This window comes from Mobula hypostoma, chromosome 4, assembly GCF_963921235.1.
Source record: "Mobula hypostoma chromosome 4, sMobHyp1.1, whole genome shotgun sequence".
Lineage (NCBI taxonomy): Eukaryota > Metazoa > Chordata > Chondrichthyes > Myliobatiformes > Myliobatidae > Mobula > Mobula hypostoma.
The window spans coordinates 27,384,255-27,506,150 of NC_086100.1; the positions used below are offsets into that span (position 1 = coordinate 27,384,255).

Genomic DNA, 121,896 nt, shown 5'->3' on the forward strand with positions numbered 1-121,896 from the left:
TTTTTCTGTATTTTATGGCTGTCTGGAGAAGACAGATCTCAGAGTTGTATTCTGCTTACATTGATAATAAATTGAACCTTTCAGTGTTTCAGAAACAGCTTCATCCTGTCATCAGATTTCTGCGTGGAGATTGAGTCCATATACACTACCTCAGTATTTTCCCCTCTTTTTGCTCTAGTTATTTAATTAGTTGTCTTTTTATATATACACTTACTGTAATTTATAGGAATTATTATGTATCACAATGTACTGCTGTTGCAAAACAACAAATTCCACAACACATGCCAGTGATATTAAATCTGATTCTGAAAAGAATAATTATATAATCATGAAAAGGAGTTTGCACTGCTGCCCTGTTAGAGAGACCAGCAAGAGTGCCAGGATGGAGACAGGAAGAGGGGTGGTGTAATGATGATGGAAATAAGCACGGAAGTATTAAATAAGACCATAAAACGTAGGAGCAGAATTCGGCCATTTGGCCCGTCGAGTCTGTTCCACCATTTCATCATGGTTGATTGATTATCCCTCTCAACCCCATTCCGCTCCCTTCTTCCCGTGACCTTTGACACCCTTACTAATCAAGAGCCTATGTCAATCTCCGCTTTAAATATACCCAAAGCCTTAGCTTCCACTGCCATCTGTGACAATGACAGAATTACCACCATCTGGCTGAAGAAATTCCTCCTCATCTCTGTTTAAAGGGATCGCCACGATATTAATGACATTTTCATATTTCTAACACATGATAATTGGCAGGCAGATTTAACAGTTCCATAGAGACAAATAAACATAATAGGTTCTTAACACAACTATGCAAAGGAAAATACCACAATACAAACTAATTTTGCAATTTCAAATTGGCATGAGGTCTCTGGGAATGTCAAAGATGTGTCAAGTTTTATTGGCGCCTGTATTTTTTCAAACAATTCGGCTAATTGTCAACAATTTATCATTATTGCAAATCAACTAGAGAAGCAGCTATGTCCATTATAACGCTGTTACCATTTCAGTACTGATTTTAATAATGTTTTGCCATTGTGAGTAGACTTGTCTTTATTTGATTGTTGCATTTACCTTTGAGATGATTGCTCTTTACAACTGAACATGAAGAATGCAAGTAATAAGAGAAAAAATAGGACCTATAGCACTTCAAGCCTCTTCAAGAGCCTTCAAATGGAGGGCTATGTGGGGGGCGGGGGGAAGGATTAGATTGATCTTAGAGTAGGTTAAAAGGTCTACACAACATCATGGGCCAAAGAGCCTGTACTCTCCACTGCATTCTATATTCTACTAATCAGCTTAACATAGAATATCCTGCCTCAAGTCCAGCTTCCCAGTCAACTACCTTATCCACTGATTCCTATTGTAAAATTAAAACCAGCTAATTTTAAATTAAGCTGCAATCAATGACAAACATTAAACCATCTATGCCTTTAAAGGCATCCGTTAGTCTTGAGACCATGGATCTGCGCCTGGAAAGTCTTCACTCTCCAGGGCGCAAGGTTGTATGGAAGACCAGCAGTTGCCCATGCTGCAAGTCTCCCCTCTCCACAACACCAATGTTGTCCAAAGGAAGGGCATTAGGACCCATACAGCTTAGCACCAGTGTCGTCAGAGAGCAATGTGTGATTAAGTGCCTTGCTCAAGGACACAACACGTTGCCTCGGCTGGGGCTCGAACTCACGACTTTCAGGTCGCTAGTCCAATGCCTTAACAACTTGGCTACGTGCCCACAATGCCTTTAAGGACAAACATTAACCTTGCATTTTTATCTAGAACTAGTTTTAACCCTGCTTTATTATTACAACAAACTTTAACACTGCTATCTCTTTAAACTCGACCAACATTAATCCTACTCTACTCAGAACAGGACAGGCCCTTCCACTCCTACAAGTTTGGTCTACCGTAACCAAATTATACCTCAGTGCTTCTTGCATTGTCTCAGATCTTTCAACAAGCTAACCAAACAAAAATCCTGTAAACTCAGTCTTAAAATTGTAATTAACTCTGCATCAGCTACCTTTTGTAGCTAGTAATGTTCCCTCTAATTTGTAATGACCACTGTGCACAAAAATCTCGTGCTGTGAAATGTTTTGCCCAGTGACAACAACATGTGCGCACTGAATTTTTAAGTGGAAGTAAACCTGAAGCTATTCTAAGGATAATAAACTACCAAGTGCAGTTTGTTGTTCATTGTTAAAAAGAAATAAAATGTCACACAGGAAATACAAAATGAAATGTGATTGGTACGATAGTGAAATATACTTAAAACGCCAATGAGTTAGAGGGCGACAACCTTGTGCGCAGTGCAAGTTCCTTTGTGCGCTAGTAGCAAATGATGTGTGCTCTCATGCATACGCACACACCTTGGTGGAAACATTGGTGGCTAGATGTCTTCTCTAACTGCACAATCTCCTACATTCAACTAATTAACACAATTCATTGTGATAGTAATCTCAGCATGGAGCCGAGAAGCAACCATTCAGTAAGAAGTCCAGTATTCCCAAATAGCCTTTCACTCAGTAATGTTCCTTTGTATAGTTTGACGATCTTTTTATTCCTTGTGTTTGCTCCAAACCACCAGAGGGCTGAGCTTAATTAGTAATCTTCCATGGGGAACTCTATCAAATTTATTTTGCAGAATTCAAAGCCACTTTGTAGCGTGCACCAAGGTTAATCTAAAATATCACTGCCTTGAAGAAATTAAGGAGAAGGCAAAATCTTCCTTGCTAAACAAAATGAAGAACAATTAAAGCAAAATAGTAGTTGGCTCCCTTCATCCCACACCTATTATTTGTTTTTCCAGAAGTGAGGCACGTGAAATAACTTTATTCATAGTTTAATGACAAGTTCAAGTTTACTGTTGTCTTAGGCATATGTTCCCTCTAATTTTACAGGATGTAAGTGCCAAAGAAATAGATCTTTTTCAGCAACACAGTATATTCCAAGAATGGGACAAACATAATTTATCATAAACATTAATTCTAATGAACTAAACTTTGCTAAGTATGTGAAGGTGGGACCTGAGCAGTTACTGACAAAACTGCTTTCCCTGAAGTATTAACTGTCTGAGCATCAGATTGCGTATCTGATGAAAACAAAAATGTCACCAGCTTTAATACAGGATCTGTTCACTCAATACATTTCATTAATTATTTAGAATGTCAAGTTTCCTAATCTGTTTCTTCCCCATCCTACCTCAAAACTGCTCTGCTTTGTGTCCCTCCGCAGTTAAAACTATGCCTTGTGTCATGCAGGTCAGGCAGCATTTGTGGAGAGAGAAACAACAAAAACATTTAAGACTCTTTTACTGCCCTTTTTTAAATTTTGAGTCTAGAGTTTTTTTTTACTTGTTTTGTCACGTCTTTGTTTACACCATCCTATTTTAGTCATTAATAAAAATCAAAATCCAAATTGATTTTAGTGTAATAGAGCACTACAGCACAGGATCAGGAAATCAGGAAACAGGCCCTTCAGCCCATCTAGTCCATGCCAAACTATTTGCCTAGTCCCATCAACTTGAACCATCGCCCTCCATACCACCCTCATCCATGTAGTTATCCAAAGTTTTCTTAAATGTTGAAACTGAACTTGCATCCATCACTTCTACTGGCAGCTCATTTCACATTCGCACCACCCTCAGAGAAGTAGTTGCCCCTCAGACTTCTTAAATATTTTACCTTTCACCCTTAACCCATGACCTTTAGTTCTAGTCTCACCCAACCTCAGTGGAAAATGTCTCCTTGCGTTTACCCTACTGATGTCATACATAATATTCTATATCTCTATCAAATCTCCCCTCATTCTCCTACGCCCCAGGGAATAAAGTCCCTACCTGTTCAACCTTTGCCTCCAACTCAGGTCCTCAAGTTCTGGCAACATCCTTGGTAAGACTCCATGATCAATGACTGGTGATCACTAAGGAGCAGCTTCTATTCAACGAGTTAGTAGCAAGCCAAAGACAATGAATTCAATTCAGTGAATCTGGAGCTCACTGCAGGTATTAGGAGAAAGAATATTCAGTTCAATTTATACAAACTAATTGTGAGATAGGCATCCTTGACATAGTTAGTCCAAGAAGGAGAGGCAATTTCACCCATTTTATATAGAGAATTAGATAATTTTCCATGTATAATGAATTCAATAATTATCCAACTTTCTTTTCCTATTGTGCTTAATAATGTTCAGCTAAGTTCATTGTTTCTTCTCTTTAGAGATCTCTAGTTGCAGACAAATAACGGCAATGAACAATGAAGTGCTGAGACGGCAAAATGAGCCTTACTATAAGCAGTAATACTTGGTGGAAGAATACCTTTGTATGGTTTGTTCATTCCAGTTACAAAGAGCATTAAAGGAAGGCATGAACAACTCTAACGAGACTTCCGATTATTTTTTTGGTGCAGTGAAGACTTCAGTTTATCTAATTGATTTCATCGTCACTGCGGTATGCAGTCATGTAATAATTAGCACGGTGCAGCAAGAGTTGGAATTGAAACGAGAGACAAGATACTTTCTCCTGTGCCAGCATCTCATCTACTCTTCCATATACTTCGCCTTGGGCACATTGACGAACGGCTTTCGACTCTTCAAAGTCAGCTCACCCCGAGTGCTTTGCTGGATCCTGCTCTCTGTACAAATAACGTTCGCACAATGCATCATGCTGACTTTAACCCTCATGTCCTTCAATGCGTGTCTAGCTATCTGCTGGCCACTGCGATATCTTTCACTTGTTGGTTCCGCAAAAAAGAAAATAACCCCAGTAATATGGATATTAGCCGTGCAGAATTCACTGTGGTCATTAATCTATCAAAGCCTGAATGCCTCAGTGACATATATAATTGAAAACGACCCAAGCTGTCCAAATCCACTGGATGGATTTGCTTCAAGGCAAATTGGAATTGCATTTATTCTACTGTGTTTTCTTGTGATTTTAATAAGCTATTGTTTAATATACCGAGAAGGAAGACGGGCTGGGCATTTTGTGTCCTCCAATGTGCAAGCAAGGAATACCATTCTCATCCACGGCATGCAATTAAGTTTCTTCATTCTCCCAGTTTTGCTCACAGTAGGAATAAGTAATAAGCCTAACTTAATAATACTAAAACTAGTCAACACTGTCGTTTTTTCCATAGCCCAGTGTCTCAGTCCGGTGATATATGGCCTCAGGTGTAAAGAGCTTAGAAATAAATTAGCGGATACCAAATTCTGTTGCTGTGTTTTAAAACATGGGAAGAATAATGCCCGTGTAATTGGACTGAGTGAAATCCATGCCATCGCTGATGCCAGAAGCAGCCAAATCTCATGATCACTGGTTATTCCCAACATGTTAAAAGAGGAGGTTAACGGGTCAGCACAACATCGTGGGCTGAAGGGCCTGTACTGTGCTGTAATGCTCTATGTTCCCTGTCGCTTTGCTGCATTTCATAGAATCATACAATGAGAAGTTATTCAGCCCACTGGAGGAAACTATCGAATTCACTTCAATGTCCTGATTGCTACCTGATATAGAGCAGTACAACGCAGAAACAAGCCATCAGCCCATGATGTTGTGCTGAACTAATTAAACTAGTAATTAAACACATAACTCAACCAATCCTTTCTGCCAACTCAATATACATATCCCTCTCTCCTATGCTCACTCATGTCTCCTCCTACGAAGCTCTTAAATGACTCTGTTATATCCACCTTCACCACCGCCCCAGGCACGCACCCCTCTCCGTGGAAAAACACTCCCCCACCCCCACATGTCCTTTGAATGAATCCCCTCTCACCCTAAATGCATGTCCTCAAGTATTAGGCATTTGGATCCTGCAATGCAACATTAGACCACAAGACATAGAAGAATTGGGCCATTCAGCCCATCGAGTCTGCTCCACCATTCTGTCATGGATGATCCTGGATCCCACTCAACCCCAGCAAATCCAGCATTATCCAGCAAATTCCTACCCTTCCCTTCAAATATGTAACATATTTTATTGACTATCATTCACACAAGAAATTCTGCAGATGCTGGAAATCCAGAGGAACACATACAAAATGCTGGAGAAACTCAGCAAGTCAAGCAGCATCTATGGAGAGAAATGAAGAGTCAATGTATCAAAAGTATTAACATTAAAACTTAACTTTATCATTCCACCATTCTCTCTGGCAGTAAATAGCCATCACTGAAAATCTCTCCTACTCCTGTCCCTTTAACCTGTAAACTCCCCTACCTCACAACTACATCCCTCCCCCCTTTGTTAATAGAGAATCATCGGTAACTCTTAAAAACTGTAGAAGATAAGTTTTGTTTTGAATTAGATTTTTCTATTATTTTAGCAACTGAATTCTCCAGTTGACACTGTCACTGTTTCTAGATGGTGGCAGTTAACAGAGTTGAATTCCATACCTTGCTAATTTTGTATTAGTCTCTGGCTTGAGCAAGTGGCACTGGAATTGAAACGCTCACATTCTGTTTCATTAAACAGACATTCAGACTCAAACTGGATGCTTCCTTATTGCCAACATGAATGAGATTGAAGAGGAAAATTATTCATTTATCTTCATGTAACATCTCCTCCAGACAGAGTGTCTCCAACTAATACATATTCACTACTCTCTCACGTTCAGGCAGTCTGGATCCTCACCCCATCACAGTCACACTCTTTGATCCCTACATCCCCTTCCCCTTTTCTGCTACTTAAATCTTTGTTTTCTCATTTTGCTCAGATCTGAAATTCCAGAATTTCAAGCATTTAGTTCCAGATTCCAAAACCTCTAGTCATTTGTGTCTCTAACTTGAAATATTAATTTCTTCCCTTTCCACAGGTGCTGCCTGACCTCTGACTGTTTCCAGCATTTTCTGTTGTTATTTCAAATTTCCAGCATCTGTAGTTTTATTTTGTTTTTCAAATTCCATGGATCAAAAGAGCTGCAGATGCTGAAAGTCTGAAATAAAATCAGGAACTGCTGAAAGGGGGCAACAGGTCAGGCAGCATCTATGGAGAGAGAAATGGAGTTAACAATTCAAATCAATTTTCTTTTGTCAGACCAAAAGTCTCTGACCTGATACATTACCCTGCTTCTCTTTGCCTAAATGCCATCTGGCCTGATGTTGTTTCCATCTTTGTCTTGTTGTATAGGGATCGATAGACACAATGCTACAAATTTAACAGAACAAAATTACACCTTCCTTGTTGAATCTAGTAACCAAATCTGCTGTAAACTAAAAAACGAACACAGAAGGAAGTGAAAGAACCAAGAATCTTGCCTTGTGGTCATCTTTATCCTGAAAACCAGCTCAAACTTGACAAATAAGGAATTTCTTTTGATAAAAACAGTCCATGAAACTGTTTGATTTATGCCGGCCATACTACAAATGATTAAAAATCCACTGAACATTTACAAACAGGTAATCATACAAGCAGATAAGGAAGTTAAACTATGAGAAAATTAATCATTTAGACTCTAATCCAACAGTCTTTAGCCATACTAGTTATCAACCAGATATCACTGTCTTTCCAAACTTTGGATCTTTGATGATAATGAATTACCAGTGTGGCACAGTCTGGTAAAGGTATCAGGATCACCAGGGTGCTCCTAAGAGATTCCAAACCAGCCGTTGCCTCAAATGTTCACATACCCAAATATAATGATGGCCACCGGAGAAACACGAAGAGGTGTACAGGAGTACAAAGTACTGCCCCCTTTAGTGTAAAATGTTCAAAAAATCATTTATCACACCTTATCAAATTGTCGTCATTAATATTAGGTGAACTGAGCCTTGCATCTGTTGTTTGTCCCTTGTGGAATTTGCAGCAAAGAAGGTCATGAGGGAGCAGTTTATTTATACTGGTGTACATTCTCCATTCATCCATTGGACCTTGTACATGTCTCATTAGGGCAGTTGGAGAAAAGAGACTGAGAAGAGTTGGTGAATGCATCAACTTTTCCACTGACCATCTGTAAAGGACGAAAGGTGATCACTATTATAGAAAACACTTGGATTTAATTTCCTCCGGTGTTTCTTTGCCAGGGAGATGACCTGCCAGTATAGGAGAGTGCAGAACTGAAAATCTATATTGGAACCTTTTCCACATTAACCATTAGTCTTTCATTATTTTTCCAATTCCAACTCCACAGTGCACAAACTTTCCATTATAGCAGTTTTGTTTTGAGAGACATAATCCTCAGGCATCTTACTGGTAACCCAAGCAGCAACACTTTCCATGGATATCATCAGATGAAACAAATCTCCTGTCTTGGCCCATCTACCAACCAACACAACTAATCTGTTGACCTCCCCAGAATGTTCCCTGAAAGACAGAGGAGTTTTGAGAAGATTAGTATTTTGCTCCAAGTTATTTAACCGACAGAATTTAAGAAAGGGGTATTATCAGGGAGTGACAGACAATTTTAGAGAATAAATGTAGTTCTTAAGCTGCCTGGGGATTTCAATGGTTGAGCAGCATGTTTGGGAGAAAAAGATGTCTCAGATTGAAACCCTGCATCATGACGGATTAATTCCTTCCCCTGCCACCACAGATGCGGCTCGACCTCCAACTGGTTATTTGTTGCTCTATATTCCAGTATCTGTAGTCTTTTGTGTCTCCAAATGTACCTCTTCTTTTACCCACACTAATTCTCACAGAATATTATTGGCTTCCTATAAACTGGATCATACATTGAAATAAATTCCCAGTGCAGCTTGGAAACAGCAGATGATGTGAAGGGTTATTAGTTATTAGTCTATGTCTCTGGATTACTACATCTTGTAAACAGAACCAAACATCATTATTTCAGTTTCCTTATGACAGTTCTCTCGCTCTCTAACCCACTGTTGGCCTGCATTGTTCTGGTCTGTAGCCTCAGGGAATGGACTCATGATTAGTATTCCTGGAATGCCAGTAGCTAGGCCAGTCAACTTCTGGCAATACATACAAAATGCTGGAGGAACTCAGCAGGTCGGGCAGCTTCCATGGAGAGGAATAAACAGCCTACATTTCAGACTGAGATTTCTCCACAAAAGGTGTTGAGGAGATGCAGCCTGGTGTGGCAACAAACACTACAGGCACAGTGTACCCAAAATCACATGCTATAAGATCACAAGACCATGCCTCCCCCTTCCTATCAGATTCTATGCAAGGCTCACAAGAGAAGAAATGTGTATGTATTTTACAGATTATGTTAGAACTATATTTAATTTTGATTCATAGATTTCTTTGGTTTTGCTGGATATCTGATCTGCTTTCACATTTATTTTTAAAATCAAACTCTGCACCCTGTGGAGAATATAGAATTTTTATTTGAATTTATCACTGGTTGATTAACTAAACTGAATTTCAGACAGATTAATCTACCTAATATATTGAGTTGTACAGGTGAATAAGTTGTATTGAATGTTGTACTTAACAATCTATGAAGGAGCGATTGTTTGAAGGAAATACACAATTATCAAAGGACAGTGTTTGCATCTTCCTATGGAGCTCGTGTACTTTTATTACCTGGCAGCAACTAAGTAAATTGAGAATTCAAAAAAGTCCTCAGAGGGGGAAACAAAAGAAGAATTGTACTGTGTTGAGCCAATAAATTGAGTTTACAGGGGCCTCAGATGACAGCTCTGCCTATTTAATCTGATCCTCTCAGGTGACTCTATTTCACTCTCCGGAGTCCATTGGCTTACAAATTGTTATTCTTCCCCTCCTTTTGGGAGATAATTGAAAGATAGTTCGAGGAGAGTGTCCTGAGACAAATTTTGTTGGGGTAAACTTGGTGCGAGCCGTCCAATTGACGTTGATATGTTTAGAATTGTACCAGTTGATAAATTGTTATCAGAAATATTCTAATACATAAGCTTTCACTTTCTAAACAAGGGAATTCAGGTGCCCAGAGGAAGGCCAGGCCCTATTTATTTATTTGTTTGTTTATTTTAATTTATTGAGATACAGTGCGGAACCCGCCCTTCAAACCATGCTACCCAGCAACCACCGATTGAACCCCAGCCTCAACATGGGACAGTTTTCAATGATCAATTAACCAACTAGCCAGTACTCGTTTGGACTGTGGGAGGAAAGCAGAGCACCCAGAGGAAACCCACACGGTCACAGGGAGAACATACAAACTCCTTGTGGGCAGTAGCGGGAGTTGTACAGCTCCTCGGGCAAAATATGGGTACACAGAGGTAGGGAATGCAGGGAGCCATGAGCTGTCAAAGTTCAAAGTTCAAAGTCAATGTATTATCAAAGTACAAATATGTCACCATGTGCTACCTTGAGATTTATTTACTGACAGGGTTTCACAGTAGAAATACAATAGAATTGATGAAAAACTACACATAGGCAAAGACTGACAATCAATGTGCAAAAGAAAACAAACTGTGCAAATAAAAATATAAATAAGTAAACAAATAATACTGGGAACATGAGTTGCATTGTTTGTTATCCACATTGTACACCATGCAGATTAATCAATGATATTTGAAAGAGTCACACTAAACTCCAGGTAAAACTAAAACACAGGGCCCTAAGGGCCTTCACCCCCCCCCCCCCCCGGCCCCAAAATCATCCTCCTAGCTAACGTACAGTCTCTGGGAAATATAATTAAAGACTTCAGAGCAAGGCTGCGGTACCAGAAGGACATTATGGACAGCAGAAGGCTTTTCCCCACGGAGGACTCCAGCCCAAGGTCTTCACCCTCCACAGCGTGGACGGGATGGTCACATGATGTAAAGGCAAAGGTCACAGCGATTGCGTTATGATGGATTCATCATGGCGCACAGACACGGCAGTTCTGTCTCAGCCCTGCTCCCCTGACCCGGAACATCTGCCGGTCAAGCATTGTCTGTTCTGATTCTCCACTATCATCCTGGTGGTGGTGCACCCAGACAGCAAGCTGAATAATTAGCAGTCATGAGACTATGAACGCTGGTGCCTGCCTGATGACCGCAAACCTGTAGAAGCGTCTGGGCCAACATGTCACCTGCAGAACCAGAGGAGCCATCTCACTCAATCACTGTTACATCAAGAATGCTAACTGTGCCGTCCCCCAACTTTGCCAAATCCAATCACCTGGCTGTACATCCATTCCCACCATCTAGGCGGAGAGAGAGCTGCAGGACCAGTGGAGGGGACTGCAAAGGCATAGTCAAGACAGGCAGGGTTCCTGGCTTGAGGTGGCACTGCTGAGACACAGTGATGCTTTACTGGCAGCAAACAAATCTACTAGCAACTCTGCAATCACACTTTTTCCAGACAACAAACAAAGCAATCAATAGCCTTTAATGAAGTTGAGCTTTTGAGCTGGCTGTATGACCTGGGGTGGGGGGGGGGGTTGGTGTGGGTGGAGATTCGGTGAACTGAAGTACCAAAGGTACAGTCTGGTTGTGGCAGGGCAGCGGGGCCCAGGCCTCAGAGCAGGGATCCAGCCGATGTTTGGCTTTTTTAAGTGCCGAGCCAGATTGGTAGAATCAGGGTGTCAGGACCGAAGGTGAGGGACGGGGCGCTGTTCAGCTCACTGATCCATGAGGTTTACTCGTCTCTGCACTGAACTGAGGCTGTGGCCAGCAACTAACAGGCTCCTGGACCAGCTGCAGGGATGAACTGCCTTTGTGACTGTCGAATCACTTCTGTGAACTTTAGTTCTGAGTCATAATTATTAACTTTTTGCATGACTTGTTTTTTTTTCCGCACATTGGGTGTTTGATGATTATTTTCATGGGCTCTAGTTGGTTTCTCTGTTTTTGTAGCTGTCTGTAAGAAGATGAATTGCAAGGTTGTATATAGTATAGATACTTTGGTAATAAACTTACTTCTGAACTTTGAAATTTGATTCAGTGGACTGGACCATATTCAGGGGCTTATCTTTGGATCTGAATGAATGCGCCATGGCTGTCACCGATTTCATCAAGACCTGTGCAGATGAGTGTGTGCCTTTGAGAACGGCCTGAACCTGGAGCTCTGGATGAACTATTAGATTTACAGTCTGCTCAGGGCCAGGTCTGCAGCGTTTAAGACCAGCAACCCCGAACTCCACCTGAAGTCTGGGTAAAACCTTTGAAAGCCCATTGTGAGATTGAAAAGGCAATTTTGCATGAAGTCAGAGACACGGTCGAATGCACGACAGCTGTAGCAGGGCTTGCGTGCCGTTACTTCCCATCAGGGGAAGGACATCAGCACAAGAGGCTGTGATTCTTCACTACCTGATGCACTCCACACCCTTTATGCTCACTTTGAAAAGGAGAATAACACTACCTCTGTGCAAGTTCAACTGACGACTATGAGAGCTCTGACTGGGAGAGCGATGTCAGAATAGCCTTCAAGAGAATAAACTCCAGCAATGTGTCAGGCACTTGATGGTATACTTGAAAAGCTGTGCTGACCGCCAGGCTGGAGTGTTCAAGGATCTTCATTCTCTCCTTACTGTGGTCTGAAGTTCCCAGCAATCCTACCAATGCCCAAGAAGAGCAGGGTGAGCTGCCTCAATGACTATCGCCCGTAGCTCTCACATCTACTGCAATGAAGTTCTTTGCGTACTTTGGTTATTTTTCCAGTTAACTAACCTGGATCCATTGCAATTTGCCTCCTGCTCCTTGATCACTGCTTGGTGTTCAGTACCGTCATCCCCACTGTACTAATCAGCAAACTTCAAACCTGGGCCCCTGTACCTCCCTCTGCAAATGGATTCTCAATGCCCTTGTTGGGAGGCCACAGTCAGTACTGATCAGTAATTACATCTCCTCCTTGTCTACAATCCTTCCTTAAACTGAAGACATCTTTAAGAATGTAGAAGATAGAATATGGAACAGTACAGCACCTTACAGGCCCTTTGATCCACAATGTTCTTACTTTTAACCGACTCCAAGATTAAATTAATGCTTTACTCACACGTAGCCCTCCAGTTTTCTTTCATCAATATGTCCACGTGTCTCTTAAATATCCCAAACATATCACCACCCCTGGCAGCACCTTCCTCACATCTACCATTCTCCATGTAAAAAAAAACTACATCTGACACCCCCTTCACCCATATGTTCCTCCCAGCACCTTAAAGTTATGTCCCCTTTTATTGAACCATGTCCACCCTGGGAAAGTCTCTGGCTGTCCACTCTATCTATGCCTCTTTTCATCACGTAGACCAATATCAGGGACTTCTCACCCTCTTTCTCTCCAAACAGAAAAGCCATAGCTCGCTCAACCTAACATCATAAGACATGCTTTCGAATCTAAGCATCATCCTGGTAAATCTCTTCTGCACCCTCTCTAAAGTTTTCACATCCTTCCTATAATGAGATGATCAGAACTGAACATAATATTCCAAGTGCGGTTTTATAGAGCTGCAACCTTACCTCATGGCTCTTGAAATCAATCCCCTGACTAATGAACACCAGCACACTATATGCCTTCCTAACCACTTTACCAACTTATGCTGCAACTTTGAGGGATCGATGATCATGGACCCAAACTCCTCCATTGCCCCAAGCTATTAAGAATCCTGCCATTAATCTTGTATTCTGCCTTCAAGTTCAAACTTCCAAAGTGAATCCCTTCACACTTTTCTGGGTTGAACTCCAACTACCACTTCTCAGCACAGTTCTGTATCCTACCAATGGCTTGTTGCAATCTTTTATACCATCCACAACACCATCAATTTTTTTCATCAGCAAACTTACCCACCCTTCCATCTCCTCATCCAAGTCATTTATAAAATTCTCAAGGAGCAGGGATCCCAGACCAGACCACTGGTCACCGACCTCCAAGTTGAATACACTCATCCTCCTGTTCTAGACGCAAGTGCAGAATGCCTTAGAGTTTTCCTTAATCCTACTTTCCAAGGCCTTCTCATGCTTCCTTCTAGATCTCCTAAGTCCCTTCCAAAGCTCTTTCCTTATAACATTCAAAAAGGTGGCATTACTGCCATCAGGGAGGAGGTACAGGAGCCTGAAGACATTCACTCAACAACTTCCGAATAACCTCTCACAACACACAGGAGGAACTCAGCAGGTCAGGCAGCATCCATGGAAATGATCAGTTCTGATGAAGGGTTCCAGCCCAAAACGTTGACTGATTATTTAATCTGCCCAACCTGCTGAGTTCCCCCAGCATGATGTGAGTGTTGCTTTGACCCCAGCATCTGCAGAGTATTTTGTGTCTCTGAATAAACTCTTTCCCTCTGTCACCAAATTTCTGATTGGTCCATGAGCCCATGAACACCAGTGTCGGGTTCTGTCGGGTTTCGGTGGGACTCAAGTGCAGAGCAATGAATACTGTTTCACCAGGATTTATTAGGGAGCACAAAGGCGGCAGTCTTTCAAGAACAGAAGGCAGACACGAATCTGAAATGGCAGGCAGTGGTCTTACCAGGAAAGGCAGTCAGGCAAGGGCAGACAATCCAGAGCGCACAGGCAAAAATCAGGTCCATGAACGGGCAAAATCCAAAACACAGAATCAGGCAAAATCAGTTGGCAGAAGTTGCAATGACAGGCTGGAACGACACAGGTTAGAACGGGATGAATTGGCAGAGAATGCTAGTCAAGGTAGGGTTTAATTGGACAGGGTAATGAGTGAAAATTAGAAACAAATGGGTGCAAATGAGGAGACAAGCAGGTAATTGGAGGAAGTCCAAAAAAGGAAAGGGGCTGGGCCAGAACCCACATGGCCAGGTGAAAGAAAACAGAAATTAAAGACTGTCGTGATCCAGAGCTGTCAGCAGAGGCCCTTTGACCCAGTGTTCAGGCTGGATCCTTAACAACAAGTTCTTTAATTCCTTTTTTTTGAGCCCTATTTATTTATTTTGCACTTTATAGATTTTTCATGTCTTGCATTATACTGCTTCTGCAAATCAACAAAATTCATGACATGTATCAGTGATTCCTGATCCTGATACTATTTGGTCTCTCAATGCAATTCTCCCATTCACTAATTTCATGCTAATCCAGATCTTCAACCTAACCAGACATTGCTTCCATAAATTCTAATCCCCTTGCATCCCCATCCTCACAAAATCCTCCCCCCCCGCCATCTGATCATTATCACTCTCTGTTTATGAGAACTTCCTCTGTGAAAATCTTTCCTACATTACATCATGGGTTGCCTAGCAGCTTGGAATATCACAAATGGGACCTGCAAGACACAATAGAAAGACAAAGCCACCCCCCCTTTGTAAGTGTGAGTGTCAAATGCAGATTGAAGTATAGAGTACTTTAAATTTCTCTACAACCTTCAAATTCAGATTTAGATTTATTTATCACATGTACATCAAAACATACGGTGAAATGCATCGCTTGTGTTAACAAGCAACACACCCAAGGATGTGCTGTGGTCAGCCTGCGAAGTTCACCACACATTCTGCCGCCAACATAGCATGCATAGTCATGTTCTCCAGAACCACACAGAACATACCAAGCAACAAAGCAACAACTGCAAGACAACCTCTGTTCCTCCTTTCCTTCCAACCATGTACATACACAGTCCTCTAACCGTCGGATAGGCCATCGTTGGCCTCCAACCTCCACAGACACATGGCTTCTCAGACACTTATTATTTAACTTTCCCAGTGGAACCATGAAGATTAGTAGACTTTGGGTTCTGGCTATTGAGCCTAAACTTCTGGACTTCTTACTGACTTTCAGACTTTGATCTGAACTTCCAATTAACCATTGGGCTTTGAAATTTGTTATCAACCCAACGAGGCTCTTGAACGAGGACCCGAAATCCGGGCCTCCAGCTCCAGACCCGCCAATGACAGAACCCTGGACATCCCTGTTGGTTTGTTGGCCCAACATCTGACCATGTCCACAGGCCTTCAAATGTGGAGCTAAGTCTTATAATCCTCTAACATCCCTGTCTCCAAACCCCAAATCCCCTCTCTGTCGCTAAAATTATTGTCACAAGCCTGAATGAAATCAAAACACAGCTAAGTGTTGTGTCTGCACGCAACTACATATCAGTTGAATAAATCCAGGCACACGGGAGATGGCTTTAACTGCTGTTTTCACCTTGCAATGAGAGAGGGAGAGAACAATGCGCTTGCATAGACAACAGCACACGTGCAGACAACAGACCAATATGTTGTGCTGGTGGGGGGAGGTGGTAATTGTTCTAAAAGAAATAGATCCATACATTACACCTCCTCCTTTAGATTAATGCAACATAAAACTGTATATGTACAAAACATTCAATTTTTCTTTCATAAACCCATATACCAAATAAACATGCTTTCACAATAACAGTCCATAACTAACTAAAGGTTCAGTCTTCTGGGTGGTGTTTTCAGGTTAGCGCCTCTGGACCTGTGGAGTGGCACTGGGTTTGGTAGGAGTCTTGTCTGAGACAACATTCTCAGTTTCCGGTGTCACTTTACTGTCAGTGACATGAGAGGTAAGTCTGGTAACTGTAAAATGTCCGTCTTGTTGGATGCTATTGACTCGGTGTGTTCTTCAGTTGAGCATCCAGTATCAGGTCCACATGACATCTCCATGTCTGATCTCAACATTCACTGTGTACAACAGTGGTCCAGTTCTTGTAGCTATCCTACTGGGTGTCCACTTGTCTTCTTGGTAATCATGCACTAGGACTTCCTCTCCAATCTCATAGCTCCTTTGATCTTCACTTAACAACTAGCTGAACTGTTTATTCTGTACTTCCCTCTGTAGATCTGGTTTCAGGAGGTCTATGCAAGATCTCAGATTCCTGTTCATGACATCACTGCAGGTGTCTGATTTGTTGTCACATGAACAGAGTTCTGACACAAAAAAAAGGAAGTTGTCCTCCTTGTCCATCACATTAATGGACTTCTTGAAGGTTTGGATAAACCTTTCAGCGAACCCATTCGTTGCTGGGCAGTGAGGAGCTGACTTGAAATGCCTGATGCCATTTTTCTTCATGAACAGTCGGAATTCTTCTGAAGCATATTGTTCTGATAAGCCATTTCTGGTGAAGATAATCTTCCGAGCAAAGACAGTCTTTGTTGAGATGGTTGACTTCATTAGTATAACCTCTAGCCACTTCAAATGAGCATCGACAGCAGCAATCAGGAACATGGCATCCATGAATGGCCCAGCAAAGTCAATATGTATTCTTTGCCATAGTGAAGACAGCCACTCCCAAGGATGAAATGGTACTTCAGGGGGTTTTGAACTTTTTGGCATCCCAAGCAGCTTTTGGCCAAGTCTTCAATCTCTTTATCTATTCCCTTCTCAAATGTCTTCTCATTAAAATTAAGCAGTGGTGACAGTCTCTGGTTAGTGCTACTGCTGGGTTGCAGTTGCCTGTTGATAACACATTGAGAGTTCTGACTGGTTGGATTTTTCTCAACCATTCTTGTCCGAAAAGTGCTGCCCTTCCACTTATAAATACATAAAATTCTAACTGTTGTGTTTGGCCTCCATACATCACATTTACTTTCAGTTTGTCTTTGGGAAATACTTTTTTGCCTGTGCAAGTCTTTAGCATCACTGAGGTCTTCTCTAAAGGTATCTTAGAAAACAGTCTGTTGTAGTCAGCCCCTAAAATTATAGACAAAGCTGATCCTGTGTCCAATTCCATTTTCAGTTTTACACCAGACATATCTATTGTGATCAATATGATTTTGTGATCTGCTTAAGTAATGCTTTGCAGTTCTAGGCATGACAGTTCACTTTTGTCAGAATCTGTGTTGTCAGATTGTTTCATATTCAGTCACTTAGTGCATTTGCTTAGTTTAGTGTGTGAAACTCTTCACTTAATGTGGTTTTTCTCTTTGGTCATGCTCTTTGTCTGACTTGCACACTCCCTCTATGTGACCTTGTCTGTGACACTTTCTGCACACTTATTCCTTGAACCAACAGTCATTTGCATCATGGGAGGATTTGTCACAGCAATAACCTTTTTTGGCTTTTTGCACCATCCAGAGACATTTTGTGCATTTCTCATTCTAATCTCCTTTTCTGTAGTTTTGCTGCGTCCTTTGCTGCAGTCTCTAATGACATTGCAATGGTCAATGCCTGTTCTAAGGTTAGGTCTCTTTCGGATAGGAACCTCTTTTGAATGCTTTGACAAACCTGTCCCTTAATGCATCAGAAAGTCCATCTCTAAAGTCACAGTACTGGGTGTCATGCTCTAAAAGGAATAGAGCCAATCTTTACAGTAAGTCTGATATGTGACCTCAATGGACACCACAGCTCGGTGCCACCTTGACTGGGAGGATGCTACTGATTAAGAAGAGCTGGTTCTAAGCCAGAACGACATCTGAGCCCTTCTATGTTGACAGTAATCCACACTTTTATGAACATATGAGAGTCACGTGGTACCTTGGGCTCACTGAGGTCCTGCACTGACCATCAACCAGCTGTATGTACTAACCCTGCATGTGTCCCAGCTCTTAGTTTCTCTCTTTTCCCATTGACTCCTCCTCCAGTTTCTACCACAACTTTACACCAGGTCAAACTTACTGTGGCTGACTAACCTACCAACCGGCATGCTGTTGAGATGTGGGAGGAAGTCAGAGCACCCGGGCAAACCCGTGCAGCGACAGTGAGAAGGCGAAACTCCACACAGGCTGTGCGTGAGATGAAGGTGGATCCAGGATCTCCAGCGCTGTGGGAGGGAGCAGCTGCCCCACGGCGCCACACAAGGAAGGTGAGTGTGAACAGCGTGCTTCATTTTCACATAAATTATAGACACTTGCACAAGAAAAATCAAATCAAGTGGCCAAAGTGAACCTGGTGCTGCTATAGTGTTCAGGATGTGCAAGTTGGTTCAAGATCAAATGTCTGATGCGACCTGATTCTTGAACCTGGTTGCCACCACTTCAGGACTTCAGGCTTGAGTACTTCCTTCCTGAAGGATCCTGCCCAAGAACTGGCATGGCCCAGATAGTGGGGAGCTTTGATGTTAGAATTGCCTCCTTGAGACAATGCCTCCCGTGAGGAAAAAGTTAAATGTGATTCCTTCTTGGTATGTGTTAAAATAAAATGGGAGTCTGTAATAGGGAATGGTGTCAGTCTGGTGTGGGATTGTTTTGAGAAAGTACAAGAGCAATGTTTTGAGAAAGTGAAGGGAGTACAAGTCTGCAGCCATAACAGTGGAAAATGGTGAAAAACATGTTTTTCTGGGTCATTCTGCAGCTGCATGTATCAAAGGCATGGAAAAGTACCAGTGTAAGGAGTTTCGAAGGATTTAAAAGGGGGACCTTCTTGGTACAAGTGGAGAAGTTTTGTCTTGGGCCAGGTCATGGCTGGTGATTCGTGCTGAGATAAGGAACAGTATGTCAAAAGAGTCAGAGTGTGTCAAGTCAGAGTTAGAGAGAGAGAGAGAGAGAGAGAGAGAGAGAGAGAGAAAGAAAATGAGCTGCGTGTGAGATTATCAGGTCTGTGTCCTCCTCCAACGCTGCAGAGATCAGCTTGCTTAGTGAATGAGAAGTATTATGTTGACCATCGCAATGAAGTGTCCAGATGCTGGAAATCCAAGGCAACACACACAAAATGCTGGAGGAACTCAGCAGGTCAGGCAGCATCTATGGAAAAGAGTAAACAGTCAAAGTTTTGGGGCTTCATCAAGACTTACTTTGATTTCTGTACTGCCGCGGCTATAGAAATTTGTTTTCCTTTCCGTGTTACATTTGTGCTAGCTCTAATAGTTTTCTCTTGTGGTTGAATATGTGTGATGTCTCCTTTGCTTGCTGATGCATTTGCAAGTGCCCTGAGCTGCATAAGACAGAACACATAAAAAATTATATAATAATTTTTGTTTACACCCCTTCAGGCACTGTTGGGGAGGGATATGCCTGTGATGTACTGGGCTGAGTCCATAATCTCTGTAGTTTCTTAAATTCCTGTGTATCAGGATGTAACTTTTGCCTGGGTTATGCTCCTGGAAATAAGGCACTTGTGGATTAATGGGACTTGCTTGCTGTTTGTAGTGACTCCTGCAGATTAAAATCTGTCCTCTGCCTTCTGAACTGGTGATGATCTATGGATTACATGCTGATTATTTCAAGACAAACTCCAGGCACTAACGCTTCTGCATCGTCTGGACTAATGCTGGGGTAATGTGGGTGGACATACAGGTGATAGTTAGATTAATTAGTTTGATATGTGGATGGTCTCCGGATATTCCTTCGATCACTAAGCAGTTAAGAGATGCTTCCTTGTTTGAGCCAACTGGCTAGAGGGTTGTGTGTTCTATATCTTCCTTACTCTGGAAAATCTTTGACTGGCACAGTAGCACAGCAGTTGGCAGGATGCTGCTCAAGTGCCAGCTGAAAGGTCTGTACGTTTGTCCTGTGGCCCTGTGGGCATCTCCTAGGTGATCCAGCTTCCTCGCATATTTCAACGATGTGTGGTCAGAGTTGGTGAGTTGTGGGCATGCTATGTTGCCACTGGAAGCAGGGCTGCCCAGCACAATCCTAGCTGATTTGATTTGATGCAGACAATGCATTTCATTGTATGTTTCCATGTACATGTGACAAATAAAGCTCATCTTTATTATTATTATTATTATTTAATCTACCCTAACATCTTGTTAATTGAGATATTGTGGATTCCAGTTAACTCCTCTCCCAATGTTTTGAAATACCAAGGTTGTTAAATCCAACTATGTGTTAAGGACTTAATGAGCTGACAAGACTTCTGAAGCACAGTACTACAAGCCCAGGAATATTCACAGTGGGATTCCATATGATTGCTCCCTTAGCCACTCGTCCCTCCCCACTGATCTCCCTTATGGCACTGTAAGACTGATAAATGCCCTTACAGAATCAGAATCAGCTTTAATATCACTGATATATGTCCTGAAATGAACTGCAGTATTTTGCAATACATAATTTTAAAAACTGTAAATTAAAATAAGAAATAGACATAAAAGTAAATTAATTGAAGAGGGTTGTGGTGTGGAGATACGCCTCTACCAAAGGAGGTGAATTGTGCTCCTTCCCTCCGCTATCCTGCAGGTCACCCATGACAAGGTGTAGCACCTGCATAGCCCCCTGATCTGGGTCACGTGAAGCCAAGGGCGCAGGTGGTGGATGGTCGGATGAACGGCTAGTGTGTATCACAGTCCTGGATATGCACTGACACCAGACAGACAACCTCTGGACAGTATTGATGATTGCTGGGGTCATTTGTCTTGTAAAGACACTGCCCAGAAGAAGAAGAAAAACACTTCTGAGAAAAATTTGCCAAGGTTTGTCATGGAAAGACTATGATCGCCCATGTCATACAACATGGCACATCATGATGAGTGCAAACAAAAAAGCAAAAAAAATGATGAGGTAGTGTACATAGATTCATTGTCCATTCGGAAATCTGATGTCAGTTGGGAATAAGCTGATCCTAAAATGTTGAGTGTGTACCTTCAGGCTCCTGTACCATCCTCTCGATGGTAACAATGAGAAGATGGCATGTTCTGGTAGATAGGGTTCCTTACTGACAGATTCCAACTTGTTAAGGCATTGTTGTGGATCCTAGTGCTCACGATGGAGCTGAATGAGTTTGTAAATTTTTGTACCTTTTTCTGGTCCTGTGCAGTGGCCCCTCTATACCAGATGGTGATGCAACCAGTTAGAAAATCCCTCCACAGTATGTGTATCTGTACAAATTTGTGAGAGTCTTTGATGACACATCAAGTCTCCTCAAATTCCTAATGATATATAACTGCTGTTGTGCCTTCTCGAAAAGTTCCTCAATATGTTTGGCCCAGGATAAATCCTCAGAAATGTTAAACACAGAACATAGAAAACCTACAGCACAATACAGGCCCTTCGGCCCACAATGCTGTGCCAAACATGTACTTACTTTAGAAATTACCTAGGGTTACCCATAGCTCTCTGTTTTTCTAAGCTCCGTGTACCTGTTCAGGCATCTCTTAAGAGACCCTGTCGTATCCTCCTCCACCACCGTCGCTGGCAGCCTATTTCACGCACTCACCACTCTGCGTAAAAAACGCTTACCCCTGACATCTCCTCTGTACCTACTTCCAAGCACCTTAAAACTGTGCCCCCTAATGATAGCCATTTCAGCCCTGGGAAAAAGCCTCTGACTATCCACACGATCAATATATCTCATCATCTTATACACCTCTATCAGGTCACCTCTCATCCTCCGTCACTCCAAGGAGAAAAGGCCAAGTTCACTCAACCTATTCTCATAAGGCATGCTCCCCAATCCAGGCAACATCCTTGTAAAACTCCTCTGCATCCTTTCTATGGTTTCCACATCCTTCCTGTAGTGAGGTGACCAGAACTGAGCACAGTACTCCAAATGGGGTCTGACCAGGGTCCTATATAGCTGCAACATTACCTCTCAGCTCCTAAGCTCAGTCCCATGATTGATGAAAGCCAATGCACCGTATGCCTTCTTAACCACAGAGTCAACCTGCGCAGCAGCTTTGAGTGTCCTATGGTTTCAGACTCCAAGATCAGACTCTGATCCTCCACACGGCCAAGACTCTTACCATTAATGCTATATCCTGCCGTCATATTTGACCTACCAAAATGAACCACCTCACTCTTATATGGGTTGAACTTCATCTGTCATTTCTCAGCCCAGTTTTCCATCCTATCGATGTCCCACTGTAAACTCTGACAGCCCTCCACGCTATCCACAACACCCCTAAACTTTGTGTCATCAGCCAATTTACTAACCCATCCCTCCACTTCCTCATCCAGGTCATTTATAAATATCATGAAGAGAAGGGGTCCCAGAACAGATCCCTGAGGCACACCACTGGTCACTGACCTCCATGCAGAATATGACCCGTCTACAACCACTCTTTGCCTTCTGTGGGCAAGCCAATTCTGGATCCACAAAGCAAGGACCCCTTGGATCCCATGCCTCCTTACTTTCTCAATAAGCCTTGCATGGGGTACCTTGTCAAATGCTTTGCTGAAATCCATATTCACTGCATCTACTGCGCTACCTTCATCAACGTGTTTAGTCAATTCCTCAAAAAGTTCAGTCAGGCTCGTAAGGCACGATGTGCCTTTGACGAAGCCACCTCACTATTCCTAATCATATTATGCCTCTCCAAATGTTCATAAATCCTGCCTCTCAGGATCTTTTCCATTAACTTACCAACCACTGGTCTATAATTTCCTGGGCTGTCTCTGCTCCTTTTCTTGAATAAGGGAACAACATCTGCAGCCCTCCCATCCTCCGGAACCTCTCCCATCCCCATTGATGATGCAAAGATCAGCAATCTCCTCCTGCGCCTCCCACAGTAGCCTGGGGTACATCTCTTCCTGTCCCGGAGACTTAAACAACTTGTAAACATAAAATAATCTGCAGATGCTGGGGTCAAAGCAACACTCACAACACGCTGCAGGAATTCAGCAGGTCGGGCAGCATCCGTGGAAACGAGTCAACGTTTCAACGTTTCAGTCCTGACGAAGGGTTCTGGCCCGAAACGTTGACTCATCGTTTCCACGGATGCTGCCTGACCTGCTGAGTTCCTCCAGCGTGTTGTGAGTGTTACTTAAACAACTTGATGCTTTCCAAAAGCTCCAGCACATCCTCTTTCTTAATATTTACATGCTCAAGCTTTTCAGTCCGCTGTAAATCATCCTTACAATCACCAAGATCCTTTTCCATAGTGAATACTGGGGCAAAGTATTCATTAAGTACCTCTGCTATCTCCTCCAGTTCCATACACACTTTTCCACTGTCACACTTGATTGGTCCTATTTGCTCACCTTTTATCCTCTTACTCTTCACATACTTGGAGAATGCCTTGAAATTTTCCTTAATCCTGCTCACCAAGGCCTTCTCATGGCCCCTTCTGGCACTCCTAATTTCATTCTTAAGCTCCTTCCTGCTAGCCTTACAATATTCCAGATCTCTATCATTACTTGGTTTTTTGAACCTTTCGTAAGCTTTTATTTTCTTCTTGACTAGATTGTAAACAGACTTTGTACACCACGGTTCCTGTACCCTACCATCCTTTCCCTGTCTCATTGGAAAGTACCTATGCAGGACACTACACAAATATCCACTGAACATTTGCCACATTTCTGCCATACATTTCCCTGAGAACATCTGTTCCCAATTTATGCTTCCAAGTTCCTGCCTGATAGCTTCATATTTCCCCTTACTCCAATTAAACGCTTTCCTAACTTGTCTGTTCCTATCCCTCTCCAATGCTATGGTAAAGAAGATAGAATTCCACCCACAGAGACTCAGTAGACAATCCCTCCATGACTTCCGCCTTTTCTGCAGCCATGACACTATCTCTGATCAGCAGTGCCACACCCCTACCTTTTTTTCCTCCCTCCCAGTCCTTTCTGAAATGTCTAAACCCTGGCACTCGAAGAAACCATTCCTGCCCCTGAGCCAACCAAGTCTCTGTAATGGCCACACATCATAGCTCCAAGTACTGATCCATGCTCTAAGCTCATCCACTTTGTTCATAATACTCCTTGCATTAAAATACACGCATCTCAAACCATCGGTCTGAGCGTGTCCCTTCTCTATCACCTGCCTATCCTCCCTCTCGCACTGTCTCCAAGCTTTCTCTATTTGTGAGCCAACTGCCTCTTCCTCTGTCTCTTCTGTTCAGTTCCCACCCCCCCAGCAATTCTAGTTTAAACTCTCCCCACCAGGATATTGGTCCTTCTGGGATTCAAGTGCAACCCGTCCTTTTTGTACAGGTTACACCTGCCCCAAAAGAGGTCCCAATGATCCAGAAATCTGAATCCCTGCCCCCTGCTCCAATCCCTCAGCCACACATTTATCCACATTTATCCTCCCCCTCACTCCATTCCTATACTCACTGTTGCGTGGCACAGGCAGTAATCCAAAGATTACTACCTTTGAGATCCTGCTTCTCAACTTGCTTCTTAACTCCCTGTAGTCTGTTTCCAGGACCTCCTCCCTTTTCCTACCTATGTCGTTGGTACCAATATGTACCACAACCTCTGACTGTTCACCTTCTCACTTCAGGATATCGTGGATGCGATCAGAAGCATCCCGGACCCTGGCATCTGGGAGGCAAACTCCATCCACGCTTCTTTCCTGCGTCCACAGAATCGCCTTTCTGACCCCTAACTATAGAGCCCCCTACCACTGCTGCCTTCCTCTTCCTTTCCCTACCCTTCTGAACCACAGGGCCAGAATCTGTGCCAAAGGTACGGCCACTGTCGCTTCCCCCAGGTAGGTTGTTCCTCCCCCCCCAACAGTACCCAAACAGGAGTACTTATTGTTAAGGGGGGACAGCCACAGGGGTACTCTCTAGTATCTGACTCTTTCCCTTCCTCCTCCTGACTGTTACCCACTTATCTGTCTCCCGAGCCTCCGGTGTGACTACTTGCCTATAGCTCCTCTCTATCACCTCCTTACTTTCCCTGACCAGACAAAAGTCATTGAGCTGCATCTCCAATTCCCTAACCCGGCCCCTAAGGAGCTGCAGCTTGATGCACCTGGTGCAGATGTGGCTACCTGGGAGGCTGGGAGTCTCCTGTACTTCCCACATCTGACAACCAGTACAGAACACCAGCCTCACAGACATACTTCCTATTTCTATTCCTGACAGGTATTCCTCAGCTCGACCTGTTATTGCCAAAGCCCTACCACTCTGCCTCAGATCACTCCGTCGATGACCACTCCTTTGATAATCGCTCTGCTAGGCAGTGTCTCCCTTTTATGCCTGAACCGTCCCTGCTATCTAACTCACTAAGGTGCTCCGGTTATAGCCGCTGATAGGCCACGTACAATGGACAAACGCTCTCAAAGTTCCCTTTTTAAATAACCGCCGCCGACCTGAGAGAAGTCCCTCTTGGTAAAGCTCTGTTGACGACGCTGATAAGCCATGTACAATGTTGACACCCATAAAATTGAAACTGCTCACTTTTCCACTTTTGGTTCCTCAACGTGGACTGTTGTGTGTTCCCTTGACTTCCCTTTCCTGAAGTTCAGAATCAATGCCTTGGTCTTACTGACATTGAGTACAAGTTTGTTGTTGCAATACCACTTAACCAGCTGATCTATCTCGCTCCTGTATGCCTCCTTATCACCGTCTGAAATTTTGACAACAGTAATTGTGTCATCTGCAAATTTATAGATGGCACTTGAGCTGCGCCAAGCCATTGTGAATGTAGAGAAAGTAGAGCAGTGGGCTAAGCATGCATCCTTAAGGTGCAACAGTGTTGATTATCAGCAAGGAGAAGATATAATTTCTGATCTACACTGACTGTGGTCTCTCGTTGAGGAAGTCAAGGAACCAGTTGCAACAGGAGGTACGGAGGCCCAGGTTTTGGAGCATGACCTGCCTCACCAGCATTCAGTGCTCCATTTCCTTCCAGGTGAGGTGACATATCACTCACGAGTTTGTCAGGGCCATCTATTGCATCCAGTGCTCTCGGTGGGTCCTTCTCTACATCATCGAGACCTCAGACAGATTAGAGAACTGCTTTCTCGAGCAGCTTCCTTCTGTCCACTAGAAAACTCAGGGTCTCCTGGTATCTCTGTCATATCAAATTGACTTTGAGCGATTACCATACCAACATGTCACTCCATGGCCTCCTCTACTGCCATAAGTCCGCACTCAGATTGGAGGATCAACACCTCATATTCCATCTGGGTAGCCTTTAACCTGATGTCAACAACATCAATTTCTCCAGCTTCCATTAATTACTCCCTCATCGCCCTTCTTTCTTCCCATTCCCCATTCTGGTTACCTTCTCATCCCTTTTCTTCTCCTCACCTGCCTATCAGCTCCCTCTGGTACCCCTCCTCCTTCACTTTCTTATTGATTTATTGACATGCAGTAGGGAACAAGCCCTTCTGGTTCTTCAGGCCACACCACCCATCAATCCCCCAATTTAATGCTCACCTAATCATGGGACAATTTACAATAACCAGTTAACCGAACAGCTAATACGTATTTGGTTCTCTGGGAGGAAGCCCATCAGGTCACTGGGAGAACGTACAAACTCCTTTCAGGCAGTGCTTTCCCATGGTCCAATCTCCTCTCCTATCAGATTGCTTCTTTCTCAGCCCTTTGCCTCTTCCTCCAATCCCTCCCAGCTTCTTATTTCATATCCCCTTCCCCCCATCCACCCACCTTCCTCCACTCCAGAGCACCCCCACATTCAGCCCTGGGCACGGCCATTCATACTGGGCTTTTCTCACCCAATGAACGCTTCACAATGAACGACAGGGCAATGTTCTCCCTCATCTAACACACCTGCGTGATGCGTGGCCAAGTGGCTAGGGCATTGGCCTAGTGATCTGAAGGTCATGGGTTCAAGCCTCAGCCGGGGCATCATGTGTGTCCTTAAGCAAGGCACTTAACCCACACAATGCTCCGGTCTACCCAGCTGAGAATGGGTACTGGCAAAAATATGCTCGGGGTTAACCTCGTGATAGACTGGCGTCCTATCCGGGGGGCAGGGGGGGGATGTCTCGTACTCTCAGTCACTTCACGCCACGGAAACCAGCATAAGCACCGGCCTGATGGGCCACAAAGGCTCATGACAGACTTTAATCTAACATACCTGTTCCTGTCCGAGGATGAAAAATCGGTTTATTACTGTCACTTTTATCGAGTTGCAGTGAAGAACATGCCCTACATATGGATCACACAGATCAAGCCATTGCGCAGTGCATTGAGGTCAATCAACAGCAGAATGCAGAACAGCGCGTAACCGCGACAGAGGAAGTGCAGTTCAGGTGGGCAGTAAGGCGCAAGATTGTGAGGACAAGGGTCCACTTTATCATCTTAGGAAAACATTTGATATTTGATAACAGGAGTGTAGAAAGTGTCCTTAAGCTTGGTGGTATGTGAAGATTTTGTATCTTCAGCCCAATGAGAGACGGGCAAAGAGAGTATGTCCAGGGTAAGTGGGGTCTGACGTTGCCTTTACTGAGCCATCAAAAAGCATAAACAGTCACAGCAGCTCAGCACAGGCATGGGAAGGGGAATTGAAATGGCACGTAACTAAAAACTCAGTTTCCCTTCCCCTTCCCAACCCGATCTGTCCATCTTGGACCTCTGCACGTCAAGAGTGAGGCCCAATGCAAACTAGAGGAGCAACACCTTATATTCCGCCTGGGTAGTCCGCAACATAATAGCTCCAATACAGAATTCACTAACTTCGGGTAACCTCTGGTATGCCTCCACCCTACTTTGATCCAGCCCTAGTTGTCTCATATTTGCTCCTTTTCTCGTAACTCCCTCCCCAAAACCTCTGTCATTGCCCATTTTCACCCCTTCACTGCTGGTTCCAACCAGTTATTTCATCCACCAGATCCCCCTCCCCCATTTGGTCCTGGTCCCAGCTGCCTCTCTCCGTGTTGTAACATGAACAAGGTCATTGGAGACACTGAACCTACTGGATATAGAAGTGTTTTATTCGTCAGAAATGAGCAGCAGGCTCATTGAGACCTGTTCGGAGGAAGAGATCTGTTTAACCCAATATTACATGACATTTTATATGCTAAAGATCAAAGGACAGTTCTGTAGTTACAATGTATTTACAATGCGTCACTTGAATTACATGTAATTTTCACACCTCCTTCTCCACACCTACACTCCAGACACCCAAAATGAATGTTAACCAGCATTGTCTGGTTTTCAATTAACTGGTGTCCACAGCTCCAGGAAACTATTGTCCGGGGCTGCATTTTAAATTTAATCTACAATCCACGTTCAGGTCTAAAGATTGGTGGCAGAATATTTTGTTATATAACCTAACTCCAGTATGCAGCCTCACAGTCCCTCCTCTTCACTCTCCTGGACAAAAATACATTTGTTCCAGGAAAGGCCAGTTATCCCTGACAGTTACCTACAAGACTCTAAGCAGAGATTGTGTCAGAAATTTAACCAGCAGTTTTAAAATGGAGCTTCATTATTCATATGCCTGCTGCCTACTTCCCTGTGGGCTGATTGCAGTTTAATCACATTCTTTATCTTCACCCCTTCATTCTCTGAAAGCTAAAACTCCACATTGGTTGCCCTCTGGTCAGGGGCACCAGCAAGGTAAATGCATCAGGCTCACAGCCCCTCTCATCAGTGTACAGGAGGGGTTGGGTGGTCTCTCTCTAAGTGACTGCAAGGATCTAACCCCAGGGCATCCCCTTCCGGCCTGTCCAGTGGATCGCTGGCCCAACCACTGAAAGGGCCCAGCTCATTTATATTCACTCCCCATTCAGGCCGGGGTAACTGTCTTCAGATGCTGAGTGGATTTTCTTTTCGTTCTCGGTCCGCCCTGAAACCTAAGTTGATGTCTCTGCTGTAACTTGGATCCCTTTGCATCTAATTTTCCCAAATGTTTTTCTATACAATACTGAGCTATACAACTAATCAGCTGCCTTCAGCAACCAGCTTTCATTACAGAGTACCGTTACTGTTATACTTTAACACGTTATTCACGGCTTGTGTCCTCTGGCTTCGCGTTTGCTTCCATCGGCTGTGGTCAGGTCTGGTGCAGTTGGCTGGCGTTCATCACTTGGGTTCTCTGCAATGATGCCATTACCGGGTACACTTGATACTTTGCTCTGTCTGAGAGGGTGACAGGAAGGTGGGTCATACAATTTAACCTGAGTCCAGTGTTTCCACTGGCTGCCTCGTCGGGAGTATACACCAACACAGATGTTATTTGTCCAGAGCACCGCCTGTAGTTCCAACCACCTGGGAGTGAAACCTGTCCTTTCAACCGGGTCCCTTACCGTGACCTGGTCAGCTGTCTGCGGGAGGACGACCTTCTCTCACTCTGGCTCTCACTCTGGTCATCAATATGTCACCGTTGCTTTCTTGATCCCTCAATGTGTTACCCTGGTTATAGTGGTTCTTCGCATCTCCAAGTAATCTCTCTAACCTGGCATTTGTCCGCTGCCCTCCTCGCACTGATGTCTGTCCACTCGTTCCCTTTCTGCTCTCCACTATCCCCTTTCTGGCGAGCCCTTACTTTAATCACTGCTACCTCCTCAGGCAGCTCCACTACATCTCACATCTCCTGACTGTGCTGGTCTCTGACCCATGACTTCCCGACATGATACCCACACATCGCCCTGTCGCTGCTCCCTGCTTCGGGCTGCTGTGGGCCATGCCAGCTGCTCTGTGGGTCACACATATTCGCTGTCCCGGTCTTGTCCCTGTTATTTCTCCTTTTTCTGAGTCTATCATCACACCTGTCTTACTCAGTGTGTCTATTCCCAGGATAGTACCCTCATTGTTTGGGCACACCCAAAAAACCTACAGGAAGCTGCACTGCCTTAGTCTCAAATAACAGGGGCTGACTTCTCTCCACCCTCATTATTTCATCTCCTGCTCTGGTAATGTAAGTCACCTCTCCAGTCATGGGCAAGGGTAGATCAATTATCGATATCATGTCCACAAACATTTCACATTTCCAACCCCCTAGTAAACTTCTTTTGTTTCCATGGATGGCCACTGCAGGTAATAGGGGTGGCCGTCGACATTTGTCTGACCTTACCAGCTCTATAATCTGGTCAGCAGTCAAGTCGGAAAGAGAGGGCATTGCTGTGGATTCTGCCTGCTTTGGTGAGTGATTTTCACACTTTGTTCTTTTCTCAGGGCACAGCCTCCAGCCATGGCCCGAGAAGCCACAACTGTAACTCCAGTGGTTCCTTGCTAAGTGCCCCAGCTGCTGGCACACAAAGCAAGTTCTTCGCTTTTACCAACATGTGTATATCTTTGGGGTGCGTCAGGTGAATTTTAATCATTTCCTTGAGCTTGCGCCAGAATCCTGCATTCCGTCAGGCGACCCTATGTGAGGGCAACTCTGACAAAATGCTGTGCTTCTCTCTGGGGATGAAGGGCTTATGGATGGTCGTAATCAAAGTCAAGGGCTAGCTCAGTTCCTCAGGGTTCTCAACCCGAAGTTGCCTAACCTTAATCGGTGCTATCCCAACAGAAGTATCTGAGGATAACCTTTCCTTCAAAGATCTCCACACTAATTCCCATATTATGCAAAATATAAATGATGGATAAAAATTAAACAATGCACACTTATGTACGCTGCAATCTGCCACTTTTGTGCATCTGAACTCATAATGGCTGTTGTATTCCTTTGCATCTAACTGTTGCAGACATATTGTTAAAACACAGGTACACTCATACACACGTCCACCAAAATTCAGTTCCTGGAACGAGTATACGTACTTGCACTGGCATCACAAACTGTCAGTAACCCTCCCTTCGCAACTGGTGGCCCATTGCACCAAACTAACGCACAATGTTTGGAACACACACACACCAGACTACTGTTATGTCCATTAGATCAGCTCTCCGCTGTGCTTGTGATATCTCACGACCTGTAGCCACCGACCCGAACAGATCCAAGTGTGAGTGCTAATTTTGAAAATACTCACTCACTTAGACTGCTGAGATCGATGGTCACACAAAGGTATTCTGGATGAGCCCCCAGATGTAACGTGAACAAAGTGACCAGAGAAACACTGAAGCTAGAGGATATAGAAGTGTTTTATTCAGCAAAACCAAGCCACAGGCATCATACTGAGAGCCTTGCGGAGGAAGAAGCCTGTTTGACCTAATATTACATGATATTTTATAAGCTAAAGATCAAAGGACAGTTCTATAGATACAATATATCTACAATGCTTCCTTTGAATTACATATAATTTTCACACCTCCTTCTTTGCACCCACACTCCAGACACCCAAAATGAATGCTATTAAGCATTGTCTGGTTTTCAATTAACTCGCATCCACTGCTCCTGGAAACTATTGTTCAGGACTGAATTTTAAATTTAACCTACAATCCCCATTCAGATCTCAAGCTTGGTTGCTGAGGTTAATATTTTGCTTTCCGCTGTGTTCGGGGGGCAAAATAACCAAACTCCAGACCACCCCCTAACACCCCATTCCTCTAATGGTTCCCATGATCACCTTCCTTGCTGGTCAGATCCCAGGTGTGCTTGCAATTATCACCCTCCCACCAGTTTCCGACTCTGACCCATCCCGCCCAAAAGCTGGCTCAATCAGCTTCTATTTTCTGTCTGATTTCCCTATCACACTCACTGCACTTATTTCCTAGCCAGGAATCTTGCAACTCTACCTCTCTCCCTAGCCCGTCATCCGTCACCCCCCTCCAAGCACATGTCACTACCCCCCGTCCTCTTTATACTGCCCATATTCTCTCAGTCCTGATGGAGGGTTTTGACACAGACAGTTCCTTTCCTCCCCACTGATGCTTTTCGACCTGCTGAGCTCTCCCAGATCCCAGTCTCTGCAGTACTCTCTCGGGAATACGTGCAAACTCCACACAAAAAATCACCCAAGGAGCTGCTCCCCTTCCGACCATTTGTGCGTGCAAGAGAGAAAGAAACAGAGCACCTATGATAATCAGATTTCACTGGGCCAAGAGAAGGGGCAGGAAGTGGACCCACATACTGGATACCCTGAGAGAGGTAAGGATTTACTGTATGTCATTACAGTGCTACATCATAATCAGGCAATGCAGTCCTGGTGAAGGATCTCAGCCCAAAACGTCGACTGCTTTCTCCCCTCCATAGATGCTGCCTGACTTGCTGACTTCTTCCATCATTCTGGGCATTTTGCTCAAGATTCCCAGCATCTGTAGAATCTCTTATGTTTATTATTTATTCCCATCTTGTACCTTGTCATGCCTAGTACTAACTAGTTGTCTCATCACTTGGTTTAAAATGGTCCAACAGCACTGCCTAGAGTCAAGTTGGCTGTTGTAACCTGGTGCCAGCCTGCCCTCTACAGGTGTTAGGAGGTATTTACAGAGTTTGTCATTTCACTCTTCAAACCACCAGGGAAGGTTAAAGAAAACCCTCACATTTGAAACTGATTAGATGTTTCACTGTCAAACGACTTCTGTGTAAGGTATTCTTCGGAATGGGATCGTGGAGCTTGGAATTATTTCCAACAGTGTAGTGGCACCTCACAGCTCTGGGGATCTGGGTTTAACCTTGACCTTGGGTGCCTTTCGTGTGGAGTTTGCATGCATTCCCTGCGGCCACGAGGGTGTCCACAAGTGCTCTGGTTTCCTCCAACAACCCAAAGGCGTGACAGTAAGCTCATTACTGACTGTAAACTATGACTTTGTGTAAGTACATGGTGAAAAGAATCAAAGGGGATTTGATTGGTGTCTAACAGAGGGTAAATTACAGGGATTCAGGGGAATAAGCAGAAGGGAAAACCGACTCTGGATTTCACTTCTGGAATCCAACATGGAGCTAGTGGGCTTGATGTCTTCCCCTCCTTCTCTGTCATAATAAACATACAAATGAGTCATTTATTACACCAATCTAGTTTTTTGTTTAATATATGTATTAGATTGTGTTACCCCACAACAAAAATATTACTCCTAAATCTACTTTTATGATTTGCAGCTCTTTAATGCATTTTGAACCATAGGCTTGTGGGATGAGATATGCTATGGCTTTGAAACGGGATGTTTTCTTACAAATATTCGTTTAAAGCTTTGTATTAGGTAGGTTGCATTTACTAAATGGTCTGGGTTAGCTTTTCTTAATGCGACTGGTAGGTAATGGAATATTTGTAGCATCTGATATTATTATCAATCACTCCCTGATCAAAAATAAGTTAAATGATATCAAACTTCCTCTATTTAGAGATGAGAAAACCTGCAGATGCAGGAAATCCGAGCAACACACACAGAATTATGTTATAATTATGTGGTTTTTGTTAGTTTTTAAGTCGGTTTGTCAATGTGTTTTCGTGATATCATTCTGGAAAAACATTTTTATTATTTCTTGATGCATGCATTACTAAATGACAATAAAAGGGGACAGCATGTCCTCATAATAATAATAATAATAATAACAACAATAAATGCTGCAGGAACTCAGCAGGCCAGGCAGCATCCATGGAAGAGAGTAAACAGTTGAATTTTTGGGCCGAGACCCTCCATCAGGACTGGAAAAAAAAAGATGAGAGGCTGGAACAAGAATGTGGAGAGAGGGAAGGAAGAAGTACAAGGTAGTAGCTGATAGGTGAAACCAGGAGAGGGGAAGGAGTGAAGTAAGGAGCTGGGAAGCTGGTAGGTGAAAAAGATAAAGGGCTGGTGTGATAGAAGAAGGTAGAAGACCATGGAAGAAAAGGAAGGGGAAGGAGCACCAGGGAGAGGTGATGGGCAGTTAAGGAGATAAGGTGAGAGAGGGAAACAGGAATGGGAATGGTGAAAGGGCTGGCAATTACTCAAAGTACAAGAACCTGATGTTCATGCCATCACCTCCAAACTTCCCATTATTAATTCTTGGACATGCTTGCTATAGGTCTAATGCTTACTTTGTTAACTTTTACTTTTAAAGTATTTATGGAAAATCTTATGATCTGTTTATACTTCGAGCTAGATTTAAATCAAATTCTTCCTCACTTTTTTTGGTAATTTGCTGCTTTTTTTTTATTCCGTCCAATTTTCTGACTTGGCATCTACCCTCAAACTTGATGTTCTCATTCATTTCTTGATTTAACCAAGGATGGTGGGTCCTCCCCTTGGAATTTTTCTTTCTTGTTGACAGATACCTAATCTGTCAATTTGTTAAGATTCCTTTAGGTGCCTGGTAAGGTGTATCGTCTGAATGATCATAAACACAAGATATTCTGAGATGTTGGAAACCTTGAGCAACACGCATGAAGCGCAGTCGATATTTCAATGCTGAGACGAGTCCCGATGAAGAGTCTCAGTCCAAAACATTAACTGTTTATTCCCCTCCTCAGATGTTGCCTGACGTGCTGAGTTCCTCCAGCATTTTGATTGAGGGATCCCTGAACCTAACTTGTCATCTCACTTTAGCTCGTTTTACCTCTTATTTGTTTTTCTTTCAACTTAAAATACCCATTCTTCTCTCCCTCAAATTGAATACTTCCTGGCATCTAAGAGATCGTAAATTAATCTGATCTTGCTGTCCAATAACTGGTTAAATTTCGGCTGCTCACTAATTGGCTGCAGACTGGGTTGTTCAGAATCAGGTTTAATACCACTGGCAAATGTTGTGAAATTTGTTGTTTCGCGGCAGCAGTACATTGCGATATGCCATAATAAAACTGTAAATTTCAGGAAGAATTATAAACATTTTTTAAAAAGTTAAATTAAATAAGTGGTGCAAAAAGTGAGAGAATGAAAGTAGTGAGTTAGTGTTCATGGGTTGAATATCCATTCAGAAATTGGATGGAAAAGGGGAAGAAGTTTTTCTTGAAACTTTGAGTGTGTGCCTTCAGACTCTTGTACCTCCTTCTTGACGGTAGCAATGAGAAGAGGGCATGACCTGAGTGATGAGGGCCCTTAATGATGGATGCCGCTCCTTGAAGATGCTGGGGAGGCTAGTTCCCAAGATGGAGCTGACTGAGATAACAACTTTCTGCAGCTTAGTTTGATCCTGTGGAGTGCTCTCCGCCCATACCAGAAAGTGATGCAGCCGGTGAAAATGCTCTCTGTGGTGCATTTGTCGAAATTTGTGGGTATCTTTGGTGACATACCAAATCTCCTCAGACTCCGAATGACAAATAGCCACTGTCGTGCCTTCGTTGTAACTGCATCGATATGTTAGGCTAGGAGATTGGTACCCATAAACCTGAAACTGCTCACCCTTTCCACTTCTGATCCCTCAACGTGGACTGTTGTGTGTTCTCTTGTCTTACCCCTTCTGAAGTCCGCAATCAATTATTTGGTCTTATTGCCATTGAGTGCAAGGGTGTTGCTGTAACAGCATTCAACTGGTTGATCTATCTCACTCCTGTACACCTTCTCATTGCCGTCTGAATCTCTACCAGCAATAGTCGGGTCATCAGCAAAATTTATGGATGGCATTTGAGCTGTGCCTAGCCTCACAGTCCATAAGACATAGGAGCAGAATTAGGCCATCTGGCCCATCGACAGTCATGGGTGTGGAGAGAAAATAGAACAGTAGTCGACGCATCCTTCATTTGCACCTGTGTTGATTATCAGTGAGGTGGAGATGTTATGCAAAGAATATCATGGACGAAATGAATATCTAATGAGGATGTCAAGAACAGAGCAAACACAAAAAGAGAGATAATGTATGAGATCATGAAAAGGCAACGTAACTTCATTGGACATGTGATTAGGAAAGAGGAGTTAGAATGCACGGTAATTATGGGAAAGATTGAAGGGAAGAAAGCAAGAAGGAGACAAAGACAAATGATGATGGAGAAAGCAGCCAGAGAACTGGAAATGAATACCAATGAATTGATCCACTTGACCCGAAACAGGAGTGTGTGGGCCATGGCAGTCAAAGCTCAAACTGGGCATGGCACCTGATGATGATGATGATGATGATGATGATGATGGAGATCTTATTTCCAATTCATGCAGACTGTGGTGTTCCAGTGGGGAAGTCGAGGATCGAATTGCAGAGGGTGGTGCAGAGGCCCAGATTTTGGAGCTTTTTGATCAGAAATGTGTGAATGATTGTGTTAGATGCTGAGCTGTAGTCAATAAACAGCAGCCTGACGTAACTATTAGTATTGTCCAGGTGATCCAAGACCGTGTGAAGAGCCAGTGAGATCACATCCGCTATTATGGTGATAGGCAAACTGCAGTGGGAATATCGCCACTGTTCAGTTTCCTGAAATTGCTCTGCAAGTACTTACCCAGGATGAACACTAGGAACAGACTATCTCAGGTACAGTCGGTCATATGATTTTCCCTGAGTATACATAGATTAAAATCCCCCCCTTATTTTCACAATTCATTTCTGACAAGCCCCCATCACCTTTGTATTCTGTTTCATTGACCAAAAACTCAACTATTGAGTGATATTTTAAGGGATTCCTTGAAGAAGGGAGGATAGAAGGGTGAGAGAAAGGAGATATAGGTATGGAACCAACACACCAAAAGGCTTCTAATGAGGTTTAATTGGTTTGATGATGATGTTATTTCCTGGCTGGGATACTAAGAGACACTGAGTCAAAACAAGGGATTGGCCATTCAGGTCTAAGGTGAGGAGAGTTGTCTTCAGACAGGGGACGATGAAGCTTCCCGAGTCTCTACCCAACGGAACTGTGGAGGTTTAGCTGCTGCAATGTATTCAAGGGAGAGCTCAGGAGATTTTATCTAAAATATCAAAGGAATTATGGTGTGTGGAAGTAGTATGTAAAAATGTTACTGAAGTAAAAGATAAGACAAGTTTGTATTAAATACTGGAGCAGGCAAAATGGGTCAAATAACTTCCTGCTTCTCCTTTTTCATGAACTCTCCAAAACCTGGAATGTACAGTGTACTCAAGGAGTGAGAACTGTAAAAGACAGACTGCTGAACTTTGGAGTCCTGTGTGGAGGAAGTCACAGCTCAAAGTGTGATTAATCTTTGATGAATGAGCGGTAACATATATTAATCATTATACCAAAAGGGAGTAAGCTTACTACCTTGCTTGCAATAGTAGATTGTGCAGTAGAGAAAATAAAACAGAAATCTTAATCTGGCATTGCAAACAAAAACATTGAAAGCGTAAATGGGATAATTAAGAAGATGCAACTTTAAAATGGGCATCTAAATTAAAAAATTATGTACATGTATTTAGTTTTTTTAAAAAGCATTAATAAAGTAAACTAAGAAACAGATTTAAACCAGAAGCCCAATAAAGTAATAAACTCAACTCTCAGTCAAACAAAGATCAGCAATTGATAGCTACATAGAAAGACTATAAAGGCAGTCCATCAAAGACTGATAAAATTAATTGCAACTCAATGGCAAATCTGACAAGGAAGTACTCCTTTACACTTTTTTTCCTTCAGAGAGAAAGGAAATTAAACAGATTTGGGCAAAATCTGATCTGCAAAGCGAACAAGCTTGTGTAGATGAATTATACTCGTCAGCTTGCTGGGGGTATGATTCTTTTCCAAAGCAGAACGGCTCACATGTTACAATGCCAGCTATTGAGTGTGCCCTGATCATTATTAACCCATTGCTTTCCTCTAACCTCAGCACCACTTTATCTTTGAAAGGGCATTAGCGCTTAAATGATAGAGGTCAACTCCCATCTCCTTAGTTCAACGAGAATTGAGTGTGGAGGATGGGTGCCTCACAAGTGTATTGTCACAGATATAGATCACCCTCCTGGACGTGGGTAATCCACATTATGCATTGTTTTAGCTTTGGTATTGTTCTTTTGGAAATTCTCACACTGCATTGGACTTATTTTTAACACACTATGTGCTTGGAGAAAGCTGACCCATGTCTTAACATTTGGATTGGATTCTTCCATTTAACAATACAAAATTTTCACTGTTGTCTTAATCCCTTCAGAAAATACTCACAATAAAGTCAGTATACGGACTCAACGTCTGCAGAGAACAGTTATCCCAGCCTGTGACCATAGGCATTTGAAACAGAAAGGGCTTTGTAATAACCCTGACAAACACTGAATAGAGGCCAGATGTAGAGGGAACCAGAGAGGGGGAGGGAGTGTTACCAACACATGTCAGAAATACCCCCAACACACGGTTCAGTTTACAGTTATCAGTGATACGACTTGACCTCGTGAGCGAGTGAACCTCAGGCACCACGTGATGACGTGAAGTAAAAGGTTGCATTATTCAGTCTGAATTACCCAGGTCTGATGTGGAGCTGGAAGTAGTGGTGTAGCTGTTGTACAGTCCATCGCACTGCTTTCAGTTCTTGCTTATTTAAATGGCTGTTAGAAGGCAGTTCAGTGGAAGCAGGCACCTTGACACTGAAAAGGCTCACTGGCACTTTCCGAACCAAATGGTTTGCAATCCAATCACAAATAAGAGAAAATCTGCAGATGCTGGAAGTCCAAGCAACACACACAAAATGCTGGAGGAACTCAGCAGGCCTGGCAGCATCTATGGAAAAGAAAACAGTTGGTGTTTCAGGCTGAGACCCTTCATCAGGACTGGGTATGCCTATACCAAAGAAGCTTAAACCCTCTATTCAACCCTGTCTCTCCTGAAGAAGGGTCTCGGCCTGAAACGTCGGCTGTACTCTTTTCCATAGATGCTGCCTGGCCTGCTGCGTTCCTCCAGCATTTTGTGTGCGTTGAATGGTTTGCAGTTCCAGCCGGTGGGTTGAATCAGCCGGAAGCAGAGGGTCACTTCTGATTTAAGCTGCTTTTGCTTGTTTCCCACCTCACTACTCTCTGCCGGGTTGCTGAGTGCAGGTGAGGGAGTGAGAGATTTCCAAAAGCAGACGCCTGAGAGCAGGTCACCAGCTCTTTGTTGCCGTTTGCTCTGTTGTTGTGGTTGTTGTTCTGCTGAACATTGTGGCCGTGCTATGCCGGTGTCAGAATGTGTGGTGAGAATTGTGGGCTGCCCCACAGCACATCTTTAGATTGTTAATGCAAACAATGAATTTCACTGTATGTCTTGATGTACATGTGACAAACAAACAATCTGAATCAGAGCTCATTGGGTCAGGCCCAAGAAATCCATCAAGAGGAAGGGTTTTATCAGCAACAAAACCAAGTGATATGCTGTCAGAAGTTTGAACAGGCAAAACGAATGAATTGTTAACATCTGAGAAGCCTGTAATGGCCAGCCGGATGATGGAATTCATCCCCACAGACTGATAAAACGTTCATTTGAAGAACTGTGAACCAATTGACCCAACAGTCATAATGGTGATGTGAACATAAGCGATTCTGCAGAGACGGGAAAATCTGCAGATGCCGGAAATTCAAGCAACACACATCAAAGTTGCTGGTGAATGCAGCAGGCCAGGCAGCATCTCTAGGAAGAGGTACAGTCGACATTTCAGGCCGAGACCCTTCGTCAGGACTAACTGAAGGAAGAGCTAGTAAGAGATTTGAAAGTGGGAGGGGGAGGGGGAGATCCAAAATGATAGGAGAAGACAGGAGGGGGAGGGATGGAGCCAAGAGCTGGACAGGTGATTGGCAAAGGGGATATGAGAGGATCATGGGACAGGAGGCCCAGGGAGAAAGACAAGTGGGGGGGAACCCAGAGGATGGGCAAGGGGTATAGTCAGGGGGACAGAGGGAGAAAAAGAATGTGTGTATATAAATAAATAACGGAAGGGGTACAAGGGGGAGGTGGGGCATTAGCGAAAGTTTGAGAAGTCAATGTTCATGCCGTCAGGTTGGAGGCTACCCAGACGGAATATAAGGTGTTGTTCCTCCAACCTGAGTGTGGCTTCATGGCCTCCTCTACTGTAAAGATATCCACGGCCTCCTCTACTGTAAACATGAAGCCACACTAAGGTTGAAGGAACAACACCTTATATTCTGACTGGGTAGCCTCCAACCTGATGGCATGAACATTGACTTCTCTAACTTCCACTAATGCCCCACCTCCCCCTCGTACCCCATCCGTTATTTATTTATGTACACACATTCTTTCTCTCTCTCTCCTTTTTTCTCCCTCTGTCCCCCTCACTATACCCCTTACCCATCCTCTGGGTTTTCCCCCCCTCCCCCTTTTCTTTCTCCCTGGGCCTCCTGTCCCATGATCCTCTCATATCCCTTTTGCCTATCACCTGTCCAGCTCTTGGCTCCATCCCTCCCCCTCCTGTCTTCTCCTATCATTTTGGATCTCCCCCTCCCCCTCCAACTTTCAAATCTCTTACTAGCTCTTCTTTCAGTTAGTCCTGATGAAGGGTCTCGGCCCGAAACATCGACTGTCCCTCTTCCTAGAGATGCTGCCAGGCCTGCTGTGTTCACCAGATTCTGCAAAGGTTGGAAATGATGAGCAACACACACAACATGCTGGAAGAGCTCAGCAACTATGGAGGGGAATAAGGAGCTGATGTTTCAGGCCAGGACCCTTCATCAGGACTGGGTATGCCTACACTGAAGAAGCTTAAACCCTATCTCTTTGCCCCCTGTCTGTAATCTCTGCTGTTGTCTGACTCTTCAACTATCTGCTCACTAAGACTCGCACCTATCACCTGCCAGCTTGTAGTCCTCCCCCTTCTTATCCTGGCTCTTGCCCCCTTCCTTTCCTGTCCCGATGAAGGGTTTCGGCCTGAAATGTAGACCGTTCATTCCCCTACATAGATACCGCTTGAGTTGCTGAGTTTCTCCAGCACGTTGTGTGTGTTGATCTGGATTTCCAGCATCTGCAGAATCTCTTGTGTTTATGATTTGCTGCTCCACTGCGAAGTCCCTTCAACAGGAGTTCTATGAGACTCTCTCTCCCTGCTCCCCCTCTGATGTCCCTGCTGCTCTCTAACTCTTCGACCATGTGTTCACCCAAGCTCATTACCACAGCCAAGTGTCTTTCCAGAGAACTTGTCTCTGCCACCATCTTGTGCTCCCCTCCTTCCTTATCCTTTGCCTCCCCTCATTTTATTATTCTGGCTCCTGCCCCCTTCCTTGTGCTTCCCGATGAAGGATCTCAACCAGAAACATTGACCGTCCATTTCCCTTCCATGGATACTGCCTGACCCACTGAGATACTCCAGCATTTTGTGTGTTTTGTGCAATCCTGATACAGTCTGGTTCTGCTACAGAAAAAGGGTATCTCACCATCAGAACTTTGGTGTCTTTCCTCATGTGAGTCAACTAGTTCAGTCCACTTCCATCCATCATTCAGTCAGCACCGCCCTTCAAAGATCCTCTTTTCTGGTAACCCCGTGACATTTTTGCTTTTTTCCCTTATGATTGAGGTGAAAGAAAATTCCGGAAATGGCAGCAGTCTCAATTCCCAGCATTCCTTCTTGTTCTGTACATTAGGCAGAAACTCTTCCGGGTGCTTTAAACACGATGTTAATTCCAAGAATGAATCAGAGTCTCCCTGTCAAGATGGGGAGCAGCAAGGGACTTCACTTTGAAACAAATCAGTTTTATAAGCAAAACCAATAAAAAAAATGCTGGAGGAATTCAGCAGGTCAGGCAGCATCCATGGGGAGGAATGAACAGAGGACGTCTCAGGGCCAGACCCTTTGTCCACTCCTGAGAGAGGGGAGCAGAGGATGATGGTGGAGACGAAGAGTCTCAGCTGAAAACATTGACTCTTTATTCCTCTCCACAGATACCGCCTGACCTGCTGAGTTCCTCCTGCATTTGTATGTATTGTTCTGGATTTGCAGCATTTGCAGAATCTCTTTGTGCTTATGCAAGATTTTATACTTTACCTTTGCATTATGATATTTCTTGGATGATTATATCTTGTTTGTTAATGTTTTCTTATTTCTTTAATGGTTTTTATTGCAAAATTCACAATTGTACCTTCTTCAATGGAATCCCACCACCAGTCACACCTTCTCCTCTCCTCCCCCTCTGCTTTCCACAGGAATCATACTCTCTGTCTGCTCATTCCTCCCCCACTTTACTCCTTTCCCTCCTCCCCAGACACTCTCCCCTATGACTGCACAAAGCATAACACCTGCCCCTCCCCCTCCTCCCTCACCACTGTCCTCGGCTCTAAACAGCTCTCCCAGCAGAGAGACTATTTCACATGAGAAACCTACAGTGTGATTTATTGCATCCGATGCTCCCGTTGTAGTCTCCTTTATATTGGCGAGAACGGATGCAGCTTAGGGTACCACTTTGCTAAGCACCTTACCCCATCTGCCGTGGTTGTCTGGATATCCCAGTGGCCTGTCACTTTAAATCTCTTCCCATTCCCATCTCTGCCCTCAGCCTCCTCTACTACCCAGTCAAATCTAAGTGCAAACTAGAGAAGCAGTACCTCAATTTCCACCTGGGTAGTCTCCAACCTGGTGGCATGAACACTGAGTTCTGAAACTTCTCCCATCAGATTCCATCACTTTTAGCCAAGTTCTGACATCACTCCCACTCTCTCCTACCCCCCAAAATCTGCAATCACTCCGCTGACTTGGATCCATCTACCGCGGTGGTTCCCGAACTTTTTTATGGTTACCACTCCCTTGGCTCCCAGACCACATCCCCAGTGACCCCTCTCCCTTTCCGGCTATTACATCAAACTATAAAGGATTTTGACTTACGATGCACAGCGAAAGAAAATCAGAACTGCATATTCAAAGTAGTGACAAATAATTGCAAAAATTATTCAAATCTATTTAAAGCTACAAATAAAATTATTTCTTTGCTTAACTACTATAAAAACAATTTTCATCAACAATTTCAGAACATACATTATAGTCCAACTATTCACTGCTTCGTTACTTTTTCACCTCTCAATGAGATGGACGGGCTTGGTGCAGTGATACCAGCTTCTCAACATCTGGCTGAACGTCAGTCAGAAGGAGTCTCAGATCCCCATGTGCAGTAATTTGCAGTCTGCTTCATTGCTTTGAAAGAAGTTGGGCAACTGCACTGAAACTGTGCTCCACTAAATATGACGTTGGAAATGCGGTGAAGAACATCTTGATGTTTTTCAACAGTGCAGGATAAGCATTCAGAGATTTCTTTTTGCAACCAGAAGTCTCAGTACGACGTTTTAAACCTTGGCTTCAGCTCAATCATTTTGTCGTTAAGATCAGTTCTTCCTCCGCCCTTCCTGTTAGTTCCTCAGTACAAGTGTTCAGGAATGGATGTATTACCCAATCTGGAGTTTGGATTGAGAAAAGATCCTGAAATCTCTGACATGTCTTTACGCAGCTCACACTGTACTTGAAGACCTTCATCTGCTATTCTTTCTTTCTCTTCCAACTCAGAGGCTTGGGAATTGGAAAAGGTCACAGTGACCGATGTTGCTCTTAAATAAGATTAACTTGGACCAAAATGTAGAGACAACTGATCAGACTTTGGTAAGATTCACATCATCCTTAGCAGTTGAAGACTGAGTTCATTAAACTTTGCGAATATTGCTGACAAATAAGCAATGCTGTGCCTAATGCTCTTAAATTGATTACTAAATGAAGTATTCGAGTCTTCAAAGGATTTTATCACAGTTTCAGAAAGTGCATAAAAGCGTCTCAGGCCATTTCCTTTTGAGAGCCATCTGACTTCCATGTGCAACAGCAAATGTTCAAACTCTTCAACGTTCTCAATCCAAAGCTCTCGAAATAGTCAAGAATTGAGAGCATGGAACGTGACTTTATTTACTGCTGTGATAACAGTATTTATGCAGCTAATTGTTCAAAAAGGGTTCTAAAAGTAAACCTAGCAATTATCGGCCTGTGAGTTTGACGTCAGTGGTGGGTAAATTGATGGAAAATATTCTTAGGGATGGTATATATAATTATCTGGAGAGACAGGGTCTGATTAGGAACAGTCAACATGGATTTGTGTGTAGAAGGTCATGTTTGACAAATCTTATTGAATTTTTTGAAGAGGTTACTAGGAATGTTGACGAGGGTAAAGCGGTGGATATTGTCTATATGGACTTCAGTAAGGCCTTTGACAAGATCCCACACAGAAGGTTGGTTAGGAAGGTTCAATCTTTAGGTATTAATGATGAAATAGTAAAATGGATTCAGCAGTGGCTGGATGGGAGACGCCAGAGAGTGGTGGTGGATAACTGTTTGTCACATTGGAGGTCGGTGACTAGTGGTGTGCCTTAGGGATCTGTACTGGGTCCAATGTTATTTGTCATATGCATTAATGGGGTGGTAAATTGGATGAGTAAGTATGCAGATGATACTAAGATAGGTGGAGTTGTGGATAATGAAGTATGTTTTCAAAGCTTGCAGAGAGATTTAAGCCAGTTAGAAGAGTGGGTTGAAAGATGGCAGATGGAGTTTAATGATGATAAATGTGAGGTGTTACATTTTGGTAGGACTAATCAAAATAGGACATACATGGTAAATGGTAGGGCACTGAAGAATGCTGTAGAACAGAGGGATCTAGGAATAATGGTGCATTGTTCCCTGAAGGTGGAATCTCATGTGGATAGGGTGGTGAAGAAAGCTTTTGGTACGCTGGCCTTTATAAATCAGAGCATTGAGTATGGGAGTTGGAATGTAATGTTGAAATTGTACAAGGCATTGGTGAGGCCAAGTTTGGAGTATTGTGTACAATTTTGGTCACTGAATTATAGGAAAGATATCAACAAAATAGAGAGAGTACAGAGAAGAATTACCAGAATGTTACCTGGGTTTCATCACCTAAGTTACAGAGAAAGGTTGAACAAGTTGGGTCTTTATTCTTTGGAACGTAGAAGGTTGAGGGGGGACTTGATAGAGGTGTTTAAAATTATGAGGGGGATAGATAGAGTTGACGTAGATGGGCTTTTTCCATTGAGAGTGGGGGAGATTCAAACAAGAGGACATGAGTTGAGAGTTAAAGGGTAAAAGTTTAGGGGTAACATGAGGGGGAACTTCTTTACTCAGAGAGTGGTAGCTGTGTGGAACGAGCTTCCAGCAGAAGTGGTTGAGGCAGGTTCGATGTCGTTTAAAGTTAAATTGGATAGATATATGGACAGGAAAGGAATGGAGGGTTATGGGCTGAGTGTAGGTCAGTGGGACTAGGTGAGAGTAAGAGCTCGGCACGGACTAGAAGGGCCGAGATAGCCTGTTTCCGTGCTGTAATTGTTATATGGTTATATGTTTTAATCACTTAGGTTTCATACAAGATGTTGCCTGGGAATTGCACAGAGAATGGTACATATGATAGGTACAGCTTATTTCAAGAAAGTAATGACCCCATGGTGGCATCTTGTCATTCATGCACAAGCAAGACTGTTGGTGAGAAGAATGCCCTTCTCTTTGAAAAATTGCTTATCAACCCAAATATTGACTCCCCCTTTGTATCAGTTTCGCATCCCTTTACAAATAACAACTCTTGAACCATGCTTTCATATTTTATGAAGCAAACATGACAAAGAAGCAAAGATCCATTGTCTGCTAAAGTTGACTCATCCAACTGCAGAGCAATTCCTGTTGTCCCAAATATGCTGCTCAATGTGCCTTCCACATTCTCAGACATTTCACCTCTTCATCTTTGAACAGAATTGTTGATAAATGGAAGTGCCTTAATTGTTAACTGACGCAAAACTGTACTCAGAACCTCCCTTACTGCTGGCAGAATCAGTTCTTCTCCAATTGTATGGGCATTTCCAGATTTAGCAATGAGTATTGAAATGTTGCATGAACCACACAACCCATCACTGTTTTCTTGTGAAGTGCCTGGAAGCATGTTTCACAGAGCATAGAACACAGAAATCTACAGCATATTACAGGCCCTTCAGCCTACAATGATGTGCCAACAATGTAACCTACTCTAGAAACTGCCTAGAATTTCCCTACCGCATAGCCCTCTATTTTTCTAAGCTCCATGTACCTATCTAAGAGTCTCTTAAAAGACCCTATTATATCTATCTCTACCATCTTCATTGGCAGTGCATTCCACACACCCACCACTCTCTGTGTGAAAAACTTACCTCTGACATCCCCCTTGTACCTACTTCCAAGTACCATAAAACTATGCCCCCTTGTGTTAGCCATTTTAGCCCTGGGATAAAGCTTCTGACTATCTACACAATCAATGCCTCTCATCATCTTATACACCTCTATCAGGTCACCTCTCATCCTCTGTCGCTCCAAAGAGAAAAGGCCGAGTTCACTCAACCTATTCTCATAAGGCAGGCTCCCCAATCCAGGCAACATCCTTGTAAATCTTCTCTGCACTCTCTCTACAGTATGCACAACCTTCCTGTAGTGAGGTGACCAGAAATGAACACAGTACCCAAGGTATTTTCCATTTCTGAAAGTTTTCATGGTGATTGAAAATAAGCCGTTTTGTTTTGCTTTATCAGGATGTATTTATTTCAACTGTTTAAGAGCCTGAACAGTTTCTTGCCTCACTTGAAAAAACTTTTTCACACAACAGATACATTGTCTACTGGTGATTGCTTGGTGCTGGTATAAATCCATATTTCAAATACTCAACACTATACTGTAGACTCTTTTTCATTCAGTCTGCTTTTGCCATTTTCATTATGGATTAACGACCATGGTCAATCACCTCTTGTTTAAGTTCAACCTCAGATGCTGAGAACAATAAAGAAGAAGCTTATGACATCATCATAGCTCAGGCAAAACCTGACTCTCTTCCTGAAGGTGCATAAAGTGGGTTGGCGACCATTCTCAGTTTGGCCGTGGGCTAGAGAAATGTGGTCAAGACCATTCGAAAGGGCAGATTCTGAATTTTTGCCCCACTGACCGCCATACCCTGATTCTCAGGAATTGTGTCACTGCATGATAAGACCATGGGAATCATACTAGCTAACACAGTATTACAGTAGTGAATGACAATCATGTGAGGGCTGGGCCCAGAAATAACTCAATTTCTTCAGTCCAGGTTTCTCATTGTATTGCCAATAGTCACATTGCTTTTCAAGAGATGAGACTATGTGATCATTGTCATCGTTTATGAGGTACTGGCGATCAAATGTTTTAATAAGTAATTCATTTCTTAAATTAAGCCTGTAATCCCTCAGATGCCCCTTGCTACTTAGTGCCCCCACCACCTTTTTTATCTTTATCACCCCTTTAGAAACTCCCACTGCCCCCAGGAGGCACGATATTGGCCACTTAGGGAACCACTGATCTATCACATACCCAGACATCCCACCCTGCAAAAACGCATTTCAGGGAGGTAGCACTCCCGCCCCCCGCAACCCCATACTCCCCCCCCACCGGTCGACCTCCAAGGGTGTATATAATACTTTGCTTAGTGATTTTGTCTCATCTGTAAACCAAGTTCAGTAAATGCAGAAAATGCGACATTAAAATATGTACTTATACTATATTATCATGTTTATTCTATTACAACTTTAAGCAAGTCTACAGGGAGTTTGGCCTCATCACGTAGGACATCAATAGCATAGCTCCTTAGCAGCCAGCCAGCTAGTTTAAATAACGTTAGCTATGCTGTAATGACACCTGTTAAACTCACCTCAACATGTCTTTTACATTTTAACCCACCATGGGCAATAGAAAAGTCACTGTTGCAAACAGTGCAGCGAGCAACACTGTCATTATTTTTGAGGTCGACTGTAGAGCCCGCCCACAGAGAAAACTGATAGGTCTACTTAACAGGGGTCCCCAATCTTTTTTGCACCGCGGACCAGTTTAATATTGACAATATTCTTGCGGACTGGCCGACCGGGCGGGGGGTGGGGGGGGGATGTTAATCACGACCGGAATGTAGGTGATAAGTCAACTATAAGACACTTATAATTACGTTTCTAAACGGGTTTATCTAACGAATTTAATATTAAACACACAGCGCATATTTTCCTCCCATGAATATAGTGATAAGCCAATTATAAGTCAATAGTATCATAACATTTTAAGTAACGTTTGGATATTAAACACACATCGCATATTTTCCTCATATGAACATATAAAATCATTGCAACACACCAATATCGTTGAATCAGTGGGAGCCCTGGGCTTGTTTTCCTGCAACAAGACGGTCCTATCGGGGTGATGGGAGACAGCGATACTCGAAGGGGGTTCCTTATGTCCAGTCTATTCCGCAATTTAGGTTTCGTTGCATTCATTGCAGAAAACCCAGCTTCACAGAGATATGTTGGAAATGAAAGCAACGTTTTCCGTGCTTCAGTGGCTATCTAAGGATATTCAGCCTTGACTGTGATCCAGAATCCCAGCAGAGATGTTATGTCAAACTTACTTTTCATCCCGCCGTCATTTGCAAGCTCGAGGAGTTGATCTTCCCGCGCTGACATGGATGACGCGTGCATAATGACCTCATGTGAGTAATGACCTCACGTGCGTTCAAGTTCAACAGTGCGTGACAGGGAATGAGGAAAGGTGCAACTGACTCATATCGTTTCATATCGCCAAATCATATTGTTTCCTCGCGGCCCAGTGGTTGGGGACCACTCTTAGCACGAAGAGAGACCAATCAAGATGCTCGCTCTCCCGCTCCCTCTCTTTCTCAAAAAAATCGATTTCCAGGATATTGTATATAATTTCTGGGCATCAGGGAGCTTTCTGCAGCTTTTTGTGATCCTATACAACGGCCCTTCCACGCCAGACAGTGATACAGCCGGTTGGAATGCTCTCCGTATATCTGTAGAAATCACACACACACACACAATTTGTATATAAGATCTCTCATCAATCTCTTGCACTCCGGGGAATAAAGTCCTAAATTAATCAATCTTTCCCTATAACTCAGGTCCTGAAGTCCCACCAAAATCCCTGTAAAATCCCTTCTCTGCACTCTTTCAAGCTATTGATATACTTCCTGTAGATAGGTGACTAGAACTGCACACAATACTCCAAATTTGGCCTCAGCATGTCTTATACAACTTCAACATAACATCCCAACTCCTGCTGTCAGTGCCCTGATTTAGGTGCCAAAAGCTTTCTTTACGGCCCTTTCGAACTGAGATACCACTTTCAAGGAAATATGGATCTGTATGCCCACGTCCCACACACCCCAGTGCCCACACCACTCACTGTACTGTGTAAATCTCATATTGGTTTAGCCTCCCAAAACTGTTATGTCACCAAAGACCTCGCAGATTTCTACAGATGCACCACGGAGAGCATTTCAACTGGCTGCATCACTGTCCGGTGTGGAGGGGCCCCTGTATAGGATCAGAAAAAGCTGCAGAAAGTTGTAAACTCAGGCAGCCCATCATAGGCACAAGCCTCCAGAGCACTGATAACTCAAAGGGTGATAAATCAAGGAGGAGGTACAGGAGCCTGAAGACACACACTCAATATTTTAGGGACAGCTTCTATCCCTCCACCATCAGATTTCTGAACGGACAGTGAACCCATGAACACTTCCATTGTATTTATCCCCTCTCTTTTTGCACTCCTCGTTTAATTTTATTTTATTTTTATGTATACTTCTTGTTGTAATTTATGGTTTTTGTTGTTATGTATTGCAATATTCTGCTGCCACAAAACGACAGATTTCACAATGTATGGTAGTGATATTTAACCTGATTCTGATTCAAAGTGCAACATCACACACTTGTCTGCATTAAATTCCATCTGCCATCTTCATCTCCTTCTCCAGCTTGTGCAGATCCCTCACCAAGCTTTGAAAGCCTTCTCCGCTGTCCACTATGCCCCGAGTTAGAATCAGGATCAGGGTTAATATCATCGGCATATGTCGTGAAATTTGTTTATTGGTGGCAGCAGTACAATGCAATACATGATAAATATAGAAAAAAATAAATTACAGTAATTATATATATGTATATTAAATAGTTTAAGTGAAAAGAAGCAGTGCAAAAACAGAAATAAGAAGAAGTAATGAGGTAGTGTTCTTGATAGTGTCCATTTAGGAATCGGATGACAGAGGGGAAGAAGCTGACTGTGTGCCTTCAGGTTTCTGTACCTAATGGTAACAACGAGAAGAGGGCATGCCCTGGGTGATGGGAGTCCTTAATGATGGATGCCGCCTTTCTTGAAGATGCCTTGGATACTATAGAGGCTGGTACCTATGATGGAGCTGACTAATTTTACAACTTTCTGCACAATTTCAGTCCTGTACAGTAGCCCCCCCCCCCGTACTAGACAGTGATGCAGACAGTCAGAATGCCCTCCACGGTACGTCTGTGGAAGTTTTCGAGTGCTTTAGGTGATAAACTAAATCTCCTCAAACTCAGAATGAAATATAGCCTCTGTCTTGCCTTCTTTATAGCTGCATTGGTATGTAGGGACCAGGTTCAGTCCTCAGACACCCAGGAACTTGAAATTGCTCACTCTCTCTACTTCCAATCCCTCCCTTGTCTTACCCTTTCTGAAGTCTACAATCAGCACAACCTTGGTGTCATCTGCTGACTCAGTTTACTACATTATCATCCTAAATCATCAATATAGATAGTAAACAACAGACCCTGTACCACACCACTAGTCACAGGCCTCTAATCAGAGAGACAACAATCTACTACCATTCTCGGGCTTCTCCCACTAAGCCAATGTTGAATTCAATTGACAACTTCATCCTGAATGCCAAGTGACTTAGTCTCCTATGTGGGATTTTGTCAAAGCCCTTGCTAAAGTTCATGCAAATAACATCCAACCCCTCCCTTCATCAACATTCTTGGTAACCTCCTCAAAAAACTCTATATGATAAGTTAGACAGGTTCTACCACAAAGCCATGTTGACTATCCCTAATCCAGCCCCTGCATACCTAAACATGTACTTACATATTCAGTCCCTTAGAATACCTGGGTGGTGTGCGTCCCTGGTGACGGATGCTGCTTTCCTGCGTCAACGCTCCATGTTGATGTGCTCAGTGGTGGAGAGGGTGTTACCTGTGATGGACTGGGCTGTATCTACTACTTTTTGTGGAATTTTATATTCAAGGGCATTGACGTTTCCATACCAGGCTGTGAAGCAACCAGACAATATACTCTCCACCACACATCTATAGAAGTTCGTCGAAATCTTAGATATCATGCTAAGTCTTTGCAAACTTCTAAGGAAGTAGAAGTACTGCCGTGTTTTCTCACAATTGCACTTACGTGCTGGGCCCAGGACAGGTCCTCTGAAATTATAACATTGAGGCATTTAAAGTTACTGACCCTCTTCACTTCTGATCCTCTGATGAAGACTGCCTCATGGACCTCTGGTTTCCTCATCCTGAAGTCAATAATCAGCTCCTTGGTCTTGCTGACATTGAGTAAGAGGTTGTTGTTGAAACACTCAGCCAGATTTTCGACCTCTCTCCTCTATGCTGATTTGTCACTACCTTTGATTCGGCCTATAACAGTGGGGTCGTCAGCAAACTTGAATATGGCATTGAATCAGTGCTTGGCCGTACGGTCATAAGAATAAAGCAAGTAGATCAGGGGGCTAAGCACACAGTTTTGTGGTGCACCTGTGCTGATGGAGACTGTGGAGGAAATGTTGTTGCCAATCTGAACTAACTGGGATCTGCAGCTGAGGAAATCGAGGATCCAATTTCACAAGGAGGTATTGAGGCCAAGGTCTTGAAGCTCATTGATTTGTTTTGAGGGGATGACAGCATTGAATCCAAAGCTGTAGTCAATAAAGAACATCCTGATGTATGCATCTTTGCCATCCAGATGTTCCAGGGCTAAGTGAAGAGGGCATCTGCTGTGGACCTGTTGCTTCGACAGGCAAATTGATCACTCCCTTCGTTGGATGGAGGGTGCTTATTTTCCTAATGCTTCTCTGAAATATTCATAGAACACTTTTTCCTTCTATTGCAGGATTTTGTAAACTGCAAGTTGTTGCATTATGATCTATTCAGTTGTATAACTTGAGTGTTTTGATAAAGCAATAACCCATTTGTCGGTAAATTAGCAACATAATATCCGGATTCAAGATTGTTTATTGTCATCCTTCAGTATATGAATGTAAAGGAGAACAAAATGATTGTTACTCTAAATCTGATGCAGGATAAGAAAACACAATAAATATAAAAGCAATCCTATAAAGTTCAACATACAAGTAACTGAGTGTGGCCATATATACATAAGATAAGATGCGTGGACTGATTGTATGTGCATGAAGTGACACCAGGATCTGAACTCATACAGGAAAGGTGACTCTTGCAACAGGTGCGCTTCCAGGTAGCTGCAGGATATATGAAAGCACAGTGGGACAGTGCCTGTGTCAGCGTAGGCTTGAAGGATGGATCTGAAGTAATTTATTTGAATTTTCTACTTCATGTCGCACATAAAAAGTGAACCATTAGAAGTCAGGTAAATCCTTATGATGCAGCTTTGATGACAGCAAGAGGCTGTTCCAGCGACTGGCCACTTGATGGAGTGATGAGTTTGGAATCGTTTTAATGAGGCTTTAGTTCAAACACTTGGAGTGAGCGGTGTGAGAGACTCCGACAAGGAAATGTAAATGTGAGCTCACCCCAATGGCTGCTGGGGCAAGTCACTAATTTATCAAAGTTTAACCTTCCTCACAGCCTATAAAGGAAAGCAGGTAAGGCCAGGACAGTGGTCCCAAGCACGGGAAACTGGTGCAAATGTTCAATGTGAAATGTTTGCAGTAAAGCTGAAACATGGCTCTGTTCCCTGTACAAACCCATGGGGTGTAACTGTCGTGCTACGCACACTTGTTACCTTGTAGACGACTGATCAGCAAGTCAGTTCACATTGCCAGCTTCAGCTTTTATGGAATTAACACTGAGCAGTAATTATCTAGGTTTTCCAAGTAGCTTTCTTTCCTTGCTCTCTTCCGCACTTCCGTCCTTCATGAGCAGAGGTTTAGCTCATTTGCAGAACGGGATCAGGACCAGCATTCCACAGAAAGCTTTAATCTTTCACCTTCCCGCCCTGCCCTGCATTACAGTCAAACAAATCTCCATGTGTTTGCTACTGTTACCAGCAATAGGATTTTTATTGCACTCATTGTTGCAAAGTTCAGTTATTGTTGCTTTGGTCTTGTATCAACATAATTCTGCGTATTTCTTGGTTTTCAATTACAATTGCTTTTTGATGGAATCAAGAGAGCTTCAGATTCTTGTCCACGGATGAAACAGCAATGCGTTCTTTTTCCAGTTACTAGTGGAATCTTTGGAGCTCTATAACTTGTAGGACAGAACTTCCTTGCCAAACTTTTTCCCACAGGCTAATTGACAGATTATCCTTTAAAATCACCAAATCTCAATTAAGCCTGCAACCTCGAGCCTCGAATTTCATGCCAAATAACAGGTGGTGTTGGCAGAAAGATGCTGGTCGGGACTGCTTGAGTATTCAATTAGTTTCAAAGTGAAGAGATATCCAAGTAAATCAATTTGCACAGAGGGCAACTGTCAAGCTCCCCTTGAGTCCAAGTGACATTAAATGCATGGCTGCACTGACCTTGGGCATGCTGTGACCCAGCTGGTTGTGTTGCCAATTGGCCAAAATACTGCATTCTCACATTTTTTCAGTAAATGCCAGAGACGGCAATTCAGCTGGTGAAGATGCTTCCATGTCTTCTTCTGTCTTTTAATAGTGGTTGGCAGTCCAACTTAAAGGTGTATTTCCACCACTAACTGGACTGTGCTTTACTGATATCATCATCCAAATGTAAAACTGGATCCAGTGTCATTAAATGCTCCAAGAACTTCACGCATTTTAAAGTAGTGCTGAACCAAGAGGATGTCCCGTATTTTCCTTGCCAGTCCAAGAACAATAGCAACGGCCGGAATGCTCCTCCCTCCTCTCCAGCCACGAGAACTATCGGACCACGTTCCAATGTGCAGTCTGCAATTCCTTCCGGGATCATGGTGGTGGTCTGTAAAACTGGCACCTGCGCTCCAAATCCTTTTTGTGATGAAGAAAATGGTGGGGGTGGGAGGGGGGATTGGTAGGGACATAATATTCCAGCATTGATCGATAAGGGAAAAAAGACCATCACTGAAATAGGGAGGGCCGAGTCACTGGTTAGGTCATCTGCTTCAAATCATAGTAAAGTTTATTCAAGTGAAGTGGTTAAGCAATATAGTGATAAGGCTCCAGATGAATATCCTGATGTGCTGGAAGTAAGCTGTAGCCAAAAACCCATGCTATTCATTCCTACTCTGACATTCACTTTGAACAAGGCATCACTCCCTCCTTGGTGCACATTTCAAACGAGCCAACAGGCTCTCTTTCAGTTATCGCATCTCTCCTTTCCTCTCGACCTTCAACCATGCTTCCATTTGGATGTTCCATCTGGGTGGCTTCCCAATGAGCTTTGCATCCCTGACAATTTATGTCATCTACATATCCTAAGGATGCAGAAGCAGATGGTCCAATTCACCTAATTGTCCATGCTGTTATGATGGATTCTTGATTTGGTGATTTGCATGCCAAACCTGAGCTCAGTACGATTGGGATACCTTGGACCAGTACTTCTGTTTGAACCTGACTGTAGAAGTTAAAGAGTTCTTAATTAAAAAAGAAATTTCTGCATTTGACAGATTGTATCTTCCATCACACAGGTGGTAAAGGTGAACCAAATGCATATGAAATTACCTGCCAATCACAGATTACAAGATGGTAACAGTGTTTATGTATATTCTGTACTTCTGTTGTTTTTGAAATTGTTCTTCTTTGGGTCAGAACTCCTGTAGTTTGCATTTAGGAATTTTGTTTCTGATACTGAAGCCACATTCCCTCTTTTTGTATGTTTGTTTACAAATTTTTAGGTGATTGCTGTTGATAAGAATAAGTTGCTGGAAGACTAGATTTTGCACTGTGTGGACAGTTAATGAAATCACTCTTCACGGGCCAGTTTCCTGCTTTTAAACTGGAGAGCTGTAAGTCTGAGACACCTGCTCAATGACGAACTGAAATCATGTTAATTAATTGGCTTAATTGGAATGAACCTTATGACTTTTCTCAATTAATCAAGCATGCTTCTGTCAACATGAACTGAGTGAAATGGATGGAATATCTCAGTTAGCCTGCAAGAATGGATTTGAAGAAAATTAAGGTACGATATTTGGTAAAGATCCTCTGAGGTAATAACTTCACTATCACTGATATACTTTTCTATAACTTTGCCTAACTTGGTTCCTACTTCACCTCATCCGCCCTTTCTTAAACAGTTCCTCAGACTGGAGGATGATCTGATCTGACCCAGAAAGGACAATTGTAAATGGAGTGGGAAGCGTACGAAGGCTGGGCAGATTGGGAGGTAGAGTGGTATTTCTGCCATTTCTGATTGGATTCTATGGGCTCCCAATGAAAGGGCTCCAAGTTTTTAATGGCACCCTAGTTTCAGTGCTCTTGGGCTAGACATTCCTAGGAGTTGGTGGGGATGTTGCATTTTATTGAGGAGGCTTTGAAAATACCCTCTGTCAATTTGATCACCTTTTGCTGAGAAAGAGCTGAAAATAGCATTTGTTTAGGGACCCTGATGCTGATGGTGTCTGTGTGTGACAGTCTCTTTCTCTCTCTTGACCACTGCTCCTGGGGAAAGGTCCCTGTGTTTGAATGGCCCCCCTCTTCCCCTCTCCCCCTCGATGTTGTTGGAGGATGGTGCTGGATTTCTGAGTCTTGTGCAAGGTTTAATCGGCGTGGATTGGACTCTGTAGTTTAGCTTCTAATGTGTTTCTGGTTGCTACTTTGTGTGATTATCATCGGGGCAGCCCACGGATAACAAGCAATACAGCGGCAGATTAAACTGAGCTGAACTGAATATGCTTGGGCTCTTTTGATGACTTTGGGGGTTGGTATTTTTCAATTGTTATTTTTACTGTTTGCATGATTTTTTTTTTGGTTTGGTGTGTGGTGGGGTTCATGTTTTTCTTTGAACAAGTTCTATAGTTTTTTTTGTTCCGTGGCTGTCTGTGAGAAGACGAAGCTCAGCTCAGGGTTGTATCCTGCGTGCATACTTCGATAATAAATGTACTTTGACTTTGGGCACGTGAGCGATGTGGTCTGGCCATCCAAGGTGATTATAATTTTTGCATGTGGTCTATCAAAGCTTAAAAGTTCAGAAGTAAATTTTATTATCAAAGTACATGTATGTCACCATGTGTAATTCCGAGGTTCATTTTTTTTGCAGCCGTACACAATAAAAACCAAGAAGCACAATAGAATCGATGAAAGATCGCACCAACAGGACAGACGAACAGCCAATGTGCAAAAGACAATAAACTGTGCAACATCAAAAGGAAAAAATAACAATAATAAATAGATAAGCAATAGATATTAAGAATGTGAGATTAAGAGTCCTTGAAGGTGAGTCCACAGATTGTGGAAACGATTCAGTGTTCGGGTGAGTGAAGGTAGCCCCTCTGGTTCTGTGTGGTGGGGGTACTTAACGATGGATGCTGCTTTCCTGCAACAGCACTCTGAGCAGATGTGCACAATGGTGTGGAGGGCTCTAACTGGGCCGCATCCACTACTTTTTGTTGGATTTTCCAAACCAGGCCAATCAAAATACTCTTCACCACACTTCTCTTGAAGTTAGGACACTGACTGTGATTTTTGCATGTCATCTTGAGGGAAGTGTGAGGTGGAGGGTGAATTCCTGTAGGCAGGAACCCTCTGCAATTCCATTTGTGAGGTAATAAAAATGATGATGTATAGTAGTTAATACTATTCCCTAAGGTTCTGATGGAGATGCTATGTGGTGAGGTTCATGTCCTTGTGATTCCAGATGATAGAAGACCGACATCGCTTATTTGACGATCCCTTCCTTGCTTTGTATTTACTTAACAAACTGAAAACTTCAGTTCATTTAGTGCAGGGGACCACGAGTTTTAATAGTGGTGCTATTTACACAGAAGGTGATCTGACTGAAAGCTAATATTTTGATAGGTCCTGAAGGTAAGTGAGTGTTTCCTGTTCTCTGGAGGTCCCCAGCCAGGGTTCACAATTTCAGAATAAGGAGTAGGCCATAGACCATAAGACATGGGGGGAGAATTAGGCATTCGGCCCATTGAGTCTGCTTTGCCACTCCATCATGGCTGATCATCATCCCCCTCAACCCCATTCTCCTGCCTTATCCCTGTAACCTTTGATGTCCTGATTAATCATGGACCTATCAACCTCTGCCTTAACTATACCGGCACAGCTGTCTGTGGCAAGGAATTCAACAGATTCACCTCCTTCTGGCCTCATCTATTCTAAATGGACGTCCCTCGGTTCTGAGGCCCACAAGAGGAAACATCCTCTCCACATCCACTCTATCCAGACCTTGCAATGTTTGATAACTCTCAATAAGATTCCCTCTCATTCTTCTAATCTCCAGCAGGTACAGGCTCAGAGGCATCAAATGCTCCTCATGTGTTAACCCTTTCATTCTCATGAACCTTCACTGGACTCTCTCCAATGCCAGCCCATCCTTTCTTAGATAAGGGCCCCACAGTTGCTCACAATACTCCATGTATGGTTTGGTCGATGCCTTATAAAGCCTAATCGTTACATCCTTGCTTTTGTATTCTAGTCCTCTAGAAATAAATATTAACATTGCATTTGCCTTCCTTACCGCTGACATAACCTGCCTTTAGGGAATCTTGCATGAGGACTCCCAAGTCCCTCTATCTCTGATTTTTGTATTTTCTGCACAGTTAGAAAATAATCCACATCTTTATTCCTTGTGCCAAAGTGCATGACCTTGCACTTCCCTATATTATATTCCATCCTTTTCCCATTTCCCCCAACCTGTCCAAGTCCTTCTGCAGACACCATTCTTCCTCAACACAGCCTCATATCATCTGCAAACTTGGCCATAGGGCCATCAATCCCTTCATCCAAATTATTGACAGATAATGTGAAGAGAAGTGGTCCCAACAGTGACTTATACGGCACATTATGACTCACTGGCAGCCAACCAGAAAAGGCCTCCTTTTATGTCCACTCTTTGCCTCCTGCCAGTCAGCAAATCTTTCCATGCTATTGTCTTTCCTGTAATACCATGGGCTCCTACTTTGTTAAGCAGCCTCATGTGTGGCACCTTGTCAAAGGCCTTCTGAAAATCCAAATAAATAACATCCAGTGACTCCTTTGTCTACCCTGCTTGTAATTTCTTCAAAGAATTCTAACAGATTTGTCAAGCAAAGTTTCCCCTTTAGAAAACCATGCTGACTTTGGCCTGTTTATCATGTGTCTTCAAGTACTCCAAAACGTCATCCTTAATAATAGACTCCAATATCTTTCCAATCACTGAAGTCAGGCTAACTGGCCTTTAATTTCCTTCCTTCTGCCTCCTTCCCCTCTTAAAGAGTGGAGTGACATTTACAATTTTCCAGTGCTCTGAAACCATCCCAGAATCTAGCGATTCTTGAAAGATCAATACTAATGCCTCCACAATCTCTTCAGATACCTCTTTCAGAACCTTGAGATATACACCATCTGGTCCAGGTGATCTCTACTTTCAGCCTCTTCAACTTCCCAAGCACCTTCTCCTTAGCCAGACACCGTTGCATTTCTGCTTGTGTCTTCCACAGTGAGGACTGATTCAAAATGCTTACTAATTTTGTCTGCCATTTCTTTGTCCCCCATTACTTCCTCTCCAACGTCATTTTCCAGTGGTCCAATATCCACCCTCATCTCTCTGTTACTCTTTGTATATCTGAAAAAACCTTTTGCATTGCCTTTTATGTTATTAGCTAGCTTCCTTTCATATTTTATCTTTTCTCTTTATGCTTTTATTCACTGCCTTCTGTTGTTTTTAGGTGCTTCCCAATTTTCTACCTTCCCATTATTTTTTTGCTATATTGCATGCCCTTTATTTTGCCTTTATGCTGTCTTTGACTTCCTTTATGAGCCATGATTGTTTCAGCCTCCCTTTAGAGTATGTCTTCATCTTTATGATGTATCTTTTCTGCACCTTCTGAAATTCCCTGTGAAACTCTAACCATTGTTGTTCTGTCATCATCCCTGCTGGTGTCCCCTTCTAATCAATGTTGGCCAGCTCTTTTTTCTCATGCCTCAGTAATTCCCTTTAATCCGCTGTGCCTGTAATTCTTATATATCCGACTTTAGCTCCTCTTCTCAAACTATAGGGTCAACTACTGCCTCCTAAGGGTTCCTTTACCTTAAGCTTCCTAATCAAATCAGCAACATTACACAACACCCAGTCCAGACTTTCTGTTCTGTTCTGTTCCTCTGGTGGGATCAGCCACAAGCTGCTCTAAAACGCCATCTCATAGGCATTCTACAAATTCCCTCTCAGGATACAACACCAACCTGATTTCCTCAATCTATCTACATATTGAAATCCCCCATAACTATTGCAACATTGCCCTTTTTACATGCCTTTTCTATGTCTCATTGTAATTTGTAGCCCACATCCTGGTTACTGTTCAGAGGCCTGTATATAAGTCCCATCAGGGTCTTTTTACCCTCGCAGTTTCTTAACTCTACCCACAAGGATCCTACATCTTCTGATTCTATATCACATCTTTCTAAGGATTTGATTTCATTTTTTACCAACAGAGCCACCTCACCCTCTCCACCTATCTGCCTGTCCTTTTGGTACAATTTTTACCCTTGGATACTAAGCTCTAAACTATGATCTTCTTTCAGCCAAGACTCAGATGCCCACAACATCATGTGTGTTGATCTCCAACTGATCATCTTGCCTTATTCTGTATACTGCATGGATTCAAATAGAACCCCTTCAGTCCTGTATCCATCATCCTTTTTTACTTTAGCTCCATGTTATATTTCAACATATTCTCCTGCCCTTTCTCCAGCCTGTCCTTTCTTAGATACAGTGTTCTCACTGCACACTGTATCTATTTGTACACCAACTGCCCCATTCTCAACCCTGTCACTCCAGTTCCTATCCCACTGCCAAATTAGTTTAAACCCTCCACAACTGCTCTAGCAAGCCCGGCCACAAGGACGTTGGTTGCCCTAGAGTTCAGATGTAACCTGTCCTTTTGATACAGGTCATACTTTCCCCAGAAGAGATCCCAATGATCCATAAATCTGAACCCCTGCCCCCTGCGCCAGGTCCTCAGCCAAACCATCCTATTCTTGCCATCACTGGCATGTGGCACAGGCAACAATCCGGAGACTACTCTAGAGGCTCTGCTTTTCAGCTTTCTGCCTAACACCCTCTACTCTCTCGTCAGGACCTCTTCCCTTTTCCTTTTCCGTTGGTAGCATCTGTTCATCCTCCTCCTTTAGAACGCTGGGGACCCGATCTGAGACACCCCTGACCCTGGCTCCTGGGAGGCAACATAGTATCTGGGTGCCTCTCTCACACCCACAAACTCTGCTTTCTGCTCCTCTGATTGTGGAATCCCCCATTACTACTGCTCCCCTTTACTCCCCTCTTCCCTTCTGAGCCACACAGCGAGACTGGTTGTTAGGGTTTCCCCAAGTAGATTTCGCCCCTCCACCCCCCCCCCAACAGTATCCAAAGCAATATACTTAGTACTGAGGGGAATGTCCACAGGGGTGTTCTGCACTGGCTGCCTTTTCCAACTTCCCCTCCTGACAGTCACCCAGGTACCTGCCTCCTGCAACCTGGGTGTGACTTCCTCACTGTAGCTCCTATCTGTTACCTCCTCATCTTCCCGTATGAGTCAAAGTTCAGCGAACTACAGCTCCAGTTCCTTAACAAGTTCACTCTGTGGAGCTGCAGTTCGATGCACTTCGTGCAGATGTAGTTATCAGGAAGCTGGAAGTCTCCCAGATATACCCCCATCTCGCACAAGCTACATATCACCTTCGCCAGACCCATTGTCAGCTCACCAGCTACGTACTAACAGGAAAAAGAAACTTATCAGAAACTTTCTTACTTGCTTTGAACTTCCTCCTGTGCTTGCCCAATCTTGTCCTCATCTAGGCCTGTTTATCCAAAACTGCCCCAACAATGACCACTTTGCTTAAACCTCCTTTCTTTTTATTCGCCTCGCGCTGATTGCCACCCGCTGAGAGGAAAGCCAAAAGCACACAAACTCCTTTTTACCCTCACACTGCATTACCAACGAACAACCCTTCGTGCTGATTTCAGCTCACCGAAAAGAAGCTGACAGCTCCCGCGCTTTTCCTGAACCTTGCGCTGCGTCACCAACGAATGCCCTCTGGCGCTGATTTCAACCCGCTTAAAAAAAAACATTGTCCATTTCAGATCAAGATGAGTAGGGACTGTTTCTCTTGGGGGTCCAAAATTTTACCTTCTAGGCCGTGCTCTCTTCCAGCTGCGACTATCAGGTGAGAGGTAGAGGAGCCTTAGGCCCACACCACCGGGTTCAGGAACAGTTATTACCCTTCAAGTATCAAGCTGCTGAACTGGCGTGGATAACTTTGCTCACCTCAACACAGAAGTGATTCTGTAACCTCTGAACTCAATTTCAAGGATTAATGTTCTTAGTTTTGTCTGTCTGTCCAACTACACAGTTTGTCTTTTGCCCATTGGTTATTTCTCAATCTTTATGTTTAGTTTTTCATTGATTCCATTGCAGAACTTTGGTGACATATGCGTACTTTGATAATTAATTTACTTTGAAGCTTTTGAATTTTGAAGCTGAGAGCTGTGGAGACCAAAGCATTGGACGGATTCAAGGCGAAGATGGAGAGATGGGGGAGTTTGTGTTGCAGGAAATGGTGGAGCTGAGGCCGAGATCGAGATCAGCAATTGCAGCATCAGAAGGCAGAGCTGGCTGAAGGGTTCACATGGCCTACTGCTGCTGAGGGGCAAGTTGACGATTCAAGGTTCCTATCCTGAACTGCCAAGGTTAAGTTGGTGCGGCACATACAGCTCCAACTGAAAATGTGAAAATTCTGCTCCTTGCAGTTTCTCCTTTCAAAGTAGCAACTAAATGTTCGGCTTTCTAATAGTCATGCATTGGCATACCAGTTCTCAGAGGTGCGCTAAGCGTGATGGGGGGGTAGGGGGGAGAGCGAGAGAGACAGAGACCCCTTCCCTACCCCTCTTTTGGAGCAAATGGTCTGCTTGACCCAACACTGTGTAAAATTTTGTGCTAAAGATCAAAGAAAAATTCAGGACAATTCAAACAAAACCATATTTACAATGCTTCCTTTGAAGTTCATGTAACAGTTTCAAATGTCTGGTTCTTCCCACCAACACACCTCCCTGATCGCACCTATAATTACAGACCCCAAATACAAACGAGTAACAAACTTAAATCAGCATTGTCTGTTCTTCCATTTCATGTGGTTCACAGTTCTGAGGGACCCATTGTTCAGAGCTGCATTTTAGATTTAATCCACAGTTCATATTCCAATTTGAAGGCCAGTGGGTGAAGTCAAGTTAAAGTTATTTGCTGCAGGTGCTGACCCCAAAAATCGCTCTAACAACTGTCAAAAGAGTTGCACAGGCAGAACCTCATAAGTAGGTTTTGTACAAACTTCTCAGAAATGAGAATATTTCAAAAGTCCTCAGTATGGAGACCCTGTAAATCATAAACTGCAGCCATCGAGCTTGTTTGTGCTACTGGCACTAGCTGGTATAACCATTAAAGCAAACAATGGTACAGCACTCTATATCAGAGATCATTAAAGCAGCAACCTCAGCAGACACGATGTGCTGCTTTGCTGCTGTAACATTGCTCTGCTTTCATTGGCTAATATTTTATTCCTTTCCACATTGCTTTCTGTTCACAAATTATAACTGTCAGCAGACAATTGATTTTGGAGCTTGAGTTCAGTTTGTTTGAGTCAGGCAAAACCGAATATCTGAATTTTGCAGCACACACAATGATGGAGGAAATCAGAGGTCAGGCAGCATCTACAGAGGGAAACAATCAATTGCTGTTTTGGGCTAAGACCCTTCTTCGAGACTGTATCTGCAGGTGCTGGAAATCCTGTTCGTAGAGTAATATAACATTACAAAATCCTACCTTGGCGCCTCACTGTGGCGTAGGAGTGACACTGGCTGCACATCAGCAAAGTATGGTGGGGACGTTCTCTGGCGGGTCTAACCCAGCCGTGAAGGTGATGTTCCATCAACGTACTACTAGACTAGATCTAGTAGTAGGATCGTGGCTAGCTAAGTCAAGGAGGTGAGCATGCCTTTGCTACTTTGTAGGTTATGCCTCTTCAGGCAAAGGCTGCACCCAACGAGGACGCTGGCAGCAGGGCGTCTGATGGTGTCTGTGGCAGGTGAATCCAAAAGAGTCAAAGGTACAGCCACCTTGGTGGCATGTGGAGGAACCAGAGTGCTGGTCAACGGATGGCATCACTCGACTAGTTAGTTGTCACTGTGGGGCAGCGTCCTTATCCGCTAAACCTGTTACACTCCTTGTGTACCACTGAGCATCAGATTTGGAAGCCCAGAGACACTGTATGGTGGGGGCACGACACCGTCTGTCTTGTTACTGTGCAAGGCGTACGGTCAACATCGAAATCGATGGACAGCCGGAGAGGAAGAATATAACATGAAAATCAGCCCTTTAGCTTAGTCCTGACGAAGGGTCTCGGCCTGAAACGTCGACTGCGCCTCTTCCTATAGATGCTGCCTGGCCTGCTGCGTTCACCAGCAACTTTGATGTATGTTGCTTTAGCTCAATTTGTCCATGCCAAGCATGTTGCCCAGCAAGACGGACCCATTTGGATCGGAGGGAGGTGGGACAAATACAGCCAAATGTCTTTCAAATGTTGAGAATAATTTGAGCTATCAAGAGTGTTTGTCACTGTTTGTGCTTGTTTTGATACAAAGTAAACAATTTTGCAAGAGGGTTAACTTTTGTCGTGACCTCTGCACCTGTTAATAAGTGCAAAAGTCAAACCACATTCTCTAGCAATTTTGAAGCTGCAAACCCAGTTTCTTCATTTGAATAGGCAAAGGTGGATCTCTTCGTAACGTCACCTTGGTCTGCTTACACCTAAAAGCAGCAATGCCTCAGTAGCATTAGGTTTGCATTGAAAGGAAATACAAGTGCAGAGATCCGGAGCTTTATTTGCATAGTGTTTACAGCTCCTGTTCCCTGAGCTGGCACACAGAGAATGTTTGTGTGCAACCTTTCTCAAATGCAAAGGCGTTTCACTGAGAGTTCTTCCCTCTGTGTTGTGCACACACTTCCCAGGCATGACGTGGCAACAGGACTGAGGTAGGTTGTGCTCTTTGCTGCAGGGTGTGTGCTTTAATTCTAAGATATGAGGTGACTCATTACCTCCTGCACTGGCTCTATTTCACATTCCGCTTAGTAAATAATTCATGTTACTGTATGTGAAATGAATGCTTGTGTAAAACTATTTACTCTATTGAAAGAAGCTCTGCTATGGCAGCTTAATGTTCCTTCACTAAAACTCTGTAACAGGATCCACAACATTCCACGATCATCGTTAATATCCCATCTGACTCGCCATGTCCTTCAGAAAATGAAAGCGGCCTTCCTTATCCCACTTAGGTGTACATGTGATTCCCGTGCTGCCGGCATTGACACGGGACACCCTCTTCAGTTCAGGCTCACAGAACACCCTAGCACAGAATCAGACCCTTTGGCCCATCTAGTCCTTACCAAACTGTATTCTGCCTCGTCCTGTTGACCTGCACTTGGATAATAATTCTCTATACCCTCCCATTCCCATCCATGTACTTAGCCAAAGTTCTCTTAAATGCTGAAATCGAACCCACATCCACCACTTCCACCGGCAGCTTGTTCCGCCCCGGTGAAAAAGTTCTCCCCCACCCCCCGTACCCCCTGAATATTTCAACATTTGCCCTTAACCTATGATCTCTGGTTCTAAGTTCACCCAAACTCAGTGAAAAAGCCTGCTTGTATTTACCCTTTTGCACCTGTTACCTGCCCCATGAGTATCTCGTGAGCATGATGTAATTGTCTTGTGGTATTGGCTTGATGTAATTGTCGTGATAGTGGAGTGATGTGATGTCACGTGATGGCATGTTCCAACCAGTATAAAAGGGGAGACCGCAGTTTGTCAAGTAGTTGTTTTTGTTGGGGAGTCACAGTTGGTGGTCACGTAATCGCAGAAGGAGAGAGAAAGAGAGAGAGTGAAGAATTGCCAGCTTCATACGAACCCAAAGAGTTGGGTAGAAATCAACAGCATTCTGTGTGCCTTGAACGTAATTGACATTTGGTATGGTCCATACGGGTATCGTGGCACACACTTTTGGTTAACCCCTGCATGGTCTCGGGTGCTGTGTGGTGACCACCTCCGGCCAAAGGTCAGTTACTGTGAGAAATCTTATTCTTCGTGGTCTCTTCAGACAAGGCATTTCTCAGCTGAGATCTACGTCAGCAGCTTCGTCTTTCCTTCAAGAATCGCTTCATCGCTGGTTCGGGAAGTCTCTCTCACTTATTTCAGAAATCGCTTGGACTTCTTAAACTACCACTTTAAGACTGTGCTTAAGAAAGATCTGATAAGAATTGTCTTTAAGTTCGACTGTTTGATAACTATAGATGCATAACACTTAACTTCTGTTTCAGTTAGTTGTTTACTTTTCTATGTTTTTGAGTAGAGATTAATAAATTTTGTTGTTTATTTATAAAAAAACTGACTCAATTTCATATCTATTGCTGCTGGTATGTAACACACCCTTGCACAGACTGTGGAAGGGCATGATGGGAAAAGAAGGCAACTTCATATGAATTCTGGGAGAAGGAGCCACCATCACATGGACACTCTAATCTGGTACAAAGAGGAACTGGAACTAAACAGCTGCCTCAGCTAACCAAGGCAATGTGAAAGGTTGCCAAAACTCCAGGGAGGCTCAGGTCACTAAATTAAGAACGGAAAAAGGGAGAATGGGGCAGATGTGTCCTGCTTAGCCATTCCTAGAATGAGTGACTTCAGTCATGACGATCCAGGGCAGGGGTGCGTCAACAAATCTTCTAAAAGTTGGGACCACGCTGAGTTTGGGACAGGGAAAATTCCAACCCCCATTAGAATAAGTCCAGCCAGTTCACTTTTCATGGGTAGTATTTGATTTTGTAACTTAGTACTGTATCACGACTGTTCAGTTAGAGTCCTGACGGTATATATGTTGAAATGTGAGCAGTTCTCCTGTGTTTTGGGGATCCAGTGAGACTGTACCTCACGAAAGAAACATGATCCACTAACATGCACAAAATGCTAGAGGAAGTCAGCAGGTCAGACAGCACCCACGGAAATGAAGAAACAGTCGACGCTTCGGGCCAAGACTCCTTTTCAGTTCTGGAAAGGAAGGAGGAAGTGATCTTTATCATTGCCAGGCCTAGAAAACCAGGCGATGAAGGATTACCTTCATTATACTAAATTACAAAATCAATTGCTACCTATGAAAAGTGAACTGGCTGGGCTGACTCTGACAGGGGTTGGAATCTCTGGCAGTATGACCAACCTTCTGAGAGGAGAGTGAACTGAGAGATAAAATTGAGGGCTTGGATATAATTGTTAAAGACCTCTTGGTAGACAGGTTAAAAATATATTACTTTTAAACAAATTGGCAGAGTGATTGGAGGGGAGATGAAATCAGAGTGTGCTGGGGAGACTGGCCGAAGGTCTGGGAATGAAAGCAGAGCTACAGACTGAGTGCTGAAAGATGGTATGGTGTTGCAGTTCTTCTTTTTAAACCAACGCAGATGTGATGGACAGAATCACCTCCTTTGGTGTCATGTATTGTCTGTGACCCTAATGTTGAAACCCTGGTTTTGGTGAAAGGCCTGTCCTTTATGTTTGCACACTGAATGGCAGGCCAGTGTGAATGCTGTTGAATAATGATTAGAGGCCTGTTCCAATGATCCAGGGATATTGACCAGATACCAGCTGGGAAATTTAATTTCAAGTAATTTAATATGGAATTATAAAGTCTTATCAGCAATAATGACCATAAAAGTACCAGATTGTCATGAAAACCCAGTTGTTTCTTAGCATTACAATCATTTTTGCAGGATAAAGGAAGCCTTAAACTAGAGGGCATAGATGTAAAATGAGAGGAGCATGAATTAAAAGGAACCCAAAAGGTAAGCATTTTCACACAGGGTGATGGGTATTTGGAGCGAGCACCAGTCGAAGTGGCAGAGGTGGGTGTAAATGCAAACTTTAAAAGGAATTTGCACAGGTACATTGGTAAGAAAGCTATAAAGCAGGGGTTCCCAACCTTTTTTAAGCAATGTACCTTTACCATTAACCGAGGGGTCTCTCGACCCCAGGTTGGGAACCCCTGGTATAGTGGGATATGGGCCAATGCAGGGAAATGGAACTAGCTCGGGGAGGTAACTTGTTGGCATAACTGAATTTGAGCCAAGGGGCCCATCCCATTCTGCATAACTCTAAAACTCGTGTCCTTCAGCCATCCTTGCCTAGTTTGACTCCACATTCAGCAATCAATCGACTCTTAACTGCTTCTTCAATCTAGGAGGACAATAAAATTTGGCTTCAACGGCCTACCATGTGGCCTTTGTTGCTTTTTCTGTGAAAACAGTTTCTTCAGCTCCATAATCTGAACATCAGTGACATCGCAGTAATGAAGGCAACAGTGCTGGGTGGAGTCATTCTAATGCAAGTGTTCAAGACAGGTCTAATTCAAATGGCAAAACATCTTGGTTCAGAAAGACACTGGGCTTGTGCATGCTTCTTAGACCAATGAGCATTACATTTTGACCATGGTATTTACCACGGTTGCCTGAAAAGTGACTTGGCCATCCAAGCAACGCACGCACACACACAAATTGCTGGAGGAATTCAGCAGGCCAGGCAGCATCTACGAACAAAAGTACAGTCAACGTTTCAGGCAGAGACCCTTCATCAGGACTGGATTTTTTTTAAAAAATGAGTAGATTTAAAGGATGGAGAAGGGGAGAGAAAAACACAAGGTGATAGGTGAAACTGGGAGGGGGAGGGATAAAGTGAAGAGCTGGGAAATTGATTGGAGAAAGAGATACAGGGCTGGAGAAGGGGGAGTCTGATAGGAAAGTACAGAAAGACATGGAAGAAAGAAAAGAGGGGGAGCACTAGAGGGAAGTGATGGGCAGGCAAGAGGATAAGGTGAGAGGGGGATAAGGTGAGAGAGGGAAAAGGGGATGGGGAATGGTGAGGAGTGGGGGGTGGGGGGGTAATTACCAGAAGTTCGAGAAATAGATGTTTATGCCATCAGGTTGGAGGCTACCCAGACGGAATATAAGGTGTTGTTCCTCCAACATGAGTGTGGCCTCATTGCAACAGTAGAGGAGGCCATGGACTGACGAGGCCAGTCCGAACAGGTTTTGACCCAGGAGCCTGTCAATCAAATGAGGAATATTCGCCAGATGAGTACTTTTGGTCTATGACATTGAAGACTTCTTGATTACTATCGGTCAGTTTATTGAACAAATGATATTCAAGTTATGGACTTGTGGCTCAAATGAAGTTTATCCATTTTATGGCTATTCAACCAACCTAACATCCTGTCATGATATCCCAACCTTTTCCGGCAGAATGATCACATGATAAAGACTTTTATGCATATTATTCTGCATTCAATATTCTTGCAGCTATGAGCAATGGACATGGTACTGAATGCAGTAGTATGCACCTAAAAAGGGTAGCATTGTGGTTTGCGGCATACTATTACAGCACTAGCGATCCAGGTTCAATTCCACGGCTGTCTGAAAGGAGTTTGCACATTATCCCTGTCACCGGTATCCTCCCAATTCTAAAGATGTATGAGTCAGTAGACGGTGGGAGTGAGCAGGAGGACTGTATTGACTGATTAATGATGGTGAGTCGATGAGCCGTCGTCATGGTGCTCATGGTTATTGGCCAGTAGGGGGCAGTGGTAGTCAAGATGCATCTGGGCTGATAATGATGGACTGTTGGTGATGACAATGGTGGACAGGTAGCCAATGGCAACAGCAGGCAGTAAACCGGTGGGGAGGGGGGAGCAGCAGCGGCAATGGTGGACCCTTGGTAAAGTCTGGCCGGTGGTGCTGGTGGCCCGATTGGCTGTGGATAAGTGGTTGGTGTCCATTTGTGATGACAATGGTAGGCCGATGGCAACCTCATTGCTGGGTCGGTAGCAGCTGCCCGGTTTCATCAATGGCGGGTGGCCGTGGTGTTAGTGGTAGCAGAGGAGGCTTATTAAGTTAGGATTATTATTCTGTCAGGATAGCCTCCAACCTGATAGCATGAACATCGATTTCTCTAAATTGTTGAAATTTCTCTCCATTCCCTCCTTCTCTCTCTTTCCATCCTTCATTCTGCTCTCGCCCCTTCTCAACTGCCATCACCTCCCTCCCTTTCTTCCATGGTCCACAGTACTCACCTAATATATTCTTTCTTCAGCCTTTTGCCTCTTCCACTCACTGTCTCCCAGCTTCTCACTTTGCCGCCCCTTCCCCACCCACTGTTCCCCTCACCTGGTCTCAACTGTCACCTCCCAGATTTGGACACATTACACTCACCCCCCCACCCCCCACCCATCTTATTCTGGCTTCTGTCCCCTTCCTTTCCAGTCCTAGTGAAGGGTCTCAGCCTGAAATGTCAACTGTTTGTTTCCTTACACTGGTGCTTCCTGAATTGTTGAGATCCTCTTGGGGGGGGGGGGTGTATCAGGTTTATTTTCCCTGACATGTATCATGAAATGTTATTGTTTTGTGGCAACAGTACAGTGCAAGGTGTGTTGGCACATGGCCAAGTGGTTAAGGCGTCGGTCTAGTGATCTGAAGGTTGCTAGTTCGAGCCTCAGCTGAGGCAGCGTGTTGTGTCCTTAACCACTCTGCGACGACACTGGTGCCAAGCTGTATGGGTCCTAATGACATCGGTGGTGTGGAGAGGGGAGACGCAGCATGGGCAACCACCAGTCTTCCATACAACCTTGCCCAGGCCTGCGCCCTGGAAACCTTCCAAGGCGCAAATCCATGGTCTCACAAGGCTAACGGATGTCTATTTACTGTGCAAGGTGTAAAAGATTACTGTAAGTTACAATAAGAAGATAAATATTTCAAAAGAAGAATAGTGCAGTAGTTTTCAAGGACCATTCTGAAATCCGATCCAGGATGGGGATGGAAAAGAGTATCTTGGCTCCTGTGCCGCCTCCCTGATGGTAGTATTGAGAAGGGGGGCATGTCCTGGATGGCGAGGATCCTTACTGATGGATGCCTCCTTTGTGAGGCACCACTGCTTGAAGATATCCTCGATGCAGAGAGGGTTGTGCTCATGATGGGGCCTCTTTCAGCCCTGTGTTCTGCAGCCTCCTTACTGATGGGAAATGAACTGGGGGGACATCCTCAAAGCCGTCATCATATGTGCCCTGTTGTATGACCTGGGGCGATCGTGGTCTTCCTTCTGTTGACCGTGATTGTTAGAGAAAAATTTTTCCACAGAAGCAATTCGTCACTGCTGCCTTCTGGGCAGTGTCTTTACAAGACACATGACCCCAGCCTTTGTAAACACTCTTCAGAGATGGTCTGCCGGGCGTCAGTGGTCGCATAACCAGCTCTTTTGCTAAGCACCCGCTGCTCATACGACTGTCTACCTTCTGCTCCCACGGCTTCACGTGATGCTAAGCAGATGTCACACCTTGCCCAGGGCGACCTCCAGACTAATGTACAGAAGGAGAGCCTTGCACCTCCTTTGGTAGAGGCGTATCTCGACCCCACCACCCTATCCTCAAAAGTATCAGTAATAAAAATTCAACTTTTTGTGCAGCGAGGCCTTCTTGAAGGTCGTTACTGTGCTACAATCCTGACAATGCACAGTTAATTAAATGCTGAGTTGTGTAGCTGCAGGCTTCAATGTTTGCCTGGGCTTTCCTCCTCGGGAGGGTAGAAATGAAGGGACCCCACTGGAGATCACAGCTGTAATAATGTGCCATTTAGAAACTGGCTTAACGCATAGTTTGCAATTTTTTTTTGACTCGCTTGTTTGATGTTTAAACATACCATGGCTATTTAGGTCATGTTATTTTATGTTCTTTGTTTTTCATTGCATATTAATTAATTTCCTGCTCAAGAGACTTGGTTGCAAAGCAACCCTCATGACGTGAGCTGATATTTTCAGTTTGCATTTGAACGCTTTCAGAAAATAAATTGAAAGTATCTAGTCATTTAAGAAAAAATGAAGGATGTGGAATTTCGCAATGCATCCCACTGTTGTGTATACATCGCTAGCCTGGAGATATTTGTAATGCAATTATTTCCGTATTAAATATATTCCATAAACACCAATGACTATTCATGTGACTTGAGACTCTGTCTCTGTGGTTGCTGGTGCAGAAATGGAGCGATTAATTACAGCTTTGGAGCAGAGAAATCGAAGGGCTGAAGGCTTTTAAATTTTTATGCCTTTTGAAGGGGAATCTAACCGTTCAAACATTTACTTAACGATTCCATGTGAGATACAAGATCCGTCTTAAATTACATTTTGATGAGCGCTACCTAGAATCGCCCGGCTCTGTCAAATACTTCCACCTAATGGTGATACTCTCTGCATCCTTTTCTTTGCACCGCATTTGCAATGAAGTACTGAGCTTCTCGAACCGAGCTGTTAAGCAGGCTGACTGGACAGGAAGCTGGCTACTTCGACCATTTGATGTGCCTGTTTCCCCATCACTAAAGAATTTGGTTGTGCTGCCTTTTTATTTCTCATCTGGTGATCGGTCTCGTCTTGCATCATCAGTGCTTGACAACAGTGTTTTTTACTGTGGCCTCCTATCCATTTGAACTAGCACCATGTAGTTGACAGCTACTGAATTTAAGGTGAGCTGCCCCTCCCCCTCCCTTAGCTATGGTGTAGTGTACAGCAGAACTAAGCTTACTCCTGCAAGCCAAAAATGGCAGGCAGGTTTAATGCTGGTTCTTTTCTTAGCATGCCATGTATTGATTACTGTGTTCGATGGCTTGTGCTTAAATGTGAGTATGTACATACTGTGCATATGTTGCCTTGTCAGCTTGAGAATAGTTGGGACGGTATTACAATATAGAACAGATAATCCTTCATTTTCAAAAAAATAGCTTCATATAGCTTGAAGTAATGCATTACTGAAATACCATTTAAGTACCTTTTTATGTGAAGCTGTTTGCATGCAGCGTTTTTTAAAAAAATAATAATTTCTTGCTTTGTGATACCAAATTGGTCCTGTACGGCAAAGCTCCGTCCAAATGCCTTTTCTTTTGGTGTTTACCAGAATTCTGATATGAATTTCTAGGTTTCAGATATCCAGGTTTATAATACAGTTGGCCGATGCAACATATCTATTTTTAGCTGTGAAGTCGTGCACATTGTGTACCAGCGTTTTGTATGCTTCTGACTGGTAATTTTGACAGTGAGTTGATTCTCACCTAGTGTGACAAGTGGCCTTTGCAGTGGTCAGCTTCGGGCTCTGAGCTCTGGGAGGAATGATCTTTGCGCGACAGCTTTCACAGACTTGCAGATGGGTTTTTTTTTGCTGAGCTGTCTTGTTGATGAGCAGAATTTTCAGGAACATCGTTTCTTCGAGAAGTAGCACAAGAGCGATGACAGCTTCATGAGAATTGGTCCGTTTTGATTTTCCCCCTCAAAAAAAAGGTAATTAAGACAGTTGTCCCTTACTTGATCTCTTTTGTTTTGCATAAAAATCTCAAAAATATTTTTATTATATTTTGTTTGCCTTTTTTCAATCTCCTCGCATGCAGATTTTAGCGCACAATCATTTCCTATTTGATATTTCTGTAAGACTGGGAAAAATTTTAAAAAATCTTTTCGCGATGTCCTTGGTTAAGGATGTTTATCAGACAAGTTTGACTGCTAGTCAAAATTTGCAGTTTTTCTTCCTAAACTGAGGAATGTGAGGGGAGGGTACATCGCACTCGACTGTAACAGCAGACTATAATATCTAATAGCACTGAGGTTTAGTTTGATGAATGCAAATGGTTTTGCATCTTAAAATCTTTATCACAAATCTTTTTAAGTGTACTTTTTTTAAAATCCCAAAGCTGTGTTTGAAGAAATAGAATAAGAGAAATATATCTTGAAAACAGCAGTTTTTCATTTCTGTACAAAACATGAGTTGCTCATTCATCTCTGAAAATAATGCTTTATAGAAATTGTTTCTCTTCCAAATGATAAACCCCATCAGTGAGTACTGCCATTTACTTAATTCTGAAGATCACAGCCCTGTGTTTAATAGAAAGTTCATGTTCATCATTGTGTGCCTATTTTAGTAATCGTGGTTCTGTTTTATTTCCAATTGGCCTGGTGTTCCTCAATCACTCTGCTCTAGGGAGAGGAGATGGACGTTATAATGGAAATAGCTGGGCAAGTGATTATCAGCGGGACATATCCCATTCTGTGATTTGGTTTCTAACCTGTATACCTGCAAAATGAAGGGCTCGTGGAATCAATTGCCTGAGAATTAATTAGTGCAAAATCCGAAAATACAATATGCTTCCCAATAACTACTGCATAACAACATGTTTCCTTGACAACCGCATCCTGTTAGCATGAAAAGCAACAAAAAAAAAACAGCATTGGTTCCCCAAGCTCGTTTTTTTTTTCCTCTTCATCTGCATATCTTTATCATCACCTATCTTAGTATCCTGACTCTCTTCAGGCTGTCACATTTACACTTGGTTTAGGTTTGACCTTGTACCAAGAAAGCTGTAAAATGGTATCAGTGCTGGGTGAAGTCAAGGGATTAATGATGGAAGAGTCTTTATTTTAACTTGGTTGAGTTTAAACTTCAGAGGAAATGATTTTTTTCCCCTCTTTTTGTCCGCTATTAAGCGCTTAATCCAATATAAATGAAAAGGGAAGTGAACACCTTTTTAATTTTACACTTTAAATTATTTTCTTCTGCTTTTAAGTGCACGGTGTTTGTTGGCATCCAAAGCAATTAGTGTTCTACATTGATCTGCCGAGCAAGCTGACTACCGTCTAATTAAAAATCCTAAATGTTTGTAAAGGCAGTAGAACAGAGGGTGATAATAATGTGATGTGCTGAACCCAGTTGCAAATACTCATGTATAAAGAATTTACTGTTCCTTTTTCTGCCAAAAATTAAAATCTATGCGCAGGTCAAACGCGCAAGGTTAACAATGGCATTGTAGTCTCAATCTGATTCTAGAAGGTTCAAATGGGGGAAAAAAATCAATGCACATTATAATCTTAAAACCACGTTAAATACTTCACCTTTTGATTATGGCACAATATACTGATGTGGAAATTGTCCGTTGGAGAAATCCAGGATTGCTGCTCAGTAGTATTACAACTGTGAGCTGATGTGCTTTCATCAGCAGCCATTTTACAGGAGCTGATCGCATTTTGTTTCCCTGCAGTTGGTTTCAAAATGGCTGTTTGCTGCTGTGGTTATGTTCACAGCCTTGCAGCCCAGCACTGTGATGACCTGGATAGAGATGGGTGCAGCTCGCTGCACTTGGGGACAGGCAACGTACACCAGAGTACTCCAATGACAGACAGAGCAATTTTGTTTCGAGCTCCAGTAATTATATCATGATTCATGCCATAACAGCCTTGAAGCATAGTATATTGCTTTGAAATTGCACATTAGGTTCAAATTATTTAAAATTGTTTGCTTCAAAGGCGATAAAATGTTCACAGATCATAACAAAGAAGATGGCGTGGCCCAAGTACTGTCACACATAGCAAAATATTTAACCTCTCAAGCAGTAAGCACACTGATAATTTCAGTCATGGTGTTGTAACATAGTCCTACCTTGAATCAGATACAAAGGAAAAGCTGATTAGGTTACATGCTCCCTATCATTTTAGTAGCTGACTGATGGCTTAATTTTAGGAACTAATATAGAGAGCATTTATTTTAAATGTCCTTGCTGCTGTTTCTTACCAGGACATTTGACAGCAAAAAGATTTGAAACTAAAATGAGCTCTGGTACGATCTGTAGGTTTGGGTGGTGGGGGGGAAGTGCAGGGCACATAAGCAAAGAAAGCAAAAGATAATGGCATTGAATAAAGAGTTCATCAGCAGACATCTTTTGAAGCCTTCGCTTACAAACGCAGATAAAGTAGACCCTGTTGGAATTGCTGAGTTAATACTTCTGCAGCTTGTGATGTGCATCTAGGTTGTGACTGTGGTATTGCAATGTTGTATTCAGCAGAAGCCACGCTTCTGTCTGAGACTCATTTAGCAGATTTTTTTTTTCAACAGAATTTAGACCACAATGTGCATTAATACAAAGTTATATTCAGCCTCTTGTGGTTAGACCTGTGTACACAGAGGCTCCTCCCATCGGTGCAAAGGACAGAGATGTTCCTTTTTTTCTGGTTTAGATTTATTGTGCACTCTTCCACAGCACTGAAATACGAATCTCAGTTTACATTACCTGGTGCAACAAAGAAAAATTATAGTTGACTTCAAAGATGTACCAGTTGTATTTTTAGGGCAATTTCTCTCTCCACTAATCCTTCATGCCACACACAGATTCAAGCTGAGGGGGCTGGTGGGGTGACCTCTTCTTTGACCTCCAACTGTATGGGTCTCAACCCTCCAAAGGGAGGCCTATTTAGTAGCAGATTAGTCCATAAATAGGTGTTATTCCCTCCTGTGGCAGACCGTCGGGAGCTTGGCAGGGGAAAAGGGTCCAGGGGTTCATATGCTCAATGTAATACTGCTTTATTGTGCCTCTGCTGCCTTAAGTAAAACAATTTAACATGAGAGAGCACACCATAAGTGTGTGATTTCTGAGTTTTAACAGCATCAACAATTACATTAACATGGCCACACTTCATAATTTTACACCAATAAGCCGAAGAAATTTAAATGTAGCTCAACTGAGAAACCTCCATCTCTTGCTTTGTGATTAACGGTTCAGAGAGAGACCTTGAAGGTCATTTTATGGAGTAATTAGTCAGCAAAAATCTAGTTATAACAATGCTTAACCTTCCAAATATTTCAGCTGTACCTCATTTTTCTGATTTGCCCTCAAAAAAAAAAGCAACAACAAAGGATTTACCCTCAAAAAAAAAGCAACAACAAAGGGATGTTATTTACAGAATTTGTGTGTGTTTGGTGGGGGAGAGCTTTATGCTGGTGAAGAGACGAGTATCTGTTCATTTAGAACATTTCACTGTCTGGTCGCTTTTTGCTGTGACTATCAATAGAAAAAATATTTGAATTTGTGTATCTTTGTTTTGTTACGTAAAATGGGTAATAGTCTATAAAATTTGTCTGTCAAATCTGAATCTGCTCTTGATCTATTGTCTCTGATCCATGCTCTGTGACACAGCTCCCTTGGCTGAGGGGTGGGAGATAAAGGGCGGATCACTTTAGTTTGGATTGATGGTGCAAAATTATTTGAATTTGATAAGTTAACACGAACAGGGTGAAGACATTAAAGCTGGACAACACAAAACAGCAGAAATTTATTTAAAATATCAAATATTGACATGAATTTAGCTCAAATGAAATTGACCAATTTTCTTCTTTTATATTTTTTATATATATATACACAGCACAGTAACAGGCTCTCCCAGCCCAATGAGCCCACACTGTCCAATTACACCCATGTGTGACCAATTAACTTACTAAACTGAAGCATCCAAAGGAAACACATGGGGCCACGGGGAGAACGTACGAACTCGTTACAGACAGCGGCAGGTATTGAACCTGCGTTGCTGGCACCGTAAAGCGGAATGCTAACTGCAATGCCACCACGCCGCCCCAAATATTACACTGCACTGAGAGATGAGAATCAAACTTGAGACAATGAGGGTGAAGTAGGACGATGAATGTGTGGACAATCCTTGGTGCGTGAGTTGCCATTTTAGCAGGTGGAAGTCAGGCTCCTTGGTCTCTGTGATCATGTTGCTTACATGTAGGAAGAACTATGTGGGATCTCGATGTTGCAGTGCGTGGGTTGTAAAGCACTAATTTAAGGAATTGGTAAATTACATTATGTTTGTATATACGAAATTGTTACTTGACAAATTAATGAGCTACCGATTGAGCGTAATCTGTGTCAAAGATAACTGCATTATAAAATTTCAATTGTCTGATCTTAATATACATAATTAATTACAGCAGCTGCTTCATTAAGTAGCTGCTATACATCATGCTTTAACTTAAAGAGCATGTACTATTATTAGATGTCCTTAATTAGAAAAATGTTTTGGCGTAAATGCAGTAAATGGGAAAAAGTTAGAAAATCAACGGGTTAAAATTTGTAAGACGTACAGGAAGGACAAATGTATCAGAGTTAACCCTGTTTGCTGTTGAGAGAATGAAAGACAGACAAAATTTGAAACTATTTACTAAAGAAGGGCTTAGGGAATAATATTGGTTTCACCAACCCTGATCTTCCTGGTACTGGGTATTTTAACCTCTGCTTTTGACGGACAAAACGCAAGCTTATTATAAAACGAGATTCTGCAGACGCTGGAACTCACACAAAATGCTGGAGGAATTCGGCAGGTTAGGTAGCATTTACGGGGGGTGGGGTGGAATTGGGGCAGCACAGTGAGTACAGTGGCGTAATGGGTAGCACAATGCTTTACTGTACAGGCGTCCTGGGTTCAGTTCCCAACGCTGCCTATAAGGAGTTTGTACGTTCTACCTGGTTTCCTCCTGCAGTCCAAAGACCTACTGGTTGGTAGGTTAATTGGTCATTGTTACTTGACCAACGGTTCGGCTAGGGTTAAATTGGAGGGTTGCTGTGTGGCGTGGCTCAAAGGGCCAGAACAACCTACTCCACGCTGTATCTCAATAAATAAATATTCAATGCTTTGGGCTGACGCTCATCATCCAGACTGAAACTGAAGGGGGGAAGAAGCCAGAATAAGGTGGCGGGAGAGGAAAGACTATGAGCTAAAAGGTGATAGGTGCAGCTGGGTGGATGGTGGAGAGAGGACGAAGTGAAAAGCTGAGATGTGATAGGTGGAAAAGGTAAAGGGCTGAAGAAGGAATCTGATAGGAGAGGAGGGTGGACTATGGGAGAAAGAGGAGGAGAGGCATCAAAGTGCTGTGATAAGCAGGTGAAGAGAAAAGGTAAGAGGGGAGACAGTGGGCAATAGAAGAAAGAGGGAGCGGGAAATTACCGGAAGTTGGAGAGATCTAAGTTCATGCCATCAGGTTGGAGGCTACTCAGGCGGAATATGAGGTGCTGCTCCTCCAGCCTGTGTATGGTCTCATTGTGACTGCAGAGGAGGCCATGAACTGACATGTCCACAAGCTTATCATGTTGTTAGGAAGGTTTCTCCATGGCTTTGAAGAATTGCACTATTCAGAGGCAGACCATTCTGCCCACATTAGCCTTGCTGGTTCTTTGATAGTATTTCCCTTACTCTTTATATTCAAAATCAAAATGCCTCTTTTTTTTAAAAATCTATTTTGGATTTGGATTTTGTTCTGTGTCTGGTGCAGATGTTTGTTTCTGTTTTGCCTATCAGAATATTCCATGCCCGAAGGATTTCTTCTTAATCTTTCCCATTCCAACGAAATGTGTCTGGATTTCCTCCAATTGAAGCCTAATGTGAAGCTAATGAGTCTTTTCTGTATTCCTATTAAAACTGAGCACCCGAAACTGAATATAGGGTTCTATAAGGCCTCACAAATATCTTTTAAACATTAATTATCATTAAATCTTTTGAACTCCCTGTTTCACTTTATAAAATCCATCATTCCATATTTTATATTTTCTAGCAGGAATCTAGATATCCCAAAGTGACCTTGAAGTCAGCAAGAGATCCCACGAGCTTTTATTCATTTGTATGGATATTGCTGGCAACATCGGCATCTAATGGCCTTCATAACATTGAAGAAAATGGTGTCCTCCCTTGTGTGCTTTGAGAAGTAACTGATAGCAATTGGCATTGCCTTTGAGTAATGATGAAGGATTTCTGAGTAAGGCTGCTGTGTGACCGGGAGGGCACAGGCGCCAGTATTCACAGAATGACACGGTTCCTTAGTTGTTGCTGTTTCTTTCCGCGCCTTGTGGCACACCTTGCCTTTTCTTCTGCTTTCGTCTGTTTTTCACGAGACTGAGTTGCAGCAATTGACCCATAACGGATGGAAAGTGTGCATGGAGCCGGCCGGATTCGAACCCAGGACCACTTGCCTCACGGCCCAGCGCTGATGCCGCTACACCACCGGCCCGCAATGGTCCCTCAGTGGGAGAGATCATAACACGCCAGGAAGCTTGGGCAAGACGTTATCATGGATTGTGTATCTGCAGTCCAGGACACAAAATGGATAGTGGGCTGAAAGTTAGTCCTGACAAAGGGTCTCGGCCCGAAACATCAACTGTACCTCTTCCTAGAGATGCTGCCTGGCCTGCTGCGTTCACCAGCAACTTTGATGTGTGTTGCTTGAAATTCCAGCATCTGCAGATTTCCTCATGTTAGCGGGCTGAAAGGGTGGGCTGGGCAAGGAGGGACTATTGTGAGATATTTGGTTGGATGATATCCAGCTTTTGGACTAATATTGAAACTCTTAACCATGTGAAGAGACTCAGAAATGATAGAAACCTTTAGTTTCACTCAGTTAAGATACCTGACCTTTGATCTGCTCTTGAGATAAAAGAATTTCGAAGCAAATCTAGGAAATTTTAAATCAAGGGTAGTCTCGGAGGTGTTGTTGATGGCAACACAATTGACTCTGAAGGGAGGTAGTCAGACATTGAGGTGGCCATTGCCAACTCCTCAGTACTGCATTATCCCTGGACTCACTGTACCTCAGTGCAGGCGACAGTAATAAACCAATTTTACCACACAGAGCATGGTATCCCTACTTTTGAGATGTGTTTGGGGTGAGGGTCATTGAAGGGATACACTCAGCGGTCACTTTACTAGGTACACCTGTATGCCTGCTTGTTAATGCAAACATCTAATCAGCCATCGTTCGGCAGCAACTTAATGTATAAAAGCATGCAGGCATGGCCGAGAGGGTTAGGATTTTATTCAGACCAGACATCAGATGGGGAAGAAATGTGATCTCAGTGACTTTGACTGTGCAATGATTGTTGGTGCCAGACGGGGAGGTTTGAGTATATCGGAAACTTTCATGGACAACAGTCTCCCGAGTTTACTACCGAGAATGATGCAAAGAGCAAACAATATCCAGCGAGCAGCAGTCCTGAAGGTGGTGAAAACGTCTTGTCAATGAGAGAGGTCAGAGGAGAATGGTCAGGTTGCTTCAAGCTGACAGGAAGGCGACAGTAACTGAAATGATCACACGTTACAACAGTGGTGTGCAGAAGAGCATCTCTGAATGCACAACATATCAAACATTGAAGCAGATGGACTACAGCAGCAGAAGACCACAAACATACACTCAACTCAGTGGCCACTTTATTGAGTACTGGATGTACCTAATAAAGTGGCCGCTGAGTGTAGCTTTACTTGTCTGGGTCTAGCAAATAGCCTTGTTGAACCTTCCAAAGGGTTCTTGCACAAAGGTGGCTGGTGTCCAGTAGCTCCCAAATTTATTTTAGATACAGTGTGGAATAATTCTGGCCTTTGACCCACACCGCCCAGCAATTCCTCAATTTAATCTGAGCCTAATCATGGGACAATTTAGAATGACCAATTCACCAACCAACATGTGTGTCTTTGCACTGTGGGGGCAGAGGACCAGAGCACCTGGAGGAAACCCACAAGGTCACTGGGAGACCATATAAACTCCTTGCATGGCCAGCGGAAATTTAACCCAGTTCACCTGTACTGTAAAGCATTGTGTTAACCACTACGCTACCGTGCCACTTTGAAACAATATGAGTATTTATTTTTGAAATTACTAACATTAGCAAATAACTATATATAACAACTACAGCATGGAAACAGGTCATCTCGGCCCTTCTAGTCCGTGCCGAACTCTTACTCTCAACCAGGTTAATTTTGCTAGATTTCCACTGAAACATAATTTTATATGCTTCATGTTTTTATCTGTTGCCTGGTATGGCCAACAGTAGATTAAAACATATCTAGAGTGAATGTATCAAGCAATGTCCTGAATCAGGGAACTGGTGATTGTGGTAAATCAGGAAAGTGGTGGAGGGGGTTGAATAATCTGGAATTTAATTCACTTTAGAAATTAATTGAAATGATCAGCTCATGGGTTGTTCTGTTATTAGCTAGAGTATGCAAAGCTGACATTTTTACTTCAATTGTGAACAAGACATCACAATCATGGTTGTTCTTTGTCCATGTTATATTTTTATCTAGAAAAATGTGGATTTCAAGAACTGAATATTCTTGAATACCTTTGAGATCCCAAAGTCGGAATGATAGCCCCAGCCCTTGTGGGGGTTTGGGGGGGGGGTGGAAATTCTAGTCACATCAGAGTTGAATATTCAACTGTGCCAATGCTTCTGCAAAAACACTACAATACACATAATTGTGATTTACATGTCCTTTGTTGGTTCTGACTAAAAACTGAGAACAAAATTCCATTTATTGATTTACCAATAGTTGTTTTGACTTGTTAGAGCAGATAACTGTGCTAACGTTGCCTGCAGGTTGCAGTGGGTAAAATGGCTTGTCTTTTCTGCTTCCTTTTTATAACGTTAGCACTTTGCGGCCAATAAAGTACATTTTGAAGTGGAGTCACTGTGGCAATGTATTAAACTTGGCCTTTGGATTCTCACATCAATTGTTTTTAATTTTGTGAACATTCTGAGCGAAGGTGGCTAAATTGTTTGCGTGCTTCTGGGAGAGATTAGAAGCAGTAGTGAAAGGGTTAACTTCAGTTTTGGGCAAGTGGACTTCTCCCATGTCTCTGCCCGAAATGCGAGAGAGGTTGGCATTTCAGGATGCCCTACCCCTTTCCTTCCACCCCCCTCCAATGCTGACAAAAACCTTCACACTGCATATGCAGTCAGTAATCACAACACTTGCAGATCGACAGCTCGCTTTTCAAAAAAAAAATTCGAGACAGGCAATTTATTTTGAGCATTGCTCTTCCAATCACAAAACCTTCTGCGAGTAGTCAATTCATCCGATTGCACCTGCTCAGCTGTCTTGTGATTGTTCTCGTTTCATTGTTGTCACTAGACTCTCGTCCTGTCTTAGGGGCTCGTTTCTCTTCAATCACATGACTGCTTTGTCTCTCAGTGGGAGTAACAAGGGTCACTCATTGGTCAAAGATTAACAGTTTGAAATTTAGCAGTAGGCTCGGCAACATATGAAGCTCGGCCGGCAGATTTTTACTGTCAATTTTCTCCTGAGTGCACTGTTCTTGCAACCGGGTACGAATATATTAACTGACCTTAATTGAGCATATGTGTCACAGCATTTCTCTTGCATATCCACTGTGGTTTAGAATTAAAATAGAGCGGTTTGAAGTTTATTTTTAAAAAATATGCAAGATATCAGTCAGAATTCCATTAAGGAGGGCACAGGCACAGTAAGAAGAGCCACTGTTTCACAGTGTCGTATTCCTGGTTTCAATTCCAACTGGTACCAACTGTACGGAATTTGTACTTCTCCATTACTGCACACGTCTATCCCAAGTGCACCATTTTGCTTCCCCATTCCAAAGATGTACGAGTTGGTAAGTTAATTGGCCACAGTAAATAGCGCCTAGTGTGTGAGTGAGGGGTTTCTGTAGATTGCAATAGCATTGATATTAAAGAGAGCAGTTGGTGCACTGAAGGCCCTGTTTATGTGCCATGTCCCTCTATAAATCTGAGGCCACTGTTTGCAGTTTTTGTTACTTTCTTGTGACTTTTGAGAACTACTTAGCTTGCTTTGTTCAAAAGTTTCTTTTCCAGTTACCCTGTATTTACTGAAGAGAGATGCTGAGTCTTTGGGAACGTGCTAGTCCTGAAGTTGCTGGTCGAGGTATGTTTGGTTAGGTTGACTTTTTCCTCATTCTCCGCTCAAATGACATGTGCCTGGCAAGCTGTCAATCGTAACAGGGCTTTGGCATCGGGGCAATGGCAACTCTGATGAATAACAAGGTCAAATAGATGGTCTCTGCTCAGTGAGATTTGAACAATGGAAATTCTAAGAAGCATATTGAATTTGGGAGGATGATTTTAAATTTTGATATAGCAAAAGAGAGAGAAACACTGTAAGAGGGAGTGTGAGTAAAGAGATAAAGTGTCCAAAGGAAGAATTAAAATGTGACTTCTTTCAAGGCTGGAAATGGAAATAAATATCACGAGGTGCCACTCTGCAGACTCCATCGCGGTCGCAGCACAGGTTTAGTTGTTTTTTTAGATCCTTATGAATGATTTGGGGGGATAGAGAGAACAGATTAAGGGTCAAGTTGGGGTTTAGGAACAGGGTTGCGGCGGGGGTATGGAGGCCAGGCTGGAGTCTAAGCCTCTGATCCATATTCAAAGGCCGGTGATGTGGATGTGGGATATCTGTGGCCGGATGTCAGGCAGGCGGACGAGGGCTGGTGGTCCATCTCACCCACCCCCCGCCCCCACCGAGTCAGCCGGTTGTCAGTGGGTTCCAGCATTGGAGTTCAACGTGGGCAGGAGGAACAGGCCCATGAATCGGCAAGGCCGGAGTTTGAGCCTAGCGTTCGGTGATCGGCAGGTCCTGGGGTTGATGCCAAGGATGAAAGCCTGAGTGCTGAATCAGCAGGCTGGAAGCCAAAGCCTATTGGCCAGGGCCCAAGTCCGTGAACCTTTGCAGGTCCGCTGGAGGAGTTGAAGACCCAATGCCCTTGAGTCTGAGTCCGCTGGAGACTGAAGACCGCCTGCCCTGAGATGGAGGAGTGCGTGTGTCATGGAGGGGAGGATCGAGGTTTTACTTTTTCTTGTTGTTTACTGTTTTCTTGTGTTCTGTGTTTTGCCGGTCATTGTGAGCATGTAATGTTGGTGCCTGGAATGTGTAGCGAGTGACCCTTGCGGGGTATGCTGCCCCCTGCATACCCCTCGGGTGTGTAGGTTGTTAATGTGAATGACACATTTCACTCTGTTTCAATATACATGTGATAAATAAATTTGAATCTTGAAGCTAAGCATTTGTTAAATACATACAATTTTCTTAGATGGTCTTTCAGGGGGACATGGCCTTCTTGACTCTCTCTTGTCCACAATTTTCATAAAACTAATTTCTAACAATGGTTCACTCTTCAATGAAAGGAGGCACCGTTGTAATGGGTTTATTTCAGTGTCAAGGGTTTTGATAGGCGGCCATTAATAAGAAATGTATTATTAGCCGAGTACACTTGCAGTTAACCACTGAACTTGACTTTTGACAGTAAGCTTAATGAACAATTAACATGAAAATTTATCAAACTTGTGGTGATATCATGGGCTTTTTACACTGCTTTGTATAAATCAGAGGGTCTGCCTTCCTTACTGCCTATTGCTAGGTGATTTGTGTTTTAATAGACCACGCATCCTTCATTTCTTTTGTTATCCAGCAAGTTCTGGCCATTACTCAATGTGTGTGACTAATGAGGAACAGAAGTTAATAGAGCAACCAGGATGCAAGTGGAAGTTGTATCAAAGAAACCACAAGGTGGAACCCTAATGTCAAGGGTCAGTGTTGAGGAATTGCCAAATGGGCTGAGCCCAATTTTAACAGAGCAAGAATTGTTGCTAAAATAGGCCCAACAATCCTGACCATGGCTGTGTCAGTGTGTCTCTGGCCTCTGAGGAGAGCTGTATCTCACTTTGGATTTGCTGGGAGTGTTACCGGTGGGCATGAGCAGGCTGGGAAGTAGCTTTCAGTGTTTGAATCGACATCACCCTGATACCCTGGTAAATAAATAGTTCAGTTCTTGAATGCCTGAAGCTGCTTTAATGGAGCAGACTCCAGCTCCTCCTATTCCCACAGGAAAGCTTAAATGAGAAGGCATTTCTTCTGCCATTTGAAATATACCACAAATACTTCCATTTATAATCTCTTCATCCAGCATTTTGTGTGTGTTGATAGTCAAAGCAAATGTATTTTCAGATTATGTACATGTCACTGTGTACTACCCTGCGATCTATAAACGCAGGTGACTCAGCCGGAGATCCAGAATAACGCACACACAAGCTGGAGGAACAGCAGGTCAGACAGCATCTACGGAAATGAATGAACGGTCGACATTTTGGACCGTGACTCCTTGTCAGCACTCCCTGCAGGTGTGCTCAATAGTGGGGAGGTCATTTCCTGAGGTGGACTGGGCTGTATCTGATGCTGTAACATATTTCCATAGTGTGAATTGGTTATGATTAATATACTATGTGCGTTAATACAGGCTGCATTAGTTATAGCGCAATTAGGAACACGTCTTTAAATCCAATGCGTTGAAGGTAACTAAAACTTCTATATCTAAGGTTTCTCAGAAAAGTAACCACGTTTTATAAGAAATACATGTACTTCAGCTTGGATATGTATGGCCCTATAGCTTCTGCAGTGTTCTTGGTAGCTCGTGTGTGAATCCGACTGGCTTCTGTGACGGTAGTAATTTCAGGGGGATGGTCCACTTGTGCTAAAATGATGGCTAATGCTTCTGCCTGAAAATAGCAGTTGGGTCTAATGACATCGAAGAGCCTTGATATAAATGTTTAACCAAGATCTCTGCCTATTTTCTGCAGAGTCTGGCGAGTGCTTTGAAAGACAAGTTAGAAACATACCCTGTGGGTTCAGTCTGTGAGCAAGCAGCCGATGAGACCCTAAGGTGTTTATTTGAAGTATCAATTCATTGAGTTTTGAAGTGTTTGTGGATTTTTTTTGTATCATTGCAAATCTTCAAAGGAAGATCTTTAAAGAGAGTCTTCTACTTTTGAAGACAGTAACCTCAACCAAACAGCTGTGTTTGGGTTCACCACATATTGAGAATTTAGCCCCGTATCGCAAACCAGTTCCTAAAGGCAGCCAAACGTATATTGCAAATTCCAAAGAACCAACTGCTTTTGAAATTGTCGTCTTGTACATTTAGGTGCAGAAAAGTGTAATTCTGGCAGTTAATCTTCATAGAAATATAAAATAACAGTAACTTGAATAAAGAAACATTGCTCCAGTCTTGGATGGTGCTACATGGCATTGAAACAAAGGAGTTACAAAGGGGCAGCATGGTAGCATAGCAGTTAGTTCAGTCATTTTACAGCGCCAGCAATTACTGATCAGGGTTCGACTCCCGCCACTGTCTGTAAGAGATATTGTATGTTCTCCTCATGATCACGTGTGTGTTTCTTCTGGGTGGCTTCGGTTTCCTTACAGATTCCAAAGACTTGCGGTTAGGGTTAGTTGTGGGCAATGTTGCCTCTAATTTGTAATGACCAGTGTGCACAGAGGTCTTGTGATGTGCATTTTTTTTTGCACAGTGACGATAATATGGGCACACGGAATTTTATATGTAGAGGTATTCATTTTAACAGCTAACAAATTAATAAGAACTTCGATCTCCTCTGGGTTTGATCATTTTTGCTCTCATGCATCTGCGTTCACACAAAACATGTAATGAAGGATTTTCTCGCCAAAGCTTTTGCACACTGTCCACATGTGATTTGCTTGTTAAATGACGCTTTAAAAAGTCAAATTTTTCAATATCACTCCACTTCTTCCTACTTGCAAATTCTCCAGCAACTTTTGCATCACAACAATACATGCAGGTAACACCAGTTTCTGCACTGTACATAAATATTTCTCAGAACTGCATGTTCCTGAAATCATGAGCTTTCAGTGTAGCAGTTTCTACTGTTTCATTAAGCTATTCAGTTTTAAAGAACTAGCAGTTCTGTTGTGCTTCGTGCCCTTTGCTTTTTGGAATTTTACATAGTTTCTCAATCACTTCAATAAAAACAGTATAAAGAAGCCGGTTCTAAAATCTGCAGACAAATCATCACAAACTCCACGTCGTCAACACCATCCACATGAGAAACCGGAAAAGGAAATGTGATTGTGTACCATTGTGAAATGTGAAATATACTTAACATGCCAACATGTCAAGCTTCTGTGTGCAGTTTAAATTCCTTTGTGCGCTAGTAGCAAGTGATGTGTGTACGCACACGTGCACGCCTTGGAGGGAAGTTTAGTTGTGGGCATGCTATGTCGTCACCGGAAGTGTAACATCACTTGTGGGCTGCCCCCAGCACAACCTTTGGACTGTGTTGGTTTTTGACTCAAAAACGACACATTTCACTGTATGTTTCAATGGAAGTGTTACAAATAATAAAGTTAATCTACATTTTTCAACTCCACTTGCACGAAAGGTTAGTAAATAAACGTAACAATTCATATATAATAAACTTTACATAGACCAGTTCAGTTTCTCATTTTTTCTGATGATAATTTGCCCCATTACTTATCTATTTCTCTGTTTATTGAAATACAGCATAGAACAGGCCCTTTGAGCCGTGCTGCCCAGCAATCCTCTGATTTAACCCTAGCCTAATCACAGGACAATTCACAATGACCAGTTAACCAGTTAACAATTGTGACCAATTCACAATTGGTACATTTCTTGGCTGTAGCAGGAAATTGGAGCACCCAAAGGAAACACACACGGTCACAGGGAGAAAATACCTACTCCTTACAGGCAGCGGCGGTAATTGGACCCTGGTCACCTGTATTGTAAAGTGTTGTGCTAACCACTGCACTACCATGCTGCCCATTAGATGAATGATTTGCAAAAATATGCATTATTTCATTTAAATGCCATACTGTCTCTTTGAGCTAGTTTAAGACCTGCCTTTTATTTGGTGGTAAAATTACCTAATATCTATTTCAATGATGTTTCAGAGCCTTTGTCAAAAGTGCTCAGTCTCCTAGAAGTTAGATTGAAGTCTCTTATTTTGGTGTCAAAACCACTTCAACAAGTGTGAACACTTGGTCTTTGTGATCATTCATATTCACCCAGTTTGTTGAGTGTTTAGATGACGAGCAACCTAAAATGTTGTGATTGGGGGATAAACAAAATTGATTTTTTTATTTGTAACCTAAAAAACCTACTTTATAAAATGTTCCCTGCTTTTCTGTAAAGTGCATTTTGTAATGTAGCTGTACTGATTACTGTACTCAAAAGTGCAGAATATCACAAAGTACATATTAGATCTCCTACGGCCAGATTTGGGAACAGCTTCTTTCCAACTGTGATAAGACTGCTGAATGGATCCTGACCTGGATCTGGGCCGTACCCTCCAAATATCCGGACCTGCCTCTCGGGTTTTTTTGCACTACATTACTTTCCCTTTTCTATTTTCTGTTTATGATTTATAATTTAAATTTTTAATATTTACTATTGATTTGTACTCCAGGGAGTGTGAAGCACAGAATCAAATGTCTCTCTTGATGATTGCACGCTCTAGTATCAATTGTTTGGCGACAATAAAGTATAAAGTATTTGATATATTCATTTTTATAAGAGCAAATACAAATTAAGAAAATAAAATAGATTGGTAAGATTCCGTCTAAATGAAACGTTTTTAGTTTGAAACTTTACTGGCGGTCTGGGTACTTTCTCTTCCCAACTTTGGATAGACTTCACACTTCAACCTTACTGAATTACTGCTGTTTTTCAATGTACTCTTCCATTTTGCAATTTCAAACTTTTTTATACTGGTGCTGAGCTTTCAATTTTGAAAAACGTTTCCAAGTGAAGATTTTTAATCTCTTCTTACTTAGACTTGTGAGAGCAGTGCTGGCTGACCCATTGGGTAATAAAAGAAGTGCACATGGGAAACACTCAACAGATCAGGCAGCATCTGTGGAGGGGAAAAAAACACGTTAATGTTTTTTACTGAAGACCTTTCATCAGAACTGGGAAAGAGAAAGGAAGTTAGTTTCAAGTTGCAGAAAAGCTAGGGAATAGGTGGGTAGAGTGAGTGGTTGCAAGATATTCATGTTGGTAAGTTACTGTAGGGCAGTTATAGAGAAGAGAAAATGTGTATATTGTGTGTGGGGGGGCGGTGTTGGGCTATGAGATAGGTGGAGTCAGCTAGTGAGAATGCAAAGGGGATATGCAAAGATGTAAAATCCAGGACTGCAGAACAAGTAAAGAAGGTCAGGCTGTGCTAATGGGTGGAGGGAGAGAGAGAGAATGGATCACAGATGGAAGACTTGCAGCAAAATTCACCAATTCTGATACAGACAGTGTAAGTGAATTACCTGAAGTCTTTGAACCAGATATTGGGTCCAGGAGGCTGCAGATCCTTGTGCTGGCTCCCGTTATTTCACATCTTTGCTCTCCTCTGTCCATGGTCTCCCACTATAATGATACCCAGTCCAAGTTTCGGGAACAACACCATCACTTCCATTTTTTTCACCAATTCAATGTAAATTTATCATCATAATACATAAATGTCACCGTATACTACCTTGAAATTCATTTTCTTGCAGATATTTACAGAAAGATAAAGAAATACAATAGAATTTATGAAAACTGCATCTACAAAGACTGACAATTTGCAAAAGAAGACAAATCATGCAAACATGAATAAATACCTAGCACTGAGAACATGAGTAGTGGAGTCCTTCAAAGTGAGTTAACAGGTGATGGAATCGGTTCAGAATTGAGTTGAGTGAAGTTATCCATGCAGGTTCAGGAGCCTGGTGGTTGTACGTAATGACAGTTCCTGAACCTGGTGACGCAGGACCTTGGACTCCTGGACGTCCTTCTCGAAGGCAGTGGCAGCAAGAAGAGAGCACGGCTTGGGTGGTGGGGTTCCTTGATGATGGTTGCTGATTTCTCGTGGCGGCACTCCTTGTAAAGGTGCTCACCGGAGAGGGCTTTACCTGGGCAGTTCGGCACATTTTTCCCTTTCAGCAACAGTATTGATTTCCACATTTTGTAACTTTAATTAATTTTCTCTCTTCCCAAGTTCTGATGAAGGGTCTTTGATCTGAAATGTTAACATTGTTTCTCTTTCATCAGATTCTGTCTGACCTCTGTGTTTTTCAGCACTTTCTGGTTCGTCTTCAGCTTCAACTTCCAGTATTTTGATTTGCAGCGACATATAGGGGATTGTAACTTCAGATAACAACAGCTGTGTTTAGTTAAAAACTGATATAAGGAAAAAGAAATACTTACATTTTATATTATAAAATTCCTTTAACAACCCATCCAGGACTTTACTGGCAATTAAATGCTTTAAAATTGACTGTATAACAGGAAGCACAGTACCTAATTTGTATATAAAAAGCTCCTACAAACGGCATCGTAATAATGACCGAATAACTGGATTTTTTAAAAATAATGCTAATTGAGGGATGAATTTTGGTGAGTATGTTAGTTGTCTTCAAAATGGTGTAGGGAGTCTTTAATGGCTATCTGGGCGGGTTTAGCATACACACAGTATCAGACCAGAGTATCGGTTTATGGAGAAAATGCCCATAAGAAGTTGATTTAGAAATGAAATTTATCGCCACCTGCCTGATGTTTAGGGAAGAAAAATGGAGAACAGTGAGCATCATTGTATGCCTAAATGAAACAAGTCACTTTTTCACAGCTTTATTTACCCTAGGTTTCCAGATCTTCAATAGTTTCTTATCAGTAAGTATAACGTCTGAGCCAAATGAACGCTGTCTCAGGAATCCCAGCCAAGTTGTCAAGGTCATAACCTAGATATAATGAGCTGGGAGAATCTGAGAGGAAACAAAACACTGCTACTTTATCTGGAGTGTTTCAGTTCCTGTGTCATTGAAGACAGAAGTTAAGGCTTCAACGTATCCTTTCTGTTTGTTTCAGAGTTAAAATTCTTCACTGAGATTGGAAGATTAAGTTTGTCAGAAGAACAAATACTTAAAATGATTGCTGATTAAGAAGAGAATTCTGGCACTGCATGCATCATCCAGGTTAGTTAAAGACTAAATAGAAATCTTATTTGAAATCAAAGTTATAATATTTTTTGACATAAGCTGCCAAAATTGTCAAAACACAAAAGTCCAGAAACTGGAGGGAAGTGGTTGAATTCCAAGAATACAATCCTTGAGCCTCTACTGTACCAATTAGATGTTTTGAGCATGCGACTTGTACATGGGAACTGAAATTTAAATGAGCCCAGATGCAAATGTTTCACACGTCAGAAGATACAAATGATCCAAGAAGGAACAGATATCAGACCTGAGATCCTAGTCGGCTCACACAAACTTCAGAGAAGAAAACAAAGCACAAAAAAATCTCTTGCACTCTTAATTCATGAGCTTGAAGCTCTTCCGGCTCAATAGTAGTAAGCTGGTATGTTTTGGTATTTTTAAATACAGTATATATAAATGTATGTGTCTTGTAAAAATATTCAGCCCCCAACACTTTGTTCACATAAATGAGGATTACAACCAGGCATTTTGATCAATTTAACTGAGAATCACATGCTCCTTTTTTTTCCACAGTAGAGACCAAAAAAAAGGGGGAAACTGTAAAGCATGAAAAACTCAAAAAATTCAAAAGCTGAAATGTCAGCAGTTCAAAAGTATTCATCCCACTTTGCTCAGTACTTAATTGAACTTCCTCTCACAGCTATTACAGCCAGTAGTCTTTTAGGATAAGCCTCTGTTTGCTTTGCACAATGTGATGGAGCAAGGTTTGCCCATTCCTCCTTGCAAAATTGCCATAGCTGTGTCAGGATAGTTGGGAACACAGTGGACAGCAATCTTAGTCTTTCCAGAGATGTTCAATCAGGTTCAGTTCAGGACTCTGACAAGTCTATTCAAGGACATCAATTTTCTTCATTTGAAACCACTCCATGGTTGCTCTGGCAGTGTGCTTCGGGCTGTTGTCCTGCTGAAAGATGAACTTCCTCTCCAGTTTAAGCTTTCTGGCAAAGCCTAGCAGGTTTTTATCCAGGATCTCTCAGTAGTTAGCAGCATTCATCTTCCCATCAATCCTGACCAGGTTTCCAGTGCCTGCTGCTGAAAAGCATTCCCATAGCATGATGCTACCTCCACCATACTCTACGGTAGGGATGGTGTTACCTGGCTGATGTGCAGTATTAGATTTATGCCACATGTACCACTTAGTATTGAGGCAAAAAAGTTCCATTTTAGTCTCAACCAACCACAAGACCTATTCCACATCTTTACAGTGTCTTCTAAGTGACACTTTGCAAAGTCTATGGGCAAGGAAATGCTTTTTCTTTAGCCAGGGCTTCTTTCTTGCCACTCTTCCATAAATACCCTTTTTAATCAAGGCCTTGAAGACTGTGGAGCCATGAACTTCATCTCCGGTTGCAGCCACTGGCTTCCGCAGCTCACTCAAGAGTGACTGCTGGCAACACAATAGCCTCTCTTACAAGCACCATTCTTTTCTGGCAACTAAGTTTAGAGCGGATGACCTGACCTAAACAGTGTGGACATGGTTTCACGTTGAACTATACTGAGCTCCAAGTTGTGTTCAGTGCCCTAGAGATGGTCTTGTACCCTTCCCCAGATTTGTGCTTCTCTGTTATCACTTCCCTGACTTGGCTTGAATGTTCTTTTGTCTTCATTTTGGTTTGGTCTATTGAAAATCTACCATACTGTTGGACCTTAGAGAGAGAGAGAGAGAGTTTCAATTTATGAATAAATTGAGAACAGAAGATCCTCTAATTTTCTACATCGACAAATTAGGTGAGTTGGCAAGGTGATATACAATATTGCACCTGAGGAAAGTTAACGTAGTAATGACAAAGGTGATCAACACCCTATCAGCCTCACAATTTTGGTTTTTAATTTTTAGTAAATTGTTAACAAGTTTTGGAATTTTCCTTTTGATTTTTACATCATGCGCAATGTTTTGTAGGTTAGCTCAAATATCCTACTTCAATACATTCATTATCATTACGTGTTTTGTCGTATGACTTTGGCGATCATGGTGTTTCCATGACCATGATTGGTCTTGGCAAATTTTTCAGCAGAAGTGGTTTGCCATTGTCACCTTCTGGGCAGTTTCTTTACAAGATGAGTGACCCCAGCCATTATCAATACTCTTCAGAGATTGTCTGTCTGGCGTCAGTGGCCGCACAACCAAGACTTGTGATTTGTACCAGCTACTCACACGACCATCTATCATCTGCTCCCGTGGCTTCACGTGACCTTGATCAGGTGGGGGTGGGGGGGTGGCTAAGCAGGTGCTACACCTTGCCCAGACTAGCAGAAAGAAGAAAACACCTTGCACCTCCTTTGGTTGAGACGTATTTCCATCCCGCTATCCAATTATATAATGTAAAATATATTGTATTATATATACATGTATTATGTTGTAATCAATAGACTATTGCTAACTAATTATCTTGGAGACTAGCCTTGCACATTATAATCCTTTATTATGAGTTTAGTTATTCAAGGATATCCATCTTCATTTCTTTAATGTTCAACAACAAGATGGTTCTAATCACCCAATCGTACAATAAGTTAAATAAAGGAATAACCACATTATTAATAATTAGGAAGACGAGTGTAACTCCTTCCCTCAGATTGGACCTTGGAGGAGTAAGTACTAACATAATCATAACCAGTCATTATAGGGTATTTACAGGTACGCTGAGCAGGGTTTACTGGGTGCATATGGCCCCATCAAAGGTCTGTGATACCTCCAATCATAACTTTCCCATAGATTTATATCAGCAAGCTTTATTCCATTGATAAAGTTAACTAAATTATATATATTCTTATAAATGTCATGAAAATTCTGAACCAGACCATATCTTACTCATCTTTGGGGGGGGGGGGAGGCATTGCTGATGAGGTCATTCTGTATTCAGCCTGAGAAAATGGGGCCACACCAGCTTTTGAACGAGTGCAGTCTGTGAGGTGAGGATTTTTTTTTCTTAACGTGGTCTATACCAGGGGTTCCCAACCTCTTGTGCCATGGACCCCTACCATTAGACAGGGGGCCGGTGGAGTTTGACCTGGAGGTGTGAAAGGAAGTCCAACATATTCACAAGTGTGAAAAGTGCGTGTCTCAATGGAAACAGATGCATTTACCATTTCTGACGCAGGAAGCCATTTCGCCCATCGCTTCTATGTCAATTGCTACTCACCTTTGTCCCACCTTCCAGCCAGGTCCTTGGCTCTGACCTCCCCGGCTCTTCAAGGCAAGGAGGGTGTCTGCATTTAAAAATATGCAATTTTTAAAAATATTTTGTATTTTAAAAATAAATAGTGCCAAAAAGAGAACAACCTAGTGAGATAGTGTTCACGGACCATTCAGAAATCTGTTGGCAGAGAGGAAGAAGCTGTTCCTAAATGTTGAGTGTGAATCTTCAGGCTCGTGTATCTCCTCCCTGATAGTAGTCAGAAGAGGGCAAGTCCCAGGTGGAAAGGATCCTTGATAATGCTGCTTTCTTGAGAGTTATAAGGAAAGAGTTTAAGAGTTCTTGGGTGGTGAAGGTCCTTAATGACGCATGCCACCTTCCTGCGGTTCGCCTTTTGAAGATGTCCTTGATGGTGGGGAGGTGAGTACCCATGGTGGAGCTGGATGAGTCTACAACGCTACTAGCTTTTCCATTCTTGTGCATTGGTGCCTCCATAATAGATGATGATGCCACCAGTCAGAATGCTCTCCACAGTGCATCTGTAGAAATTTGCTGGAGCTTTTGGTGACGTGCCAAAACTCCTCAAAATCCTAATGAAACTTAATCCTATCTTCATATGAGTAGTCACTGTTGTATTGTACAAGTGATCTTTGTTTCCTGTTAAGGTAGACATTGGCTGCCTGTTCTTTGAAGAAATATTGAAATGCTGCAATAATGAAGGGATTTGCAATTTAGAACTAGAGATTGAAGTACTTTCACTGGGCTGATCTATTTAATCTTTGTTTTCTTTACGCCATATTTTCCTCGGAGATCTTAATAGAAAACAAACTTAATCTGCTTAAGCTTGTTTAATTGGGTTGTGGGGAGGGTGGATGACCTTGTAGGTGGAAAATGCGACATGTTTATAAAAGCAGGTCTCTCCCTTTTTATCATTTTCTTTACCTCCAATGTGAGAAGCACAACACTGTCCCTGTAATGTAACTGGCACCACCTAGTGGGAGAAAGTGTCAAAATACTAATATAAATATACTTGCGCAAGTGTACGAGTGGAATTGCCTATGATATTCAAAACTTCCTTTTGTACTATAAGAAAAATTATATCAGATATCCATAAAGTGAATTTTAATGAAGAGTTGCTGAATTGTATGGATGGCATGAAACCAGCTTGAATAAGATTAATTGTCTGAGAATTTCGGTTGGAAATATTTTTCTGGAAGCCAGCCAAAGAAATTTCTAGTGGGACCACTTTGTCACAGAATTGAAAATGTATCAATGTGGTGACTGGGAAAGAGAATTCCATGTTATGCAAACCAAATGGAAGGTTTCAACAGTTAGTGCTCCCAAAATTTACAGCTTTCTAGGTGGGAATACTTTTTTTGTGCGTCAAAGCCATCTGTTAATTACTTCCAACAAAGTATGAAATGTTTCCCCTTGCTGAGTCATAGTAGTAGAACACTACAGCATAGAAACAGGCCCTTTGGCCCATCTAGTCTGTGCCGAACTATTAATCTGTCTTGTCTCATCAACCTGCACCAAGACCATTGCCCACCATAACCCCTCCCATTCATGTACCTATTCAAACTTCTAAATGTTGAAATAGATCCTGCATTCACCACTTCCACTGGCAGCTCGTTCCACACGCTCACCCTCTGAGTGAAGAAGTCACCCCCTTGTATTCCCCTTCAGCTTTTCACCTTTCACCCTTGACCTTCAGGTTTTGTGAATAAAACATGTGAGAGTCATTTTATGGGCTTAACAAAGCCTTGGCCCTTTACTCCCACTATGAACAAAGCAAAAGCAGTCACCTTAAACTAATGTCATTATGTGAGACAGTCTCTTAAAGTGAACACAACAACTCATTGGCAGTGTTTGTGAATTATGTAGAACAGTTTCTATTATGAACAATGTGTATCGTCTGGCACCCAACTCATTAGCCCACACAGGCACCTCCCCCCGCCCCCCCCACACCACAGAATACACCAAAACCAGCAATGTCAGTCTGTCTGGAGCTCATGTAAACTGTCCAGCTCGGGTCATATGTGCCCTGGTCAGAGTAACAGTAGGTGCCTGTAGCTCATCCAGGGATGTGCTGACAAGCACGTGGACTTGTGATTCAAGGGGTGTGGTAGTGGAACCATCCAGGTCTTGTTAGGCCAGTTTAAGGCAACCTACAGAAATACATTGAGGTTTACCCTTCCCTATCTACAACCGAAGTCCTTTGCCCTGTTCCAAAACACAGAATAGGCCATCATAGGGGGGGGTGCTGACATACATCATGGCTAACAAAAACAAACAAGGTAGAAAGTAGGTCAACTGGAAATCAAGAGTGCTGGACACCGTGATGGGAGGTAGGAATAGGTGTAAAAACAGAATTGAGTTTGCTAAGGAAGGCGGAACGTAGCAGTGACACCGACCAGGCGTTGTGGTATCAGGAATAGAATCACCCGGCACCTGTATTGGCTGCCCAAACACCAACTCGGCTGTGAAGGACTGCAGCTCCTCTTTTAGAGCCGATCTGAGGCCCAGCAGGCCCAGTGGGAGATGATCATACCAACAATCGTCTGTCGGGGAGGCCCTCAGAGCAGCCTCTAAGGAACGGCGAGACCACTCCCACAGGCAACAATCTCTGGGTGAGATGCAATTTAATGCCGAGGTTCTGGGACCGCAGTCAGAAGAAATATCAGATGGGGTACCGAGCCGAGCGACCTGGTGTCCACAGCCATTCTCGATGCTAGGGGAGACCCCTGGCCAGCTGGTGGTGGTACAGTCCACCGTGGTAAGGAGATGCGTGAAACTGTGAGGGAGGAGGTGGGAGGGAGGGAAACGGGACCACCAGATCCACATTGACATAGTCAAACCATTGCTCAGGGACTGATGGGGCCCGATTGTGACAGTTAATTTTTGCCCACTGACTCACAACACAAGCCGCACTCCAGTCTCACATGTCTTTCCCAAGGCCGTGCCATGCAAACTTTAAAGCAACCAGTTTCTGTGAAGCCTTCTCACTCAAATGCAGGAGGCTGTGAATGGAGTTTAAAACAGTATGTCTCCAGTTTGCAGGCACTGTGGGGCGAGGGTGACTGGTTGAGGGAAACTCCTGTGTTCCCGATCTTGACATCAGACAACCACAGGCCTGTGACTGCTGTCTTGTCAGCTTAGACTTCAGGGTGGGTCGGCTTGAGTGCCTGTTCTACACAGGAAGTGTCACCCTGAAAGGCTGTCCATAATGAACAAGAGATGATCCTGGGAGCTGGCACCCACAGTGTTCACAGATTGTGGCACTGTCAAAGCTACACTGTGGTCAGCACTTTCTGGCGGTCATGGCAAAAACATAGGCCCGGTGTTGACTGGCTCAGAGCTGCTGGTGTAAGTCTGCTGGAGGCCCTGCTGACTGGGCTTATTGAGACAGGGAAAGAAGAAAGAATGACACTCTTCTGTCTGGCTGAGAGTAGACTATTGGCCATTTTAGCAAGCGGCCTATAGTCTTTCACTGGTGTATTAGCAAGGGCTGTGAGAATTTGATCAGGCATTTGGTGCATAGAGAGTTCTTTTAAAAATACGAAAGGATGGCGATTGCCCTAGAGAGAGAGCATGTGGTCCATTAGTTCTGAAGGTCGAGCGTCAGCCAGGCTGGGCAAAGGGAGCGATTGCCTGGCAGGCTCAAATGCAGTCCAAAAATTGGTAATAGATGAGTATTCGGAGTGACATATTTATCACATGCAGGTGGGTCTTCCAGTTGACTTGCCCCTCTGGCTACAGTGGAGCCTCTTGGCATTGCCACAATGTAGTAAAATTTGGTATCATCTACGGCGATTTCTTGCAGCTTCTGCCTGTACAAACCACGTGGTAGCGACTGCTCCCAAAACTCCAGCAACTTCAAAGCGTCTGCATTGGTCAACGTGCCGTTGAGTACTCTGGAATCGTACATGGGTCACCAGTAAAAACATGCAAGAGTTGCTTTATGTGCTACAGCCCTTTACATCCATTATGAATAAACCCAAATCAGTCGCCTTACACGATGTAGTTACGTCAGACACTGTCTCTTAAATTGAACGGAACAGTGACAGAGTTTGTGTATTATGTAGAACAGTTTCTATTATGAACCATATGTGTCATCTGTTGCTCATTACGTTACCCTACAAAACTATGATCTCCAGCCTCTGTGGGAAAAAGCCTGCTTGTGTTTATCGTAACTATACCCCTCATAATTTTTTATACCTCTATCAAATCTCCCCTCATTCTTCAATGCTCAGGAAATAAAGTCCCTACCTGTTCAACTCAGGTTCTTGAAATGTATCAATTGCCAAGAGAACGGGAAGAAAAGCATTCAGGTACAAAAAAAAGTGTAAAATCACTTTGTTTAGATGTAAGGCACTGGCTCACTTGGTCTGAGGAAAGTGCCACTTCCTGTCTGAATGTGCAGTGAAATGAGATCTCATCAGGACTTCGTCACCTCTCATTGACCCCAATGTGCATCTCTTGCCCTGTCTCACATCACTGAATATATTGAAGGGTCTTGAAACATTTTGACAATTGTTTTTCAATTTCACAATAGTCTTGGCAACACAGATGTGAAAATAGCTCTAAACCTTGCTGCTTTTTAAAAAAAAATAAACATGCTTGAAAGTGGTTTCAAATTTATACTATTAGCAATTGACTGGCAATGCTAGTGTATGAACATTGGAAATCTGAATAGAAGCCAGACAAGACTGATAATAATTTTGATCCAATACTTCAGCCAAATGATCTGTCTCACAGCTGACTTTGACGCCTAGACAAAGCAATGGTTAATATTTAATGCAATTGTCAACATTCAGTGCTAAGACTGCTGCAGATATATATCTGACCGAAAGGTAGTTAACAATTTAAAACTACGTCACTTAGGGTAACATTTTAAATATTTGCCCATATTTATATGCTTTTGTCCTCGACTAGCAGTCTGGTCAAACTACTGTAAAGATCTTTGTTCCATGTATTCTGTGTTAGATAATTTATATCACACTAAATAGTCTGAACTCTGAATTTTTCTCCTTGTGTGCAGATGGAGTGACCTTGAAATGTCGCACTAAGTGGTACAGATAGAGCATATTGTGACTGTTACTAACAGATGTGGAAGTGTCAACACAGAGGTTTTAAACAAGAGGACATTTACTCTTTAAAGATATGAGCTGCCAACAGAAGTGTTTGATTGAAATATGAAACAATTGAAAAGCCTGCTACGCATCTATCTACCTGAAGGATTTTGGCAGCCGATGGTTTTTTAAATCCTAAAAGGAAATGTTTTCCTGGCACCAAAGCAATTTAGCTTTGAGACCGAGGGTTACAGAGTTGTACAGCATGGCAGCAAGCCTTTCTGCCCAATTTGTTCATGCAGACCCCCATTGCCTAACTGAGCTGGTGCCATTTGCCTGCATTTGACCCAGGGCAGGGGTTCCCAGACTGGGGTTCCTACCCATCAGATGATGGTAGGGGTCCATGGCATTTAAAAAAAAGGTTGGGAACCCCTGTTCTAAGCCTTTCCTAACTATCCAAATGTTTTTTAATGTTAAACACGAAATTCTGCAGGTGCTACACACAGACACAGACACAGTGTCTTGGCCCAAAACGGCGACTATTTATTCCTCTCCATAGGTGCTGCCTGACCTGCTGAGTTCCTCCAGATTTTAAATGTTGTCATTGTACTGCCTCAAACACTTCCCCTGGCAGCTTGTTCCATATACTCGTTGAACTTGGTGCGGAGCAATCTTTTCCTCCTTATTTGAACCTATCCCCTCCAGTTGTGGGAGAAAAACTTTATTTTATTGAGATATAGCTCTTCACCAACCCATCTGGCCCTTAGAGCCACGTCCCCCAATAACCCCTGATTTCACCCCAGCCTAATCATGGGATAATTTACAATGACCAGTTAGCAGACAACTGGTGCGCCTTTGGACTATAGGAGGAAACCAGAGCACCTGGAGAAAACCCATGCGATTATGGAGAGAACATACAGACTATGCATCTTATCTATGCCCCTCATGATTTTCTAAACCTCAATAAGATTATTCCTCAGCTCAAACTCAAAACTAACCCATTCAGCCTCTCCTTATAACCCACTAACATCATCAAATCATTTTTTTTTAACAATCTCTCCAGTTCAATGCCATCCTTCCTGTAGCAGGGTGACCAGAACCAGCGCATTGTTGTATACCTACAATTTTATCAGTGATTTTTATTTCCCATCAATCAGAAGTCATAGAACACTACAGCACAGAAAAAGGCCCTTTAGCCCATCTAGTCCATGCCAGCCAAGTCCCATTGACCTGCACCTGGATCATAGCCCTCCACACCTCTCCCATCCTCGAATGCATTCCAATTTCCTCTAAAAGTTGAAACTGATCGCACATCCAGCCCTTCTTATTAATACCTTTTCTCCAGGTAGGTGACCAGAACTGTACACAATACTCCAAGTTAGGCCTCACTAATATCTTGTACAACTTCAGCATCTCAACTACTGTATTCAATACTTTGATTTATGAAGTCGTAAGCAAGGGAATCACTCATAAATGGGAGAAAAATTTCTCATCATTGTCGCACTCTGCTGTGTATTAACTGAGACCTTAACACTGATAGTGCACCTCACAGGGCATAATGGCCTTACTGGGAGTACTTGTGACCAAGGAGCGGCTGGCTGTGCTGTTATGTCCTGGAGTTGGTAATAGCCTCTGAACTGGTTGGAAATTGGAAACCACAATCTCCGAAAGTCGTCAAAGTGAGGGTGAAATGAGATATTGTTGTTATTGGCCAACATGTGGGATAACAATTCACCTTACTTTGCTGGGATCTTGTCCTTGTATAAAACAGCTGCTTCATTGCATAATCCCTTCCATCAATGTTGGACAGCTTTTGTTCCAAATTTATGAAGCTGAAATTAATATAAAAGGAAAGTGACTTGGCTTGGAAGCTGCATTTGTTTTATGAAAGTAAGATGTGTGGACTTCAAAGTGTGCTTGAGCAGGAAGAGTAGGCTTTGAACTAGAGTAATAATCAGGTTGCAGAAAATTCTGGAGATTGTTAAATCCAAGGCCACAAATTTGTTCTTTTCAGAAGAAACTTATAAAATGGAATTAGATTGAAAATTCCTATAACCTCTTGAAGTAGATCTAATTCTTGGAATAAATCAAAATGCTAAAAATACACAATAAGTAAAGTGGTATCTTTCTCAATAGAGCTGACTTTTTTGATCAAAGGTAACGTTACTAACCAGAAGAATTAAATTTACTTCTCCATCCACATGGATTGTTTGATATACTGAGAACTTCAAGCTAATTCCTAGTTTTAAATTGATTTCCAGTATCCTTCTGTACTGTTGATTAATTATCATTCATAAAATATGTAGTTCTGGTCATAACCCTGGATCAGAACATCTGAGAGAGAACCAAAATAGATATATTGAGTGGAGCTGAAATTGTTCCTGTAACTTGCAGGATGTTGGTCCACTAACAAGTGGGATTTAGAAGGTGCCCATTGCTCAAGCAGTGATGATCTCAGCTAGTGAGAGCAACTATAATACGCACTCACATTTCTAATCGCAATAAAAGTAGACTGACACATCCTGGTCCCTAAAATCGAACGGAAAGGTTAGAACATCGTTGGTGATGAGGCACTGGGGGAAATGGATGGAAACTAAATGTTTGCCTCGGAGAAATGGTTGTGACAATTTTGAGTTTAAACTGAAAAATGCAAAACTACAAAATGCTTCTTCTGTTGTACAATCCAAGCCCCTTAACTATCAAACTGTTATCCACTCATAAATTCCAGTAGATAGATGAGGGTCCTATCCCTGCAAGATGTTGTGACTCTGATCTAAGTCGCCAGAGAGACTGACGTTGGTGATATAAAGCTCTTTGTTCATCATGACAAGCAGGAATTCTCCTGGAGGCTCTCTCAACAGGGTATTACAAACTCAAAGTACATCACATTCTTCACATCATCAAGATCAAAAGTAACAATTGCCGATAAAATGCAATTTCAATAATTACAATGACATCATTTACTTCCAATGTTTTGGGGTTGGCAATGCCTGCTCATATTTACAGTGGGGGACACCTCATAATTTTCAAACACCTTGGCTGGGACAAAGCAATTCACGCAGATGGTCTAAAAGCTTCTGGGGACAGAGATCCCAGACGCCCAAAATCAATGTTGCCCAGGCCGACTCAGAGTACACAAATATCTTAACTATTGATTGATCAACTAAACCTGTGAGCAAGTTCAATGGGGTAAGTGATGGGATCAGTCTGGTCTGCCAGCTTGAACTCAGTCACAATGGTGCAAAATTACTTAGCCTATTTTGCCTGGTTTGATGCAGGTGAGAACATTTCACGGTCACTTCACTTTGCAAACCATATCTCTTGGTATCCAAACCCCAGCAGCCTGTGCTCTGTGAACAATGCCGTTTGCAAATTTGTACCTTTCTATGAATAAACTCTTCTCGGGCTTCCAGCTATGTACAGGTATCGATTATAACTGACGTTTTGATGACAAGCTCTGCCATCTTCATCAGCGATGATATCTGGGCATGTCTAGTCCGGTGGTATTTACACCCCATAGTCCTCATCCAATCAGGTTTCTGCTCTCCCACTTTGAATTCCAGTTCTTACTTAGGCTGAGACCTTCGTCTTTGTTAAAATTCTTTTCCTCCAGTTTTATTTCAATGGCTTCCTTCACCAGACAGTCCCAAAACCCATTAGTGCGGCACGGTAGTTTTGTGCTGAAGTCAGTCCTATAGCCATTGTGAATGCAGTGTTCTGCTACTGCTGATTTTCCAGGTAACCCAACAGATACACCTCCTGTGCTCCTTGATGCGGGTTTCCACCATGTGTCCTGTCTGCATGATATAAGCTGCTCCACATCCATAGGGAATCCTGTAAATGCCAGATGGCCTGGGCCCCAGGTCAGCTTTGACCCACATAGGTTGTGACTTGTACTTCCTTGCAGGTTTGTGGATGGTATTAATCTGGTATTTCTTCAGGATCCTGGCAATCCTATCAGAAACCATGGAAATATATGGAAGACAGGCAGTAGTGATGGGTTCCTCCCTGTTGTTAGGTTTCCTGGTTTTTTCCTTCGGCCCTTTTAAGGGCCCAATTGATTTCCTTCACCTTGTAGCCATTCTGTAGGTACGTTGTGCACAATCGTCATATTTCTTTGGGGAGACTCTCCGGGTCCGAAATAGTTTTTGCATGGTAGAAAGAAGAAAGAGTTGCTGTATGTTTGGATGAGTGATGGTGGCTGTTATTGTTGGGGTATAATGCAGAGCAGTGTATATCGGCCTGATGGGATGCACGGTGGAAACCCGCATCAAGGAGCACAGGAAGTGTATCCGTTTGGGTTTCCCAGAGAAACCGGCAGTAACAGAACATTGCATTCGTAATGGATATTGGTTTGACTTCGGCACAAAACTACTTGCCGCGCAAATGGCTTTTGGGACTGCCTGGTGAAGGGAGCCATTGAAATAAAACTAGAGGAAAAGAATTTTAACAAAGATGAAGGTCTCACTCTAAGGACTGGAATTTGATTGTAAACAAGGTGGGAGAGTGTAAACCTGATTGGATGAGGACTAACCGATCAGGAGGGACAGACTACGGGGATATAAACACCGCCGGACTAGACATGTCCAGGCAACATCCCTGATGAAGATGGTAATTTGTCACTGAAATGGTGGTTATAATTGATATCTGTATCTGGCTGGAAGCCCAAGAAAAACTCATCTGTCATATACGCCAAGAAAGCACTAGATCCTCTGTGCTGTTCTGTCTGCTGCGCAAGTTTGACAATTCAATATGTATAATTCTTGCTGAGCAACTCTGAGAAGATTTTGTAGCTATAAACTGATCATTCTCTTATTTTTCCCTGTGATATTTTGCACAGAATTTCCTTTGAGGCCACCATGTGTTCTGACAATACATTGCAAGCATGCTTGCAATGATCAGATGCATTGACTTAACACTGGAATATTGTACACCCCAAGTTTAGTTGTGTTGCCGTTGAAAAGGTCAGCATGGCAGCCTGACTTGTTTAGTATTCTATCGAGACACTGAAAAGATTGGCATAATAATTAAAGAAATCAATATTGTGGAGGTGGAAGAGAAAGATGACTATATGAAAAGCCTAAAACAACATAATGTGTGAATAAAAGGCAATGCTCCTGATGAAATTGGGCAAGAGTACTTGGTACTCTAATCTTCCTAGAATGTGAAATGCCTTCTTTAAAGGTGTTGTGGAAAAACTTGACGGTTACTTTAACTTGAAGCTATACGAAACAGCTGAAAGCTTTATCTTTGGACCAAGGAATCAGATACACATGTGCTAGTTAATGAGCACACTGTTTCATTACAAAGCTTATCTTTGCACTGCAATTTTGCAGTTTTTTGATTGTATCCTACACAACGGATGTGTGGATGGATTGATAGATGAATGAACTTGGTCGAAGATATTGAACATGCAAAACCTACTCAAACTTGAGTGTTTAAAGAAATAAATTCCCATGTCACTGAAATGGCATCCAGGAATGCTATAGAATTTTGGCCGCCACACCAAATGAACAGTTGCAGCCCTCATAGCATAACATTAGTCTACAGTTATTGAAGTAGCCATCAATTTTCAGAGTAATTGATAACTTAGAATAATGTTCCAGTTGCAAAAACAAGAAGTCAGATTTTTGACAGCCTACAGATTAAAGGTTAAAATGAGAAGCAAAAGTAATTTCAGAGGCAATTCAGAACAATGTCAGAACATTTTCGATAATGCCATTTTGTAGTTTTTATTCTGGACAATTGGGAACTTGGGTTGCATTGTATCTCTGGCACCACCAGTAACTGTAGAAACTAGTCATAGTTTCAAGTAACAGCCAGGGCATTGACATGCACACTAATACTGCTGCAAACTGTTCAAGGCATCTCAGTTTGTGCACTTGCAATAGATCTGATGCAATGAATCATGTTCAGATTGAATTGGATAGGTTAGAACAAAATGGTTGCCTGAGGAAAATTTATCATTGTGTGTGGGTCATGCCAGAAAAGGTTGTGGCCAAGATAATCAACATGGTCCAATGGTGAGAAGACATTGCACTCTATGCGTGGTAATGCCGCTGGCATTTAGGGCAGCAATGAAGGTCCTCCATCTCTGGTGGTGTCATCATGTCAGTAGCTTCCTCTTGGTTTTCACCGTCAGTCATGCAAGTCCTCGATGGAGACTCAGGAATACTATCACACTCAGAAGTAGAATGATTCTTCACTGCTGTTTCCATTACAATTTAGTTTTACCAGTCAGGGTTGTTAGCCCTGAGCTGAACCCCAGAACCAAGAACCACTCTTGGTCTGGCCTCTTACCCTTGATCTGTTTGGCATGGATAACCCTACCAAGAGCTAAAGCATACTTCAGCCAACATTGAGGCACACAGGCCTCCAAACCATGACAAGGTTGTAGTGCTTTTGGAGGCTATTGTGCTGTATGTGACGAACAATATCTGCTTCTCACTTCATAAGACTTTTTACACATAGTTAGCAAAATCAAAGATCTTTACAAAATTATACCATCCCTATGTCTGACACACAACTGAATGTTGGTAAGGATGGTGGTAAGGATGGTCTCCAATATTTGACAGCAACACCCCCAGAAGAGTCAGCTCATTGAAAAGAAATTCCTTGGAGTTGATTTTTTTTTTGACCAACTGTAGATAAAACCTTACAAGAAGTGAATCATTGCTTGTGCAACCAAGATGGACTGTTGATTACCATAAGCACAGTGAAGAAAATTTTCTGGTTTTAAAGGAAGTGTTCTTGAGATTACAAAAGCATAAAGTGAAGTGAAAGCAACCCAATTGTACGTTTTTGTAATTTGTGATATTGTATCTTGCTTTGAAGACTAATGTCAGTGCCCTACAGCCAGAGCAGCATGGAGGCCATCATTAAAATGCTTATCTGAAAATACACTGGAGCTTGGGCTGTTCCTGGGGATGGTGCAGGATTATAAACAGTTGCTTTCAGGTCTTGCAACATTGGTCCTAATATCGTATTGGAATAGCATTTTTCACTTGCACTAGTTCAATACTTTTTGTCAAACTAATGCAATTTTTTGTGATCTATAATAATCAAAGGACATCATTGCAAAGTCAAATAGTTAAATGACTAGTTAAAATTAAGTCACTGATATATTGAGTATTGATGGTGTAGGATGCATAAATGGTCACTTTGAAAACTATCCTTAGGATTTTATTTTATCCCTCTTGACATGCAGGAGTATGTCCTGCTTAGTAAGGCCATCAGAGTTTTAAGAGAGACGGCAGAAGAATGGGGTTGAGAAGGAAATAAATCAGCCACAATCGAATGGTGGAGCAGATTCAATGGGCTGAATGGCCTAATTCTGCTCCTATATCATATAGTCTTATGTGATTGTGAAATGGATTGGAACAAGGAGTGATCTGAGTTTGTGGGTTGAAAGCACGAACAAATTAGAAAAGCTAAGCTTTTCTTGCTTATCATGAAATGCTGTCAGTTGAAGTTAGCAAGTGATCCATCAAATTATAACGTGGATGCCCTGTGAAACTATGTGCCAGATAATGGGCAAAGGAAGCCCTTCAATTTAACTTTGTAGTCCCTGTGAGACTATGAAATTGAGAAGAAAACATTTAGAATAATACTTGGAGTTAAAAAATTCAATTTATTCTTTAGCCTGGCAATTCCATTTTTCAGGCAATAGATTGTGATCGGGTCCAAAATCAACGATACCTACTATGGAGGTGTCAAAGATGTAAATTGGATAATCCTACCGCTGTACAACCGAGTGCAGGAGTTCTAAACTAAATGCCATTGCAGATGTTCTCTCACAGCTACCTTGTGAGAACTTTGGATGCGAAAATGTTATCAAATGCAGCTGACGTGAACTTTCCACTGACTATGTCTGAAATCACAAGCAGACCCAGTAAGATTTGCTACTGTAAAAGGTTTGTGACCAGAATTTAAAAGTTGACATATTTGAATCGTGCAGAGATAAAGAACCGAAACTGTTTCATAGTCATCTCAGTGAGCTGTCATGTGAGTGGGGGTGCAACAAGTGGGTTCATAAAGCAGTAATACTCCTTTCCAAACTTTGTACTAAATGCAAGTAAAACTTGTATGAAAGTAATTGAAGAAGCTTTATTTACTGGCCCCATTTAAGGCCACAAATCATTGAAGGGCAAATGCAATACTTGCCAGGGTAAGTCACCAAAATCTGCTTTGCAAATATGGTCATGGACTCTAAGAATTTTGTAGAAAGACAATGACAAGCGACAAATAGTGGTTTGAAATGAAAAATGGGCGTATTATAGATGAGAACTATTCTGACATGTTGTAGCTTAAATGAAGAAATCACTTAAGATGTCAAGTGCTAGCAAGCGATATTCATTTTGAGAGGGTCACGTTGGACTGTAGGATTTGTTTCTGTACTGCATGCACTGCAGACTCTATCACTCTTTTCAGATAATAGTCCTCCATTTCAGTCTCCTCTGTTTGATGTCTTTATGAATTGACTTTATTACTTACATCCTTCATATACATGTGAAGTAAAAATCTCTGTTATGTCTCCGTCTAAATTTGCAACATGCAATTTATAGTAATTTATAATAAGTAGTATGTACAACAGGACAGTCAATATAACATAGAAATACAGTTGTGTCAGCATGAATTAATCGGTCTGATGGCCTGGTGGAAGAAGCTGTTCTGGAGGCTGTTGGTCCTGGCTGTTATTCTGCGGTACCGTTTCCCGGATGGTAGCAACTGGAACAGTTTGTGGTTGGGGTGACTCGGGTCCCCAATGATCCTTCGGGCCCTTTTTACACACCTGTCTTTGTAAGTGTCCTGAATAGTAGGAAGGTCACATCTACAGATGCGCTGGGCTGTCCGCACCATTCGCTGCAGAGTCCTGCGGTTAAGGGAATGGTATCAACCACGTCTCTTTGCTTTGTATAAGAATATAAGAAATAGGAGCAGGAGTAGGGCATCTGGCCTGTCGAGCCTGCTCCGCCATTCAAAAAGATCATGGCTGTTCTGGCCATGGACTCATCTCCAGCTACCTGACTTTTCCCCATAACCCTTAATTCCCCTACTATGCCAAAATCTATCCAAACTTGCCTTAAATATATTTACGGAGGTAGCCTCCACTGCTTCACTGGGCAGGGAATTCCACAGATTCATCACTCTCTGGGAAAAGCAGTTCCTCCTCATCTCCATCCTAAATCTACTCCACTGAATCTTGAGGCTATGTCCCCATGTTCTAGTCTCACCTACCAGTGGAAACAACTTTCCTGCCTCTATCTTATCCGTCCTTTCATAATTTTATATGTTTGTATAAGATCTCCTCTCATTCTTCTGAAATCCAGCGAATAAAGTCCCAGGTGACTCAATCTTTCCTCATAGTCTAACCCCCCATCTTGGAAATCAACCAGGAGGACCTCCAAAGCCAGTATATGCTTCCGCAATTAAGGGGACCAGAACTGCACGCAGTACTCCAGGGGTGGCATCACCAGTACCCTGCACAGTTGCAGCATAAACTCTCTGCTCTTAAATTCAATCTCTCTAGCAATGAAGGCCAACTTTCCATTTGCCTTCTTGACAGCCTGCTGCACTTGCAAACCAACCTTTTCTGATTCATGCATAAGCACTCCCAAGTCCTTCTGCACAGCAGCATGCTGTAACTTTTTACTATTTAAACAATAATCTGCTCTTTAATTTTTCCTTCCAAAGTGGATGACCTCACATTTACCAACATTGTACTCTATCTGCCAGACCCTTGCCCAATCACATAACCTACATAAATCTCTCTGCCGACCCTCCATTTCTTCTGCACAATTTGCTTTTCCACTCAATTTGGTATCATCAGCAAACAGATACATACACTCAGTCCTCTCTTCCATATTATTAATGCATATCGTGAATAGTTGCGGGCCCAGCACCAACCCCTGTGGCACACCACTCACCACTGGTTGCCAACAGAGTAACCCCCAAGTATCCCAAGTCTCTGCTTTCTGTTAGTTAACCAATCCTCTGTCCATGCTAATACATCACCCCCAGCTCTATGCATCCTTATCTTATGGATAAGTTATTTATGCGGCACCTTGTCGAACACCTTCTGGAAATCCAAGTAAATAATGTCCATCTGTTCTCCTCTATCCACTGCACCCATTCTATCATCTAGCTTCAGGTGAAGAAGCTGATAGGTCAGTCAAAACAGTCAAAGAAACTTTCTGGAAGGACCTGTTGCCAGGATATTCAAAACTCAACATGAAACATTGATTGGCTAATTTCTTGCTGTCAGAGAAATCTCTTTAGAAACTTCCTGTTGGCTAACAATTGAAAGATGCTGCAGCTGCCTATTCAGCAAACAGCTGCCCTCTGAGAAATGTGGAGACTGGGCTCTTTGAACTAAAGCAAATTGCAATGTTCGTTTTCTTTTAAAGCAAATGTATCCCAATTTTGTTTTTAATTTTCATGACTTTGGACGCAGCAACAATTTAGCATATCAAACATGTACAGAGTACAGCTTCTGATAACTGTGCTTAGGAAAACATCTCCAGCTACAATACATTTGGTCCCTTAATCTAAGTCATAAATATAGATTGTAAATAGTTGAGGCATCCTCACACTCCACTACATACATCATGCAAACTTGAAAATAGACCATTTGACCCAACTTTCTTTCCTGTTAGTTGCCAGTGATATATCCTCTCAATGCCAGGGGGTTTACCTGAGGATTCACCCTTAAAGCACCTCAGTGAATGCCCTTTAAGCAGCACCTTAATGAATAAGAAATCCAAATCCACCAGTTACCAGTTCTCTTTATCCAGTCTGATTGTTACATCCTGAGAGAACTTATCAAATCTTTCAAAAAATATTGGAAGACCATTGTGACTGGAATGTCGACAAGTCGGATGCATAAGACCATGAGACTATAAGACAGAAGGACAGTTTAAGGTCATTCTGTCTATCAAATCTGCTCTGCCATTCCATCATGGCCGACTTATTGTCCCTCTCAACACCATTCTCCTCATAACTTTTGATGCCTTGACTAATGTCAAGTCTTCCTCCACAGTAGTGACTTCTAAATGCCCTTTCACCTTTTGACATTTGAACCTATTAACCCCTGATTTAAATATACTCAATGACTTGGCCTCCACAGCCATCTCTGGCAATGAATTCCATGGATTCACCACTCTCTGGTAAAGAAATGTTTGAAACAATTTTACTGCACCAGTATTTTTGGTTTTATTGTTCCATGGTTGCCTTGATTATTGACTTATTTTAATGGATCATATTCTTGGACACAGCAGCCAAATTAATCATTTATTCCCTACCCATTTCCTCTGTACGCTTTCCACATGGAAGACTCCATGGAGTATTCACATGACTGCCGTCAAACTGGTCCAAACACGTTTTTTTTTAATTGACCTGAGTAAGGCTTGTCGTGTCTGATCTTTGCATTTAAGGTTTAGGCTGGAAGGTTAACCCTTGTCATTTTGAGACGAATCAGAATCATTGGCATGTGACGTGAAATTTGTTAACTTAGCAGCAGCAGTTCAATGCAATACATAATCTAGCAGATGAGAAAAAATAATAAATAAAATAAAACATAAAAAAGTACAGTAAATCAATTACATATATTGAATAGATTTTTTTTAAATGTGCAAAAACAGAAATACTGTATATTAAAAAAGTGAGGTAGTGTCCTAAGCTTCAATGTCCATTTAGGAATCGGATGGCAGAGGGGAAGAAGCTGTTCCTGAATCGCTGAGTGTGTGCCTTCAAGCTTCTGTACCTCCTAACTGATGGTAACAGTGAGAAAAGGGCATGCCCTGGGTGCTGGAGGTCCTTAATAATAGACACTGCCTTTCTGAGACACCGCTCCCTAAAGATGTCCTGGGTACTTTGTCGGCTAGTGCCCAGGATGGAGCTGACTAGATTTACAACTTTCTGCAGCTTCTTTCGGTCCTGTGCAGTAGCCCCTCCACACCGGACAGTGATGCAGCCTGTTAGAAGTGTGATAATAGATCATAGCACAGAGTAGCCCGCCCACTATTATTGCACAATGTCTGTCCACTGATACTCGACGCCTCTTCAACTTTTGCATATTGGTCTGCAAAGCAGAAGCTGGAGATGCACTGGAGCCGCTGTACAAACAACGGCCTTGTTATTTCATTAGGACTTCTGACCTTTTAAATTCAGGTTTTTCTTTCTTTATTTGTCTTCAATTTACTGTAGTCTTTTAACAATACTCTATTTAAAATTCTGATTCAATATGTACAATTATGGTTAATTCTAAACTTTGCTAAGTGGTTCTATTCCACAGCCTTTTAATTTATATTGTGGCTGAAGAAGTTACTTTCAAACATGGTTCCTGAACCATTTCTCTCACTTGCCAGACTAACTGCTGAGCTGTCAACCATAGCATGTCTCACCTCTGCGGAAGCGGGGAATTTCAGTCAGGAGTGGTACGACCGTGCTGCTGTGTGATACGCACCACATACAGTATTTGGAGATGACTTCAGACACAGCTAATACCTGGTGATTGATAAGTACCTTGATACTATGGAACATAACTCCTTTCCATCGATTGCAGTTGATCATATCTGAGTGAAATTGTGCTTGTCATGAAATTGGAGTGGCACACACAAAATGCTGTACTCTTTTCCTAGATGCTGCCTGGCCTGCTGAGTTCCTCCAGCATCTTGTGTGTGTTGCTCTGATTTCCAGCATCTGCAGATTTTCTCCCCTTTGTGATGTCATTGGAGTGGACGCTTTCAATTTTGATCTAGGTTAGCTTGATTCACCCTTTTGTTTGGCATCAGGTGCATGAGCCATTTAAAAAAAACATAAATTACAGCTCAAAGCTCCAGCGAACTCTCAAATAACAGTCAGAAGGTGAAATATAACATGCTTTGTGATTACTCAGGTTTAAGGGACGTTGCTGACATTGGCAAACTACTGGCAGTAATTCTTTAATGGGAGCTTCAAGGAAAGTTGAGCTGGACTTTTGGGATGATGGGGAACCATTGGCCAGGAGGCCATCAACAAAGTGCCTATTCTCAAACACATTGCTCCCTGGACAGGTCTATGTACAATGCCATTATAGACTGGGGTTTTCTAAGGCTGAAAAACATTTGCTTTCCTCTGTCTGTCATGAGCTTCACACTGGCTCAACATCAGCTGCCGATGAGTTCATATTGAGCCTCTGCACCAAATGACTGGAGGTGAACCAAATGTCTCATCGCATTACGCTCAGATTACTATTGGATGTAGTCATCATGATGTCATGTCCTCCTCCACAGCAGTCACTTCTGACAAATGCCTATTGTCATCTGTACTCCCACTTATAAAGGAGATACCCAGAGAACATGGGCGGCCCAGTGGAGTCCTGGTTTGCCAAATGCTATTATAGTGCTGGTGACCGGGTTCAGTTCCTGCTGCTGTCTGCAAGAAGGAGTTTACTTGTTTTCCCCGTGACCGTGTGGGTTTGCTCCCGGTGCTCCGGTTTCCTCCCACGTTCCAAAGGCGTACTGTTTAGTCAGTTAACTGGTCACGTGGGTTTAACTGGATGGCACACACACATTGCTGTCTGGCCCGCTCAGTTCCTCCAGCATCTATGGAAAAGAGTACAGTCAACGCTTCAGGCCGAGGCACTTCAGCAGGACTGGAGGGGAAGAAAAAGGAGTAGATTTAAAAAGTGGAGGGAGGGGAGGAAGAAACACAAGGTGGCAGGTGAAACTGGGAGGGGGGAGGGGTGAAGTAAAGTGCTGGGAAGTTTATTGGTGAAAGAGATACAGGGCTGGAGAAGGGGGAACCTAAAAGGAGAGGACAGTAGGCCATGGTAGAAAGGAAAAGGGGGAGGAGCACCAAAAGGAGGCAATGGGCAGGCAAGGAGATAAGCTGAGAGAGGGAAAAGGGGATGGGGAATAGACAAGGGAGGGGTGGCCATTACCGGAAGTTCGAGGAAATCGATGTTCATGCCATCAGGCTGGAGGCTACCCAAACGGAATATAAAGTGCTGCTCCTCCAACCTGAGTGTGGCCTCATCACTGCAGTCGATGAGGCCATGGATGGACATACAGGAATGGGAAGTGGAATTAAAATGGGTGGCCACCGGGAGATCCCGCTTCTGGTGGACGGAGCGTAGGTGCTCGGTGAAGCAGTCTCCCAATCTATGTCTGGTCTCACTGATATACAAAAGGCCACACCAGGAGCACCAGATACAATAGGTGACCCCAACATTCTCTCAGATGAAGTGTCACCTCACCTAGAGTACTCTGGTACTCTGAGTATACCACCATTGCTTTCGACCAGGGCTGACCCATTAGACAGGCTTATTGCAAAGGTGTCCAGTCTCTGCTGTCCATAGAGCAGGATGAAGATGTTTCTTTCACAGAAGAGATGGAAGGTTTGCATATCACTTCTCTGCTTTCAAAGGAAAATTATATTCACATCTTCAAGGACTACCACCATTGAGGCCATGTTCCTTTTTCACTACTACCAATCAGCAGGAGGTACAGAAGCCTTTGGCCCCACGCCACACCAACAGTGATTACCCGACAACCATCAAGTCTTCTGAACCAGTGTGGATAACTTCCGCTCACCTCAACTCAGAACTGATTCCACAACCTACAGCTCACTTTCAAGGGCTCTACAAATCATGGTCTCAGTATATATTTTTTAATTTGCACAATTTTGTCTTCTTTTGGTTGTTTGTCAGTTCTTGGTTGTGTATAGTTTTCCATAAATTCTATTGTATTTTATTTTCCAGTAAATGCCTGTCAGAAAATGAATCTCGAGGTACATATGGTGACATATACGTACTTTGATAGTAAATGTACTGACTTTGATTTTGACATATTCAGCTCTCCTTTGAGAGAGATAGAGCAGGAGTAGCAACTCTTTACCTCCTGGTGTGGTGGTCATCAGCACACTCCACTCTTCTCTGCAGGTCCAACTCCTCCCGAACCGTCAAAACTGCAAGACATGCTTTTGTACCCTACAAAGATAATTAGCAGCACTCGTAAGTTGCACCCAAAGCAGTGAAGGGGCATAGTGCAAATTATAGATCAATCAAAGGGATGAAGTAGATGAATGCCACACACACCACCCATGCACAGTCTCTACCAAGTTGCTCCTTTCCCATCTGTGGCAGTGTCTGTGGATGTCAATGCTGGAAATACTCAGCAGGTCAGGCGACATCTCATGAGAGAAACACAGGGCTGACATTTTGGGTTGATAACCTTTCACCTGTAGGTCCCTCCCCCTCCCCTTTTAGAACCCACTAACTGTAGTGGAGGCAGATTTTCCTTAGTCTTCAGGGGCCGCCCAAAGAGAAAAAGATAGAGGTGTGTGTGTGTGTGTGTGTGTGTGTGTGTGTGTGAGACAGAGAGAGAGAGAGAGACCATCTGAGGCGGTTGTATTTTTAGCGCTACGCAGCTCAGTTGAATGTAACTTGAGGGGTTTCTTGCTGCATTGCAGGTTGTTCTGAATTCTCAGTCCTGGAGGAGACAACTCAAGCCACCTTGTGCTATGCTTCTCCTGATCCAAATGGTTCTTCTGGTCTTCTTGACATTCAGGACCTCTGCAATGAACATATTTCACTATAATATTGCTCCTTATGAGTTCTTGTGCTCGGCTCCTCTCCCTCGAACCTTCTGACTTGCCCATAGCAGCTGTAACTTGCCTACAATGGGTTAAGTGCCTTCTTTGATTGACGTAGGCAGTTATGTTAAATTTAACATGGTCTCATTGAAAATCATGCAGGCCAGCTTCTAGTGTTTCTGAGTGTAGACACTCTTGTTTTGCGTGATTAATTTTGGTTATTTTCACAATATTTTGAGGAGGGCCTGATTTTGACACTAAATGCAATGATTTGTGCACAGAAATATGCATAATATCCCGTTAAATTTGTACTGTCAGTGGATCTGTCAGACAGTCACTGTGGTTCACACCACGGATGCCAACTATCTTCTTTCAATTGTGAAGATTTTCTGTCTTTAATCTGTTTGCAGAAAATATCATCCAGTAATCAAAACCACTTTTCTGACTGTAGCTTCCTTGCTCGTCTTTTTTGTCTTAAATCTTGGGATGAATGTAAACAGTTGTGAATCTACAATGTTAATAATGTGATAGTTGAGGTATTAGGCACAACCAATTCTTATATTCAGTATTATAACTTCAATATTGGGTGGAGGTCAGAGCAATTGATTTAGTCTCCAATCATATCAACTGCCCAGAAGAAAATAGTCCAAAATCTCCAGCTGTTAAAGTAAAGTGGAAGTAGATTTCTTTCAGAGGTTATAAGGAGAGATTGGTTGGGCTGGGTTTGTTCTTCCTGGAAGAGAGGAGGCTGAGGGGGTGATGTTACAGGTTTATAGGTCTTATGAGGAGGTATCTCTTTCGCCAGAGGATGGTGAATCTGTGGAATTCACTGCCACAGATGGCTGTGGAGGCCAGGTTATTTGATACACTTAAAACAGAAGTTGATAGGTTCTTGATTAAAAAGGCCATCAAAGGTTATGGGGAGAAGGCAGGAGAATGGGGTTTAAATGGAAAATAAATCAGTCATGATTAAGTGGTGGGGCAGACTCCAAGGGCCGAATGGCCCAATTCAGCTCCTATGTCTACGGTCTTGTATCATATACAAGAGATTGCAGATGCCAAAATTGGGAGCAACAACCAATTTGCTCAAGGAACTCGGCAGGTCAAGCTGCAGCTGATGGGGTGGTGGGAAAGGAGCCACTGATATTTCACATTGGGGTCCTGCATCAGGATTGTTAATGCGGAGGGAAGATGAGTGGTATAAAGGCGATTAGGGTAAGGGGTGAGGAAAGAGCCAATACGTGATAGATATTATGTTAGCCCATGAGTTGCAAGTGTGGATTGTGATAGTTCCTAAGCTAGTATGGACAGGCAGCTTACCATTGAATAAGATGCACTTTTAATAATGGGATTAAATAAGATTTTCTTGTTTGCTTGCAAAGCAACCAGCTTAGCACTATGCCTGTAATAATGACATCATGGGAACAAGTGTTTTCACTTGTTTCTACTAATATGAGATTAAGATGGATCTTTAACATGCACGTGGTTAGAACTCGATCAATATCTAATATTGATTAAATTCATTTATTTTCCTTCCAGATGACTGTCATGCCATCAAGTGCAGATATCATGGACAACTCCCACAGCCAGACTGTCCTTGGTTGCTTGAATGAACAGCGCACCAAAGGTGTATTCTGTGATGTCACCATTGTTGTGGAAGACACAAAATTTAAAGCCCACAAGAATGTTTTGGCAGCGTCCAGTGTTTACTTTAAGAACCTTTTTTCCAGCCAAGAGTTGTGGTTGGTTGGTCATATCCTTGAATTGCCTGACTTCAAGGCAGAAGTGTTTGCAGAAATATTGCATTTCATCTACAGTGCAAAGGTGGTTGTCAAGGGATCTGAGCGAGTGAAAGATCTTGTGGATGGTGGAAAAAGATTAGGGATATCATTTCTGGAAAATTTGATGCCCACGCCCCAGCAACACATTACGTCTCTGGATGTTTTGTGCAGCGCGTCTCCCAATTCTACTCGGTCGCTTTCTCCTGCTTCTTCCCTCTCCTTATCGGCCAGTTTTCACAATCTGAAAGCGGAGGCCTGCAATTCTGTCTGTGACAAAGGCAGTGAAGAGTTTCAGCCTGTTAATGGACCCCGCATCACAAACGCGTTCTCCATTTTCAACATGCAGGATGGCAGCGACTTGTATTTTCCACTCGACTTAACGGCCAACGTCAACAAAAGAGCAGTAGAATCTGATAAGCTGTCCGTGGCGTGTGTTCCCCCGGATACAACTAAAGTGCAGCAAAAGCCTGCTCAGACATTCGCTGAACATTCCTATGCTGTGTTCTCCTCCAGAAAGGATCAGCAAAATGGTGAACACCATGGTCTTCAAGAAGCTTTACAAGAAAATGACAACCCTTTATGTAACAGTAGTTGCAATACTGCTGGCGCTGGAAGCAGGCAGGATTTGCATCCTGATTTGCAAGGCCAGATCTGCAAGCCAAGCCAACCATCCCATGCTGCCACTTCAACTGACTTCAAGGTTCTAAGATTTAATTTAAACATTCTGCAGACCACAAGCAAAAGTAGTCCGGTAGGCTTTGTGCCAGTGGCTAAGCCATTAAATGAGCCTACCTTGAACTCACAGGAGACTTCAGGTGGAGCTACAGATCCAGAGAAACGTGGCCCTGCTACGGAAAATATTGTCCAATCGGTGCCGGATGCGACTTGGTCTGAAGCGGTGCCGGAAGTGGAAAGCCAAGCTGCTTACAGCTGCAAGTACTGCCCGCGGTCTTTCAGCACCCGAGTTTCATTGAACGTCCACTCCCAGATCCACACAAGCCTCTTCGAAAAGCCCCTGTCCTGCAGACACTGTGGTAAACCGTTTGTTCATCTCAAGAGGCTCCAGACGCATGAGCACCTTTGCCAAGGGCCAGGAACAGTAGTGCCCAACTCTGAGTCCACAGACGAGCAAGTGGAGAACTTTTCCAGCGACAATGAAGTCGCCAGAAGTGAGGAAGATGTAAATATGACTTCCTGTACTTCAGAATTGGAGAATTCCAACAAGCACTCGATAAACTTGGTACGGTCAAGGCGAAGTAGCAGCTCGCCAGACCCAGAACATTTTGTGAAGGTTGTTGACGGACACATTTTGTATTTTTGCAGTGTTTGCAAGCGCTCCTACGTAACCTTGTCCAGCTTGAAGAGACACGCCAATGTTCATTCTTGGAGAAGAAGCTATCCCTGTCATTACTGCAGTAAAGTATTTGCTTTGGCTGAATATCGCACCAAACATGAAATATGGCACACTGGTGAAAGGCGCTATCAGTGCATCTTTTGCTTGGAGACCTTCATGACCTATTATACTTTGAAAACCCATCAGAAATCTTTTCACGGTATTGACCCAGGTCTTCCCACAAACAAGAAGACAGCCAATGCTGGATACAGAGCCAAGATGTATCCATTCAAACTCTATAGGCTTCTACCTATGAAGCTGCAAAAGAGACCCTACAAGACTTACACACGATCAGGTCCAGAAAATTTCAACAGTAGTCAAACTATCAGAGTTTCTTCAAATGTTGATCTCGGTAACATTTCCTTTGGCAATCTGTCGTCTGCTTCAGAGGATTTGCAGGACAAGTTGATCTCTTCGGAGACCACTCCTTCAGAACACTCGCTTCATTTTGCGTCAGCTGAGGATGGGCAGAGTGAAGGAGCAGAACCACCACCTCGCCTGTCAGGAGCCAGTGATGGCCAATTCAATGATTCCTTGCTTCCTTGGGCTTCCACAGAAAATGAAGCTCATCATGGTGATAAACATTGTATTGAAATTGAACAACAATGTTTAGCCACTGATGTTAATACAACAGGTCCCTCTGTTATTAACTATGGGCATACAGCACCCTCTGTGATAATGCATAGCAACAGGGTTTCTTCCGTTATAAAGCATGGAAATGCTTTTTCTTCTGTCATTGCGTATAGTGGTGGTAATGATGGTTATCAAACGTGTCCAAAGGCCAATGTTAGCAGTGATTCTTCAGATACAAAAACAAGGAAGAACACGGCTAAGGACAGTCTTAAACTACAGAATAAAGGTAGTTATAGGAAGACTGTAGAATCAGCAAAGGGAAGTGGACAACTCTCAGGACCAGGAGCTGCACACAAGAATCGTTCAAGTACTTTCTCCGAAGGAAGCCGGACAGAAACCTACATTGCAAAGCCTGCTTGCCCTGGAACCTCCGCTGACAACCAGGTAGCCCCTCTTTGCCAAATTACTGTGAAAATTGGGGATAAAGCAGTCGTACAAAGACACATTGCTGGCTCCAAACTGTTCCGTAGAAAAGGCCGGAAGCCAAAATGGATGATGTCAAAAGAGGAAAAGGTGGTTGAAAATTTCAAGATGGAAGAAGATGAAGATCAAAATATGAAGTCGCCTGACTGTCCTGATCCTGCTGGAAGTAATGCGGATCCTGCAGGAGGCGCAGAAACATGCGATGAAATGAGCGATCATGATTCAAATGACAAGCTTTGGAGACCGTACTATAAGTACAAGCCAAAAAAGAAAGCTAAAGCATTTCACAAAATGAGAAAATCTAGGTGGAAAAAACAGCATGGATCTAATGACCATAACCTTCCTAACTCTATATCTAGCACAACTGAAGTAAAGGATGTTCCTGAAGAAATTGCTCATAATAACATAATTAGTGATGAATCCCAAGACTGGAGTAATCAGCTTGATAATAGAGTAAAACCTATTGAAGAGAAAATAGAAAGTGACCTAAAATGGGGTGCAACTAAAAAGCCTTACTCATGTACCCTCTGCGCAAAATTATTTTCAAACCCTTCAACTCTGAAGACACACCTAAGGTGTCATACCGGTGAGCAGCCATTCTCCTGTGAAACCTGTGGGCGCCGATTTTCAGTCCAAGGAAATCTCCATAAACACAAACGCATTCATCTGGGTATGAAAGAGTTTGTTTGCATGTACTGTGACAAGGCCTTCACTTTGAGCGAGACCCTGAAAACGCACGAGAGGATTCACACTGGCGAGAAACGGTACCGTTGCCACTTTTGTCCGCAACGTTTCCTTTACCTGACGACTAAGAAAAATCATGAGCAGAAGCACTTGGAAAAAAAACGTGCTCAACGGGAAGGGAAAGAACACGTATGCTTCCAGTGTTTTAAAATATGTAAAACTGCAGCTGCACTTGGTATGCACCAAAAGAAGCACGCAGTAAAACCTTCTGCTCATAAAGATTCTCAGATATTGTTGGACTACAAAGATGACCAACACACAAATTTGAAAACAGAATCCAAACACAAAAGTAGAGCAGAGGCAGAGGATGAATACCCTCTGCCAACTACATCTGGAAATGATGACCAGATGAATTGTTCGCTCAGAACAGAGCCATTGCTTCCCGTCACCCAACCTGAACTGGCACCCGTACCACAGAAGACGAATTGTGTTGCATATCCATGGACAGCAGCTCACAATGTGGGACCACGTCATTTGCAAAGAACGCTGCCAGAGAACAGTGAGAAAACGTGGAAAATTCACCAGCAAAGTCTAGATATAAATCTGCCTCTTTGTACAAATAGTTCATACAATCCACATGACAGAAGCCATGGAGATGATGAAAGACTTGCTTTCTATCAACGTGCTTCCGAAATGTTTTATAGCCATCAGGTGGAGGGGATAGTGTATAAAGCTATGTGAAAGGCCTGGTCGAGAAACGTATGTGCTTCCTTGGACTCTGGAATGATGTAGCAATATTCCCTGAAATCCAACATATTTAACTGAGAGGTTTCAGTAATTCCCCAACTGTGGGCAGTAGTATATTTTGAAGATGTTGAAAAGTCAGATTTTTAATGAAATTGAAAAAGAATTCAAATTTCCTTTTGAAGCTTAAAGGTTCCACCTTTTTGTTGCTATATGCCCTAATTTCCCAGAGTTGTTAGATGTAATCCATTGCTATAAATTTGTTGAAACAAAAAAGAATTATGTTTTCATTGCCTTATGACAAGGTGCAGAAAGGCAAATCCATGGTGTAAGAGGAAGTTCAGAAACAAAATTGAATAATTTATTTTTAATGAAAGAAAGGGAAAGTAGAGTAAGTATGATATAGCAGACATCCAACACATTTGTGTTCTAAAACACCAGAAAATATTGAAAGGAAACAAAATGATAACCATGACCAATGTAGCAGTAGACTTATTCCAGACTTTGTGGCTGCACATGTATACATGGTGATTCCATGTATGTATATAACTTTTTTTTTACTACATTAATATATAACTGGATAGATTTATTTATGATCTATTCCATGTTCATGAGTAAAGGTGTATTGAAAAATATTGTTGTCTTGAAAATCCAGTTCAGTTGAAACTTTTTTTTCTCTATTTTATACAAAATGAGACTTAAGTCTTGGCGAAAGGAAAACTAACAGTTATGTCCCTTTGCTCTTTCCTAGAGTGACACATGCTTTAGTTTTGTAGGTTTTTTTTTTACCATAAAACAGTTACAAAGATTTAAGGAATTTTCCTATTGTATATATTGTGAATAACATGAAATTCCATCCTGTAAACTTCTTGTGGCAGCCATTAGATTAACATTTCACATAATTAAACGTAAAAGAGTTTGGTTGTGTCAAGCCGAATATTCATTCTTATGGTGAGGAAAGGGATAAAGTTACTTTTGGATAAAAGTATGAAGAGACATGTGAACACTGTAATGATATTGATGGAATTGATTTGATGTAATAAAGCAAATTAAAAAATGTTATTTTTTTCTGTTTTTTTTCTTGGTGAACTATGTGCAGCATTCAGTTCATTCTCTGTAACTTGTTTTAACTTTGATCACAATTGTAATGTAGTTTAATTTTAGGAAGTAAATCAGCATGAAGCATTTAGAGCTGATTATGGAGACAACATAGCCCTTTTTATTGAGTATTTTAATGAGTATTTTGCTGGAGCATTATCATAGCATAGTTTGATTTATAAACATTTCCATTTCATGGTGACCATAAGTGATTTCATTTTATTTAGAGATGCAGCACAATGAGCCCATTCAGCCCAACTGTATCCATGTGACGATTTAAACTGGAAACCGGATACCCAGAGGAAACCCGCACAGTCACAGGGGAGAAGACAGTGGCAGAAATTAAACTCAGGCCACTGGTTCTGTAATAGGACTGTACTAACCACTACACTACCATGGTGTCAAAGTTGCTGGTGAACGTAGCAGGCCAGGCAGCATCTCTAGGAAGAGGTACAGTCAACATTTCGGGCCGAGGCCCTTCATCAGGACTAACTGAAGGAAGAGCTAGTACGGGATTTGAAAGTGGGAGGGGGAGGGGAAGATCCAAAATGCTAGGAGAAGACAGGAGGGGGAGGGATGGAGCCAAGAGCTGGACAGGTGATTGGCAAAAGGGATATGAGAGGATCA

The 121,896-nt window shown here is 42.7% G+C and overlaps 2 protein-coding genes across 18 annotated transcripts in view; both read left to right on the top strand.

Moving 5' to 3' along the window:
- Window positions 1-10,391, top strand: part of LOC134345197 (odorant receptor 131-2) — an 18,577-nt gene extending 8,186 nt beyond the window's left edge. For 2 of the 3 annotated variants that reach the window (XM_063045460.1, XM_063045459.1), the window contains exon 3: window positions 4,215-10,391. In XM_063045460.1, the coding sequence (XP_062901530.1) occupies window positions 4,319-5,305 (987 nt within the window). In that variant the 5' untranslated portion in view covers window positions 4,215-4,318 and the 3' untranslated portion in view covers window positions 5,306-10,391. Of the gene's footprint in view, window positions 155-4,214 lie in introns of those variants that run through there. The other variant, XR_010017633.1, reaches the window with a different exon arrangement.
- An 8,147-nt stretch (window positions 10,392-18,538) lies between these two features.
- zbtb38 (zinc finger and BTB domain containing 38) lies at window positions 18,539-121,687 on the top strand. Of its 15 annotated transcripts, none has more exons than XR_010017635.1 (4): window positions 51,972-52,680; window positions 54,875-55,161; window positions 90,607-90,713; window positions 98,910-101,392. XR_010017635.1 is itself a non-coding variant. In XM_063045463.1 (4 exons), the coding sequence occupies exon 4, from the start codon at window positions 116,053-116,055 to the stop codon at window positions 120,166-120,168; it is 4,116 nt and encodes a 1,371-aa protein (XP_062901533.1). In that variant the 5' UTR covers window positions 52,023-52,680; window positions 54,875-55,161; window positions 90,607-90,713; the 3' UTR covers window positions 120,169-121,687. The 15 variants fall into 15 exon arrangements, 13 of the variants coding, with proteins under 13 accessions (XP_062901540.1, XP_062901533.1, XP_062901532.1 ...); XM_063045463.1 differs by lacking the exon at window positions 98,910-101,392 and adding an exon at window positions 116,053-121,687 and having other exon boundaries at window positions 52,023-52,680; XM_063045462.1 differs by lacking the exons at window positions 90,607-90,713; window positions 98,910-101,392 and adding an exon at window positions 116,053-121,687 and having other exon boundaries at window positions 52,023-52,680; window positions 54,875-54,985; window positions 55,081-55,161.
- Window positions 121,688-121,896: the final 209 nt, after the last annotated feature.

Bases quoted from the DNA above. Each gene is read 5' to 3' on its own strand.
- zbtb38 (XM_063045461.1), top strand. From the start codon at position 91,057: ATGAGCTTGAAGCTCTTCCGGCTCAATAGTAGTAAGCTG. The intron at 91,096-116,052 runs GTATGTTTTGGT...TTTTCCTTCCAG, and splicing joins GGCTCAATAGTAGTAAGCTG to ATGACTGTCATGCCATCAAG.